The sequence below is a fragment of the Tachypleus tridentatus genome, chromosome 2 (genome assembly GCF_004210375.1).
Source record: "Tachypleus tridentatus isolate NWPU-2018 chromosome 2, ASM421037v1, whole genome shotgun sequence".
Lineage (NCBI taxonomy): Eukaryota > Metazoa > Arthropoda > Merostomata > Xiphosura > Limulidae > Tachypleus > Tachypleus tridentatus.
Window position 1 is genome coordinate 139,126,320 of NC_134826.1, and position 121,896 is coordinate 139,248,215.

At 34.9% G+C, this 121,896-nt stretch overlaps 3 protein-coding genes across 5 annotated transcripts; 1 reads left to right on the top strand and 2 right to left on the bottom strand.

The window, feature by feature from the left end:
* Positions 1-5,654: 5,654 nt before the first annotated feature.
* Positions 5,655-32,458, bottom strand: LOC143236645 (hillarin-like). The gene is made up of 7 exons (XM_076475022.1): positions 31,770-32,458; positions 25,777-25,893; positions 24,897-25,181; positions 21,620-21,775; positions 19,423-19,505; positions 11,050-11,193; positions 5,655-6,970 (listed from the first exon to the last, which is right to left on the bottom strand). Exons 1-7 carry the CDS (start codon positions 32,304-32,306, stop codon positions 5,866-5,868), a joined length of 2,427 nt encoding a protein of 808 aa, XP_076331137.1. The 5' UTR covers positions 32,307-32,458; the 3' UTR covers positions 5,655-5,865.
* Positions 32,459-45,951: 13,493 nt separating this feature from the next.
* Positions 45,952-67,199, top strand: Surf4 (Surfeit locus protein 4). Of its 2 annotated transcripts, none has more exons than XM_076491364.1 (4): positions 45,952-46,190; positions 56,384-56,647; positions 60,385-60,428; positions 63,631-67,199. In XM_076491364.1, exons 1-4 carry the CDS (start codon positions 46,119-46,121, stop codon positions 64,082-64,084), a joined length of 834 nt encoding a protein of 277 aa, XP_076347479.1. In that variant the 5' UTR covers positions 45,952-46,118; the 3' UTR covers positions 64,085-67,199. The 2 variants fall into 2 exon arrangements, with proteins under 2 accessions (XP_076347479.1, XP_076347480.1); XM_076491365.1 differs by lacking the exon at positions 45,952-46,190 and adding an exon at positions 46,212-46,347.
* A 10,587-nt stretch (positions 67,200-77,786) lies between these two features.
* LOC143245235 (kynurenine aminotransferase-like) lies at positions 77,787-120,761 on the bottom strand. Of its 2 annotated transcripts, XM_076491359.1 has the most exons (13): positions 120,620-120,761; positions 118,037-118,095; positions 114,431-114,581; positions 113,068-113,217; positions 112,123-112,209; positions 110,019-110,141; positions 106,412-106,532; positions 104,235-104,311; positions 99,671-99,760; positions 99,295-99,481; positions 88,622-88,695; positions 79,314-79,400; positions 77,787-78,310 (listed from the first exon to the last, which is right to left on the bottom strand). In XM_076491359.1, exons 1-13 carry the CDS (start codon positions 120,620-120,622, stop codon positions 78,245-78,247), a joined length of 1,275 nt encoding a protein of 424 aa, XP_076347474.1. In that variant the 5' UTR covers positions 120,623-120,761; the 3' UTR covers positions 77,787-78,244. The 2 variants fall into 2 exon arrangements, with proteins under 2 accessions (XP_076347474.1, XP_076347475.1); XM_076491360.1 differs by lacking the exon at positions 112,123-112,209.
* Between the last annotated feature and the right edge of the window lie 1,135 nt (positions 120,762-121,896).

A 121,896-nucleotide genomic window follows, 5' to 3' on the forward strand; every position in this document is an offset into this window, starting at 1 on the left:
GATGATATTCCTACTGGTAATTCTCTGGTTAATAAAAGCAAGGCCACAAATATATATGTAAATATTAATATGTTGCATTGTTGATCGGCCACTATTGTTGGACATTTCCAGCACCACATCCTACTGAGCAACAATGATGACGTGGTCTTTATTACCAATGTTTATAGGCCTGGCATGGTCTAGCGCATTAAGGCGTGCGCTTCGTAATCTGAGGGTCGTGGGTTCGCGCCCGAGTCGCGCCAAACATGCTCGCCCTCCCAGCCGTTGGTAAAAGAATAGCCCAAGAGTTGGCGGTGGGTGGTGATGACTAGCTGCCTTCCCTCTAGTCTTACACTGCTAAATTAGGGACGGCTAGCACAGATAGCCCTCGAGTAGCTTTGTGCGAAATTCCAAAAGAAACAAACAAACCAACATTCGTCACATCCATTCTTTCTTCTGCCCCGTTTCGTACCCGGTTTGTAAATAACATTTTCTTCTCGTCACGAATAATGGAACAATTATGTCAAATACGATTCCCATTTGAAAGACATTAAGTACACAAAATATGTGTGCTGTAATAATCTGAAGACCTCATAAACTTTATTTTTACTTAAATTGTAATTGACTATTATGGGTCAACCAGTTTTACATAGCAAAACAGACATGCTAATCACGCTCTGACTTCAGTTGTTTGGTTTGGTTTGAATTTTGCTCAAGGTACACGAGAGCTATCTGCGATAGTCGTACCTAATTCTGCAGTGTAAGACAACTAGATATCGCCACCCACCACCCAAAGAATAGTGGGATTGACTGTCATATTATAACGCCCTCACGGCTGAAAGGTAGAGCATGTCTGGTGCGACAGGAATTCGAACCCGCGACCCTCGGATTACGAGTTGAGCGCCTTAACCACCTGGCCATGTTGAGCCTAGAGCCTAGGAAAGAAACAGAACCAACCAAAACCGTTACAGAAGTTCCTGCATGTTTAACACTGGGATGTTAAATTTATCTTTAAATATTTCTTCTTTCTTCCCAAAACGTGTTTTTTGGTTCTTCTGGCCAAAAAAGGTTAGCAAAGGGAATCATAATGCACCTTTAAGTATTGAATTGGAAACACCAATCGTTTTCTGTTGTGCATTACTTTCACACACACCCCCTCGCTGGTACAGAGATAAGCCTACGGATTTACAACGCTAAAATCAGTGGTTCGATTCCCTTCGGTAAACTCAGCAGATAGCTCAGTATGGATTTGCTATAACAAATCACACACACGTATTATTTCTAACAAAGGTTCGAATTTCGCCCATGGGCATTGAGCTTGTTAAGGTATCGTTGAATTGTTCGCATATGAATTTATTTCACCATTTTATAGCAACGGTTGTGTCCGTGGCTTTATAGTAATCCGAGGACTCGAGCTCCACGAACAAGTATTCTTACAGATTTTACAGAGATCTTGGTCTCTCATATCTGGAGCTAGTTACAATCATAACAGTTCTCTTACGTTTGTCAGCAAAGATGATTTTCTATACAGCAAGTCTTTCTTCTATTTAACTGGTTGTTTTTCATTTTATTTAGCTTCATCACTACAATTACGAGATTGTTGCTGTACTCTCTAGTTTGTACATTTCTGTTGTCTCTGTTTTACTGGTTGTTTTTCATTGTATTTAGTTTCATCACTACAATTACGAGATTGTTGCTGTACTCTCTAGTTTGTACATTTCTGTTGTCTCTGTTTTACTGGTTGTTTTTTATTGTATTTAGTTTCATCACTACAATTACGAGATTGTTGCTGTACTCTCTAGTTTGTATATTTCTGTTGTCTCTGTTTTACTGGTTGTTTCTCATTGTATTTAGTTTCATCACTACAATTACAAGATTGTTGCTGTACTCTCTAGTTTGTACATTTCTGTTGTTTCTGTTTTACTGGTTGTTTCTCATTGTATTTAGTTTCATCACTATAATTACAAGATGGTTGCTGTACTCTCTAGTTTGTACATTTCTGTTGTTTCTGTTTTACTGGTTGCTTCTCATTGTATTTAGTTTCATCACTACAATTACAAGATTGTTGCTGTACTCTCTAGTTTGTACATTTCTGTTGTTTCTGTTTTACTGGTTGTTTCTCATTGTATTTAGTTTCATCACTATAATTACAAGATTGTTGCTGTACTCTCTAGTTTGTACATTTCTGTTGTTTCTCATTGTATTTAGTTTCATCACTACAATTACGAGATAATTGCTGTACTCTCTAGTTTGTACATTTCTGTTGTTTCTCATTGTATTTAGTTTCATCACTACAATTACGAGATGATTGCTGTACTCTGTAGTTTGTATATTTCTGTTGTTTCTGTTTTACTGGATGTTTCTCATTGTATTTAGTTTCATCACTATAATTACAAGATTGTTGCTGTACTCTCTAGTTTGTACATTTCTGTTGTTTCTGTTTTACTGGTTGTTTCTCATTGTATTTAGTTTCATCACTACAATTACAAGATTGTTGCTGTACTCTCTAGTTTGTACATTTCTGTTGTCTCTGTTTTACTCGTTGTTTCTCATTGTATTTAGTTTCATCACTACAATTACAAGATTGTTGCTGTACTCTCTAGTTTGTACATTTCTGTTGTCTCTGTTTTACTCGTTGTTTCTCATTTTATTTAGTTTCATCACTACAATTACAATATTGTTGCTGTACTCTCTAGTTTGTACATTTCTGTTGTCTCTGTTTTACTGGTTGTGTCTCATTGTATTTAGTTTCATCACTACAATTACAAGATTGTTCCTGTACTCTCTAGTTTGTTCATTTCTGTTGTTTCTGTTTTACTGGTTGTTTCTCATTTTATTTAGTTTCATCACTACAATTACAAGATTGTTGCTGTACTCTCTAGTTTGTACATTTCTGTTGTTTCTGTTTCACTGGTTGTTTCTCATTGTATTTAGTTTCATCACTACAATTACGAGATGATTGCTGTACTCTGTAGTTTGTATATTTCTGTTGTCTCTGTTTTACTGGTTGTTTCTCATTGTATTTAGTTTCATCACTACAATTACAAGATTGTTGCTGTACTCTCTAGTTTGTACATTTCTGTTGTTTCTGTTTTACTGGTTGTTTCTCATTGTATTTAGTTTCATCACTACAATTACGAGATTGTTGCTGTACTCTCTAGTTTGTACATTTCTGTTGTTTCTGTTTTACTGGTTGTTTCTCATTGTATTTAGTTTCATCACTACAATTACGAGATGATTGCTGTACTCTGTAGTTTGTATATTTCTGTTGTCTCTGTTTTACTGGTTGTTTCTCATTGTATTTAGTTTCATCACTATAATTACAAGATGGTTGCTGTACTCTCTAGTTTGTACATTTCTGTTGTCTCTGTTTTACTGGTTGTTTCTCATTGTATTTAGTTTCATCACTACAATTACGAGATGATTGCTGTACTCTGTAGTTTGTATATTTCTGTTGTCTCTGTTTTACTGGTTGTTTCTCATTGTATTTAGTTTCATCACTACAATTACAAGATTGTTGCTGTACTCTCTAGTTTGTACATTTCTGTTGTTTCTGTTTTACTGGTTGTTTCTCATTGTATTTAGTTTCATCACTACAATTACGAGATTGTTGCTGTACTCTCTAGTTTGTACATTTCTGTTGTCTCTGTTTTACTGGTTGTGTCTCATTGTATTTAGTTTCATCACTACAATTACAAGATTGTTGCTGTACTCTCTAGTTTGTACATTTCTGTTGTTTCTGTTTTACTGGTTGTTTCTCATTTTATTTAGTTTCATCACTACAATTACAAGATTGTTGCTGTACTCTAGTTTGTACATTTCTGTTGTTTCTGTTTTACTGGTTCTTTCTCATTGTATTTAGTTTCATCACTACAATTACGAGATTGTTGCTGTACTCTCTAGTTTGTACATTTCTGTTGTTTCTGTTTTACTGGTTGTTTCTCATTGTATTTAGTTTCATCACTACAATTACGAGATTATTGCTGTACTCTGTAGTTTGTATATTTCTGTTGTCTCTGTTTTACTGGTTGTTTCTCATTGTATTTAGTTTTATCACTACAATTACAAGATTGTTGCTGTACTCTCTAGTTTGTACATTTCTGTTGTTTCTGTTTTACTGGTTGCTTCTCATTGTATTTAGTTTCATCACTACAATTACGAGATGATTGCTGTACTCTCTAGTTTGTACATTTCTGTTGTTTCTCTACTTTCAGCAGAGGTTCGATTCTTCTCAGTTAACAAAACAGATAACCCGATGTGGCTTTGCTAAGAGAAAACACACACAGACAACCCTTGTTTTTACATTAACATGCTTTATTCAACTTGCAGAAGATATCCATGTACATTGTAAATAAAGTTCTTTCTTGACACTAAAGTGATTTCCACAACCCTATTATTAATTTAATTTTATTAAATTATACCAATGGAGCCTTTAAAAATCTCACTATAACTCTTGGAATAAAAAAAACAAACTGAGAGTCCTGGACCCTTCACTTTTGTATCCTAAGTGAAAACCCTGAAAAGTAAAATATTCATAGTAGGCGACGTATCAGAAGCCCACTTATCAAACGTACGTTTTGATTTTCTCGCACGTATATATTTATTATCAAAGTGTTCAAATATGACGCTATTTTTAAGCACAAAAAGAGCTTTAATTTACTTTGCACACTAATAATTTTGCTCATATACAAGTACTTAGACAATTAGGGAAACGTTGTATTTCGTGTGAACACATGAAAATGGATCCAGGCAAGCGAGAAAATAAACATACTTGTAACTATTTAACTTTAGCCGTTTTTACACGATAATTTAATCATTATTCTGCAATAATAATAAATAAATTTCAGGTATCAAGGTCGCATCGAAAATCAATTAATTTATCTACAGTAAAAACATAGAACTTTCTGATAATGTTAATATATTGTAAGCTCTAAAAAAATAAGTGTTTTCTTGTAATAAACCCTGAAGTGTGCCATGTTTCATGTTTCTGCTGCCATCTAGTGTATAACATGAAAACTATTTTATATCGATTTCTTTTATAGAAAATTTTCTAATTATTTTATGTGTGAAAGATAATGGTATACAAATATTCAGTACTCTGTTCTTGTCAAAGTGAGCCCATAATTACAGACACTCACCTGACTCCGCTCTTGTTAAAGTGAACCCATAATTACAGACACTCACCTGACTCTGCTCTTGTTAAAGTGAACCCATAATTACAGACACTCACCTGGCTATGCCCTTGTTAAAGTGAACCCATAATTACAGTCACTCACCTGGCTATGCCCTTGTTAAAGTGAACCCATAATTACATTCACTCATCTAGCTATGCCCTTGTTAAAGTGAACCCATAATTACAGTCACTCACCTGGCTATGCTCTTGTTAAAGTGAACCCATAATTTCAGTCACTCAGTTAGCTCCCTCTCTCCCGTCTTTCCCCACTGATAAGCTAAGTGGGAAATCTTATTACACCACAGAAATATTTCTATCAGATTCAAATCTTTTAAATTGAATTGTTAAGATGTACAGTCTATTGTGTCGTATCAACTGTCTGCTGTCACTCATTAACCATTTAGTAATCTCTTACATTTGAGCAAAATCTATGTAACTATTACAAAAAAAATACAATTTTATTTCAAAAGCTTACATATAAATATAAAATATATCATTTTATTCGATGCGATAAATATTCGCACGATCCCATATTTCAATAATGTATCAAATAGATTAATTTAAATAAAATAACAACACATTCGGTATTTTTTGTCGTTGTAATACTTTTATATTTATAAAGTAGAAATTAAGTTTTATCACTGTGTGTTTATATATATATAGCGTCCTCTAGGTGTCCCCTTTCCAGTAATTTATTTAACTCCAAACAGGCGTTAACCCTTACTCCTTATTAAGTACTTACAGCAGTGGGTCAGCAGCTGGTTATCTGAACTTTGCACGCACGTTGTCTTTTCCCGCGTGTAGATGTCAAATCCATACTGACCTTCTTCGGGAAATATTAAAACGAACGTAATCGTTTCGTCTTCCGCCTTGTAAGAAACGTACTTAGAAAGTGCCTCTTTGTCTATTCCGTTCTTATGCAGAGTTGCTATGAAGTCCGTTAGAGGGCGCGACATCCGAAACTGAATTTCCAGATCAAGGGACGAAACAATTATGGCCTCTTTGTGAGTTAGCGGGAAAAGTCCAAACAACCTCAGAGCCTTCGCGGGTCCCCATTCCCCACTGGCACAATCTGGCAAGGGGACCATCAACGACTGCAGGTTTTCACATAATATTTTAAACTTGCACACACTCTTGAATTTCATTGGTTCTCCACTCAAATATTCTTGTGGGGTAATAGCGTTAGCAAATATGTCCAATAATAGGGTACTTCTGCAAGGAGCGTGCAAGCGAAATGTTACAATGTTGTCCACGACGGACTGCAAAACAAACCTCTTGAGGTTTATATCGTTGTAAGTATTGACATTTGAGCCAAAAAACTTTAAACTGTAATGAAATATTAAGTTCGAAGACATATGGGACGTCATTGCTATATTCACGACCACTGCGCCACTGGTGTCGGTTCGCATTACTGCTGTGGTCGTCTCGTCTGGCAGGTACAGACGGTATCGAAAGAAGAGAGATCGTACAAAAGGGTTTTCCTCGAATTCTTGCAAGGTAACTGGTCTCTTCAGAAGTTGCCATTCTGGTTGGAAAGGAAAAAATTCATAGATGAATTCGTTTGGATCAGTGAGAAAATAATGGTCGTCGTATTCGTAACGCAAGCTATCGTCTTTGTTTCCGCTACCAGGCTGTGAAGTTTCTTTAGAATTCACCAGATGACGCGCGCCCCAGTTGCACTGCACGAAACGCCAAGCTCCAGCAACGTAAACTGCATTCCACGAGTTTCGGAAGCGACTGTCCTGAACCGAGTCCCCGGGTTGATAGCCGGCACTCTTCGAATAGCCTTTGATCACGACACAGTGCAGGCCTGCGTAACTGTAATAACGAAAATTTTGTGAAATAATGAGAAAACATTTGTTTTTCCCTTACAAAATGCTCATGGATGTGGATCAATTACACAATTTACTGACTTATTTTTACACTGTTCACTACTGGTGTGAAAAAAATGACCAGAAACTTGAATAAAATCAATTTCCATATAAAATACTTCAACAGTAATTAATAGACTATTGCAATATTGATGGTGATCTAATTTTGTTTTAGCCTCATGTAATTATAGAGCCTTCTAACCAAAAAAAGTCACAGACCAGCGAGCAATGTGGTGCATAGATAAGTTAAAAGTTTATAAAGACAATTTATGTTATTTTTAAACGAGAACTGTAGGCAACACGTCCGTATTTTAAAAACCAGTTTAAAACTTATTTGTATTCTATGTGGATACTTATTGATTCTTTGACATGTTACTCGTGCGTATAAATATTAAGTGCAGAACCTGTTTATGGATCATTAACAAATAAGAGTCGTTTCCAAGAGCAAGAATGTTAATAACCACAAACACATCGATGCTTTCTTCCACGAAACAACGGCCATATTAAAAAGCAGTAAATGTTTAAAACACGTAATTAAAAACTACTAAATCTAACATTTTAACAACCGTGCCCCGTCTCACTTGTTTGTTTGTTTTGAATGTGTCGCAAAGCTACACGAGGGTTATCTCTGCTAGCCGTCCCTAATTTAGCAGTGTAAGACTAGAGGAAAGGCAGCTAGTCATCACCACCCACCGCCAACTCTTGGGCTACTCTTTTACTAACGAATAGTGGGACTGATCTTAACATTATAACGTTCCTACGACTGATTTGGCGAGCATATTCGGTGTGATGGAGATTCGAACCCGCGACCCTCAAATTACGAGTCGAGCAACCTAACCACCAGGCCATGCCGGGCCCCACTCTCACTTCTTGACATGAACAATGTTGTACTCGTCATCGGGTTGCATTAATGTTGTTTTCAGAAACGTTAAAAAATAGTTCTTTCTATCTCCGTTAAGGTCAGTGTTTAGACTTTCCAAACACTGTAGGAACTGAAGCGTATTCGAGTTGTAAAGATAAAACCTAATAATGACAACTTCGTTATTCAATAAGAACTACGTTATATCCTATACAAAATTTCAATAGCATGAGAATCGCATCCAATTTTATCAGTAGATGGAGCTACCATAGTTCGTAATTCAGAACATTATTCTCGGAACAAATTTCTAGCAAGTCGCTTGATAATCATTGTAATGCTCATATCTGTCTCTAGCTTCTGGAGCGTTTATATAGTTCATCTATCTCGTGCAACTGTTGCTAGTCAAAATTGTTTTGTTTTACGTTGCAATTAAATATTTTTAAAATTGCACTAAAATAAGCAATCACTGGAAGCTTTGTTGTAGCTGCAATCACGTCCATGGATCAAAGATTACGCGACTTGTGGCCGGATACACATCTCGTAAAGCTTTGAAGAACATTGTCTTAGCCATCTTTACTTGATGATCAGCCGAAGAATCAAAATGTATGTATATTATAAAACTTGAGTTATAATATAATAACGTATACGTTTTATATCCAAGTACACAGTGTTGCGAAACAATAAATAACGCAAAAATGTTTTTCAAAATTACAATAAAATAAATTAACCACAATTAAAGAAAAAATGCTCATACGTCATCTAGGCAGACGCGCAGTTGTCCGAATTTTTACCTCAATGTAAAAATTATATTCTCTGACGTCACTTATTATATAACGTAAAATTTATATTGCATAATAAAAAGCTTATAAAATTTGTTATCCATTTTGTTCATCTACATAAAAAAAATCATAAAAACAAGCCCGTAGCACGTGCTTTCTTCCACATTCTACTTTGACCACTCTTCCTCGAAACGAAGGATGTGTAAAAATCGACTCTTATCACCTGCCTTCCACAAGCCACTACTTTCTGTTCAGTACCAGAACTTATAAATAAGGTAGACTATGAAAGATATAAAGAACTTTACGAAACGATATTTAAAAGTATCATTGTTACTATTTGAACGCTGAAACCCCCTGAAATTTTTGCAAACAATTAGGCTTAAAAATGATAAGGATGTGCAAATTAGGTTGAAGTGTGTATTTTCTTATAGCAAAGCCACATAGGCTATCTGCTGAGCCCACCGATGGGAATCGAACCCCTGATTTTAGCGTTGTAAATCCGTAGACATACCGCTGTACTAGCGGGGGGCGCGCAAATTAGGTTGAAACAAAGTAGATATCTGTCTATAGAGGAAATTCTTAAATTGAAGATGGAATTTGAATCAGTTACGTTTGCAGATGAGCAACTAAAAGAACAACTTTTAGAACTAAAAGAACCATCTAAAGGCCCGGCATGGCCAAGCGTGTTAAGGCGTGCGTCTCGTAATCCGAGAGTCGCGGGTTCGCATCCCCGTAGCGTCAAACATGCTCGCCCTTTCAGCCGTGGAGGCGTTATAATGTGACGGTCAATCCCACTAGTCGTTGGTAAAAGAGTAGCCCAAGAGTTGGCGGTGGGTGGTGATGACTAGCTGCCTTCCCTCTAGTCTTACACTGCTAAATTAGGGACGGCTAGCACAGATAACCCTCGAGTAGCTTTGTGCAAAATTCACAACGAACAAACAAACAAAACCATCTAAAAGTTAAGGAACAATCAGTTAAAGAAATTTTGAAACATCAATTTCTCCCGGACAATGATCTGCAAAAAAATATGTGTGTTTTCTTATAGCAAAGCCACATCAGCCTATCTGCTGAGTCCACTGAGGAGAATCGAACGCCTGATTTTAGAGTTGTAAATCGGTAGATTTACCGCTGCACTAGCGGGGAGACGCAAGAAATGAAATAATTAATTTAGAAGAGTAGTTAAACATAGTAGAAGATGCACATCACAAGACAACAAGTTTCATTTTTAACTTGAAAGGTTTGGTTAGAATTTCGCACAAAGCTACACAAGGGCTATCTGCGCTAGCCATCCCTAATTTAGCAGTTCAAGACTAGAGGGAAGGCAGCTAGTCATCACCACCCAACGCCTACTCTTTTACCAACGAATAGTGGGATTGATCGTCACTTTATAACGCCCCCACTGCTGAAAGGGCAAGCATGTCTGGTGTGACGGGGATTCGAACCCTCAACTCTCGGATTACGGATCTAGTGCCTTAACCAGCTGGCCATGCCGGGCCAACTTAAAAGGAACTGCACACAAAAGCTGGTATAGTACAATAATTCCTCCCTAAGAACGTTGGCGAAAGGGAACTGTGAAATTTGGAAAGGTAAAAAACAATTACATATATAAAAAGAACAAACTGGTGTACTAGAAACCCAGAGTTAAGCTGGTATATATTTAGGCCTCAATTTGTGTAGCTGCAAGTTCTCTTGTATACAGAGGGCGTATTTATCACTGGCTTAAATGGACCTTAAATTAGCATATTCTTCTACATGAGTTAATCTTTTCTTACCGTGGACCCAGTATAAAATGTTGACAGCAAGAACAAATGAATATATACAAACAACTTTTGACTACTTTAATGCAAGTATACTGTTTTTAAATGTAAACAAAAAAGGTAACAATTGTGTTTGAAAATACAGTTGAAGGGTTTGTTTTTGAAGTCAGGCACAAAGTTACACAGTGGGCTATCTGTGCTCTGCCCACCACGGGTATTCGAAATCCGTATTATAGCGTTGTAAGTTCGTAGACATGCCGTTATGTTATCGGGGGGTATAATCCTAAAATTGTCTTACATTTTAAAACAAACTTGGAATGATTATGAACATTAAACATATCATAATAATGTAATAAATCAAAACATTTGTAAAACGACATTTTCTAAAAATAGTCAACCACTGCTAAAATTAATATTAATTGTGTAATTAAGAAATATATTTTCATTTGGTGAAACGTGTAATTTTTCATACGTGTGTCACAATCGCCGAAGACCATACAAACTTCTAAGTATCGTAAACATTATATTCTTAAGTAGCGCGAATAGCCCCCGAGTAGCTTTGCGCGAAATTCAAAACAAACCAAATTCTTCAACATAGTTTAGACACTAATATGTTAAAAGAACCATGTACCTGCAAAGGCGTTTAAAAAGGACGTGATAACTTTCGGTCCCATTCTTGATTCCCCGCAAGAGGGCCATGGGCGTGTCATCATAAATGTTACTATCAAAAGTCATATTATTTAAATTTTTCACGGTAATCCAACGGAATATTGCTCTAAAGGACAAAAAGACATAACAAAATCAATAATAACACTCATAATTTTATCATCTACTATAAATGCTAGATGAAATAATAAAAAAATCATAATTTTCATGATTAATGTTGAATATTAAGACCGCATATAATAAAGCAGGCTTGTCGGTAAATGTCGTGTTATCACAATGATAAAAACTGCACATTTGTTTGTTTGCAATTAAGTACAAAGTTACAAACTAGGCTGTCTGTGCTCTGCCCACCAAGGGTATCGAAAACAATTGCACATGACACAAATACTCCTCAGCTGCAGTTTGATAAATGATCATACGTTAAGCAGCGATAACTTATATAAGTCGTTAACCTACTGCTATGTTGAAAGGTTCTGTTTTCACTGATCCCTTACATTAAACGTCTAATCGATAAAAATATGGAAACAAAGTCTTTAAGCCGATTACTTACATTAGCTGCTAAGCCTATTAAACAGTGGGAAAAATTTATTCAGGCTAATTTTTTGTATTAGTCGTTAAACGTACTACAGAGTGGTTTTTGTTTTAGGCTTATATCTCATATTAGCGATTAAACCTATTACAGCGGGAAATGTCTTTAGACTTATCCTTACACTAGCCGTCAAATAGATAAAATTATGGAAACATTAATTATTTAAACTGATTACTTACATTATCTGCTAAGGCTATTAAATCGTGGAATGATTTTGTTTAGGCTGATTCTTTACATTAGCTGTTAAACGTACTACAGCGTAATCTTTTTGTTTCTTTTAGGCTTAACACTTACATTTAGCGGCTCAGCTTACGATAGCGCAGGAAGATTGATTTTAAGCGCGAATTTTATTTTCTTCTAACAACGAAAACACAATTAATTATAAAAGAACTTTAATATTATTAGAATATCGCATCACTATCTATCAATTCAAACTAAACCAAGCTTGTACGCAGAATACTTGAAAGGAATCCTAATTAATCAGCTCCATGAGCCAAGGCCTACACATACCGTGTGAAGCACAATCAATATTCTAATGTTATGAAGCTTATGGGTGCATCCCCCCCCCCCCCCCCAGAAAATATGTAAAACTAGGTGCTATGAGATTTGATCTGGAAGAAATTTTGTACGAACTATAGCAGGGGTGTGCAACAGGCGGCCCGCGGGCCACAACCCGGCCCGCCAAGCCATTTAGTGTGGCCCTAGTTGTTGTAATCTAACCATGTGGCCTGATCTGTAATCCAACGCAAATGGAATATTTTTTAAAAGCATCGATCCTACGGGATTCCCAGGCTTCGACTCGACAAACTTCTAAAATTATCTTTGCTAGAGAGGAGCAGGCCGAATTCGATTGGTCGGCCTCCTTAGGACATGAATAGGTGACGTGCACTAGCACTATTGTCTACGACTCAACGTCATGTCCTGAACCTCGCCTTCGCCCGCTGGCGACAATTTTCCCTAACCTCTGCTGTCCGTCATTCATTATTGGTGAAAATTTTATTACCTTTTACAGTTACTACAAGAGATTGAAGGTAAATTGATTATTATTTAGCATATTGTTGTGACTTTACTGAATTTATTAAAATTATTGCTTTCAGATGCATCTGATTCTATGTACAGTGTGACCTCGTTATTCGCGGGGTTACGTTCTTTACCCTCCCGCGAATAGCGAAAACCGCGAATATTGGACGCAGTTTTAAAACGTATATGTATGCGATTATATACTATATGAAATGCTTCCCAAACACTAATGATACTTATACTCATTGATGCAGTAATAATGTAGCAATATTGCATACTGTTATGTATTTCACTAAATTGTACCGTGCGTTACCGGGCTGTGCTTTGCCGTTTGCGTTGTTGGGGAAGCTGAGGCAGTCAGCCAATAGCAGTCCAATCTTGTTTGGTGAAGACGACAATTGATAAAAACGGCTTGATTGAGTAAATACAACAGAAATCTTCTCGAAAAGCCCTTTCAGTCTCTGTGACCTACAAAAACGCAGTTCGCGCATAACCCGCGAATATGCGGGGCCGCGAATGGCGAACCGCGAATAGGCGAGGTCACACTGTATTTTGCTATTCTCAATTAATTTAAGTACCGGAAGGCTATGATCGGGATGCCAATTTAGAAACATGTGTTTCTGTCCATAAGAGGTTCCATGTGTAAATAAATTCTATGTTTTTTTCTACTTTGCTATTTTCGTGAGAATAATTTTTGTTTTGATTTCAGGGCTAGTAAAATGTCAGCAGTTAAGAAACGAAAAATTGATGATGAGGGAAGGTTATTCAACAGTGAATGGTGCACAAAATATCTTGTTGTCCCACATAATCAAGGTGTTGTCTGCCTCGTCTGTCAAACTACAATTGCAGTCATGAAAGAGTACAATATTAAGCGACATTACGCAACTAAGCACTCCTCCCAGTTTGATGAAATTGTTGGTCAGGCACGAAAGGACAAAATTGAACATTTAAAAACATCCATTGAAAAGCAACAAGGTGTTTTTACCACTTTCAAGAAAAATTCAGAACTGGTGACAAAACTGAGTTTTAAGCTTTGTGAATGTATGGCAGAAAAGGGAAAGCCTTTCAGTGATGGAGAATTTATTAAAATTGTTTAACAATATTCACAGAATATGCATGTCCAGAGAAAAAATATTTGGTGGAGCAAACTAGCCTTTCCCGCTTTACTGTCTCACGCAGGACAAAAGATCTTTCAGAGGACATCAAAGAAACTTTGAAAGAGAGATTGAATTCGTGTGAAGCTTTCAGTCTGGCTTTTGATGAAAGCACTGATATCAATGACACATCCCAACTTGTCATTTTCATCAGAGCTGTTACTGCAGGCTTTGATGTTTTCGAAGAGTTTTAGATATGGCAAGCCTTTCCTCCACAACCACAGGACAGGATATTTGTGAACAAGTGCTTAAGGTTGTAGAAAAGTTTGAACTGAATCCTTATAAATTATGTGGTGTTACAACAGATGGTGCTCCTTCCATGACAGGTAGGACAAATGGATTCACCAAGAAATTTCTAACTGCAATTGGAGCACAAGACGTAGTTGTAAGCCATTGCATTATTCACCAAGAGAGCTTGTGCACCAAAGTTCTGGATTTTGAAGAAGTCATGAAAAATGTCGTCCAATGCGTAAATTATATTCGAACACGAGGATTAAATCATCGACAATTTAAAACTTTTTAGATGAGCTGGACAGTGAGTATTCAGATGTTTTGTACTTCTCTGCTGTACGTTGGTTTAGTAGAGCTGCTACTTTGAAGAGATTCTGGAATATGCGAGAGGAGATTAAGTTCTTCATGGAGAGCAAACGTCAGAATGTGGACTTCTTGAGCAATGAGAACTGGCTGAATGACTTAGCATTCCTCACAGACATTACACAGCATCTGTCTGATTTAAACTTAAAACTACAAGGGAAAAGTCAACTTGTGAATAAGTTGTTTGAGCATATTTGTGCTTTTGAGAAGAAATTGGAACTTTTCCAGGTTCAGTTGAGAAGAGCCATATTGACCCATTTTACATGTCTTGCAACCAGGAAACTGGAATTTCCTAATCTGGATTGCACCAAATATGGAACCAGTGTACAAAAGCTGCGTGATGAGTTTGCAAACAGATTTCCAGATTTCAGACAAACTGAAATTAGATTGAAATTGTTCGCTCAACCTTTTGATTTGGCAGTGGAAGACAGTCCTGATGATTGCCAAATGGAACTCATTGAACTGCAGGCTGACATGGACACTAAAAGGAAATTCTCTGAAAACAGTTTGCTAGACTTTTACAAACTCTGTGTACGTGAAAAGTTTCCCAATTTGTCCCGTCATGCACAAAGAATTGCCTCCCTTTTGGTAGCACCTACTGCTGTGAGCAATTTTTCTCCAAAATGAAGCTCATCAAAACCAAATGTAGAAGTCAGCTGACTGATGAACATTTGACCAGTCAGTTAAGAGTGGCAACCACTTCTGTCAAAGCTGATATTGACAAGCTCTGCAAGGACTCTAAATTTCAAGTGTCGCACTAAAATGATCACTCATGCAAAAATATAAAATATTATTGCTTGCATTTTGAGAATTTTTTTTAATTTATTGTGCATGTACACGAATAAGCTTGTTTTTTAAGTGGCTCCGCTTGATTGATGAAGTTGGTTATATGGCCCACCGACGAAAAATGTTGCACACCCCTGAACTATAGCTTAAACAATTGTATGGCTGTTCATATACAATTCACAAACATCTAATGAAAAGTCAAGAAATCGTCATTTTAATGTAGCTCTACCTGGGAGTTAGATTTGAATTACATATATATATGTGTTTTATTATGGTAAAGTACTGTACTATTTACATGCAGGGCAGTTATTAATTGTTAAGTTACACTACTAATTTATACAACTCTGAACAACAACAGTGTGTTAGTTATTTCAGTCATTGGTTATCGTATACATACATTTTGCACTCATGAAATATTCTTCTTGAGCGCTTTTCCATAAACAGCTTACATACAGTTTCAATGTTGATGGTAGTGTCATAATGGTCATGTATTAAATCTGGAACACTCAGTCTTTTTCTATTTGTTTGCACCTCAGGTGCAAACCATTGACACTCGGAGAGCAGATGCTAAACGTTCATATGAGCATGAACTTAGTGGAAGCGTGGCAAAGAGTTTCAACAATATAAATATATTTGGTACACTGAAGCATGGAGAGATTTAGAAAGTCAATTTGTTTTCCATCTGCGAAGTTGTTCATCAAAGCATCAGGATTTAACTAATCTTCACTGCAAAAGACTATAACCTGTCAGCTACCAGAGATGAAAACTCTTGTGTGAGTTTTGATGGCATGAGTTTCTGAAGTGACATGCTAACAGTAATATTAAATTTACAGTATTACTGTTGTGCTTGAAGATACGATGTAAATAATCATATACGTTCACTCTTAGTGAAGTCAGTTTCTTACAGTAGTGTTCTATTAGGGAAGCAATAGAAACAATATCTTGGTTTCGACATTGTAAAATTACAAGTACTTCTCTCAAACAGTAAAGGGAACATTGTAAAGATGTTAAACAACAATAATTCAAAGTATTCCTGCACTTTTAAATAAACTATAGAATTTTTAGTATCGTCAGCAGTCCAACTGTCATTAAACATTTCAAAACTATCATCTCTATACACAAGAACCTAACACTTGTGAAGTAACAATGGATGGCATAAAATAGAACCTTTCTCAACCTCCATTATTCTCAACCCAATGTGTAATGTACACACATTGAGTAGCGAAACACGTGATGAAGCTGTTCCATGACCTTTTGATAGATTGTCTTTAATAGTTCCAAACGTTTAGGTGAGGATTTACTCCAAACAATTATTCCTTTAACTTGATCAATACATTACCTGGTGGAAATGAACAGGAATTTAAAATAGTAAGATCAAGTGAATGACTCACGCTATGAGTGTACAACCCCCTACTCTGCATACCTCGAACTTGTTTGTGAACACAAAAACCTTCGCCAGTCATGGCCTTTGCTCCATTGTGTCCTTTAGCCACAAAATTCATTTAGAGATAATTCAACATTAATCAATAACATTGCAACTGCACATAAAATATTTATTGCTCTGACTCTCTGTGTCTTAACAAATCCAATAAATTTGTCACCAGTAAGACAAATACACCTACTATAAAGAATCCAATCTACAAAACCCGATAGAAGCAATACGGCTTCAGGATTCCAATTACAAAGTGTCAAAAGAAACCATTGCATGCAACTATTTTAAATCATAAAAATTCTAATGACTCGTCAGAAGAATGTAGATTATTTAAAAAACTTCACATACCATAAACAGCTGCACTATAACTGTATAAGCATAAATTATTGCATCAAAAAATGTTGTGTACGGGCGAATATCTTCGAAGCCCCTGTGTATGTGCATGCAAACACGAAAACTGGCTATTATTATAAACTAAAAGATTTTGTCAACACACAACGAAATTGTGTTATTTACATTTGTGTTAACTTAAATAATCTCACGGAATACACTACTTTACGAAGCAGGAAAAATAAAAATAAATATTCGCTAGGAATTTCGGGCAAAGGTACACGAAGGTTATCTGCATTAGCCATTCCTAATTTAGTAGTGTTTGTTTGTTTTGTTTGTTTTTGAATTTCGCGCATAGCTAATCGAGGGCTATCTGTGCGAGCCGTCCCTAATTTAGCAGTGTAAGACTAGAGGGAAGGCAGCTAGTCATCACCGCCAACTCTTGGGCTACTCTTTTACCAACGAATAGTGGGAATGGCCACATTATAACGCCCCTACGGCTGGGAGGGCGAGCATGAATTTAGTAGTGATAGACTCGTAGGCTATTCCTTCAGCAATTAGTGAGATTGACAGTCACATTATAATGTCTCCACAGGTTGAAAGAGAGAGCATGTTTGGTGTGATGAGGATTCGAATCTACACCCCGTAGGCTGCTTTTATATAACCAGCCAGAAACTGGAAATTTACTGTTTGAGAGTGAATTATTTTTCTTCCTCTTTTTGAGAATTCAAAGTGGCTACCAGTAAAGTAGAATGAATTTTGGTTAAAGTTCCTGTACATAAAAATCGTGATACGCTATTCGTATGTTTGTTGTTTAAGCGCAAAGTTATACACAGACTAGCTATGCTCTGTCCACCACAGATATTGAAACTCAGTTTCTAGTGTTGTGCTACTGTGTCCACCGTGAGAAATCGAATCCCGATTGTAATTTATCGCTGTCCCAGCTGGGAACTCGTTTTTTGTGGAGGCTTACAATTATCTAATTATTAATTTTCAAACTTTTTCAAATAAAAATATCTAAGCAAAGGCTATGAAAATTAAATATAGTTTACTCAGAATAAAACACATTGGTAATATAATATTATTTGAAGATTGGTATTTTCAACATATTCAACTGTTTTATACTTTGCATCACTGGTTGATAAAATATATACAACACTATTGATTATGTAATAACTGTCCTAGCGGCGAAAACGAGTAGAAACAAAACGCTGATTAACATTTACATCTATTTCTGTTTTTACCTTCTTTATTTTTAACACAAAACTGCACAGCTGGTTATGTATAGTTGCTCTCACTAGGCATGGCCAAGCGTATTAAGGCGTGCGACTCGTAATCTGAGGGTCGCGGGTTCGCATCCCCCTCGCGTCAAACATCCTCGCCCATTATTCTATGGTAAAAGAGTAGCCCAAGAGTTAGCAGTGGATGGTGATGACTAGTTGCCTTCCCTCTAGTCTTACACTGTTAAATTAGGGACGGCTAGCACAGATAGCCGTCGAGTAGCTTTGTGCGAAATTCAAAAACAAACAAATGCTCTCACTACTATGGGGCATAGAATCATAAATTTTAATGTTGAAGGCCCACAAACTTTCTGCTCACTTTTTAGGGAGAGGGCTAAATTTTCAAAAATCAGTTATGTGTTCCTTTTTTTTATTCGAACATAATTTAATATCTTAATAAAATAAGCTAAAATGAAATTAAAACTTACATGCAGTTATATATATATAGATAACGGGTAAGATTTACAGCTTTATTTAAGTGCAGAACTATACAATGCAGTGTATTTGCCACCGAGATCAAACTACATAATTTAGTTTCATATTCAAGAGCTAACCACTTAACGGTTGAGAAGAAATGAAGTTTATGGAAGAGATTAGAACATGAGGAATTTATCTCCATGAAAGGTCAATTCTAAAACCACACAACACCATGGTGACCAGAAGCCTTGAAATGAACTCAGTTTTTTGTAGTAACAGAAAGATTTTCAAAGGCAAAATGTGATCCATAATATTATATCATCTACTTTTACCACAGTAGAAAGCACGTGTCAAAACTTTACTGATCAGTCTCTTTCAGTGTGTCTTTATTTGTAACTTGATGAACAAATGTTTGTAACAAAGCAATAATTGTTTCATGCCACCCTCCAGTGGCACAGCTGTATGCCTAAGAACTTAAAATGTTACAAACCGGGCTTCTATGCCCGTGGTGCAGCTTTTTGCTTAATTACAAACAAACAAACAAAATGTTTGTATCTCAACGCGGCTGGTATGGGTATTAACACTTTTATTGATAAGCAGAGAGCAATGTTTCGACCTTCCTAGGTCATCTTCATGTTAACAAAGAGCCGTTCTGAGATACATTTTATTTCAAGTGGGTTTCTCGTCATCAAAAAAAAAAAACGTCTCATACCCCAGATCCCCAAATATACATTACCTTGCTTTTTCTACGTCAGTCACGCATCGAGCAATCAGAGGTCTCACCAAATCTGTAAAGGTCACCTGGTCCTCTTGTGCTACCTTTAGTGGAAAATGCAAATTTTAATGTTTATTTGTTTTTAACTTTTAATTTTTATATAATTCAGACCACACTAATTTATTTTTCAACAAAAATTCACTGATCTATTAGCTTTTGAGAATCCATTGAAAATTACTGGATTTTTATTACGGCATATTTAATTGAAAAACATAATTCAAATACCGTTCTGAAACGTTTTCTATTACTTTTACAGATAACCGAATGTTGTGGTTTAACTGACAATAGTTTATATTCACAAACGTGAAATCTACGTCAATAAACGTTCCTCGAGAAAAATAAGTATTTTCTATAATTCAGATATGATGCAATAAAAAACACTAAAAATCTTCTAAGCGTTTCACACACATTTTACAACAAGCATTCCAGATAGAAAGCTTACGAAAAGTATTTCAACTTTTATCTTCTCAAACGATGTAACAACACACTCAAGCAGTTGAGCTCATGACATCAACAAACTCTGGCGCCACACCCTAGCTCAATCTGGAGTAGAGTGAAGATCGTGCTTACGAAATAGAACATTTCGACCGACCCATAAAATCATTATGTTGGAGTTGAGTATATCTCTTAGTACTGTTAAAAATATAACAAACAAATATTTGAAATATTTAAATTAAGGCTTATTTAATAACTTCGACATAAACTTTATCCCCAAATTTTAAAATTACAACAAAATTTCTTTATAAATAACATTTGCAGTTTGCTTTTCATCTACCAACAAATACAGATTTTGAGATGGTCCTATCGTTGAACACTTTACATCTCATTGCCCTTGAAAAAAGTATGGTTATTCAAGAAACAATTCAGCAATTTTTGAAACCTCAGAAGAATTAGTTCTAGAGATACCCACAGTAGTCAAAGAACACCATAAGGTTTTCAAACAGATTTTCTGAGGTATTTATCCACCAAACTGCTTGGGTTCCATAAAACTGTTGGTTACAAGATTCTTAATAATATATGATTTAAACAAAAACTGGGAATAAAAATGACATCAACATTATAAATAATTCCCCAAATTAAATCTGGGGTCCCGTATATACTATACATATAAAGTTACAGATTTCATACTTTTGGAGTAGGCAGCTGCTTAAATTCAAAGGCATAACACACCAAGTAATAAAACCATTAAACAGGACGTAACATGCAGGTGTAGAAAATATTCAGTATTATCACTGTAGAAATATTCTTCCTTGTGTTAAAACTAAAAGCAGAGGTACTAAACAAAGAGAAACCCATATCTAAAATAAATAAGTAGGAATTGTTTTATTCAACAAAACATTACATATGTGACTTCCAGTAACAATAGAATGATATAAGGTTCATAACTACAAGTTAAAACAGTCATTCTCCAATGCCACAAAACAACAGAGACAGCAATTAGAAGTTTATTAAATCACTCTAGAACACCACCAGAACAACAGAGACAGCAATTAGAAGTTTATTAAATCACTCTAGAACACCACCAGAACAACAGAGACAGCAATTAGAAGTTTAGTAAATCACTCTAGAACACCACCAGAACAACAGAGACAGCAATTAGAAGTATATTAAATCACTATGGAACCGCACCGTAAGAACAGAAACGTCAATAAGATGTTTAGAAAATTTTCCTGAAACTCCACTAGAACAACAGAAACGGTACCAGTGATAATCAGTAAACCTCAGCTTTACATGAGAGGCAACGTATAAATTGAATGAATACAAATTATCTATTTTTGGAAAAAACGTTTGTTGTTCATTGGACACTTTCCAAAGATATAACAGCACCAAAGAAGAAATGTTATAGACCTTTTTTCGTAATGGGATCGTAAAACAATACAAATGCCCATGGGTAAATCAGCTAACTATATGCATTCATGAGATGCTATTGTTGCAATATGTTTTGAGAGAACAATCATGGTTTTATAGTAGAAAATACGATTAGTTTAAACTATATGCTATATAAGTGATTAAATACCTTCAGAATGATTCATTATTCAACAAGATGTTCTGTTAATGCATATAACTCATTACAAGTGAATAGTTGGACCTTGGTTGGCTATACGTCAATAACTTTCAATTCAGATTTAGTGTTAAAAACATTACCCAAAATACATACGTTTATAGCGACTTGATCCAGCTCTGCAAACACTGCTGGGTCGTTGTAAATATCCCTTTTAGACAGTTTAGGGGGGCTCGGTGGAGGGGAGTGCGTGGGGTAGGGAATAAGCTCTTCTGTGACGTAACATTGTCTGTCAGAATACGTGCACTTTTTCTATACGGAGAAACAAGATTCACAGTCATTATCTTGGGAGAAAAGACAAGACGAATGTGTTACTCAGACAATGGTTTTGATCTATTCACTTCAACCTGAAAGTTAAACTTTCTTGATAAGTAAAGCAACATAACCTGGAAAGTTTGAAACAGATTTTAAGTTAAATTCACTGTCAATTTTCGACTCGAGCTCATTAGACTCTTAAGATTATTTATTTGCGAGTTATTAAAACATTAAATACTCCAGAAAGTTACGTAAAGACGAAATACTGTTTAAATGATCTTTAGTTGGCTTGTTTTTGAATTTCGCGCTAAGCTACACGAGGGCTATCTTCGCTAGCCGTCCCTAATTTAGCAGTATAAGACTAGAGGAAGGTAGCTATTCATCACCACTCAACGCCATATCTTGGGCTACTCTTTTACCAACGAATAGTGGGACTGATCGTTCCATTATAACGCCATTATGAAAGAGTAGCCCTAGAGTTGGCGGTGGGTGGTGATGACTAGCTGCCTTACTAGTCTTACACTGCTAAATTAGGGACGGCGATATTAAGTAGTACACCAGACTTGAATGACTGGAGTGTATGTGTTATGTTACACTTTATTCATAAGACGTGTTTCTCCTTCTTTACGTACGTGAAAAACAAATAGCTTTATCATTATTACAGGAAAAGACATAGGTAGTATTTGCTGTTGTTATTGTTCGTTTTAGAGCTAATCCACTTTGAGCTCTCTGCAGTGTCCACAGCGAGAGATCTAACCCCGTCTTTTAACGTTGTAACTACATAGAATTGCTGCTAAACATGAATAGTACGGGTTCTATTTATTAAACGTCTCAATTGGAACATCGGTTCGTCTTAAGATTTATAACGCGAAAGTCTAAGTTTCTATGCTCATGGTTGACTCAGTACAGACAGCCCATTATATAGGTGTGCGCTTAACTTCAAAGAAACAAAAACCTTTGTTGATACGACCTGGGTTTGCTTAAAAGTTTAAGGCAGGTTATACAGGTTATATTACAAAGGTTATTTTAGAAACATATGGATAGTGATAGTATAATATGCGAGTATTAATTAATGTAACAAGTGGGAGACGAATAATAACCTCTTTTGTTGGTAGCGATATTTAGAAACACTGGAATAATACCAAAATACACGGACATTACTACACATACGTAGTTATGGATATAACTAGCAGTAACAATGGAAAAGTTATACATAATTTACCTGTAGATGGCATAGAACGTTGGACTGGCATCTACAGAAGTATAGCTGTGGATATGTCTAATAAAACTACTGGGTTAAGTTTAGAAAGGTAGTTTCGATAAAGGTGGTATCTGAAAACAAATACTGTGATAATTATACAAAGTTATCTAATGAAAAGAATGACAAAAACGTTTAGATGACGAAAAAGCTGTCTGTGGATGTGCGTAACAATGACACCTTTAGGGTCAGGTAGGCAATGTATTAACTGTACTGAGGGGGCGCTTCTCAAGGCGTCATTTTTCCATCCTGCATCTGATCTGAGGACAACAGGGACCTTCATGAGCTGTCTTTTATGGTCTTCAGTAATAACTGTTTATTTGCTTCTGGTTAACTGCAATTATAATTGTAAGCTATCTCGTATAGTTCGTTTTCTTACCACTATCTCATAAATGTATAATAGGTCTTATTATAAAATACATCGTATCATACACTAATTCTTCTGACTTCTTCTTACTGGTTACAAATATTACTCAGAATATTTAATGATTGTGGTCGCTAATTGTGTTCTTTTTTCAGTAGGCCTGGCATCGCCAAGCGTGTTAAGGCGTGCGACTCGTAATCCGAGGGTCGCGGGTTCGAATCCCAGTCGTGCCAAACATGCTCGGTCTTTCAGCCGTGGGGGCGTTATAATGTTACGGTCAATCCCACTATTCGTTGGTAAAAGTGTATCCCAAGAGTTGGCGGTGAGTGGTGATGACTAGCTGCCTTCCCTCTAGTCTTACACTGCTAAATTAGGGACGGCTAGCACAGATAGCCCTCGAGTAGCTTTGTGTGAAATTTCAAAACAAACAAACAAACAAAATTATTTCAGTATATTGTCACTAATTATATTCTTCAACTCGATGTATTGTGGCGTCCAGTTTCACTTCAATTAGACGATTCTCCATCTTCAAAAACCCAGTAGGATGTTTATTGATATTAGTATTATACACAAGCAATGGTAGTGCTGGACGAATAATCACTTTGTTGTTTAATTGCTAGTGTTAGTACAACATAGAAAAGAGACACATATTTTGGTCTTGGCACTACCGAAATAACAACTCTGAGTGATATTTTAATAGAGCTTGTTCAGATTTCACATCTATTTACCCACTAATTTACTGATAAGTGAGTGAAAACGCAAATTGTATAACTAACGTCACACGACGTTTTAATTTCGTTTAAGTTAACGTGCAAAAACCAAACACTGATTACTTCCATTCAGCAAGAGCTTAACTCGTTATAAACTTACTGGAGAACGTTACAAAGAATTATTTCATCAAATACTCTTAAAGGTGCAACTGTGGTTAAAGATATAAGGCCGGTATTATTTGTTGTTATTTAGGCATTCCTTTAAATATCACACTGTGTTGTTCTTATATATATTTGGAATTATTCGTAACACAGGTCAGTTTCTAGACCACTAATGACCGTAGTCCAAGTTGTTTTAAATTCTTGTTAAATTATTACGTTTCTATTTGTTTCAGACTTTTCGCATACACCTGAACAAAGGGTTATCTGCGCTTGAGCTTATCTGATTTTAAACTGATAGACAAGACGGAAGATATTTAGTTAGGATAATCCACCAAATACTCTCTGACTACTCTCATCTGGGTAAAAAATGGGATTGTAACGTCATTTTTACAGCACATTTACGAACCACAAAGTTTAAAGCGCGTTTTTGCGGGCACGATTCACAAACCACAAACCCTCAAATTCACAGTCCAAAAACCCTTACCATTACCTTAATCCCAGATCACATCATTTGCAGAATTCATCCGGATTAAATGAGTTTGTCTTTATATATACATTTATCAACTTCAGTCCTACATATACATATAATTGTAATTAAATTCATAATTAGGCATAGAAACGTACCTTCTCTAACTCGTTTCGTTTTTGGTTAATTAGATTCATCATTTCTTTGCTATGTTTGTCTATCAGGTCTGCAGTAGCTGTACGTTCTTCTTCTAGAAGTTTTCTTGTCAGCAACTCTTTCTTCTTGCCCAACTTAAAGGTCATATTCCTCTCCAAATCTCGTCTTTCCTTCTGCTGCTTCAGGGTCAAAGTTTTTTCTACGTCGGATAATATCTTCTTTTTCTCACCTTTAGGATCAACCTGGAACCTTTTGGTCAGTCTCTCCAACTCTTTCTCCCACTCTTCCTATTTTAACGGTAAAAATCAGAGTAATTTGGTTTGGTTGTATTATTTTAAACGTCAAGGGTTCGATTCCCCTCGGTGGGCTCAGGAGACAGCCCCATGTGGCTTTGCTATAAGAAAACACACACACATTATTTTGAACGAGGTCAGAAAACGCCAAATTCGCTATGATTATATTGCGATGAAATTTTAAAAAGCAGATTATACAGTAGAGATTATTTCGAATTATGATACTTAGATCTTAACCATTAGGGGAACATTTTTTCATTTCCATGTTGAAAATATTAAAATGTTTATCACTTTGTTAGTCTATCATTAGTAAATTGTTATTGTGGGCCATTAAGAGTCCAGAATGATTCGATGAAAATATTTAAAAATGTTTTATTTTATTTCTATATATATGTGGATCAAATGTAGGGAAATAATTAAATCCTTAAGAACTTCATCAGTGGTCCCTATTTCCCAAACCTGATGCTAACACTTGTCACACCTTTAACAATAGAACAGTATCTTAAGACATTTTCCTCTAAATAACCATAGAACAGGAAATTCTCGAATTTGTTCAAGTTTCTTTCAAACATTCCAAAGCTCAATGTACCTGAATTGAGTGTTTGATACGTTTCTCTTCTTCTGCTCTCTTCTTTGCAAACTGTTGATAGAGGGCGTCTTCTTCGACCCTATGTCTCATTTCCAAATCTTTTTGCGTGTTCTCATCCTACAAATTAGAAGAAAAAAATGTTGTATTTAATTTGATCCGAAAACATAATATATTACATACAGATTCCAAATTGTAAAAGAGAAATGAAACATTAAAAACATAAAATAGTTATCATGTAGTAAACATCAACATTAAAAACATAAAATAGTTATCATGTAGTAAACATCAACATTAAAAACATAAAATAGTTATCATGTAGTAAACATCAACATTAAAAACATAAAATAGTTATCATGTAGTAAACATCAACATTAAAAAAAACATAAAATAGTTATCATGTAGTAAACATCAACATTAAAAACATAAAATAGTTATCATGTAGTAAACATCAACATTAAAAACATAAAATAGTTATCATGTAGTAAACATTAACATTTAATAGATTAATGAAGTTAACATGCTGTAAACAACACCATCATTTAAAAACATAAAACTGTTACCATGAAGTGAAACACATAAACGTTTAGTGAAATACACACATTATTTATCTGACAGTAAACATTAATATTAAATAACACGAAACAGGCACATTGCAGCGAATAGTTGCCTTTAAAAAACACAGAACAGTTAATATAAACACTAACGTTTTGTAATAAAAACTAATTATTAATAACGATTTTTACGACAATCAGTGTTTCTCAACCTCGATTGTCATGTGTAATATAATTATATATATAAAAGAGGTCATGGATTTTTATGAGAGAAACTTTGCAATATAGATCACTTTTCGTATTACAGAACTACGGTGATATTGTTGGTGTGGAATCTTAACTGTGGTTAATCTTTGATTAAACCACTGTTTCTCAAAACCCGAATGACTCAAAGAAAGAGCCTGGAGTTTATACTGTGTTAGAGGACAACGGTCAACCAAAATTGAATGCCTATGGACTTATAGTGCAAGAAACTGGGTTTCGATACTCGTGGTGAGCCTAGAGTTTATATTGTGTTAGAGCACAACGGTCAACCAAAATTAAATGCCTATGGACTTATAGTGCTAGAAACTGGATTTTGATACTCGTGGTGAGCAGACCACAAATAGCCCTTTGTGTAGCTTTTTTGCATAATAACAAAACAAACCAAAATTTCGTGTTAGTGTTGTGGGCTAAGTCATTATCGTGCGTGTTACTAATCTAGTGTTAGGTATTTCAAAGAGTGTAAAATAATTTCTATTTTAGCATAGTAATCTATCTCAACTTCCCCTTCATTCAGCTCAGAGGTAGTTTATAACGATAAAATTGGAGGTTCTACACTTACGACAGGTATAGTTCAAATACCCCATCGTGTAATAATGCGTAGCGTAAGTTGCTAAAACAGAGCTGAAAGGTTGTCCGGTTGTAGTCGTGATAATTTTGAGGCTGGTTATTTGCTCGAACACCCCAACAACTAAAGCTTTAAAAAGTTCTTTGTGTCCTTGAAGATCTTACAGACAAACGAGTTTGTTATACGCGGATTCATTTTGTTTTTAAATATAGCGTGGAGCTTTTTTCTCTTAATATCTTTTAAATCGTCTTCCAGTTATCAAATGATTCCGATAGAAAGTTCAGTCATGTTTTGTGTGGAAACAAAACTAGCGTGTATTAAGAAAAATATTAAATTATTGGATACTTCCCACGTCAGTTGGTATTTTCTTATTTCTGTGGTTACATTTATAGCATCCGACATTAAGTACCAAGAGAACACTTGAGGAAACGTAATTATTTTGCTGGCGTAACTCATACGTTTAGCTTAGGTTATGGTGCTTAATTCGCAAGCTGGGACTAGCGGGTTCTAATCCCCGTCGCACCAAACATGCTCGTCCTTTCAGCCATGGAGGCGTTATAAATTTACGGTCAATCCCACTATTCGTTGGTAAAACAGTAGCCCAAGAGTTGGCGGTGGGTGCTGATGACTAGCTGCCTTCTCTCTAGTCTTACACTGCTAAATTAGGGACGACTAGCGCAGATAGCCCTCATGTAGCTTTGCACGAAATTCAAAAACAAACAAACAAACCACCCGTAACAAACCTACTACCGTCCATATGTATATATATATATATTTACTCTTCTGTATACATTAAATACTTGAAACATAATTTGAAATAGGGTATCAAACGATCAAATTGTTTAGTGTTCTGTTCCATGAAATTTCAGAAAATGTGTGTGTGAATAACCTTCGTTTTCTTCCGCAGTCTTGTGTTTAGGCCTAGCATTACTACGCTTGACTAAGAAACTGTACATAATTACAAATTTTCGATGCCCGGTTTCGTGTGTCTCTAATTAAGTTGTTCATTCAACTCAAGTAAAAGTATTCAAGGAACTCCTAATTATTCGGTTTATTAGACGTGCCTTTCATCACGACTGTTAAACAATGAATTATTTGTGTACCCTTTGTTGGATTTTTTTGTAATTGTTGTTAAAAATACCCAGGTGAAAAGCTAATTTAAGAAACTACTAAAACTAGGCAACCATTGTCACTACATCTCTAACTAAACCTACACAACATTTAGATTATAACGTCCACAGTAACTACTATAGTTGTGCCTAGAAAATCATTGTTACTATCTCGCCAACTAAATCTACAACACCTAGATTCTAAGACCCACAGTAACCATATTGTAGTCTGACTTAGACAAACGTTCTTACTAAATTATCAGAACATTCAGACCGTACCAATGTCTTTCTTTCCTATTAACTTTCTCGATTGCTCTCTTAAGAATAAAAAGTTAGCTTTTATATAAACACTAGAAGTTTTAGTTTCTGAGAAACTCTAATATGTTTCAGTATTGTATACTTATTCAAGCCTAATGGGACTCTGAAAAGCAACATTTTGAAAACAAGGTCTCCACGTGTTTGTTAGCAAGATCACTTGGGCAACGGTTAAAGGTAGTTATTGTGGTAGTTCTCGTTTCGAGATGGAATGTAATAAAAAGTAAACAACCATATCTCAATATTAATTTATCTTCGTACTTTAATTAAGATCTTGAGATATTGGATGATATTATAATGAAGAACACGAAGGTGTTGCGATTTTAAAATGTTTAGTAATCCCCTTCTATGAACTAGCAACATAAGCTATAATTAAACGGCAACTATGCGACTTGATTTATTCGCATATCAATAACTGATTGTCATAAGAAAGCACGTGGTTTGGCAGGTTTGGACGAAATCTTTGAGTGATATTTTGCGTGATAAAGGATCCGATGTCAGATGCATACATGTTGTCCAATGGAGTAACAGCGTTGTGACCACCAGAAGGACGTAAGCCCTAAAGCTTACGACTAAGCTACCAGGGAGTGGAGGTTTGTTTGATTTTGAATATTTTTCAGAGCTACTCGAGAACCACCTGTGCTAGCCGTTCCTAATATATCAAGCCCAGCATAGCCAGGTAGTTAAAGCTTCCCGACTCCTAATCCGAGGGTCGCGGGTTCGACTCCTCGTCACACCAAACATGTTTGCTCTTTCAGCCGTGGAAGCGTTATAATGTGACGGGCAATCCCAGTATTCGTTGGTACAAGAGTAGCCCAAGAGTTGGCGGTGGATGGTGATGACTAGCTGCCTTCCCTCTAGTCTTACACTGCTAAATTAGCGCAGATAGCCCTCGTGTAGCTTTGTGCAAAATTCAAAAACAAATGTAAGAAGGTCGAAACGTTGTTCTCTACTTTATCAGTAAAAGGTTTAGTACCCATACCAGCCATCTTGAGATATAAAAGTAGTACCTAATGAAACTAAACTGACACTTATAGCATTACTTAAGACAGTAAATAAGTGACAGAATGTTTTCCATCTGTTATGTGATTACAATGTAAAATAGAAATCACGACCAGGCTGAAATAATACGTCACAGCTGTTACGTGTAGTATTTTAAGTATAACTGAAGAATGAGTCGATCACCTGTCCAGCTCACCAGAGGTCCTGTTGTTGGAAGAGCAACCCCTTGTGGAGATTACATTTTCTTAAAATTATCATCATTTTCTGAAAGTATTGCAGCATTTTTAACGCGGGTAATTTTAAGTAAACTAAAAAAAGAAATAAACAGTCCATTTCAAATTGCTAAGCTGTTCCAATTTTCCGCCCTTGTGGTTGATGTTGTACGCAAGTCAGTATCTTATAATTGCTCTATTTCTAGTATTGCATCCAAATCCGTAGCAGAATATCATTATGTAATTATGATTCTTTTTCCTGTGAGTTATTATTTTCTGTTTTTACGTAGTTAAGAATCATTCACGAAAGATGCTGAGGAAAAGTAACAAAGAAAAGATCAGTAGAAATACAAGTGAATAATTAGAGAAACAATCAATAGAGGGCATTACCTCAGCGACGCAGCTATGATCATATTCGGTCCTCAATATATATATATATACATATCTTCTATATATCCGTCATTACTAACGAAAACGGACAGTTTTTGGCAAGACAATGAGAAATAAGATTTTGTATATATCCGCCATGTTTCATCAAAATATAATCATTTTTAACTAAGTTATGGACGAAAAATAGTGTGAAAAAACTGTCTCCATGTTAATAAATGAGTTTTTTTTTTACATCTGTGACCTTGACCTTACAAAAACCATTCACTTTTAAGTTTGGTCATAGTTCAAATATACCTTTAAAGCTACCTCTATAGAAACTCGTTTTCTTAGGTTCGTTTTCCAACATTCATTAACAAAACATTGTTAGTGCTTAGTTTTCCCAACCAAAAACAGCTTGTTTTGTTTGTTTTTGTTTTTTGAGACAAATATTCACTGGATCCCCCCCAATTAAAATACACAGAAAAAACGTAGACGTTCTAAGCATTAAAGTCCTTAAAATCAATATAACACATCAGCATGATAATCTTATCTCCGAACACCCCAGTTTGGGAAAATGAAAAAAACCTTTCCTCAAAAACTAAATACCTACCATGTTGTTGTTACTGTTCTTGTTGTTACATAATACTTAAACATAGTATTCTGCTTCGCTAAAGATACTTACATCTTTGTCTTCTACTCTGTTATGCCTTGCATAAAATTCCCCTTTCTGATCTGTGTTACATAATGCGTAAAACTTATTCCTCTATGATACTTAAAACTTAATTCTACTCTACTATACGATGCTTAAAGCTTATTCCTGTACCTCTACTCTGTTACATGGTGCTTTAAAACTACCCTTTATCTCTGTTACAAGGTGCTTTAAAACTACCCTTCAACTCTGTTATAAGGTACTTTAAACTACACTTCAACTCTGTTATAAGGTGCTTTAAAACTACTCTTCAACTCTGTTATAATGTGCTTTAAAACTACCCTTCAACTCTGTTATAAGGTGCTTTAAAACTACCCTTTAACTCTGTTATAATGTGCTTTAAAACTACCCTTCAACTCTGTTATAAGGTGCTTTAAAACTACCCTTCAACTCTGTTATAAGGTGCTTTAAAACTACCCTTCAACTCTGTTATAAGGTGCTTTAAAACTACCCTTCAACTCTGTTATAATGTGCTTTAAAACTACCCTTCAACTCTGTTATAAGGTGCTTTAAAACTACCCTTCAACTGTGTTATAAGGTGCTTTAAAACTACCCTTCAACTCTCTTGCTATGCTCAAGCTTTGCTCTCTTTTCTGCTACGATTCTTAAACCATAACCAGTAACTACAGTAAGGTTGTGATGGTCACATACTTGTCACTACCACCGAAATAACACAGTCCTTCTCAGAAGTGCCACTGAAGGTCGCAGCTAATCAGTAACCGAAACGTTGGATAAAACCTAGTTAGCAACTGATATTTACTAAATGACGAAAGAAAAGAAATAAAACAAGTAATTAGTAATTGGATTGTGTGGAATCCCCTAAGCTACTAACGGTGGTAAGTGACAGTAGTCAGCAGTTTTGGAAGCATTAGGCTTAGCGGCAACATATCAACTCACCAAGTACTCTTCCAATCTACTCTCGAACTGTTGTGACCCATATTTCTTCTGAACTTTGGTAGCATTAATTCCGTGGGCTATGTGCAAAGCGTTGGCATCAAACGTACCGGCAGAATGGTTTCTATGGCGACCGTCAGCTTCACGAACTCGAGGTGAAGACAGAGCCGTTTTTATGCCAACAGCTTCAACATCAAAAGTTCCTTTACCAAAGCCTCTGATCTGTTCATTGAGAACGTACTTTTGTTTAGGGGCCTTTAAGGCACTCTTAATACCCACTGACATTCCATCCAGATGTCCCGGCCCCGTCCTCGGCACGTGGCTCTGACAGTATATCTCTTTATCGTCCTTGTCCTGTTGGTTGTTGTAATAGGTCTTCAACGATAATTTTGTCCCGCACGTGGAACACTTGAAACAGTTTTGGTGGAAGAAAGTGAAGTCTTTAAGAGGTCCAATCTTGTCCACTTGATACACAGTCGAACTACATCGGAGACACAGGCTCCCCAGACTACCTGTGGAAGCAGAGAATCTGTTTGCCATTACTACCCTTCCAGAGACCTAACTTTCCTACAGCTCACCTTTCAATACAAGCTGCGATTCAAGCCTCAGGGTGAGGTAAGAAGAGAAGTGCCGTCATGAACTTGGACGATAGTCAATAAATGCTTCTTTTTGTCTTCGATTAAAACTAACGAGTGCTTAAAATTCTGTGACGAGAAAACAAGGGAGGGGCACAAACAGGTTGCTCAGAAAATCCACCGAACAGGTGACTGCTTTACTTGCCCGGGCGAAAGCTGGTAGTGCGTGGAGTTCCTCTGAATGCTGTAAACATTGACGTCATCGCATTAATTTGAACAGAAAGTTAGTCAACTATTCCGAACGGTTGAATTGAGTTCCTTGGCCGCTGATGGCTGACAGATTAAAGTTGTTGCAAACAAATCATTTCACACTTATGTGTGTTGCCATTTTTACCTTTATTTATCTCTTTATGTACTCGAGGATATTCAACTCCAAAATAGAGATAATATGTTCATATACAAGAGTAAGTTAATAATATGATAAATAGTTGTTGTTTTTTTATAGGCCATAAAATTGTAAAGAATTCATTGAATTTTATGTTTTTTTTCTAATTTTAAATCTTGTGGCGTTAGTGTGAAGGTATCCCATACACGTAATATTTGGATCTAGGTAAAAAAGACACCGAAAAAATACAACGGAAAAAACAGTCGAAAGTTGTTTGTTTGTTTTTTAGTTTCGCGCAAAGCTACGTGAAGGCTATCTGCGCTAGTCGTCCCTAATTTAGACTAGAGAGAAGGCAGCTAATTATCACCACCCACTGCCAACTCTTGGGCTACTCTTTTACTAACGAATAGTAGGATTGACCGTCATATTATAACGCCCCCACGACTGAAAGGGCTAACATATTTGGTGCGACGGGGATTCAAACCCGCGACCCTCAGATTACGAGTCGAAAGCCTTAAGCCACCTGGACATGCCTGGCCATCGAAAAGAAAGACAAAAAATAATTACGTTTTTTTTTAATCAAAGGACCGTCTTGGAAAACAGTATCGTATAATAGTTAAGCCAATAACTATAGCATATTTAAGGAGTATTAATTCATAAGAGGGTTTTTACCTATGTATCTGATAATAAAATAGTTGTTTGTTTGTTTACAGAAACCCCGATTCCAGCGTCGAAAGTCAACAGACATACCATCGTGCCACTGATACCATTGTGCCACTGAGGGACTTTTTTAAAATTTCGCGCAAAGCTACGCGAGAACTTCGTGATGAAGAGAAACCCACTTGATGTAAAAATGTATTCTGAAGGTGGCTGGATTGGGTATCAAAACTTCGATTAAAATAAAATACAGAACAACGTTTCTATCTTCTTAGGCCAACCAGCATAGTTCACAGTACCAAAAACACTGAGTTATAAATATAGTGTTAAATACGCTGTTTTCACAGAGCAAGTGTAATAAATAAATAAAAATCCGAATTTTATGTCCAAACGTTTTTCATCAACGAATAAATGAAAAACAAATTTAAGTATTTCTAATAATCTTCCATTTTCGCTGCCACCTTATGTGATTTGATGAAAGATGTCGCTCCAGGTCAATGTATTCTAACTACATGCTTGTTCTGCTGAAAAATCGCACAAAGCCACCAGTGAGCTATCTGCACCAGTAGCCTCCGCTGTAGAAGTGATAGTCACTAAACGAAATGGTGGCACTAGCTGTCACTTATGATGCCCCCACGACTAAATAGACGAGCATATTCGACGACACGTTTCGATCCCTTAACCTTTAAGTTGAGAGTCGAGTCCTAACCTTTAGGTTATAACAGGCTTCTTCTCACTGTTACACCATGATCGTCCCTCGCTAGTACAGCGGTAAGTCTACGGAGTTACAACGCTAAAATCAGGAGTTCGATTCCCCTCGGTGGACCCCGCAGATAGCCCGAGGTGGCTTTACTAAATGAAAACGCACACATACACCATGATGTGATGTATGTTTCTATTGACTTCATTTGTTTTTCTCAGAATAAAAATATTTTATACATATATATTATTATGGATTATATTTGATCTCCGACGAAATATTCAGCCGTCTATCTGGTCTAGAACTTTATATTTTATTGACGGCTTCAGGTCCACAATGAGCAAATTAATTTTGTGTTGATACACCGATACATTTGACTTGACAGGAATCCTTAGCTAGGTCTATTATTCGCATGTGAGTTTTTCTCGACGACAATATTTAATGTCCTACTAGAAACACTAACGTCCATCGAAGTCTGTAATGTTTGGAATGTTTATAGATTTCACAATGTAATAAAATATTATTGTCTCTCGACGTCTTGTAATGGCTAGCGTTTATATTCATTAGATGAGATTCTCGAAATTTCAACAATATTCGAGGACACTCTAGTGTTTTCATAAAACATATGTTGTTGATTCTTACGCTCAAGAATCTTCTACACGTTTAGAATTTTTAAATTTTACAGAGATGTCAGATGAGTAACGGTAAGAAATGCAACAGCCCATTTTTAAGAAAAAGGTATAGCAGAAGCGTCATATCTTGGGAAGAAGGGAGCCACTTGTCTCTCAGACACTTATTTTCTTTTACCTCCCCCCACCATTTCTAACCAGGAAGCTGCGGGACATGAGATGTTCGAACTTTTATTGTTTTGTTTGTTTGTATTTTTTAATTTCGCTCAAAGCTACTCGAGGGCTATCTATGCTAGCCGTCCCTAATTTAGACTAGAGGGAAGGCAGCTAGTCATCACCACCCACTGTCAACCCTTGGACTACTCTTTTACCAACGGAGAGTTGGATTGACCGTCACATTAGAACGCCCTCATGGTTGAAAGGGCTATTATGTTTGGTGTGACTGGGATTCAAACCCGCGACCCTCAGATTACGAGTCGCACGCCTTAACACGCTTGGCCATGCCGGGCCTTCGAACTTTTATTTGCTAATGAAGTGCATTAATTCAGTTATCATTCTTTCCCGTTCTACTGCGAAAATGCATTCGGTTGATATGCGATACAATCGAGCATGCTCAGAAACAGATTTGTATCCCAATTGTTACTACACGTTAATAATATTATTTGTTCAATGTAATACTATGTAACTGAAGCATCTGTTTTGTTTCACTGTTGTTGGTGAAACACCAACTGATTGGACCATGCTTTGTAAAGCTTGACGTATGTCCACCTATCTGAATTCGCAGTCTTTGAGTAACTTCTCGAAGCAATGATCACGTTGGTTTTGACTTAGGAATACGGTCAACAGGAGTATAATAATTGCCTGTTTTCTCTTCCCAATGACATTCTGCTACAACTTTGCCACAGTTACTAATTTGTTTCAACTGACGCTTCTGGTTATAAAAATACTACATTGATATGAGACTGGTGAAAATTTAAGTCATACTGCATGAACAGAAGCTTGGTAAATTTTATTATAACGAGCGTAGGACTACACCGTTTCGTTACAGTCCATGTTGTCACTTGAGGCCCTACTCTATCTAACAGCTGTGCATCTTGACCACAGCACTGCACTGTAATTTCTATTGCAAAGAAAAATCATTCAAAACACGACACTTTTCCTTCAACGCTTTTCATAATGTATCTAATGTAGAAGGACGGTTTCCCAGCACCATTTTCAACATTCTGATCACAAAATCAGCATGTCTTCGTGGGTTTAGTCATTGTTGTTTTTGTTTGGAATTAAGCACAAAGATACACAATGGACTATCTGTGCTCTGCCCACTACGGGTATCGAAACCCGGTTTTTAGCGTTGTAAGTCTGCAGATATACCACTGAGCAACTGAGAGGCATCTTCGTGCGTGATGGCATGAAAAGTTTTTTCTCTACCCAGTTACTTGAAGTAATAGACGATTGAACGAAAGATATGACTAGGTACCTGGTACGATTTTAAGACCAATTTTGCTCTATTCTTCAGACAGAGAACCTTCTTAATCTTGTTCTGTACTATGGCCTGAGACACGTGGACATTTCTTTACTTAACTTTGCATTTGTGAATTTTTACCAGTTACAAGATAAGTCAGTTTATTCACCATATGTGGGGTACAATTTGTAAGTCTGAATACGCCTGGTACCCCAAGATGATCCAAATTCCTTTATTTTCCAATCTCATACACCAACTGATTAAACCATGCTTTGTAAAGGTCATAAGGCTTGACGTATGTCCACCTATCTGAATTCGCAGTCTTTGAGTAACTTCTCGAAGCAATGATCACGTTGGTTTTGACTCAGGAATACGGTCAACAGGAGTATAATAATTGCCTGTTTTCTCTTTCCAATGACATACTGCTACAACTTTGCCACAGTCACTAATTTGTTTCAACTGACGCTTTCAGTTGACTTATTACAATTTGTAAGTCTGAATACGCCTGGTACCCCAAGATGATCCAAATTCCTTTATTTTCCAATGCCATTGAGTATAAGTGATATCCTCACTTTGGAAACTCCAATCTTAGTACGTCGTTATAATCTGAGTGTCTGAAAAGTTTACATTAGAAAAGGCTGTTACATACCCTCCCACCAAGATTTTAAATCAGCTGCGGTTCTTACGTATGCTGATCTGTATATACAAAATAATTTAAATGAAACATAATTAACCCCGTAGTCTTCTAGAAAAAAGATCAATGATTCAGAGTTGTTGAGGCTGAGAATCTCCAGATCAACTCATTATAAGATCTACAAAACTGGTAATATTAAGGATTGGTAAGTTGCACCAACTGTTGACATTAAGAGGGTAAAACGTGTATTTAATGGGTAATATTGTTCGTCTGGTATTTATGTTTCGTTATGCATTAATTGCTTGGTTGTGTGCATATTAAGAAACAATAAATATTTACAACTAAAAATAGTAAGGAATGTCTTCGGCTGTATTGTTAAGTATGAAACTTCACCAACAGTTATCAATAATGAGTAGCAAGTGTCACAAGTTTCTATAATGAAAAATCGAGAATTATTACCAACTAGCAATGTTAAGAAGTGAACTGTGTCACAAACTACTATTACAACGAATCCAGAGATATCATTAGTTGATAATGTTGAGTAGGAAGTGTAATCACCAACAGGTGTAACTGAAAACCGAGAAACGTCATCTAGTGGTTGTATTAAGAACTAGAAAATTGATTGGAGGGTAAATATGAGTATAAAATGTAAATAGTGATAAAAGTTTGGAACGTACAAAAAAATGGAAAGAAAGAAAAACAAGGTAGCCCAATGTGGCTTTGCTATAAGCAAACACATTAAGCCCAAAGCTATGAAATAAGCTATCTGGTCATGGCGGGCTGTCAAATTACGATTTATGAAGTAATATTAATTTATTAATAGGCAACCAAAAACAGACATAACAACAGAATATATTAGGTTGAGGAATAATTCGTGAGCGTTTTTAAATAATTTCATTCAAGCATTACGTGCAAGACTATACAATACTTCAATGCATGAACACATTACACCCAAAACATTTATTATGATACTTTATTTCATGTAATACCTAGGTATATAGTATGCATTGTTTTAAACGAAATTGCCAGAAATTAAATGCGAAAAGCAGATGGTGTCGAAAATGCTCGGTTTTGTCCACTTGACATTCCATTTAATGAGCTGAAAATGAAAGCAAAAATTAAAGACATATGAAAATCAAACACACCATCTATTAGAGCAAAAATTTATCTACCAAATGACATGAAATATTTTGCGAAAGCGTTTCATTTATGAATATATTTTTTTAACTTGAAAAAACGCTCACGAATTATTCCTCAACCCAATAATAATAAAACAACTAAAAACGCATGGCCAAGCGTGTTAAGGCGTGCGACTCGTAATCTGAGGGTCGCGGGTTCGCATCCCCGTCGCGCCAAACATGCTCGCCCTTTCAGCCGTGGGGGAGTTATAATATGGTGGTCAATCCCACTATTCGTTGGTAAAAGAGTAGCCCAAGAGTTGGCGGTGGGTGGTGATGACTAGCTGCCTTCCCTCTAGTCCTACACTGCTAAATTAGGGACGGCTAGCACAGATAGCCCTCGAGTAGTTTTGTGCGAAATTCCAAAACAAACAAACAAACTAAAACCACAGATGCACAAATGTTAAAAGGAAACAAACCCCAAAAACAGCAAGAACAGAATATTATTACTCAAGAAAATAACAAATTACAAATTCTATAAATATGTCTTTCAAGAAACAAATGCTAACGCACATGATAAAACAAGCCTTGTTACAACCATAATCAAAACATATTTTAGAATTTGTAACAGAATACACAAAACCGAACCAAACAACCAACTGTATCGATTTGCTAATTAATATGTTCAAAAAACACATCACACCTCATATACCATACATAATATCAACACTTACTGGTTACATGCTCACAACACAATGTTCACAGTAGTATATATCAACATCCACGGTGCAATAGCTTTCAAAAAACATGAGATCGAAGGCCTAATACAAGAAACTAACCCCCACATTATAATGGTAATCGAAACTCTGATATACAATAACAATAAATTTAAAATACCAAATTACACAACAATAAGGAAAGACAGAATAAACAAAAATGATGAAAACAAAGGCATTATATCAGTTATAGAAATTAGATTGAGCAGTAACAACGAACATGTTACAGTAGGTATCCTGCAAAGTAACAAAACAAAAGTAACCGTAGCAGGAATATACTGTTCACCAAATAAACAACTAGACACAGCATTACTCAACAACATCTTTTCCCACAACCATAACTCTATAGTTATGGGTGACTTAAATAGTAAAAATGTTACCTTTGGATGCCGGAGCTCAAACTACAATGGTAGAAGTCTATTACAATTCATGGATGATAATAATATAGTTTTATTAAATGATACCACCCCTACACATACAGCGTATGCCACTAACTCCAGTGACATACTAGACCTGTACATGTGTACATATAATCTGAGCCAAAAAATAATAAAATTCCAGGTAGGAAAAGATGTTGACAGTGATCACCTTCCAATATATTGTATCTTCGATCTCGACCCCCATTAAAATATAACCTACAGGAAAGAAAAATTTAATTACAGTAAAGCAAATTGGCAAAATTACAAACAGGAATTAAAAACAACCTATTACCTAATAAAGTTATAAAAGAAGTTAAAACCCACATTGAAATGGATAACTACTGTCAAACAATTACAGAGTGCCTTCAGAAAGCAGCCAAGTTAACAATACCAAAACAATACCATAAAACAACAAACAACACATGGAAACCCACCACAGAAATAATCACCTTAATCAAAAAAACGAAAACAATTAAGATGACAGCACATGATAACAAGAGACAGAGAAACAAAAACGCAAATAAACAATATAAGAAATCACATCAGAACACAAATAAAACAACAAAAACAAGATAAATGGGACAACCACTGCTCAAAACTAAATCATAAAACTGACCCGAAAAAATTCTGGACACACTTTAAAACACTCATCAATGATAATACAGTCCCAAAGAAATATCCTGCACTCGAACAGAATAATACAATAGCATACGCAAATAAAGAAATATCCTGCACTCGAACATAATAATACAATAACACACACAAATAAAGAAATATCCTGCACTCGAACATAATAATACAATAACACACACAAATAAAGAAATATCCTGCACTCGAACATAATAATACAATAACACACACAAATAAAGAAATATCCTGCACTCGATAATACAATCAAATAAAGAAATATTCTGCACTCGAACATAATAATACAATAACACACACAAATAAAGAAATATCCTGCAGAACATAATAAATATGCACACACCTGCGAACATAATAATACGCATACAAATAAAGAAATATCCTGCATACATAATAATACAAACACACACAAATAAAGAAATATCCTGCACTCGAACATAATAATACAATAACACACACAAATAAAGAAATATCCTGCACTCGAACATAATAATACAATAACACACACAAATAAAGAAATATCCTGCACTCGAACATAATAATACAATAACACACACAAATAAAGAAATATCCTGCACTCGAACATAATAATACAATAACACACCCAAATAAAGAAATATTCTGCACTCGAACATAATAATACAATAACACACACAAATAAAGAAATATCCTGCACTCGAACATAATAATACTATTGCACACACAAATAAAGAAATATTCTGCACTCGAACATAATAATACAATAGCATACGCAAATAAAGAAATATCCTGCACTCGAACATAATAATACAATAGCACACACAAATAAAGAAATATCCTGCACTCGAATATAATAATACAATAACACACACAAATAAAGAAATATCCTGCACTCGAACATAATAATACAATAGCACACGCAAATAAAGAAATATCCTGCACTCGAACATAATAATACAATAACACACACAAATAAAGAAATATCCTGCACTCGAACATAATAATACAATAACACACACAAATAAAGAAATATCCTGCACTCGAACATAATAATACAATAACACACACAAATAAAGAAATAGCAGAATCTCTCAAGGATCAACTTCAGAATACATTTAAAACTCACACTGATCCAGATATGAATACATATTTCTACAATAAAGTAACCAACCATATATTAAACAATAAAAAACAATTTGAACCAATTTTTCCAATAAACATAACTGAGACAAACACAAGACCTAACACAGATTATGAAAACACGTTACTAACAAACGAAAAATTCCTTCAAAAACTACTGGAAGCAATAACAAACACAAAAAACAAAGCACCAGGTGAAGGTGAAATGCAATCCATTCTTTTAAAAAAAGGACACTCCGAAATTGTTTGACCACCTAAGATCACTTTTTAATCTATCTCTATCCTCAGGATACATTCCAGTTTCTTGGAAGCTTGCAAATATATTAATGTTCCATAAGGAAGGAAAGCTAGCCAATAAACCTAATAGCTGCCAACCAATCAGCCTAACCAGCTATGTAGGCAAAATTCTTGAAAGAATAATCAGTAATAGACATTCTTGGAGATAACATCAAAATTACCAAAAGAACAAAATAGATTCAGGAAATTTAGATAAACGACAGATCACTTAATCAGATTAACTGAAGCTATAATAAACAGCTTCAATAAAAAAGAATGTACAGTCGCTTGCTTCCTTGATATCGAGAAAGCATTCGACACTGTATGGCACGACGGTCTGAGGTTCCGAATGATTGAAATGGAACTACCGCGAGGAATTATTCGCTGGTTATCTAACTTTTTGGAAAACAGAAAATGTAGAGTAAATGTTGAAGGAACATTTTCTGAATACTTTACTCCAGAAGCTGGTGTCCCTCAGGGAGGGGTGGTTAGCCCTATACTCTTCATCATGTATGTAAACAATATGCCACTGAAGGATCCAAATTATGGATTCTCTTCACAGTTTGCAGATGATGTGACAGTCTGGAAAAGTGCCGCAACACTTACGATAGCAGCCACCAACATACAACCGCAACTAAATAGAATAAGTGAATACTGTCAAAAATACAGAATAAAAATAAACACAGCAAAAACAGAACTCGTAGTCTTTACGAAATTGACAAAACATAAAAAACAACAGCCAGAATTATATATGAATGGCACACTACTTCAGACTGCCCTATCGGCAAAATTTTTAGGTCTAACCCATGATTCAAAATTAACATGGATTAATCATGTTAATGAAGCTAAAAGTAAAGTCTAGCGAAGAACTAACTATGCGAGGAGTCTAACTGGTAAAAACAGTGGAGCATCTACAGATAACATACTAAAAATTTATAAAACATATATTAGATCAGTAATAGATTATGCAGCTCCAGCATAGATAACTGTAAGCAATAAAATAATTAAAACCAAACTACAAACAATCCAAAACAAACTCCTTACAACAGCATACAGAGTTCCAAGAACTATATCATCTCAATTCATACACAAATATTCGAATATACTAACCATACCAGGTAGACCCCTACATAGTACAATAACGTACTTTGATAAGAACTGGATGAATAATGAATTACTATGCAAACTAGATAGGTACCTCATACATGATGAGATTAGTCCTAAACATCTCTCCCCAGTCAATTTGTATTTTAAACATAACAATAAATAGATATATAAATAATAATGATAATAATAAATATTAAATAATAATAATAAACAGAAAAATAAACAAAAGTGCCACCAACAAACTTGACATTCTGCTGATAGAATAAAATAATAACTATACATGTATCAGAATAATATTCAGTTCAACAATTACAAATACCAATCCGGCAAGAACATAAGTACGGGAAGGAGGAAGAGGCCATAGAAAACCTGACCCTCCAGGGTATGAACATGTATTACCCAAACACCGAGAGAGAGATTAATCAAAAGAAACCAAATGAAATTATGAGGGAGTTGTGATACCTTTTAGATACCCCGGAAAACGACAACTAATACAAATGCTTGTAGTTAAGGTTTATTTATATCTCAGAACCATTTGACTATGCATAATAACACTTAAAAGTAGACATTTTTATCTTCATGCAAGATGTGTTTTTGTGTGTGTTTTTCTTATAGCAAAGCCACAAAGGGCTATCTGCTCAGCCCACCGAGGGGAATCGAACCCCTGATTTTAGCGTTGTAAATCCGGAGACATACCGCTGCACTAACGGGGGGTATTCATGCAAACTAAGATAGAGATAATTTCATCATAACAAAAACGCATCAAAATATACTGATTATAGGTATTTATAATTATAATAATAGCAGTAAACTAGCCTTCAACTAAATTTCTATAATTAAAATAGAAAAAAAAACTCTATAGGTTCTACTTTGAAAAGATAAGTTTATATTTAATAATTTAAGGGCATCGTATTATGATACAAGCATAATTTTCTGGTACATTAGATGTACTTCTGCAGAGTCCCTGAAAGAGTTCCGTTTCCAGAGTAAATAAAATCGAAATTAAGAATAATAAATATTTTCCTTTCTTGCTTTTGTAATTCATCTGACATGCTGTGTTGCAGTCTACAGAGCGCGTAATTCTTTTCGTGATCCATGATATGCGCACTTTTTAGTGCAGCATTAGGCTTCTCTTCTTTGATATCATTTTAGTGTCTATTGACAAACAATACACTACTGTATATTGACTGAATGTTTAAAACATAGGACCCTTCCAGGTGACCCTTCGGTCATCTTTAGGGGAAATTCAGTCATTGTTATTTTAGATAGTGACAAATATCATCACTAGATAACGCGCTTGTGAGTGCCAAGATAAAACAAAAGATGCGTAAATATTAGCTTTAAGCTACATTTAAAATAAATAAATTACCATATTTATCTTGCAACCTAAAAAGAAAACTAGAAAAAAATAGCAAAATAAAAACAAGATCTAAAGATTTCTAAGTAACAAATTATATCGAAATGCGTACACGTATATATAAAAACAACAACAAGCTTTTAGGATATAGAATGACATCGGCTTTTAGGTTGTAGAATGACATTAATCGTGGTTTCATTTTAAGTACGTTTTGGTTTTATAGTTTGTTGAATTATTCAACTTTTGCGCTATATCATAAAATACACTTTTACTCACATTTTCAACCTTCATGGTACTGAAATCTGGTTTAAATTTAACTTTTATGGTTTTAACGAATTAAGTTTCTTTAACCATAGACATGCTATCACAATCATCTGAGTGTGTGTGTTTTTCTTACAGCAAAGCCACATCGTGCTATCTGCTAAGCCCACAGAGAGGTATCAAAACCCTGGTTTTAATGTTGTAAATTCGTAGACTTCTCGCTGTATTAGAGGGGGGATCACAATCATTTGAACCAATGGTTGAAACTGGTTGATGTGGAAAAGAATATAGTAGTTTCATATGAACCCTTTTAGAGATGACAGAGTAATAAATCGGTTTATCAAATTCTTTATTATTTGTTAATGAAGATAATACAAAACTCTGACCCTGTATTTGAAATAAACATGTTCATTCAAAAATGGAGCTAAAACACATGATCTGCGATCAATATGCAGATGTTGGAAACTACTGGCCTGTCACAAACACCTGTTTTCTAAATCATTGGTAAACCATGTGATATATAACAGTGTGGGACTACAGGTCTTACGTTTTTGATATATTTTGTTTCTTTCTTTCTTTCTGAATTCGTGCAAAGTTACACGAGGGCTATTTGCACTAGCTGTCTCCAATTTAGCAGTTTAGGACCAGAGGAAAGGCAGCTAGTCATCACCACCCACCGCCAATTCTTGGACTACTCTTTTACCAAGGAATAGTGCGATTGACCATCACATATTAACGCCCCCACGGTTGAAAGAGCGAGCATGTTTGGTGTGACGGGGATTCGAACCCACGACCCTCGGATTACGAGTCTAGTAACCACCTGGACATGCTAGGCCTCTTCAATAGATGAAAGGATGAAGATTTTCGAAATGTCATCCACTGTACTTGTGTTTCTTTAACAGCATTTATCTTTCATTCAACTAAATTTCATCAGGTCTTATGTTATTTTAAATCTTATTATTAAAAAAGGCTACTTTAAGATCACCCTTTCGTTTCTTAAGTTTACTAGTCTTTTAATGCAACCAAAATCTTAATGATATAATTCTGTCTATTCTGGAGTACAATGTCATTATCTTTATTTTGTTTTACAACGATGATATCTTTATTGGTTTTTAAAGTCAATAAAACAACTGCTTCTCTAAACTTGTGAATATATTCAGGAATGCCTAACAGGCACATCGTGGCATTCAGAAGTAATCTGCATGCAATTTGAAGTCACTATAAGGTTTATAATAATTCAAATAATATAATTCTTTACCTAATTAAATACATCTAGGAAGATTTGTTTTTAATTTTGAGCAAAGTTGCACGAGAACTATCGTAATCCGAGGGTCGCGGGTTCGAATACCCGTCACACCAAACATCCTTGTTCTTTCAGCCGTGGGAGCGTTATAATGTAATGATCATTTCCACTATTATTTGGTAAAATAATAGCCCAAGAGTTGGCGGTGAATGGTTATGACCAGTTGCCTTCCTTCTGGTCTTACACTGCTAATTTAGACGCGGTTAGCGCAGTTAGCCCTTGAGTAGCTTTGCACAAAATTCAAACCAAACTAAATTCGGGTAACGGTATTTTAGTGTGTGTTTTCTCATAACAAAGCCACATATTTTAGTATATCGCACGTCCATCAATTACAAACAACACGTTCAGGTGCAATAGCTAATAATGATTAAACAAACAAACAATACAATTATTTGTACTACAATTTTACCTGAAGTTTAATATTACAGATTTACAAATATTTCCCATCGTGTACGTATTAAGAACGTTTTTTAGCAAATGAAGTTTTAAGACTAAAGTTTGGAAATAAGTAGCAATCGCTGCTGTTTATGGGCAGTTACTTAATGATAAAAATATAGGATGTATGAATGAAAAATCTTAAAATATTATTAATTTATCGTGATAATTTATACATAATTAAAAATGACCAAGAAATTTTAATAATGAAATTTAATATCTTAAAAACTATCGGCGGTTAAAAAGTGCATCAGGATTTGCACTTATAAATTTATAGTTATTCATCATTAATTCTTTCGTTATATTGTTTCAACCTGCGATGAAACAAGACTAAAACAGATCAGTGTTATTATTTTTAATATTAAAATTTAAATTACTATATAAATCTTCCTAATCTCGTCTTAACTTTTAATGGGTAGGAGGTTTTTTCCTCAAATGTGATAGCCGGTGTACTAACACATTTCATCAAGTGTGTGGTCTTTCGAACTTCGAATATGGCTTCTGCTATAAGTATTAATGTTAAACAGCAGGAGTTTTTAAGCAGAGCAGAAGATATTGCAGATCAGGTAAACCTATTTTAATCTTAAAATGTTTTTCGTGTTTTGTATCAAGATTATTGTGTAAAACCATAAAGTTAGCTAAAATAAAAACTTTAGGCTACGTGACGAAAGACAACTAGCAGCAGCACGTGAGTGACGTGTTGCCACGACAGCGTAAGCAAAGGTTAGGCTGATGTAAAGAATTTAACATACGTAAATAAAGTGGCGGTTATTGAACATTTAATAATTGGAGTTTTATTCTAATTAACAATAAGTTTATTTAATAGTTAGATTTGATTTTGTATTATAATTTATAATATCAGTTATAAAGTGGTATAATGAATTTGCACCATATTTTGTTTTTTCTACTCAGTTTTCTTTTACCATTTTATCACTAACGTTGGTAATGAGCAACTTTAATATAAAGCTAAAGCCATATTGAAAGAATTTTATAATAAGATGTGGTATTAAAAACACATTAGTACATCATATAAATTATTTTTATTGGCTTCTATTTAGCATGCATTTAACATTAAAATCACTTTGCGTATAACAGAATAGTCAATAGGGGTCGTTTCATGCCAATTCACCAAGAAAAATCTTTTTCTAGTTCATGTCCTAGATTCTTGAAAACATTCATATTGGTTTATTCAGCCATACAGAATCCTAAATCTGTACTTCAAATAGTTTATGATTTTTTTAAAGATTGCCACTCTCAAGACCTTGTTTTTTATTGTAAATTATGCATTTTGAGCCAATGTATCAAATCTATGAGTACTGCTCTTTTGTAACGTATCCCAAGAGTAAGGCCAGAAATTTGCTCTATATCCATATCCTTGCAGCCAGTAGCTTATAATGAGTGCCTTAAAATGGATACAAAGCTGATTTTTCCTTCTTTTTTTTTTTCTGAAAATGGCATGTTAAATTTTGATTTTAGCTGCTCACAGAATGCTGAAATCTGAATGTATTGAGCTGACAATTTTACTGGTTATGATTAAAACCCTATAAATAATAGCTCACTTGCAATAAACTGCTTTCCTGCCAATGAAATCTGATAGTGCTAGGCTTCAAGGAAAAAATCCAGCAGATGTCAAGCTCTCATTGAAGCTGTCCACTTTTGAAGCATATAGTGATGATGTAACCACTGCTTCATCTTGTTGAAGTTGGTTTATATTCTTCCTAACCAGTCATGTCTGCATCATTTTCTGTACTAGTAAAGTCTGAGTCCTTCTGAACACAAGAAGGGCACCATTTTTGTCCTCATTTCACAACTTTACCTGTCCTTGCTGTAAGTTGTTTGTCTTTTTGTTGTTTGTGTTCCTCGGTGAACTATTGCATTTGGTATCAGGATGCAGCTCAAAGGGATCACAACAGTATCTTTGTAGAAAGTTGTACTTCACTAACAATATTTTTTGATGGTGCAGACAAACTGTGACATCATCTGTAAGGTTGGCACACCCACCTCTCCACTTCAGTAGCTCCTTTTCTTCCAAACTGTGACATCATCTGTAAGGTTGGCACACCCACCTCTCCACTTCAGTAGCTCCTTTTCTTCCAAACTGTGACATCATCTGTAAGGTTGGCACACCCACCTCTCCACTTCAGTAGCTCCTTTTCTTCCAAACTGTGACATCATCTGTAAGGTTGGCACACCCACCTCTCCACTTCAGTAGCTCCTTTTCTTCCAAACTGTGACATCATCTGTAAGGTTGGCACACCCACCTCTCCTTCAGTAGCTCCTTTTCTTCCATTTCCAATTCTGCTAAACTTGAAAGAGCAACTTTTCCATTGGTGCAACTTGTCTTGTCTTGTGACAGTTACCTTCCTCTCATTGAACCATCTCAACAGAGTAGAGTTCCATGATCTGATCTTTGCATCAGGATGATGTTAATAACGGGATCTTGTTCTTGTATACTACATGATATTTTGCAATTCCTGGAAATGTGCCAAAGCCTGCCATAGACTAGGATTTGACCAAACTTGCTGAGTATGATTGTTATCTTTGAGCATGAAACAGTGGAGGCAGTAGTTGTCCATCTTGTCCAGACATATTTAAAATAATTGCATCACAGTGAACTGGTATGTGATAAACTATCCTAAGTTGAGCAGTAAACTGGTTAGTCATCTGGCAGACAAAGCAAAATTCATCAGAATGAACAACAAATAAAGATAAATTTCAAAAATTATAAAAAAAAGAACTTTTTTAAAAGTTAATTTTCCAATCCAATTAAGATATTATATAGTAGGATTATGTGCTACAGCCAGCAAAAGGTACCAGAATGCTATATTTTTTTAAAAAATATTAAATGATGGAGTCTTAGCACACCTGAAATATTTTGATATGTTTGGAGAAAAGTAAATGTTCTTACTATGGAAAAAGTTTGGAGCTAATAGGATTTGTCACTTTTAATATACTATAGGGTGAATAATCCCTCAGAAACAGGATTTTACATTCTGAAACCATTTTTAAATCAGAGTATAGCTTTGAATATTACGTTCAGAAAGGTACAACTTGCAGGTTTGATACAACTGTAGTAATACTATATATGTTCAAGTTTTATTTTAAAATACCCAAAAGAGACCAAGATATTGAATTTTAAAAATGAGCGATTTCACACTTGGTATGAAAAATGGATACCATCCATTGAATGAACTTGTGGTATGATTTTATTGGCTTGAAAGCAGTTTATTGAGAGTGAACTATTATTTATACAGTTTTATTTATAACCAGTAAAAATTTAATCTCAATACATTCAGATTACAGCATTCTTTGAGCAGCTAGAGTCAAAATTTAAAGTGCAATTTGAGAAAAAAATAGAAATGAACTTAGTAGCCATATTTAGGCATTCGTTACAAGCTGTTGGCTTCAGCAATATGGGTATGGAGTAAATTTCTGGTCCTACTTTTGGGATACATTACAAAAGAACAGTATTCATAGATTTGATGGCAACATTCATTGTTTTACAAAGGCTCGAACTTGCAATAAAAAAAGGTCAGATTTTTGCTTGAGTGGCAATATTTACATAATCACATTTAAAAAAAACTATTTGGAGTCCAGCTTTAGGATTCTACATGGCTGAATAAACCAGAATGATGTTTTTGTTAAAGCTTTTCAAGGAAATCTATGACATGAACTTCAAAGCCCCAGGTGAGTTGGCATAGAATGACCCATATTTAATGTAACATTTATTAAATTATTTAAGTAAAAATTTAAGATATTAATTGTGTAAAAATATTAAGTATAAAAAATGTACCAGCCTTGTATGAGATATCTTTTCAAATAATATAGCACCAATTGATGTTTTTATTTCAACCAATCTTCTGAATAGTATCTAGGATAACTTCTACCTCAACTTGTTCCAATATCATAGCTATGTTACATAACTCTGTTTTATGTGATAAAAGTACAGTGTAACTTGATATTAATGTGTGAGAAGGAATATTTTAGAGAAAATATCATTTATAATGACCTTTCTAAGATGTAAAAGTTTATAGTAACATCCATCTTGTGACTGACTCATTGTACAATTTTTTTACAGGTATGGAAAGACTTGATGTTACCAGTATGGTTTATTCAGTTTCATTTCTCCGAGATGAATTTCTCATTTTAGTTAGCTGTTCTATTGTTTAAATTGTACCTTGGCCTTTTATTATTTGGAAACATGAATTGTGTGCTTTAACATGCTTCTAATCCTTGGACAAAAATATACACAAGCATCAAGTACATAAGACCCAATTATCTCTTGGATGCACGTTTTGGGGGTGGCATGTAAATATTACATGAAATTGGTACCCACTTTTAAATAGAAGGACATCATAAAAAATGTAATTGGGAAAATATTAGTGAAAGGTAATATGCCATATTCCAAGATACAACAAGAATATTAATGCTTTTATAAGCCATATTCCAAGATACGACAAGAATATTAATCCTTTTATAAGCCATATTCCAAGATACGACAAGAATATTAATGCTTTTATAAGCCATATTCCAAGATATAACAAGAATATTAATGCTTTTATAAGCCATATTCCAAGATACAACAAGAATATTAATGCTTTTACCATTGGTTTACTTGCAGATACGAAGAATCAGGCAGGTATACTGCACACATTACCAAATAATTCCTCAACTTTATAAACAAAACAGTAATTTTTTTCTTCGCCAAATTTAGGTGAAGTGAGAAGCATACTGAATGTAATATCTATTCATGTTCATTCCTGTTGTTTAGACCTGTTTGGATAATATCACATCAGTAACTCTGGACATGAACAAAATTAAACTCTAGCTATATATTTAATTTTTATGTCCATAGTTTTTTTTTCTGAAATACTCCTGTTACTGTTGGACCCCTTATTAATTTGCTAGTAGTAGTAGTTGTATTTTTTTAAAATTTCTACAGTATATTGCAGGTTATAATAGAGAGGAAGAAAAACTGTTGAAGAAAACAATTGCGTTTTGTAATGAAACGTATTTAACATGCTAAATTCTACAACCAAAGGTCTTAAAGATGGGCTAGGCTTCAATGAAGACAGTTTGTAATTTCTAATAGTGTAATTGATTTATTGAGCAAGTTGTGGTCAATGGCACTAGAGGCCAGCACAGTACAGGAGTTTAAGAAGAGAAAGCAATGACTTTCTGAAAAGTACAGCATAAGCCAGATGTGTCATAGAAAGAGTCTCTTGTTATCCTTTGTTTATGTTTTATGGACAGTAAAGATTGCAAGAGTGTACTAAGTGGAATGTTCTGTATACAACTTTGTGTGTCATTTGTATGTCACACAAACTTATTAATGTCTGTTGTTAGGCTTAGGTGATAAAGTTCCCAGATAAAATGTAAGCAGTATCATTACTATAGCTTTCCAACCCTTTTGGCTCAAACAGACTTCCATTTATCCTTTTTCATGTAAACATCATTTACAATTAGCAATTTACATCTTTGAGATAAATGATAAATAACTAAGTTTGTAAAATCAGATGTGTTTAAAAAATACATATTTGCTTAAGATGTATCTGAATCATCAACAATATTCTGACTTAGACTATGACAAGTTTGATTGGAAGGCAATGTTCATATCAAGCATAAAATTCCTTTTTTGTGCCCCAACCCCCATTGTGCAGTTTGTACATTGCAGTTCCACAACTTGTCTAACCTCTGAAATCTATATCTACAGTGTTTGTTTATTCATTTCAACTTTCTTTGGTTATCTTCAGACTGAAACATTGTCTACTTTATTTTAATTAAAGTTCTAATACCCATACCAGCCATCATGAGAATACATTTTTACTTCAAGTGGGTTTCTCATCATCACAAAAAAGGATAATTGGTAAACAGCTACAAACGGGTGACTCTGTTTAACAATCACCATGACAGTTGATTTCTGTATATAGGTTTTTCATTTTGCATTCATTATTTGAAATATTCTTAGGACAGGTGTCATACTTTTTTAATTCAAAAGAGGTAGAGGGTCTTGCTGACTCCAATTCAGTAAGAAAGTTATGCTGTGGAGAAATTTGGTAATAATGTTCTCACCACAACACACTAACCTCCTCCTGAATTCAAAGAGCTTTGGGGATATACCCTTCAAGGTTAATATCCAAACTACCCAAAATTCCTAAAAAGGAGTTATTGTGGAGAGGGACTTAAAACATTTGAGTCAAAGATCATTGCTGGGTTTTCCAGACAGGTCATTTTTGTGGTGTGCTGAATCTCCATTTACAAAAATGGGATTATGCTGCCTACCAGTATTCTGATATTAATGTTTACATCACCATGTCTACTGATAACCTGAACTGTAAGATACAGCCATATCTTCCCAACATTCATGTCATGGTTCTTTAACATATGTTTGTTGTGGTGCCAGAGACCACTATGCCTGTGAGTACAGACTGGAACCACATTACATTGTGTTAACTGTAGTTGTTCAAACCCCTCTAACTCTAGTTCTTACCATAAGTGGGTGCAAGAGAAAGAGGTGCAATGTTTGAAGATTGTGAACATTATCTCCCACTGAAAGATGGAAGTTATTGTATCCCACTTCATTTCAGACATATGCTGATGTACTCCATTCCACTGCTAGTGATAGTGCAGACATATCTCTCCATGCCTCCAGAGTTTTTTTGCCTTTCATGGTTAAGAGTTGATGAATCTACATCTACTTCCATCTTCATTCCTGCCACTCTTTTCAGTGGCTTCCCAGGTTCATCATCTTCTCTGGCTCCAAAATGCAAAACTACTATTCATTCATGCCCTCAGAAGTTGGAATTTTTGTCCACAGACAGAGATCTGCCTGCTAAATCTAGGGCAGGTCCATGGAGATCGATAGATGTCCTTCTAATAAAGAAAAAAAAACGGTCAAAAACAGAATGGTGCTCTGTCCAGTTCTCCTGCAAATAAATAAAAATGGCTGCTTTGATACAGTGGAACTGTCAGGATTTTCGTTCAAATGTAGATGACATTAACGATTTGATTGATTCTTATCCTGTTTATCTCTCCTTGCAGGAAACATTTCTGATACTTGTTGATTCAGTCACCTTTCAGCAGTTTTCTCTGTACAGAAATGACAGGTTGTGTGATAAACAAGTGCATGGATGGTTGGCACTGCTAGTTGATTAGCATGTGTCTGCTCAATACACTCTTGAAGACCATAGCCATCTGTGTTTCCTTGGGTCATATCATCACTACCTGTCTCATGGAAAGATTTATGATAAATCAGATCTTGATGCCCTCATTGAACCATTACTGTCTTCCTTTTTAATCCTGGTGAATTTGAATGGACATAATCTCCTCTGGGGTGGTGTTGATATTGATAGGAGTGGTAGTTCCATAGTGTATGCTCTCAGATCACAGCCTTTCTTTCTTCAGTTCTTGTTCTTATTTTCATATACCTTGTCAGTCTTTTACTGCTGTTGACCTCTTTATTTGTACCCCTTCACTTTTATCTTTCTTTTCTTGGAGGGCTGACAATAACCCACAGGGCAGTGATCATTTTCCTGTCATTTTGAGAGAGACTGGCCGTGATCAATGCTATCCGACAGTGTGCCTCAGTGGAAGCTGGACTAGGCCAACTGTGGCCCTCTTTTACCACTCTCACAGAATTTGATCCTGCTGTTGTGTGTAAGCTATCAGTAGATGACTGTGTGCCAGCAGTGATTGACTGTATTGTCCAAGCAGTTATTCACTGTGTTCCTAAAACCTTGACACGTTTTCCACAGTATCCTTGTCTGTGGTGGAGTCTTGCCTGCCACATTGCACAGATGGCTCAAAAACAGGCCTGGGATACTTTTCATATGTATCCCACATACATATGCTTTAAAACAGCATCACTTTTCAGTGGGCTTGTGCACATGCTTGGCAAGTCAGACGTCAAAGCCAGAAAGAATCTTGGGTTAAATACATCTGTAGTATCTCGTCTACCACCAGTTCCAAAGCCATATGGGACAAGATTCAGGCTTTGTCTTAACTAAGGTCAGTAGGATAAGTCTGAGGACAAAATGCAACTGACCTATGTAACAGTTGTTAAATAGCACTATGCTTTAATAAGTATACTCTCTTCTCCTTTTGATCTTTTCCTATGATGGCTAGGAAGTTGCTGATGCTCAGAACATTTACTTGTACATGTGAAACTTCTGCTTCATCCCATCTTAACCATCAAGACTCGGGCAGAGTGATTGCCTCTATGACTATAATCACCTCTTTATATTCACAGAACTCAGGTTAGTTCATTGTTAGTCTGGCAGTAAGTACATCAGCTGAATTTGATGATATTCACTATGAGATGCTATGCGTTCTCTTTTGTGCCTCTCTTGTTATTCTTCTAGTTGTGTTTAACTGGATCTGGCAGAAGAATGCTTTTCTTAAAACTTGGCATCAGGCTATTGTCCTTCCTTTTTTTCAAGCCCAGGAAGGATCCCAAGATTTCTTCAAACTACCATCCAATTGTCTAGACAGACTGGTCTCTATGAGATCTTAAGAAGATGGTTAATACTCATCTTGTTTGGTTCCTGGAATCAAACAACCTTCTCTCTCCCACCCAATGTTGATTTTTACAACAGCGCTCCACCATGGACCACTTGATTCGACTTGAAATGTCGATCAGGGAAGCCTTTTTCAAGTGACAATATCTGGTTTCCATTTTGTTTTTTTTCTACCTTGTAAAAGCTTATGACTCTGCCAATGGGCTCTGCCATGGTTTGTTGTGCTTCATTGGTTGCACACAGGATCCTCTCTACAGTTTGTGTTCACTGCCAAATTGTATGCCATTTCTCTCACACTGTGTCGCATAGAAGCGATCTAGTGCACGAATTGTACTGTTTATACTAATTCTCTTAGCTCTCTACTGGCCCTGGAATTACTTCATGTTAGTTTTCACCTTCTATCAATATTCAAAACCAACTTACCCATTTCTGTTTGTCATTTACTTCTATCCAGTTTTCCTGGATACCAGGCCACATCGGTATTTACGTGCATGAGCTAACTGACCCCACAGCTATGTGTGTGTGCTCTGGTGCTGTCACTACTTTGCCTGTTCCATACATGGACTAGAGCCCTGTATTCAGGGCTAATCTCTGTGCCAATTGGCAGTCAACTAGGAATGAGCAACAAGATAAACCTTTCCAGATAAAACCTTCTATTGGACCTTGGCTGTCTTTTCTTCTGTAAGGATCAGATGAAAGAAACTGTACTAACTAGGCTACACATTGGTCATAGTTTTTTAACTCATTGTTTTCTTTGCTCTGAGACTGCACCAACGTGTGGTCTGTGTGACACTCAAGTCATAATAGCCCACATTTTACTGTCATTACAACTGTGAGCAATGGCACCATTTTAGTCATGTTTTTACAATGTTTTCCCCTAACGTTGAACAGCATCTTTTGCAATAGGAATACTCTTTACCTTACAAATGTTTTTAATTTTTTAAGGGCCATTATCCTTCTCAATTCTATTTAAATTTTTATTTGACATAAGGCCACTGTTTTTATTTTAAATTTCCATTTGCACTCTATAATACTTTCACTTTTATTATTATTTTTTTTTACCAGTTGTTTGGTGCAGATAGCCTAGTTGCTTTGTGCCATAAAACGCCGAACAACAACTTTACCGTCTGAGCTACTGGGACTAAGGCAAGCTGCTTCTGTTTTAAAACTTTATCATTATGCTGTATAATGTTAAGTTGCATATCTGCTGCTGCATTTGCACAAAGGGAAAATTTTTGCAGTTAAAGACGAGAGCTCTGAGGAAACCACAACAACCAAGTTTGTAACCTCGTCTCTTACTGACTTGCAATGCTCAGAGTGTGGAAGAAAGTTCCAAACAAAAATAGGAATATATAACCATCTTCATTTCCATAGATGTCAAGATGACATACTGGGAATGGAAATATGTGGCTGTCACACTTTATTATGGCGGACAACCATGATCACTGTTAAAAGGAAAGATGATGTGTGCAAAAGGTTCTTTTATATATTGTCAACATTCAGTTTTCATGGAACCTTGAGTAACTTTCATTTCAAGATGTATAAAACCTTCATGTACAGACAGGTCTAGAAGGGTAATTTATTGTTATATATTGGACTGTAAGTGGTTTTATTTGTTATAATTGCAATAACTATTAATTTCACCCCACCATAATTAGTTTAGAATGTCTTAAATAGTAAAGTATGTTCAACTACTTTTTTTCTAAATTTTTGTGTACAGCAGTTGCTATTTCAGGAAAGCATGTACCTGTTTGACCCTGTATCTGTGTCAGCTTTCTGTGGCAAGGTAAACCTATCTCAAGAGTTAACACAGATGCTTGTTCAACTTGGGTTCTCTTCCATGTATATGTTATGTATAGGTGTCCTTAGAATTAGGAGATTCCACACTAAAACCTTTGTCTGAATCAAAAGTGTAGTATTTTATTATTAATTTTGTTCTGTGGAGGCATATTTAGGAACGCCTCTCCTACATTAGTGGCCAGTGGAAGACCACAGCAGGAAACAAGAGGCTGTTCATATTTTTTTTGTCATCGTGAATGAACTTTGTTTTATTTATTCACTAAACAACATTTTTCAATCTTCATTTTTGTCAAAACTCTTTGATATAAATATACCTGAATATTCCCTAACTGAAATATTTTTTAGCTCAAATTGTACATTTTGAACTTCACTCAGTTTATCTCTTATTACATAAATAAGCTGTGTGTTTTTTTTATTCTTTGTTACATTTCTATTTCCTGCAGGTGCTGAGACGAAGCAAGTCTATTCTGCCATTTTTAGCACGGTTATGCTTGGTCAGCACGTTTCTGGAAGATGGAATTCGTATGTGGTTCCAGTGGAATGAACAGAGAGATTACATGAATGTTTCTTGGAGATGTGGATGGTTTCTTGCAACATTGTTTGTAGTTTTCAATCTTTTTGGGCAGATTGGAGGTTCAGTTATGGTGTTGACGAGATTTAAGGTGGACTATGCTTGTGGGTTGTTATTCTTTATTGTAATACTTCAGGTGAGTTGTAGACATTGAATTTAGAGGTACTGTTTGGCATGAATAAAACTGGCAGTCATGGAACATTCAATCAACAAAATATGAAAACTGTCCACTACAATAAATATTAATATCTATATTCAGTCTGCTAAAACATTAATAATGTTGAAATTCATGCAAGACATTTATTAACCTTTCTTTAGGCATGATGACCTACAATTGGTGGCTGAAAGGAATTTCACTTACAACAATAGACACTGTAACTCTGAAATATTTCTTAATATATCTTTAAAAACAAACCTGTTGAGATCTTGTACAAAAGAATGAAATTATTTGAATTTAGGGTCTGTATTGAAAAAGTTATTTTTCTATTGTAGTTATTTGCACTCAAACTTTTAATAGTATTGTTTCAAGGGGGTTTTCATCTAAGGTATAAAAATACCTTTCTTTGTTTTAATGTTCGAGTTTTATTTGCCTAACCTCATATATAAACATCAAAAGTTTAAGATAAATGCTTTAAATGTAATTTCTCATTTTATCATCAACATACAGAGCAATGAAATATTTACAAGTATAAAAATGTGTCTACATTTTTAAGTTTTTGTTGAATATCTCCAAATATCTTCTCTTCGTTATCTTTGTAATTTCAGGTGTTTAACTTTTCACTTCTACTGTTCCTTAGTTTTTTTCTCTTTCTGTCCTCTTCTGTTTATTTTTTATCTCAACACGTCAACAATGCCCTCAGAATTGTTAGAGTATTTTTGGAAGAGACGTGCGACTCTTTAACAGAATTATCTTGCATTCCCACAAGATTGTGAGTCTTAAGAACTTGAATAGTATTTGATTATAAATCTAACAAATGTTTAAAACTTTTCAGTTCTGCATTTTAAAACATAAATAATATGTGATTTAACTAAGAAATAAAAGTAGTCTTAGTGCAATTTAACTGTCTCTAATTGTATCATATCTAGTTAAGAAAAACTGTATTATCATAAATGAAGCAACCATCAATACTACAGGTAGTTTCACCTACGTAATGATGAAACTTGAGTGTCACTTTCATAGTAACTGTTGTTAGATTCTAGTGTACAATGAGCTCTTTCTAATGACTATAAACATGTATATGTAGAAACTTCAAGATATAAAGCTCAAGTATACATACAGATGGTGGGTGCAGCCCCAATCAGGGATTGGCAGAATTTATTATTTCTTTCTGCTGCATTTTAGAAAACCTTTAAACTTGTGTGTCAACGGGGCAAGTAAACGTACTTACTTGACTAAATGTGCATCTTCAGATAGGCATTATCCGAGTCTAGTTAATGAGTGTGAAAGTTTCATGGGTCACATGATAATACAAAACCAAAATTTAATTATTTTTTTTTATAAAGGTTTCTTTTGAAATAGTTATTAAAACTTAAAATCATAACTTAGTTTATAATGTTAATTTCATTCAAATAACTGACTTTCACAGAAAATTGTTTAAAGGGGTACCTTTGGTTAAAAAGTTAAGCAGCTTTTCTTAAAAATTCTTTTTTAAATTATGCTTCTAATTTGTTACAGACTTGATACTTCTGTCATTTGGATAGTAATATGGTAAATGAACTAAAATTATGAGATATGATAGAGTACGTGTGGTAAAAATAATACATTATAAGAATAATGAATAAATATTCAAAATATGTTATTAAAAACTATAACAAACACAGAATTTGTAAAAACAAAATAGACTGCTTTTCTTAATTATGAGTTTTAGCTTTACCTTGAAATTCGTAGCACACCAAAAAAGACCTGTATCAAGTGTCGTATCTTTATAACATGACTCTTGCAATTTTTTAGTTATTCATAACAGATGAAAAGTAGTGTTAATCTGCTAACTTGAATTATAAAGGAAAAACTCAGAATAATTCATGCATGTTGTACAAAACTCTTGCACTGTGGTAGCTTTAAGGGTTAACAATCAATTTTATTGGGTTTGATCACTTGATATTGACTAGTTGCTATTTGAGTGTGACGTCTGTAATACAAGAAACCAGATAAATGGTGTGAAAAAGTTCAGGGATTCACTGTATAAGTAATGTGTTCTTGGGGTTCTAAGGCCAGTCATTATGGATTTTGATATTACATAAATAAAGATTTCAAAGAAACAAGTCTTTCTGCTTTCTTACGTCAGGACGTTTTGTATGTTTAGAAATGCACCAACTCTGCCCTAATGTAATGTACCTTTGCTACCACAGCACTTGTGAAACAGTTAAATGTGGATTTTCTATAACATCAATTTGTTAAATGGCCAAGTTCTAAGAAATACCACATACCGTGTTGATAGTACAAAACAGTTCACCTGTAATGTGTTAACGTTTCAAACCATACAAGTGCACTTGTATCTGATGTATTTTTCAAATGTTCTGATAACAAGTTTTAAAATGCATGTTTATAAGTAAACGTTTGTATATATTTTGGATTTCATTAACAACGTGGCAAAATATATCCACAGTTATGAGCTTACAATTTGATTTAATAATCAATTTTTTTTTCCGATAATCAGTTGCTAACTTCAATGAAACTGTTTAATTCTACTTATAGTTTAGTTTCATGTTTCTGTCTCTCCCCAAGAAGTATGTACAATTCAGGGTTTACTCAAAGTTTTTTCTTGACAACTATTTTTGTAACGTGTGGGTTCTTTGTATCTTTCTTTTTTCCATAACAATCCTAGTATGTAGGCTGTATATTATCTGTTAATTTGCATTGTGTCTACATTCTAGTAACATCATCAAACTCCATTGTATAACTGTTTCCAATAAAGTTGTAGAATTTCTGTTCTATTTTGTGTCCTGTTTCTTTATATTCCAGTCAGTTTCAACTGGTATGTTTATTATATCTAGTCTCTTGTCTCTTTAAATATATATCAAATGACCTATATCTTTGTATTGCAGGAGGCTTGTTTCCAGCATCTTTAAAAGAAAAAAATATTACAATCTGTAATAAAATATTACAATCTGTGCAGTAGAATGTCTTTATATCCAATAAATTTGTGGGTGGTTTTATTGTTTTATTTTACAATATACATTTATAGCTAATACAGATAAGATTTTTTTCTTCCTATTTTATCTACGTAAACATATTTACAGACTAAAAGAGGAGGTTATGTTACCTATAATGTATTTCACAAACCACCATTGTTCCCAGTTTTCCTCCTCTTCATGTTTAATGCTACACCTTATTGAAACTAAACACCAATGTGATCCACAAAAGAATTGCAAAATGTTACATATCTGTAAAAAAGGTGAAAACAAACTAGTCAGTTTGGAAATTTTTGAAATAAGTGGAAGTCTAGAAGTAAACCCATATAAAAGTTCTAACTGACTAAACCAACCTGAGATCCTCCTCTTGTCTCTAGGTAAATATTGGTTCATTTTATTTAAACATATAAACCCTGCTACAAAACAGTTCAGTCTGTACCTGATGATGGCTTTACTGGTGAAACCATTTTTATAATAGATTGTGTACTTGTGATTTGTATAACTCTATTATTTTTATTGAATTCTGTAATTATTTAGTTTAACCATATACCAATCATTTCAAGGGTTAGTTATATAAAGCTATTTCTCAAATTTTTATGCCAGTACCTCAGGTGTCACTTTGTAAGAATGAAATATCTTGACTTGCAAAATAATTTGACACATTAGCGTGAGATTTTTTTTCAACTTTTTAATCCAATTGCTATAATTTTGTTCTACAAGAGTTTTATTTTTCTTTTGCAGACTGTAGCATACAGTATTTTATGGGATCTGCAGTTTTTGCTGAGGTGAGTTTTACACTTATGCAGTACTGATGAGACCTTTTACATAGGTTACTTTAAATAGTAATTTTCAGAAATCAGCTAAACCCAAAGTATTTTTGATTTTTTAACACATAGCAATAAAGCTTGTTGACATATCTGAACATCAAAGATGCTGATGAAATGATCATCACTTTCTGTGTACATGTTTGAGAAGATATTTCTGTACAACAAAACCAAATTTCTTAATTGTTTTTCCTTGATAAATCAAACTGAAAAGAATCTCTTATTCATATATATTTATTCTGAAAATAGAAAAGTGCAACCATTTTTACGTATATATTTCTCTACAAGTAGGTTTTCTTGACATCACTTATTAATATATGTTATAGATTTTGATCAATGTTTATGGTCTTCAGTGAAACAAATTAATGATAAGAGATAATGTCTGGAGCTTGCACGTGGAAGATAGTTAATAAAAAGATAGTTTGTGTAGATTGCAAGCCAGAAAATGATAGTCACTTAGCCTAGTGTGGCCTCTTGGTTATAGTGCTCAACTCGCAATTTATAGTCAGTATGTTTGGGTCCTCATCAACCATGGATGAGTGAAACATTTGCTTCTTCCACTTATTCTCACGTGGGATGTGATATACACACATTTACAATAATTAATTAATCTATATTATGATTTGTTAAACCAATGTTTCTTAAATGATGGGTGGTAACCCTGAGGAAGTTACAAGCAGGTTTCCAGGGAGATCACAAGCAGTTTGTGCTGAGTTTTGTTTACCTCCTTCTTCATCTGAGAGGTGTGTATATCTCAACTACGATGAACTGTACTAATAAACGTTAAGAATTTGTTTCATCCTTGTAGGGATAATGTTGGGGGGTCACAATGACCAAAGCTCTGATGTGGGGATTATCTAACTATAAAATGCTGCTCTAACAAAACCATGTGTACTTAGTGTTAACATACCTTAAGCATGAGATAAGCTGTAAGTAAGTATCTGTTTAAAGAGGTTAATATTTGAATGTCTTTGATTTCATTGTTAAACTTTGTAGTCTTTACTGTTCTATGATATACACAATTTTTTGCTTTAGAGTTAGAGAAATATATAGCATTTGAGCTAGTTAAATGAATATTGGAAACATATGAATGTTGTCATTCTACATGTAAATCATATATAACATTTGACCAAAGGAAGCTACCAAAAATTAACTTGATAAACAAAGTATTTAATTTAATAAATTAGACTAACCAGGTATATAGAGCAGTGGAGGGTAATATTGTTACTTTAAAGGAAAATTCTGTCATTGGTATTATACGTACGAATTGTTTTGTTTGTGTCATTTTATGTCAGGAGCCTTATGAGCCATCAATAAGCTGATATATGATTTACTGAATACAATGAAATGAGGGAGCATTATTTATCAAATGGATCATTGTGTCAGGGTAGGGTAATAACATTACTGAAGTTGTTTTGTTGATCGTGTTCTTAACTGTGAATCGTATCATTTTTTATATATGTATAAAATACTATGTTGTCAGGAAGAAGCAATGTTGGCACTAATCTGGAATCCCTTATGAGGCTTCCACACACTGTGTGAAAGTAATCGCTCCCCAGAATTGGTATTGTAACTTTAAATTTCATGTTCACATGCGATGTTTTGTTTATTTATCTGTAACAATTAAATTGCAAGTTGAGAATTTTCAGGATTTATTTTGGTCTTCAAGGTGACAATATTGCCTGAACATTGAATTTTTTGGGTGGGTAATATTGTCGTTCCCTGTCTTGTCACCTTTCAAGGTCATTTGTCATGGTGGCCTCCAAAAGTCTGTTGTGCATTTCCTTAAATGAATAATGGCTGAAGTTTGTTCAACTGTTCAATTTTAATGGAATACATTTTTTTTTCCTTTACTTGTGTCCCTTATGAACCCTGCTTATCAAGGTATTTCCCATGTATCATCAACAGGTAAAGAATTATTAACCATAATTCTCACTTTGACGTATTATCATGCATTGTTGACAAGCACAACCATTGGTAAGCAAAACTTTTGCACTGAAAAGTTCCCAAGCTGTTTAACCCACATGTTGAATTTGCATTGGTTGATAAATTATTTATTTCGCAGGTTACGATGTTACCCTCTACTTATCTATATTAATGTAGAAGAAAACAATCACAATAATAGATTCCATTGATTTATCTCTTAGGTGTACCCTCTCTCCCTCTGTTGTCAGTAGTTTTAACCATCAAAAGTTGTAATTACAAAGTTACAAGCATTAACTTGCAAGGTAAAGCCTTCACTTTAATAGTGTTATCTTTTCTTTCCTATCAGCTATATCAAACTGGGTGTCACCCCCCAAAACAAAGAAAGGCATTTTTAGTATCAGGATAAAAATAAGTGTTTGAATAAAGTACTTGTAGCTGTAAATTATATTTTATCTGGTACGTGTGTGTGTATATATATGTATACACAAGTATTTTATTTCAGTAAATATGCTAATTATATGGACTTCCAATGAATACAGGGAGTTTGTTGCCCAATCAGACATTTTTAAAATTTCACCCTAACTCTTGTTTGTGAAAATGTAACAGACTTTCGACTTCATGTTCTGGAATACTTACTGTTGACCTCTGGAAACCAAGGCTAAATTAATAGAGGAGTGAAATTTTGTGTGATTTAAACTTGGCTTGACTTCAATTTACATCCCACATTTTTTTTTAGTGACAGTAAATTAAACTCTCTAATTAATTGTAGAATATTACATGTTGAAATATCTTCCCTCTTATGTTGTTTAAGGAGAAAACACCCAGAATCTTTCACATTTATATTCAATAAATCTATGAAATGTTAAAATGTCATCTTTTAGTGTTTGACTCAAAGCATTGTTATAATCCATCTTAGATTCACTCTCATAAACCATCTATCAGATAAAGGCAGTGTGGCTTTCGAACCCTATTATCAAATTATACGGGACATGTGACATACTTCATCGAGTCTTACAGTTTTCTGCATCATACACACTCATGTTTCAGAATCTCTGATCTATAACTTGCTGAATGTGTTTACTTTTACAAAGATGATGAAAGGTAATGTTTTGTGAAGGTTTGATATCTTATATTTTTTAGTTTAACATTTTCAACCATGAATGCTGCATGGTTGAAGACAACACATTTGTTCCAGATACTTGTCTCACAGTACTTCTTTCTTGTTTGATGAACACAGGAACCTGTCTCTGGTTGGAGCCTTGTTGTTACTGCTTGCTGAAAGTAGAGTGGAGGGTAAGAGTCTGTTTCCTGGTTTGCCATCCTTAGATGTCAACAAACCTCGTAATTATTTACAACTAACTGGACGAGTCTTGCTGGTTTTCATGTTTATCACAGTTCTCCGACTAGAGCTGTCGTTCATCCAGGTTATCCAGAACATTGTGGCTTCAGGTCTAATGGTGCTTGTTACCATTGGCTATAAAACAAAACTGTCTGCTTTAGCTTTGGTTCTTTGGCTTATGGGTCTCAACTGCTACTTAAATGCCTGGTGGTCTATTCCCTCATACAAGCCAATGAGAGATTTCCTGAAATATGATTTTTTCCAAACCTTGTCTGTAGTTGGTGGATTATTGATGGTTGTATCTTTAGGACCTGGTGGGGTCAGCATGGATGAACAGAAGAAAAGATGGTAGATTAATTTGAAACAAGAAATAGGAGTAAAATAAAAACTACACATCATGTGCACATTTCCACAGGTAAATAAAAGTTATATATTTTGGGCTTTAAATATCCATTCTTCAGAAATATTTTTACAGTTTTCTATCAGTAAATATGAAATATACATACACAGTGCAGTTTCTTATGTAAATAATAATAATACTTGATTTTATGGTTGTTTTTTATAATGAATTAACACAATAAATTACCGAAAACATTTAACAGTACTCATTGCACAAAATTAACATTTTATGATTTTTTTTTTCTATAATTTAGGCTTGCATACCCTGTGTACTTGTAGAGAGGTTAAGAGATAATAGATATCTTTTTGTTTTTAATTACTGTGATTTATTATCAAAAGTGTAATGTTGACATCTGAGAAATTCCATGTCAAATGACTTAAGTTCCATCACACCTTCTCTCATATTTCTGTTTTGTTTTTCTTTCACACCTACTCAATTTAATTTCAACATGTTTTACTTCCATCAGATAATTTCTCACACTTATTAGCCTGGTTAATTTTTAAATGTCAGAATTACTTTGAGTTCTGTTTGGTTTACTTAACAGAATTTTTTTATGTTATACATTTCCACATATAGCAATACAGATAGTGAGATGTGAAGGTTATCACTGAAAAGTACTAAAGCGATAAAACACTTGTTAGCTGAAACGCTATCCTAGCTTGTGTTATGAAACTGCGATTTGTTTAGTGTAAACATTTATAATTTTCGGTGTGTGAAAAATAAGTCATTTTTGTTTCATACTTGAGGAACTAATTAATAAAAGTAAGTTGAGGTCCATTAGTTTGTTGAGACCAAACTTGTTAAGGAAGTCTTCCTTATTTATATTTAATTTTTTTTATCCAGTGGGACTTGTTGACAGAGTTCAAAGGGAACAGACTATAGAGTTAGGGTTAAATAAATATTACTACATTAATAATTTTAATACCTAACAAGTAATTATTTTCAGTCTGATATTCATTTTGATGTCTATTCCTACTAAAATTACATGTTGCATTAGGTAGGACACTATAACATTAATCAGAATTGTGCAGTGGGTTTACTGAGAGTTCTTGGAGTTAACTGGCTCATTTTCCATAGATTCTTATTTCTGTCCATAAAAAGTAATAAAAAAATGAGACATTAGTACTTTTCAAAGATATTTGTATACAGATTGCTAGAGGCCACTAACAGTTACCTATTTTGATATATTTTTATACCATCATTTTAATGTTTTTGGTTAAGATGTTTGTACACAAATGAGTTTCTTGGTGTTTATATATATTAAACTCTTGTAACACGGAAATGAAAACAGAGTTGAGTTTGGTTTTTAAGAGATTATCTGAAAATTTGTAATAAAATAATTTTTCAGTTTTAGAAAAACTGTACTATGATACAGAATTTCTTGCATGTGAATGTTTTGTCCTTTTAGGAGCTTTGTGTTTTTTTGGAGGTTGGAGTCCTTAAATATATAGTAACTTATATCATTTGTCCATTAATTATTAAACAAGTGTCTTTGAAATACAGTAATAATAAAAGGTACAGTTCAATTATATATTTTTTTAAATCTAAGTGTAAGTACAGTAAGTTAAAATGTTAAATTTTATTATAAGAAAACAAAATTACTCTGTGGGAAATTTTCAAATTTACCAAAAGAAAAAACCCAACAAAAACAGATGATTAGAATTAACTCATAATCTCAGTGTTTCTCACACTCACCAAAATTAGTGCATCAAATGGTGTGTGTGTGTTTTTTTAATCATCTGGCCACACTGATGTTTACTTTAGGTAAGAAGTTATAAGTAACTCAACAAATAATTACATGTTGTTTCTTTTCTTGTACAACTTGGAAGAAGTGAAATGAGGTATAATCTTCAGACTTTTATCTTAACATTATTAAAAAGATAACTAAATATTGTTAAACTATTCAGAGGTTCTAATTTACACAATTTCTGGCTTTTATATTATTTCTGAAGAACAAAAAACAAAGTTGTGTGTGAACTATATTTGTACAAAACCAAGAACAAAGAGTTAAAAATGGTTATTTTCTAGCATTTACATAGCTTATAAAGAATAACCACTTGTGCTAGTTATAGGATCACAAACTGTTATGGGAAATGTGTATTAAGCAGCTTTGATTGTTCAACTGCTGTGTCCAATGAGCATGTTACCTGTTATATCTTCAGCTATAATATATATCTGTCTGTGATGTCAGTGTTGTCAAACTTGTGAACATCATGTGTGTTTTACCTTTAATGGTTTTTAATTCAGATTAAAAAAAATATTTAACATTTTATATGCTTTATTAAATATTGAGTCATACACTATTTTTCTCTGTTTACTGAACAGTCTTCAAATATGCTAACCCTCATGAATCTGATGGCTGAATTTCTTATGTAAAAGTAAGCAATCAGAAATGCCTTTGAACTTGTAATATTTGTCATTATCAATTTGTTTTTCACTTGTTACTCTCACAAAATAATCTGAAACATATTTCAAAATATTGTTAAGTACTTTTAAAAACAGTTATTTATTATCTCCCAGAATCACTTCCCAGCAGCAGCTTTGTTTGATAGAGAACCAACTTTCAGAGCTTGGTATCCCAATTGTTTCAGTACTGGCATATGAGTATTTTCCATATCAAAATTTTTCTCTGCATCAAAAAATATGTGTTGATTCTGTAATTTTTTACATTCAAACTGTCACATGGGGAAGCCACAAATAATGAATTCCCTTTAATTTTTGAAATACCGGGTTTGTTTTTTATCAAAATAAATGCCAAAAGAGAATCATCATATACTATTGATGTTGTCGTTTTGAATAAAATATTGGATGTGGTTTCACCTAACGTTACTTTTGTATGTTTTAAATGCTTTGGTATGATAACTGAAGTTAAACTTTAAGATATATATTTCCAAATGCAGCCACTTGTACAAGTTGACTGTTTCATTATTAAGAGGAACTAAAACTTGAGGTCTAAAGATTACGGATTGTGTGATTGTTAACAAACATTTGCTTTACATATCCAGCCACTTGTACAAGTTGACTGTTTCATTATTAAGAGGAATTAAAACCTGAGGTCTGAATATTACAGATTGTGTGATTGTTAACATTTGTTTTACATGTCGGTTCAAAACACTATGTGCTATTTGTTTTGTGTTCATAGTTTGAAAAGTGCCACTTATTGTGTTTGTAAAAACAAACAAACTTCCCAACAAAGCAAGCAATAGAGTTGGCCTGCCAATCACAGTAGTCGAACATTAGTAACAAACCCTTCAAAGCACAAGCAACAGAGTTGGCCTGCCAATCACAGTAGTCGAACATTAGTAACAAACCCTTCAAAGCACAAGCAACAGAGTTGGCCTGCCAATCACAGTAGTCGAACATTAGTAACAAACCCTTCAAAGCACAAGCAACAGAGTTGGTCTGCCAATCACAGTAATCGAACATTAGTAACAAACCCTTCAAAGCACAACAATCAACCATTAATAGCGAACAACCAGTTCAGCCTAACATCAAAATGATTAATTATTAATAACAATAAACCCAGCTTGATACCACAGTAATTAACCCTTAATAATCCATCATCAACAGTTGTCCTATTATAGCTATATGAAATGTTTTAAATGGTGCTTAATGTGAGAAAGTGAATTGGTGTAAATCTAGTAATTATAAGTTAATATTTTTTCTTTATTGTTTTTTTGCTAATTTGAAGTAAACAATCCAATGGAGTAGACATTGTTTTTCCGTGGGAACTTCAAAGAAAATTTTCACACAAAAATACATTATTATAACAAATGAAACTACTAATTGTATGCTAAAGCTTTTTCAATTAATTGGTGAAAATGTATATTATAGTAGATACTCTGTCTAGGTGAATGTTTTTTTTATACTGATAATGCTACATGAAAATGATTTAAAGTATGTTTAGTCTTTGTGTAATGACCTAGTTGAACAACAAGATATCCACCAGGAAGGAGGACTTAAACATATTTTCCAGGATCAACAATTTTTAGATTTTTGGGATCATAACCATGACTGTTGGTCACACACATCTACAGTACTAACTGATAAAAATCTTTAAAATTTACTAAATATCATTCTAAAGTAATACCATGGGTAATTAGAGTTATTTTGATCTCCATACAGTCAGAAAATTATTTTGTATTGGAAACGAACATGGGAAATAACTTTTATCAGTTACTTTATTACAAAAGTTTTGAGATGCCTTAAATGGGTAATGAAAAAATTACAAATAAAGTACCACAAGCTGCAAAGTTATTCTATTCGAAAAAGAGTTTGGATGTGTGGAAGGTCACACAAATGAAATATAGAGAAACTTAAAAACCCACGCTGGAATGAACCACCTCATTTACTAGAATACTTGACCCAGTTGCTTCCTCATTTCATTGAGTAAAACACAATTCGACTATCATTAATTGTTTGTACCATAAAATCTGAGTAAGTGGACAATACGCAAGTGTATAATCCACTACATTGAATGTACACATGGAGATAGGTTCTGACTTGCAGGTCGAGCATTATTTGGTGATCATTGTGTCAAACTGTGAAACGGGATGCTAAGACTTGTCAAAAGGAGTTTCAGGTTTAGCCTGGACATCTTGTCAGCAGTTTCTAGTAGGTTGGCTATATAGTTAAGTAGGCGTGTTGGAAATTCTAGATGTCCTAGTAAGTTGTCTGGTAATATGTATGACTTTCTGTGCCACAATAAACTAAAGTATTAACCATATGTTGTGCCTTACAAGGGGCAGCAGTTTACTTTGATCCTAAAAAGTAGAGCTTGAGGTTTACATATTGTTTCAGACTTTTTTTGCGCAATGCTATGTAAAGAGCTTTCCGTGCGTATAGCCGTCTAATTTTGAGAAAACAGATCAAATAGAAAACACCTGGTCAACAGCAATCAGCACCAATATTTTATCTAATCAAACAGTAGGATCTGAAAGTTACTATTGTAGTAATGTTTGACACTTCCTTCTAGTGGCCCGGCATGGCCACGCGCGTTAAGGCGTGCGACTCGTAATCTGAGGGTCGGGGGTTTGCATCCCCGTCGCGCCAAACATGCTCGCCCTTTCAGCCGTGGAGGCGTTATAATGTGACGGTCAATCCCACTATTCGTTGGTAAAACAGTAGCCCAAGAGTTGGCGATGGGTGGTGATGACAAGCTGCCTTCCCTCTCCTCTTACACTGCTAAATTAGGGACGGCTCGCGCAGATAGCCCTCGAGTAGCTTTGTGCGAAGTTCAAAAACAAACAAACAAACTTCCTTCTATAAAATGTATTACTGGTATTTAATTGTATATTAAAATTATTCATATAACAATATCCAGTTTAACATCTTAAACCTTGGACTTCTGTTTGGATGATAATATGCCAATTACTTATTTTGTTATGTCTGTTTAACCTCAAGAATTTATCTATTTAAATGTTGTTAATCTGCGGTTTGGTTACGTAAGGAGTCACGCACGTGTGTTCCTAAGTATTAACTGACTTGGACCGTTGTTTCCATTGCAAAATATTTAAGGATTCTTGATGCAACATCAGCAAAAAATGTCATGCTAAAATAAGTGCTCCCCAGTGGTACAACAATATATCTGTGGACTCGCATTTCTAGAAATCGGGTTTCGATACCCTTGGCGGTCATAGCACAGATAGTCCATTGTGTAGCTTTGTGCTTAATTCCAAACTGAGTTCAACTAAAGTTATCAATGACATATTAAATTGGTTTTTAAATGGACTGAAAGCAAAGTATCTAAACCCTATTTTCTTTGAGCTTTATCTCTCTCCTAGCCTTATGTTTTCTTTCGTACAATTCATATCATATTAATCCCCGTCGCACCAAACATGCTTGCCGTGGGGGCGTTATAACGTGACGGTCAATCCCACTATTCGTTGGTAATAGAGTGGCCCAAGAGTTGGCGGTGAGTGGTGATGGCTAGCTGCCTTCCCTTTAGTCTTACATTACTAAATTAGGGACGGTTAGCGCAAAATTCAAAAACAAACATTCACATCATATTTTTTCCTATTTGAAACTTCATTGGCTAAGCTTATTCTAAAACTCACTCTGTTAAATCTTTCAAGATAATGTTAAAGTAACTGAAGTTGTTAATTTTTTCACGTCTAAGTAGAAGATGCGATGTTTCAAAGTTCGTTTCATGTCGCATATTTTCAGTAATCAACGTATACCATGCGTTTTTGCCTCACTGCAACATTTCCGAGATTATTGTGAATTTGTTGTGTGTTCTGGATATGCATTTTTAACATAACACGGTCGAGAAAGCCGTTAAGTTGATTTTATTTTAGCTATCTTTATCCATTTGTTATTCTTGGGTATCTAATATCTCTTCTGCCTCCTATGTTGCGCATTGGGCAAAGATGTCAAAAACATGTCCTTCAGTTAAAGTTCGGCCCGGCATGGTCAAGCATGTTAAGGCGTGCGACTCGTAATCTGAGGGTCACGGGTTCGTTGGGGCGTTATAACGTGACGATCAATCCCACTATTCGTTGGTAATAGAGTGGCCCAAGAGTTGGCGGTGAGTGGTGATGACTAGCTGCCTTCCCTCTAGTCTTACACTGCTAAATTAGGGACAGATAACCCTCGAGTAGCTTTGTGTGAAATGCCAAAACAATCAATTATAGTTCAGTTGTTTTCTAGAGATTGAGGCCTTGTGTGTGCTAGAAACATTACCAGTCAAGTGTTAACAAACAGTAGTTACTATGCGTAAAATGCATTTTTTTTTTTGTGAGTGTGACTTAAGGAAGATTGGATTTAGACAGTCTTAAATTTGAAGGAAAAGTTGAAATAAACCAATAAAAACTGACAGTCCAGTGTGAGGAAAAGCCAGATCATACCCTGCGTTTGTGTTATAAAGTTTAGTTCATTCTGCATTTCAGTTTGTGGCCAATCTCATTATTCCATTTTAAAACCGAACGTGGATAATAAAGGGCTTAGCATTACTTCATGATTGATATTTGACTATTTCTATTCTCAGGTGAGACTATTCAATGATTTTCTATAAGTTCATACACTTGTAGTCTGGGTGTCTGCACCACAAGAGGAATTTGTTCATATATATAATCATACAAATTATATGAAACGACACTTGTGTGAAACATCTATTTATAAGTGAAAGGTTTGTTTGTTTGTTTTTGAAATTCGCACAAAGCTACTCGAGGGCTATCTGTGCTAGCCGTCCCTAATTTAGCAGTGTAAGACTAGAGGAAAGGCAGCTAGTCATCACTACCTATCGCCAACTCTTGGGCTACTCATTTACCAACGAATAGTTGGATTGACCGTCTCACTATAACGCCCCCACGGCTGAAAGGGTGAGCATGATTGGCGCGACGGGGATGCGAACCCACGACCCTCAGATTACGAGTCGCACGCCTTAATACGCTTGGCCATGCCGGGCCCCGCAAGTGAAAGAAATACAACGTTAAAATCATTACACAATAAAAAAGCTATTACAAACAGGGACATGCTCGAAAGACTCAACGTGTTTCAATGTCCTATGACAATATCTTCAGGAGCAACGGTAATCAAAACTATGGCAGCAATTTCAGTTGAAAATTATTTGACCCCAAAGAAACGATTGGAGTCGGATGTAACAGAAAGAGGTAAAAAAATTATTTTCTCTTCACATTGCGTAAGATTTCGTGCATGGCAAGCATAACCAGTGATTAGAAAAAAACATTACATGCGTGTGCACACTTGTGTACATTCTAACAACAGAGGTCAGTGTGTGTGTTTTTCTTACAGCAAAGCCACATTAGGCTATCTGCTGAGCCCACCGAGGGGAATCGAATCCCTGATTTTAACGTTGTAAATCCGAAAACTTACAAACAAAAAAACTATAATTATTAGAGTAGCACAAAAACTGGGTGGGGACCTAAAAATCTAAATATCCGTGATTTGATGTGGGAGAAAAACGGGAGTACCCCGAGAAAAACCCTCTCCATATTCGGACTCCTGAAACGTTCGAGTAGCGCCCTGGCAAAGAGCAACGGTAAAAGTTAGGTTGTAAGTTTAGGTAGTTTAAACCCAGTTGACATACCTGGTATGTAAATAATTATGTGGGTACATAAGCTGCGACTTTGAGGTGGCTAAATGTATCGGAAATACTGCAGGCTTACGGGGAAATTTGTTTAATATATTGGTACAGTACGTGGGAATTATGTTTAATTATCCAAAATGTGAGGTGATGCATGTGGGTTTTCAAATTTCTGTCACATTCTTAATGAAAATACATTGAGTACTGTGATTGAAGAAAAAGATCGAAAATAAATATTGTTTCGTATCTAAAAATAGAACTAATAGAGTTTTTGGTAGTATTTATAGAAATATTGAATACAATATAAAGAATATTATCGTTTTACTGTATGGATCAATTGTAAGGTATTATTTGGAGTACTGTATGCATTTTTTAGGCTTCCCTTCGCTAGAAGGACACTCAGTTATTGAATAATTATTCAATTATTGACGACACCTGGGATGGTGGGATTGTCCTAAAATCTCTCAACTTGTTTGATTTTTCTGGATGTATTTGGTGAGGGTTTAAGATTATTAATGGTATTCATGATATAGATTCATCAATTGTTTTGTGTTTAACAGAGAAAAACTAGGACAATGAGTCATAAATTCAAATGTTGACAGCATACGAGTCATTATTATCTTTCAAATAACGTTATATCAAATAACTATTCCAACAAGATTTACCAATTAGTCACACATGTGTAGGTCAAATGACTACTCCCAACAAGGTTTACTTGTTAGTTACACGTATTACAGTCAAATGTTTGTTTGAATCAATCACGAAGCTATACAAGGGGCTATCTTTGCTATGTCCACCACGGGCATCGAAACCTGGTTTCTAGCGCTGTAAGTCCACAGACATACCATTGTTCCACTGGGGAGCTAGGTTAAATGACGACTCCCAGTAAGCTTTACCGGATATTAACACATATATAGGTCAAATAACTAATTCCAACAGGGTTTAGAACTTGACAACACTTATCTGGGTCGAATTACTACTCCCATTATGGTTTGCCAGTTAATCAGTCATATCTTGGTGAAATGACTAGTTCCAACAAAGTCACACGTATTTAGGACAAATGATTACTACAAGGAGTTTAATTTATTATGTACCCAGTCTAGATCAAATGTGACTACTGTAAGTAATATTTACCTATTGGTCATCGATATGTAGGGCATATGAATACTAACAGAAGCATACTATTAGTCGCCCAAACTTAAATGAAATGTCTATTGCAAATAAACTTCACCTATCAGTCAACAACAACTCGATCATATCAGTACTGTCAGTAAAGTTTCCTATTAGTTATAAAAGTCTATGTCAAATGTCTAATGCTAGATAATGTAAAACAACGGCTAATATCAATTTCCACATCTGGGTCAAGTGGCCACTGCAAGCGAGGTTTAGCTATTATTCGCTCGTATCTTGGTCAAATAAATTCTGCTAACAAACTTTATATTTTGTTTGTCGTTTTTGTATTTCCCGCAAAACTACACTAGGGCTATCTACACTGGCCATCCCTAATCTAGCAATATAAAACTAAAGGGAAAGCAGGTAATCATCATCTCCCACCGCCGAATCTTGGGCTACTCTTTTACCAACGAATAGTGGGATTGATCGCCACATTATGACGCCCCCACAATTGAAAAGGCAAGCATATTTGGTGTAACGTGGATTCGAACCCGCGACCTTTAGATAACAAATCGAGTGCTTAAACCACCTGACCATTCACTCGGGTTGTAGGTGAAATGTTTACAGAAAGTAATGTTTATCTATTAGTCACACACACCTAGGTCAAACAACAACTGCCAGCAAGATATTACTATGAGTTATCAAAATCTTGTAAGCATTGTTTACGTAGTATACATACAACTGTTGATCAAATGGCTACTGCCACCATGATTTGATTAACAGATAACATGGCTACTGCTAGCAAGGTTTACTTACTGGTAAAATTACTGCTACAATAATTTTTTCTATTATTTTTACATTTAATGAAATTTTACAAATACAATAAATACCAAATATCAGCAGATTTTTATACCCACTGAAAAATAATTGGTCTATAGTTTCACATAGAACATATAATTCAACAACAGATTTATACAATGCAATTATTTAATTTCAACACAATTCATGTGATATATGAGGGACCTCTAACAGGTTCTGTTTCTTATTAAAATAAGTATTGCATATAATCCTGATTTGTCACAAATTTACAATGTATTGTCGTTGTCTTCTGAAGACAATTGTTGTTGTTTTGAATTAAGCACAAAGCTACACAATGGGCTATCGGTGCTCTGCCCACCATGGGTATCGAAACCCGGTTTTTAGCGTTGTAGGTCCGCAGACATACCGCTGAGCCACTGGGGGGATTTCTCGATACTAGGAATATTTCACTAAGTTACTTGAGATGGAAAGATACCAATATATGTTTTACTCGAAATTAACAACGAAACAGAGAAACTGGTGCCTTATTTATGGTCACCATTAGTAAATGAAAATTGATATCTGCTAAAAAACAGATGTAATCATATTACTGACACATTTGTTACACCTATCTTTTACAATTTTATTGTACATATTTATATTGTGATGATTTTGTGTAATATAACTTGAATATGTACTAAAATATTCATTCTGATGAATAAACCAAATGTTAAAACATTATTTTAATGAGGTCGTTTTCCCCACGTGTAAATCAAAATATAACCCTTTGAGCAGTACAAATAAGATTAAGTTAATTATTTTTCTAAAGTTTCCTTTATTCTACAAGCTTCCAAAGTTATGGCAGGTGGTATGAAAAAAAAACAGAACTCTGAATAGAATAACTTCAGAAGTATAGTATAGAAAGTTGACCACACTCGATAAAATTGATTGTATTAAGATATGCAGTGGCATGTTTTTGTAGATGTAAGTCCAGAAACCATCTTTGGCATCAGTAGAGTTTGTTCATTCAATAACGCTATGCCACCAAGAGTAGTCTTGTGGCTGGAAGAATACATATAATAACCTCTTCCAAGAAAATGTGTTTATATAATGAAATTATTGAAGAGTTTAGATCTGAAAAGCACGAAATTTCAAAGGAGAAACATAAACATTGCACAGCAAAGCTTTAATACCATTAAGAAACTCCAAAACTACACTGGAACCAATCTGAAGAGACACCTTCATCCTCAAAGTGAAGGCTACGGTTTCAAAAGAGAACCTTGCAACTTATAAAGCCATTAATTGTGATGAACTTATTTCTTCCAATACCATTAACAATATAATGAACAAGGATTTGAAATTAACAATAATTATCAATCTTCTACCCACAGCTTATAATCAATGAACAATTTCTTGAGAAGGTGTTTTCTTTTCTTATAGTTATCTGCTGAGCTCACAGAGGGGAATCGAATCCCTGATTTTAGCATTATAAATCTGTAGACTTCCCGCTGTACTAGCGGGGGAAGGGGGCTTCTTGAGAAGGATGGTCGAAGAAACTGAAATTATAACAAGCCTATATTCAATCTCTGAAGTCCCCAGCTGCAATTGTAATGAGTTTTTTGATCTGCAGAAAGTGCATATAAACACGTGATCTGAGACCAAACTCGGTCATTGTTCGAAGTTTTATAGTAAAAGATCCAATGTCATAACCATGGCAAGAAACTTAAGTACAAAAACATTGCTGGTCCAAAGACTAAACAAAATCTGGAACATGTGCCTTAGTACTAGAGCCTTAGGACTAGACAAATAATTAACATCAAATGTAATCAGTATTATGGTAAAGTTAACACTTGTCGAATTGATGAACTCGATGAAAATATTTTGGCTAATTTTGCTGTCTACTTAATGTTCTCCTTACAAAACAAGATATCCTTTACACATAATGAAGAACTGAGTAGCTTTTTAAAAATTTTAGTATCCGTCCTGTAGCTCGAAGAAATTGTATTTCACACAGAAGACAACATGTCTGTGAAGCACCCTAAACTGACCACATAGTTTAATTATACTATATCATGGGCTAACTTCAGCCTTTGAACTTACGTCTAATGTTGTGAAATATTAAACAAGCATTTCAACTTTCTTCTCACGAGCTGAAATGCCACTGTATAATAAATATATACTTTGACCATGTTTAATTATGATCTTGGAACGTGTTATAAAATAACAGTTGTGAAATGCTAACAAAAGTCAAACATTTGAACACACCTGTCAAAAACAACTAACACTGTCAGAATATCATTGACAATTGAGATGATTTTCACACAGAGTGATTTTAACTAGACAGATCTGCAAGTTTAAACGATTGTGATCGGGTATGTATTTATTACATAATCTGATAACACTTAGTTGAAAATATGTTTATTCAAGACAGACTATACAGGATGAGAAACTGTATACACAAGTAATATTTCACGTCGAACCCTTAGTCACTTGGCACCATTTACTAAAGGAAAACGAGTTCACTTTACTTTCTGTATCAACCACCTCAAAGAGTACTCCATGAGTCTGAATGGTTTGTGCCGACAAACTATATGAAAATTGGTATCTCTGAACCAAAAGTCTGATTGTCCTTGAGGTTGCTCCAGTTCTTTTGGCTAACTTATCGAGACACACTGACAGAAAATGGCAGTTTATCTATAAATGTACAAGACTTTCATTCCACTGACTCGTTGTAAGTTTTAATTGTTTTTGTCTTTTCACTAATAATACTGCCAGGTAAAACTATGACGTATAAAGCAAAAGTCATTAAAGTTAAATAAATATTGTTGATCGGGTTAAAAACACTATTGATCTAATATAAGTTAAAGTGTAACCTTTTATGTAATCGATGTTATTGTTTTTAATTAATTAGAAGTATTTACAGCTTTATGCTAATAAAGTATACACCTTTCGGCGTATAATTGGAGTCGATACCATTAATTTCTTGGTTTATTTGTAAATTTGAACGAGTTGGTTGACTTATGTTTTCACTCGTGATTACATACGCGGGTCTTTTAATGAATCTACTGTAATCGGTGTCTTTTTCATCCCAAATTAATCTCGTTCTCACGATAAAGTATCCTGTAACACCTGAAACAGTTGAACGTTTCACCAATCTTGACATCTGTTACCACGAGATTAGAAAGTTTTAAACTTACGTTTAATTGATATTCGTAGTTTGAAACTTCTCAAGAAACTGACAAACAAATTATTGAAGGTTGGGGAACATTCGTCCTGTCAGACACTCAGTGTTTGAATTATATTTGTAAACGATTGTTTAACGATGTCCATGGAAGCGCTGAGGTTTGCAACGAACAACCATCGCTGTTTCGGTGAAATTTTAGAGAATGACGTTTCGGCTTCTATACAGAGGCCTCCTTTAGATCGAAGAAGACCTCTGCCTCTGTATAGAAGCCGAAACGTCATTGTCCAACAAGCAATTGGAGTCCATTAAAGTTCTATAATCTGCTATGAACAACCATTTACAATTGAAAATTAACTAAGATGTCGGAACCGGACATATCACAAGATGTTAATCTTAAGTGTTGTCCTGAAAACAGTAACAGTGTAATGTAATGTCCATTTCTAATCGTCACGAGTGCTAGCTTGAAATTTGTCTAAAAACTTGTGCCCCGTTGTTTAAACAAAAGAACCAGTCAGTTTTATTACACTGACTTTATTACATTTATGAAACAATGTTAGAATCTACAATTAGCAAGTTTTATCTGAATCATTTTACAATAAACAGAATAGAAGATGACAAAACATACTTATTTATAGGGTATATATACATATCGGTGGCATAGCCGGATACGAAATGTTGAGTAGTTATGTTAAATGGCTAGAAGGTGTTTATTAGACCCTAAACACAAAAAAACATGCAGCCTCCAATTGGTTGGATGCTGAGTGGATGAGGTGTGGCTATGTCACGTATGTATATACACAAATGCAGATAGTTAATACACAACGTATTTTTTTAAACGTATAAACCTTCGTTTTACAAGTATTCCTTAGAATTGAAAGAGAAAATTTTAAACTTCTTCGAAATGAGGCCATAATGAAACGACGAACCTTCAGAATCCTCGATTAAAAAATTGCATAAGTATAGCATATTTGCTTCAAGAAGTGAGATATTTCTTCATGTCAAGAATTATCTGAGCGGCTTTATCCAGTGTACTCTCATCCTAATAAAAAATATATATAAAAGGTCGGGTTCTTCTTTACAAAATTTATTATGTTCAAACTTTCGTATGTGAAACGTATTTTATTAAGTTAATCTCTCTGGATCAAAAGCAGTAAATAGTTATGAAACTTCTAGTAATGGACTCATATTTCGAGAAAGATAACTTTTTAATGATAAAACAAAACACGAACGCCAGTACAATGATTCCAAAACGTTTACTGAACGCGTCGTATTATCGCGTTTATGTTCTGCTTTATTATTGCGAATTTATATTTTAGTATCCTATGTTATACACGTAGATTACCTTGGACAAATTTAAGGTGAATTCAAAACGTGTACCAACACTTTACATTAATTTAAAAGTGTTACTTAATATGATAGGTTGAACTTTTAGCTTTAAAATAGTTATGTTTTTACAGGCAATTTATTACGGTTTGGTTTGTTTGTTTTGAATTTCACGCAAAGCTACACGAGGGCTATCTGCGCTAGCCGTCCCTAATTTAGCAGTGTAAGACTAGAGGGAAAGCAGCTGGTCATCACCACCCACCGCCAACTCTTAGGCTTCTCTTTTACCAACGAATAGTGGGATTGACCATAACATTATAACGCCTCCACAGCTGAAAGGGTGAGCATGTTTGGTGCGACAGGGATTCGAACCCGTGACCCTCGGATTACGAGACAAGTGCCTTAACCACCTGGCCTCAATTTATTACGAGCTATCTAGTTGACATTCTAATACATTCCTGATGAGGAGAAACCAACTTGAAATAAAAATGTATCTCAGGGCGAATGATATGGGAATTAAAACTTTTACTAATAAAGCAGAGAACAACGTTTTGACCTTTTCATCTACCGGTTAACAAAAAGGTTATCAATCGTTATAAGATACATTCTAATGCATTGATCTTTCTTTCAAAACGAAATTATCACAAACTTAAATATCAGATAATTATTTGACAATGATTTTAATAAAAACGTTTTGTTTAACTTTCTCTTTAATTTACCTTGATAACACAAAACCTGATAAGGTTTTCTCCCAAAACTTTATTTTCGTCGCTGAAATACGCACTGAATGGTAGACCCTGAAGTTTCTGAAAAAAAACACACACACAAATATATATATATATATATGCGTACAAGCATGCATACACATTGGAGTGTACCTTCCTAAACTTTTTAAATGCAACTATTATACAGCTAAGTTTGCAAGAGCGAGGATTTGTAAAATACAAAGGAGAAAAATGATAGCAGGTTGAACCACATCAGGAATATTATGTTCAGTCTTAGGCTCCTTAGGAAGAACATCGAATTGATGGAAAGGATTCAGAGGACAGTTACTAGAATGATGCACATGAAGGAGGGGTTGTTATACGAGGAGAGGTTAAGATATCTGAAACTGTCTTCTCTTGAGAAAGAGAAGAATCAGAAGAGATCTGACTGAGGTGATAAAGGAATCGATACTGTCGATGCATCATTTTTGTTTTCATATTTAACAGTGGAAATAATAGGACTAGAACACACAATATAGATTTTAGTAAGTTAGGAGTCACCTGCAGCTAAGGCATTTTAGTTTCTTAAAGGGTGGTTGGCCTTTGGAATGGGTTGCCTTCATATGTTATGGAGATGGTAAAAATAAATGGGTTTAACATAAAGCTTGATAGGTACATTAATAGTTTTAGTTTACTTCAGAGAATAGGGACGAATAGATCCCACGTTCTCCAAAACACTGTTGTTATTGAAGGCTTAAACCTATTTCTGCTATTGGACATTTGAAGTTCATCATGTTACAAAGAAAGGAGATTGAGAAGGAAAATGTATTTCAATATGATAAATATTTATAACAGAAACAGAAAAATTGTATCCTGTCTTCGTCAAGTTTATCATAAATATTAGGTTTCCTTGGTTCAACTGCTTTTACAGTGTATCATAAATATTAGCTTTCCTTGGTTCAACTGCTTTTACATGTATGATAAATATTAGGTTTCCTTGCTTCAACTGCTTTTACAGTGTATCATGAATATTAGGTTTCCTTGGTTCAACTGCTTTTACAGTGTATGATAAATATTAGCTTTCCTTGGTTCAACTGCTTTAACACTGTATCATAAATATTAGCTTTCCTTGGTTCAACTGCTTTTATAGTGTATCATAAATATTAGCTTTCCTTGGTTCAACTGCTTTTACAGTGTATCATAAATATTAGCTTTCCTTGGTTTAACTGCTTTTACAGTGTATCATAAATATTAGGTTTCCTTGGTTCAACTACTTTTCCAGTGTATCATGAATATTAGCTTTCCTTGGTTCAACTGCTTTTACAGTGTATCATAAATATTAGCTTTCCTTGGTTCAACTGCTTTTACAGTGTATCATAAATATTAGCTTTCCTTGGTTCAACTGCTTTTACAGTGTATCATAAATATTAGCTTTCCTTGGTTCAACTGCTTTTACAGTGTATCATAAATATTAGCTTTCCTTGGTTCAACTGCTTTTACAGTGTATCATAAATATTAGCTTTCCTTGGTTCAACTGCTTTTACAGTGTATCATAAATATTAGCTTTCCTTGGTTCAACTGCTTTTACAGTGTATCATAAATATTAGGTTTCCTTGGTTCAACTGCTTTTACAGTGTATCATAAATATTAGCTTTCCTTGGTTCAACTACTTTTACAGTGTATCATGAATATTAGGTTTCCTTGGTTCAACTGCTTTTACAGTGTATCATGAATATTAGGTTTCCTTTGTTCAACTGCTTTTACAGTGTATCATAAATATTAGCTTTCCTTGGTTCAACTGCTTTTACAGTGTATCATAAATTTTAGGTTTCCTTGGTTCAACTGCTTTTACAGTGTATCATAAATATTAGCTTTCCTTGGTTCAACTGCTTTTACAGTATATCATAAATATTAGCTTTCTTTGGTTCAACTGCTTTTAGTGTATCACAAATATTAGCTTTCCTTGGTTCAACTGCTTTTACAGTGTATCACAAATATTAGCTTTCCTTGGTTCAACTGCTTTTACAGTGTATCATAAATATTAGGTTTCCTTCGTTCAACTGCTTTTACATGTATTATAAATATTATGTTTCCTTGGTTCATCTACTTTTACAGTGTCTCATGAATATTAGGTTTCCTTGGTTCAACTGCTTTTACAGTGTATCATAAATATTAGCTTTCCTTGGTTCAACTGCTTTTACAGCGTATCATAAATATTATGTTTCCTTGGTTCAACTGCTTTTACAGTGTATCATAAATATTAGCTTTCCTTGGTTCAACTGCTTTTACAGTGTATCATAAATATTAGCTTTCCTTGGTTCAACTGCTTTTACAGTGTATCATAAATATTAGCTTTCCTTGGTTCAACTGCTTTTACAGTGTATCATAAATATTAGCTTTCCTTGGTTCAACTGCTTTTACAGTGTATCATAAATATTAGCTTTCCTTGGTTCAACTGCTTTTACAGTGTATCATAAATATTAGCTTTCCTTGGTTCAACTGCTTTTACAGTGTATCATAAATATTAGCTTTCCTTGGTTCAACTGCTTTTACAGTGTATCATAAATATTAGCTTTCCTTGGTTCAACTGTTCAACTGCTTTTACAGTGTATCATAAATATTAGCTTTCCTTGGTTCAACTGCTTTTACAGTGTATCATAAATATTAGCTTTCCTTGGTTCAACTGCTTTTACAGTGTATCATAAATATTAGCTTTCCTTGGTTCAACTGCTTTTACAGTGTATCATAAATATTAGGTTTCCTTGGTTCAACTGCTTTTACAGTGTATCATAAATATTAGCTTTCCTTGGTTCAACTGCTTTTACAGTGTATCATAAATATTAGCTTTCCTTGGTTCAACTGCTTTTACAGTGTATCATAAATATTAGCTTTCCTTGGTTCAACTGCTTTTACAGTGTATCATAAATATTAGCTTTCCTTGGTTCAACTGCTTTTACAGTGTATCATAAATATTAGCTTTCCTTGGTTCAACTGCTTTTACAGTGTATCATAAATATTAGCTTTCCTTGGTTCAACTGCTTTTACAGTGTATCATAAATATTAGCTTTCCTTGGTTCAACTGCTTTTACAGTGTATCATAATATTAGGTTTCCTTGGTTCAACTGCTTTTACAGTGTATCATAAATATTAGCTTGGTTACAGTGTATCATAAATATTAGGTTTCCTTGGTTCAACTGCTTTTACAGTGTATCATAAATATTAGCTTTCCTTGGTTCAACTGCTTTTACAGTGTATCATAAATATTAGGTTTCCTTGGTTCAACTGCTTTTACAGTGTATCATAAATATTAGCTTTCCTTGGTTCAACTGCTTTTACAGTGTATCATAAATATTAGGTTTCCTTGGTTCAACTGCTTTTACAGTGTATCATAAATATTAGCTTTCCTTGGTTCAATCTAGCTTTTACAGTGTATCATAAATATTAGGTTTCCTTGGTTCAACTGCTTTTACAGTGTATCATAAATATTAGCTTTCCTTGGTTCAACTGCTTTTTTACAGGTTTCCTTCGTTATCATAAATATTAGCTTTCCTTGGTTCAACTGCTTTTACAGTGTATCATAAATATTAGCTTTCCTTGGTTCAACTGCTTTTACAGTGTATCATAAATATTAGCTTTCCTTGGTTCTGCTTTTTTGTTAAATATTATGTTTCCTTGCTTTTACAGTGTATCATAAATATTAGCTTTCCTTGGTTCAACTGCTTTTACAGTGTATCATAAATATTAGCTTTCCTTGGTTCAACTGCTTTTACAGTGTATCATAAATATTAGCTTTCCTTGGTTCAACTGCTTTTACAGTGTATCATAAATATTAGCTTTCCTTGGTTCAACTGCTTTTACAGTGTATCATAAATATTAGCTTTCCTTGGTTCAACTGCTTTTACAGTGTATCATAAATATTAGCTTTCCTTGGTTCAACTGCTTTTACAGTGTATCATAAATATTAGCTTTCCTTGGTTCAACTGCTTTTATCATAAATATTAGCTTTCCTTGTTCAACTGCTTTTACAGTGTATCATAAATATTAGCTTTCCTTGGTTCAACTGCTTTTACAGTGTATCATAAATATTAGCTTTCCTTGGTTCAACTGCTTTTACAGTGTATCATAAATATTAGCTTTCCTTGGTTCAACTGCTTTTACAGTGTATCATAAATATTAGGTTTCCTTGGTTCAACTGCTTTTACAGTGTATCATAAATATTAGCTTTCCTTGGTTCAACTGCTTTTACAGTGTATCATAAATATTAGCTTTCCTTGGTTCAACTGCTTTTACATGTATGATAAATATTAGGTTTCCTTGGTTCAACTGCTTTTACAGTGTATCATAAATATTAGGTTTCCTTGGTTCAACTGCTTTTACAGTGTATCATAAATATTAGGTTTCCTTGGTTCAACTGCTTTTACAGTGTATCATAAATATTAGCTTTCCTTGGTTCAACTGCTTTTACAGTGTATCATAAATATTAGCTTTCCTTGGTTCAACTGCTTTTACAGTGTATCATAAATATTAGCTTTCCTTGGTTCAACTGCTTTTACAGTGTATCATAAATATTAGGTTTCCTTGGTTCAACTGCTTTTACAGTGTATCATAAATATTAGCTTTCCTTGGTTCAACTGCTTTTACAGTGTATCATAAATATTAGCTTTCCTTGGTTCAACTGCTTTTACAGTGTATCATAAATATTAGCTTTCCTTGGTTCAACTGGTTCAACTTTTACAGTGTATCATAAATATTAGCTTTCCTTGGTTCAACTGCTTTTACAGTGTATCATAAATATTAGCTTTCCTTGGTTCAACTGCTTTTACATGTATGATAAATATTAGGTTTCCTTGGTTCAACTACTTTTACAGTGTATCATGAATATTAGGTTTCCTTGGTTCAACTGCTTTTACAGTGTATCATAAATATTAGGTTTCCTTGGTTCAACTGCTTTAACAGTGTATCATAAATATTAGCTTTCCTTGGTTCAACTGCTTTTACAGTGTATCATAAATATTAGCTTTCCTTGGTTCAACTGCTTTTACAGTGTATCATAAATATTAGCTTTCCTTGGTTTACAACTAGCTTTCCTTTTACAGTGTATCATAAATATTAGCTTTCCTTGGTTCAACTGCTTTTACAGTGTATCATAAATATTAGCTTTCCTTGGTTCAACTGCTTTTTTAGTGTATCATAAATATTAGCTTTCCTTGGTTCAACTGCTTTTACAGTGTATCATAAATATTAGCTTTCCTTGGTTCAACTGCTTTTACAGTGTATCATAAATATTAGGTTTCCTTGGTTCAACTGCTTTTACAGTGTATCATAAATATTAGCTTTCCTTGGTTCAACTGCTTTTACAGTGTATCATAAATATTAGCTTTCCTTGGTTCAACTGCTTTTACAGTGTATCATAAATATTAGCTTTCCTTGGTTCAACTGCTTTTACAGTGTATCATAAATATTAGCTTTCCTTGGTTCAACTGCTTTTACAGTGTATCATGAATATTAGGTTTGCTTGGTTCAACTGCTTTTACAGTGTATCATAAATATTAGCTTTCCTTGGTTCAACTGCTTTTACAGTGTATCATAAATATTAGCTTTCCTTGGTTCAACTGCTTTTACAGTGTATCATAAATATTAGCTTTCCTTGGTTCAACTGCTTTTACAATGTATCATAAATATAAGCTTTCCTTGGTTCAACTGCTTTTACAGTGTATCATAAATATTAGCTTTCCTTGGTTCAACTGCTTTTACAGTGTATCATAAATATTAGCTTTCCTTGGTTCAACTGCTTTTACAGTGTATCATAAATATTAGCTTTCCTTGGTTCAACTGCTTTTACAGTGTATCATAAATATTAGCTTTCCTTGGTTCAACTGCTTTTACAGTGTATCATAAATATTAGCTTTCCTTGGTTCAACTGCTTTTACAGTGTATCATAAATATTAGCTTTCCTTGGTTCAACTGCTTTTACAGTGTATCATAAATATTAGCTTTCCTTGGTTCAACTGCTTTTACAGTGTATCATAAATATTAGGTTTCCTTGGTTCAACTGCTTTTACAGTGTATCATAAATATTAGCTTTCCTTGGTTCAACTGCTTTTACAGTGTATCATAAATATTAGCTTTCCTTGGTTCAACTGCTTTTACAGTGTATCATAAATATTAGGTTTCCTTTGTTCAACTGCTTTTACAGTGTATCATAAATATTAGCTTTCCTTGGTTCAACTGCTTTTACAGTGTATCATAAATATTAGCTTTCCTCTGTTCAACTGCTTTTACAGTGTATCATAAATATTAGCTTTCCTTGGTTCAACTGCTTTTACAGTGTATCATAAATATTAGCTTTCCTCTGTTCAACTGCTTTTACAGTGTATCATAAATATTAGGTTTCCTTGGTTCAACTGCTTTTACAGTGTATCATAAATATTAGCTTTCCTTGGTTCAACTGCTTTTACAGTTTATCATAAATATTAGCTTTCCTTGGTTCAACTGCTTTTACAGTGTATCATAAATATTAGCTTTCCTTGGTTCAACTGCTTTTACAGTGTATCATAAATATTAGCTTTCCTTGGTTCAACTGCTTTTACATTTATGATAAATATTAGGTTTCCTTGGTTCAACTACTTTTACAGTGTATCATGAATATTAGGTTTCCTTGGTTCAACTGCTTTTACAGTGTATGATAAATATTAGCTTTCCTTGGTTCAACTGCTTTAACACTGTATCATAAATATTAGCTTTCCTTGGTTCAACTGCTTTTATAGTGTATCATAAATATTAGCTTTCCTTGGTTCAACTGCTTTTACAGTGTATCATAAATATTAGCTTTCCTTGGTTTAACTGCTTTTACAGTGTATCATAAATATTAGGTTTCCTTGGTTCAACTACTTTTCCAGTGTATCATGAATATTAGCTTTCCTTGGTTCAGCTGCTTTTACAGTATATCATAAATATTAGCTTTCCTTGGTTCAACTGCTTTTACAGTGTATCATAAATATTAGCTTTCCTTGGTTCAACTGCTTTTACAGTGTATCATAAATATTAGCTTTCCTCTGTTCAACTCCTTTTACAGTATATCATAAATATTAGCTTTCTTTGGTTCAACTGCTTTAGTGTAGCACAAATATTAGCTTTCCTTGGTTCAACTGCTTTTACAGTGTATCATAAATATTAGCTTTCCTTCGTTCAACTGCTTTTACAGTGTATCATAAATATTAGCTTTCCTTCGTTCAACTGCTTTTACAGTGTATCATAAATATTAGCTTTCCTTGGTTCAACTGCTTTTACAGTGTATCATAAATATTAGCTTTCCTTGGTTCAACTGCTTTTATATGTATGATAAATATTAGGTTTCCTTGGTTCAACTACTTTTACAGTGTATCATGAATATTAGGTTTCCTTGGTTCAACTGCTTTTACAGTGTATGATAAATATTAGCTTTCCTTGGTTCAACTGCTTTTACAGTGTATCATAAATATTAGCTTTCCTTGGTTCAACTGCTTTTACAGTGTATCATAAATATTAGCTTTCCTTAGTTTAACTACTTTTACAGTGTATCATAAATATTAGGTTTCCTTGGTTCAACTACTTTTCCAGTGTATCATGAATATTAGCTTTCCTTGGTTCAACTGCTTTTACAGTATATCATAAATATTAGCTTTCCTTGGTTCAACTGCTTTTACAGTGTATCATAAATATTAGCTTTCCTTGGTTCAACTGCTTTTACAGTGTATCATAAATATTAGCTTTCCTTGGTTCAACTGCTTTTACAGTGTATCATAAATATTAGCTTTCTTTTGTTCAACTGCTTTTAGTGTATCATAAATATTAGCTTTCCTTGGTTCAACTGCTTTTACAGTGTATCATAAATATTAGCTTTCCTTGGTTCAACTGCTTTTACAGTGTATCATAAATATTAGGTTTCCTTGGTTCAACTGCTTTTACAGTGTATCATAAATATTAGCTTTCCTTGGTTTAACTGCTTTTACAGTGTATCATAAATATTAGCTTTCCTTGGTTCAACTGCTTTTACAGTGTATCATGAATATTAGGTTTCCTTGGTTCAACTGCTTTTACAGTGTATCATGAATATTAGGTTTCCTTGGTTCAACTGCTTTTACAGTGTATCATGAATATTAGGTTTGCTTGATTCAACTGCTTTTACAGTGTATCATAAATATTAGCTTTCCTTGGTTCAACTGCTTTTACAGTGTATCATAAATATTAGGTTTCCTTGGTTCAACTGCTTTTACAGTGTATCATAAATATTAGCTTTCCTTGGTTCAACTGCTTTTACAGTGTATCATAAATATTAGCTTTCCTTGGTTCAACTGCTTTTATATGTATGATAAATATTAGGTTTCCTTGGTTCAACTACTTTTACAGTGTATCATGAATATTAGGTTTCCTTGGTTCAACTGCTTTTACATGTATGATAAATATTAGGTTTCCTTGGTTCAACTGCTTTTACAGTGTATCATAAATATTAGCTTTCCTTGGTTCAACTGCTTTTACAGTGTATCATAAATATTAGGTTTCCCTCGTTCAACTGCTTTTACAGTGTACCATAAATATTAGCTTTCCTTGGTTCAACTGCTTTTACAGTGTATCATAAATATTACCTTTCCTTGGTTCAACTGCTTTTACAGTGTATCATAAATATTAGCTTTCCTTGGTTCAACTGCTTTTACATGTATGATAAATATTAGGTTTCCTTGGTTCAACTGCTTTTACAGTGTATCATGAATATTAGGTTTCCTTGGTTCAACTGCTTTTACAGTGTATCATAAATATTAGCTTTCCTTGGTTCAACTGCTTTTACAGTGTATCATGAATATTAGGTTTCTTTGGTTCAACTGCTTTAACAGTGTATGATAAATATCAGGTTTCCTTGGTTCAAGTACTTCTAAAAGTTTCATTAAAATTAAAGCTTCTCGAAGTGGTGTACAATACAAAAACGCCATATTAAGTGAATTGGAAATTGATTAGTGAATTCACTGTCGCTTGGTGATAATCATAGAGGTAATTACTTAATCGATGAGTAGGTTAGTCATTGTCGATTTTTTTTATCGAGTGCCAAGGAAACATATCAGGTAAACGATTTGAGCTTGATTTGTGAATTAGGTATATCATTACTTTTGGAACTTCTGTTGAAATTTTTATTTGTGAAGTTAGGCCTAAAAGAGAAAAAAACATTTTATGAAGAAACACATTTTTCTTATTTGTTATAGAACTTCATATTACTTTTAGCGAATACTTTTAAAGAATTGGACCAGTAATAGATCATACTATAACAATGTCATAATATTAATATTACTTACCTTATACCTTGCTAACCATTTCACCAACTTGTAGTCGGTTGATTTTTCTTTTTCATCAATATTTAGTTTTAGCCCTAAAAAATATTATAAAGCTGGTTTCAAGTTATTTTTCTCGTTTTTCATTACCTCACTCAGTATATTACTTAGACATTAATCTACATAAACTATAAACAACTTTAATATTATTCCTTTTAATGTATTATATTTTTAAATATATAAAATAATAACTGAATTGCATTTATACAATTGCTACTTGAATTGAAGCCGTTAGTACTTGGTGAAATTCCATTATTACAGAATTTAAGAAAGAAAAAACATAAACCTTATTGTACGTTTCACAAAAACTTCATTTACTGACAAGTTTCACCAGCAAGGGCATCAACAGGTACAGATTTAAATACGTGAGGAATGTTCACTCAGATGAGGCACTGTTAAACCTTTATCATCTACTTCTTGTTATCGCCTCTAGGTGTTCTTCCAGACTTCCTGACGTCATTTCGTTATTGGTTAGCAAAGCAAGAGGGCGTGGTTTGCAAATCTTAACTATCACGAAAATATATGGCTAGCTTCGATATTACTTCTCTGTAAACTAATATCCCCCTATATCGGATGTATTTCATTCTGTACCTGTTGGCTTCACTGGCATCACTATAGCAGTAAATAAATAGAGTTTGTATACAAACATACAATTATCTTTATATGTGTAAAAATGGCTCGTTTGGGTTGAGAAAATTTTTTACGTAGCGGAGCGAACAACGTTTCGACCTTCTTCACAAAGGACCTTTGTGAACCTGACGATGACCGAAGAGGGTCGAAACGTTGTTTGCTCATCTACGTAAAAAAATTTTCTCAACCTAAACGAGCCGTTTTCACATATATATTTTTCTCTACAAGTGGGTTTTCTCGACATCACTGAATAAAATTATCTTTGTTTTTATTTTAGTAAAAGAACTTTCAAACTTTTAAACAACGGATTCGTGATGTAACATCAGCTAGCTCCTATTTCAAAGACTATTTTAACTTCAAATATATTCTTAATAAACTAAATCATAAATCCTTAATGGTCAGTTTTGATATAATCTCCCTCTTTACAGAAGTCCCAACTACCGAAGTCTACTTTAGAACTTTATATCCAAGACCACAATCCATTGATACGCATCCCCAACAACCAGTTAGCAACCATTACGCAATTCACTACCACAAAAACTATATACAAATAAATGGCTTAAGTATGGGGAATCCTGTGTTACCAGTATTAGCCAACATTTTTATGACACAGATTGAATCACAAGCGATCAATTCAACCTTACACCCACCACTATACTGGTACAGGTATGTTGATGAAACAATTGCTGGATTCACATCTACAGAACGCACACTAAGTTCTTTCAACCACGTTAACAGCATATACCCCAACATTACGTTAACCTGTGAACACGGAAAAACTAATGAAATAACATTTCTCAATCTCAAAATCACAAGAGCCGATACACAATTCAAAACAGAAATCGACAGAAATATAACCCATTTTAAACTGTACATTTTCTACGACTCAGTACATGAAACAAAAAACTCAATTTATTAATAAACCAAATAAACACAGCCACAAAACTATGCTCACCTGATAAAATTAACGATGAAATCGACAAAATAAAACAACACTTCATCAACATCAACAAACATCTTCCAAAAACCGTTGAAAAAATTATACCCACACACCAAGACCAACAACAAACAAACAACAATAAATCCCAAGATACGACAAACACTGCTGAAAACCGTATGTTCCCGACATCAGCGAAAAAATAACCATATATTGGTTCAAATGACTCGTGTTCTGTCTGTAATAAGTGTTTCATCTTGTTAGGACTGCAGAAGAAAGTCCTTGTCTAATGAGTGATGTCACAGTAGAAACAATACGTACAAACAAATATAAATATATGGTTTAAAACCGTATTCACTTCTCATCACCACCACTAACTTCCTGTATTGGAATAATGCCAAAATTCAAATAACGCTGTGTGTGTGGCAGATAATCTATAAATCATGTTACGAAGAAGGTAATACAGACAGTAATGAACAAAAAAAGACCCACGTTTGTCTTGTACACACACAAAGAACTCTTTGAGTAATAAATTATGTAGTGTTGCCAAACAGTGAGGAACTACTTAGTTCACTTAGGGAAGATATTAGGTCAGGTACTGGGGTTCCCCAGGGTCTAAATCGCGGGACTAGCTAGCCTTCGTTAATTAATTTTCTAAATCTTTTTGTTTGCTCTTTCAGTTATCAGTGACATTGATGTGGATTATGAACCATTAATTACACCTTACGGCCAAATGGAAGGTCAAGGGATATTTAATTAATTATCATTGTATTTAATAAAACGTTCCTCTTAGTGTTCTGAGAAATTAACTTGTTTGAGTAAATATTCTAGTGAGTTGGAATTATCCACAACAAAAACATGACTGAATAGTGTCAACATGAAGAAAAAAACACAACAAAAACTGTGAGACAGGACTGAATAGTGTCAACATGGCAGAACAATGACAGCATGAAGAAAAAATCACAACAAAAACTTTGAGACAGGACTGAATAGTGTCAACATGACAGAACAGTGACAACATGAAGAAAAAACACAACAAAAACTTTGAGACAGGACTGAATAGTGTCAACATGACAGAACAGTGACAGCATGAAGAAACAAACACAACAAAAACTTTGAGACAGGACTGAATAGTGTCAACATGACAGAACAGTGACAACATTACAACAAGACTAAACAGTGGCAACATGACAGAACAGTGACAACATGAAGAAAAAAACACAACAAAAACATCTGAACAGTTTTAACATTGAGACAGGACTGTCAACATGACAGAACAGTTGCAACATTGAGACAGGACTAAACAGTGTCAACATGACAGAACAGTGACAACATGAAGAAAAAACACAACAAAAACTTTGAGACAGGACTGAATAGTGTCAACATGACAGAACAGTTGCAACATTGAGACAGGACTAAACAGTGGCAACGTGACAGAACAGTTGCAACATTGAGACAGGATTAAACAGCGGTAACATGACAGAACAGTTGCAACATTGAGACAAGACTAAACAGTGGCAACATGACAGAACAGTTGCAACATTGAGACAGGACTAAACAGTGGCAACATGACAGAACAGTTGCAACATTGAGACAGGACTAAACAGTGACAACATGACAGAACAGTTGCAACATTGACATAGGACTAAACAGTGGCAACATGACAGAACAGATGCAACATTGACACAGGACTAAACAGTGGCAACATGACAGAACAGATGCAACATTGAGACAGGATTAAATAGTGGCAACATGACAGAACAGTGACAACATGAAGAAAAAACACAACAAAAACTTTGAGACAGGACTGAATAGTGTCAACATGACAGAACAGTTGCAACATTGAGACAGGACTAAACAGTGTCAACATGACAGAACAGTGACAACATGAAGAAAAAACACAACAAAAACTTTGAGACAGGACTGAATAGTGTCAACATGACAGAACAGTTGCAACATTGAGACAGGACTAAACAGTGACAACGTGACAGAACAGTTGCAACATTGAGACAAGACTAAACAGTGGCAACATGACAGAATAGTTGCAACACTGAGACAGAACTAAACAGCGGTAACATGACAGAACAGTTGCAACATTGAGACAGGACTAAACAGTGACAACATGACAGAACAGTTGCAACATTGAGACAGGACTAAACAGTGTCAACATGACAGAACAGTTGCAACATTGAGACAGGACTAAACAGTGACAACATGAAGAAAAAACACAACAAAAACTTTGAGACAGGACTGAATAGTGTCAACATGACAGAACAGTTGCAACATTGAGACAGGACTGAATAGTGTCAACATGACAGAACAGTTGCAACATTGAGACAGGACTAAACAGTGGCAACGTGACAGAACAGTTGCAACATTGAGACAGGATTAAACAGCGGTAACATGACAGAACAGTTGCAACATTGAGACAAGACTAAACAGTGGCAACATGACAGAACAGTTGCAACATTGAGACAGGACTAAACAGTGGCAACATGACAGAACGGTTGCAACATTGAGACAGGACTAAACAGTGACAACATGACAGAACAGTTGCAACATTGACACAGGACTAAACAGTGGCAACATGACAGAACAGTTGCAACATTGACACAGGACTAAACAGTGGCAACGTGACAGAACAGTTGCAACATTGAGACAGGATTAAACAGCGGTAACATGACAGAACAGTTGCAACATTGAGACAAGACTAAACAGTGGCAACATGACAGAACAGTTGCAACATGACAGAACAGTTGCAACATTGAGACAGAACTAAACAGTGGCAACATGACAGAACAGTTGCAACATTGAGACAGGACTAAACAGTGTCAACATGACAGAACAGTGACAACATGAAGAAAAAACACAACAAAAACTTTGAGACAGGACTGAATAGTGTCAACATGACAGAACAGTTGCAACATTGAGACAGAACTGAATAGTGTCAACATGACAGAACAGTTGCAACATTGAGACAGGATTAAATAGTGGCAACATGACAGAACAGTGACAACATGAAGAAAAAACACAACAAAAACTTTGAGACAGGACTGAATAGTGTCAACATGACAGAACAGTTGCAACATTGAGACAGGACTGTCAACATGACAGAACAGTTGCAACATTGAGACAGGACTGTCAACATGACAGAACAGTGACAACATGAAGAAAAAACACAACAAAAACTTTGAGACAGGACTGAATAGTGTCAACATGACAGAACAGTTGCAACATTGAGACAGGACTAAACAGTGACAACGTGACAGAACAGTTGCAACATTGAGACAAGACTAAACAGTGGCAACGTGACAGAACAGTTGCAACATTGAGACAAGACTAAACAGTGGCAACATGACAGAATAGTTGCAACACTGAGACAGAACTAAACAGCGGTAACATGACAGAACAGTTGCAACATTGAGACAGGACTAAACAGTGACAACATGACAGAACAGTTGCAACATTGACACAGGACTAAACAGTGGCAACATGACAGAACAGTTGCAACATTGAGACAGGACTAAACAGTGTCAACATGACAGAACAGTGACAACATGAAGAAAAAACACAACAAAATCTTTGAGACAGGACTGAATAGTGTCAACATGACAGAACAGTTGCAACATTGAGACAGGACTGAATAGTGTCAACATCACAGAACAGTTGCAACATTGAGACAGGACTAAACAGTGGCAACGTGACAGAACAGTTGCAACTTTGAGACAGGATTAAACAGCGGTAACATGACAGAACAGTTGCAACATTGACACAGGACTAAACAGTAGCAACGTGACAGAACAGTTGCAACATTGAGACAGGATTAAACAGCGGTAACATGACAGAACAGTTGCAACATTGAGACAAGACTAAACAGTGGCAACATGACAGAACAGTTGCAACATTGAGACAGAACTAAACAGTGGCAACATGACAGAACAGTTGCAACATTGAGACAGGATTAAACAGCGGTAACATGACAGAACAGTTGCAACATTGAGACAAGACTAAACAGTGGCAACATGACAGAACAGTTGCAACATTGAGACAGAACTAAACAGTGGCAACATGACAGAACAGTTGCAACATTGAGACAGGACTAAACAGTGTCAACATGACAGAACAGTGACAACATGAAGAAAAAACACAACAAAAACTTTGAGACAGGACTGAATAGTGTCAACATGACAGAACAGTTGCAACATTGAGACAGAACTGAATAGTGTCAACATGACAGAACAGTTGCAACATTGAGACAGGACTAAACAGTGGCAACGTGACAGAACAGTTGCAAAATTGAGACGGGATTAAACAGCGGTAACATGACAGAACAGTTGCAACATTGAGACAAGACTAAACAGTGGCAACATGACAGAACAGTTGCAACATTGAGACAGGACTAAACAGTGGCAACATGACAGAACAGATGCAACATTGAGACAGGATTAAACAGTGACAACATGAAGAAAAAACACAACAAAAACTTTGAGACAGGACTGAATAGTGTCAACATGACAGAACAGTTGCAACATTGAGACAGGACTGAATAGTGTCAACATGACAGAACAGTTGCAACATTGAGACAGGACTAAACAGTGGCAACGTGACAGAACAGTTGCAACATTGAGACAGGATTAAACAGCGGTAACATGACAGAACAGTTGCAACATTGAGACAAGACTAAACAGTGGCAACATGACAGAACAGTTGCAACATTGAGACAGGACTAAACAGTGGCAACATGACAGAACGGTTGCAACATTGAGACAGGACTAAACAGTGACAACATGACAGAACAGTTGCAACATTGACACAGGACTAAACAGTGGCAACATGACAGAACAGTTGCAACATTGACACAGGACTAAACAGTGGCAACGTGACAGAACAGTTGCAACATTGAGAGAGGATTAAACAGCGGTAACATGACAGAACAGTTGCAACATTGAGACAAGACTAAACAGTGGCAACATGACAGAACAGTTGCAACATTGAGACAGAACTAAACAGTGGCAACATGACAGAACAGTTGCAACATTGAGACAGGACTAAACAGTGTCAACATGACAGAACAGTGACAACATGAAGAAAAAACACAACAAAAACTTTGAGACAGGACTGAATAGTGTCAACATGACAGAACAGTTGCAACATTGAGACAGAACTGAATAGTTTCAACATGACAGAACAGTTGCAACATTGAGACAGGATTAAATAGTGGCAACATGACAGAACAGTGACAACATGAAGAAAAAACACAACAAAAACTTTGAGACAGGACTGAATAGTGTCAACATGACAGAACAGTTGCAACATTGAGACAGGACTGTCAACATGACAGAACAGTTGCAACATTGAGACAGGACTAAACAGTGTCAACATGACAGAACAGTGACAACATGAAGAAAAAACACAACAAAAACTTTGAGACAGGACTGAATAGTGTCAACATGACAGAATAGTTGCAACACTGAGACAGAACTAAACAGCGGTAACATGACAGAACAGTTGCAACATTGAGACAGGACTAAACAGTGACAACATGACAGAACAGTTGCAACATTGAGACAGGACTAAACAGTGTCAACATGACAGAACAGTTGCAACATTGAGACAGGACTAAACAGTGTCAACATGACAGAACAGTGACAACATGAAGAAAAAACACAACAAAAACTTTGAGACAGGACTGAATAGTGTCAACATGACAGAACAGTTGCAACATTGAGACAGGACTGAATAGTGTCAACATGACAGAACAGTTGCAACATTGAGACAGGACTAAACAGTGGCAACGTGACAGAACAGTTGCAACATTGAGACAGGATTAAACAGCGGTAACATGACAGAACAGTTGCAACATTGAGACAAGACTAAACAGTGGCAACATGACAGAACAGTTGCAACATTGAGACAGGACTAAACAGTGGCAACATGACAGAACAGTTGCAACATTGAGACAGGACTAAACAGTGACAACATGACAGAACAGTTGCAACATTGACACAGGACTAAACAGTGGCAACATGACAGAACAGTTGCAACATTGACACAGGACTAAACAGTGGCAACGTGACAGAACAGTTGCAAAATTGAGACGGGATTAAACAGCGGTAACATGACAGAACAGTTGCAACATTGAGACAAGACTAAACAGTGGCAACATGACAGAACAGTTGCAACATTGAGACAGGACTAAACAGTGGCAACATGACAGAACAGTTGCAACATTGAGACAGGACTAAACAGTGACAACATGACAGAACAGTTGCAACATTGAGACAGGACTAAACAGTGTCAACATGACAGAACAGTGACAACATGAAGAAAAAACACAACAAAATCTTTGAGACAGGACTGAATAGTGTCAACATGACAGAACAGTTGCAACATTGAGACAGGACTAAACAGTGGCAACATGACAGAACAGATGCAACATTGAGACAGGATTAAATAGTGGCAACATGACAGAACAGTTGCAACATTGAGACAGGACTGAACAGTGGCAACATGACAGAACAGTGACAACATGAAGAAAAAACACAACAAAAACTTTGAGACAGGACTGAATAGTGTCAACATGACAGAACAGTTGCAACATTGAGACAAGACTAAACAGTGGCAACATGACAGAATAGTTGCAACACTGAGACAGAACTAAACAGCGGTAACATGACAGAACAGTTGCAACATTGAGACAGGACTAAACAGTGACAACATGACAGTACAGTTGCAACATTGAGACAGGACTAAACAGTGGCAACATGACAGAACAGTTGCAACACTGAGACAGGACTAAACAGTGACAACATGACAGAACAGTTGCAACATTGACACAGGACTAAACAGTGGCAACATGACAGAACAGATGCAACATTGACACAGGACTAAACAGTGGCAACATAACAGAACAGATGCAACATTGAGACACGATTAAATAGTGGCAACATGACAGAACAGTTGCAACATTGAGACAGGACTGAACAGTGGCAACATGACAAAACAGTTGCAACATTGAGACAGAACTAAACAGCGGTAACATGACAGAACAGTTTCAAAATTAAGACAGGACTAAACAGTGGCAACATGACAGAACAGTTGCAACACTGAGACAGGACTAAACGGTGGCAACATGACTAAACAGTTGCAATTCTTGATGACGAGAAACCCACTTGAGATAAAAAATTTATCTCAGAACCGCTGGTATTAGAATTAACACTTTTATTGATAAGCAGAGAACGATGTTTCGACCTTCCTAGGTCATCTTCATATTTACAAAGAGATTTTGCAACTGACCATTGCTGGGCACATGTCTTAGGGACGAAAGTATAAACGGATACGGGATTGTAGAGGGCGCTGTAGTTACATGTTAGGTTATTAATTAGTATAGGTATAAAGGTGTTCCTTTATATTGGTTTACATTTGGTTTTAGTTGATGTATAGGTAGGGCTTATTTGATTTTGAGTTTGTTTATATTTGTTTACATACTTAATATCTGTGTGTTTTCTATGGTTATGTTGTATTTATTTGATTTGCAGTGTTCAGAAACGTGTGAAGGTTTTTTGTTGTTGTTTTTTGGGTCTAGTTTCCATTTTTCAGCTTGTTTCTCCTATATAGAAGTTGTGGCAGTTGTTACATTGTATTTTATAAAGTATGTTGGTGTTGTGTTTGTAAGTGTAGTTTTTACATAGTATGGACTTCAGTTTTGTACCTGGTTTTTGAATATACTTGGTGTTTACTGGAATGTTGCGTTTTGTTACAAGTGTTTTTCCAGATGTTGGTTATTTTTTCGCTGATGTCTGAAACATATGGCATGCAGCAGTGTAATGTTTTATAGTTTGTTGTATCTTGAACAAAAACTAAATTTATTAAGAAACCAAATAAACACAGCCACAAAACTATGTTCACCTGATCAAATTAACGATGAAATCAACAAAATAAAACAACACTTCATCAACATCATAAAACAATGGAAAAAATTATACGTACACACTTAGACCAACAACAAACAAACAACAATAAATCTCAAGACACTACAAACTACGAAACCTTACACTGCTACATACCATATGTTCCCGAAAACAGCAAAAAAAAAAAAAAAAACACCAACATTTGGAAAAAAGTTAAAACAAAACAAAACACAACATTCCAGTAAACATCAAATTTATTCAAGAATCAGTAACAAAACTAAAGTTCATATTATGTAAAACCTTACACTGACAAACACAAAATACCCGAGTCGCGCTAAACATGCTCGCCCTCCCAGCCGTGAGGGCGTATAATGTGACGGTAAATCCCACTATTCGTTGGTAAAAGAGTAGCCCAAGAGTTGGCGGTGGGTGGTGATGACTAGCTGCCTTCCCTCTAGTCTTACACTGATAAATTAGGGACGGCTAGCACAGATAGCCCTCGAGTAGCTTTGTGCGAAATTCCAAAAAAACAAACAAACAAACAAAGACAAACACAACACCAACATTATTTATAAAATGCAATGCAACAACTGCCACGACTTCTGCGTTGGAGAAACAAGCAGAAAAATGGAAACTAGATTCGAAGAACATGAAAGCCACCTTCGCACGTTTTTGAATGCTGCAAGTCAAATAAACACAACATAACCATAGAAAACACCCAGATATTAAGTAGGGAAACAAATATAAACAAACGTAAAATCAAAGAAGCCCTACATATACAGCAACTAATACCAAAATTAAAATAATATAAAGGAACACCTTTGCACCTATACTAATTAATAACCTAACATACACTACAACGCCTCCTACAATCCGGTATCCGTTTATACTCTCGTCCCTAAGACATGTGCCTTAGGTCAGTTGTAAACTCTCTTTGTTAATCTGAAGATGACCTAAGGTCGAAGCGAATCGTTCTTTTCTACTGTAATAAAAGTTTTAATACCCATACCAGCTGTCTTGGGATACATTCAAACAGATTACAAATTGCTTTAAATAAAAGCGTTCATTTAGCATAGGCCTATTCTACTCATTATGAATATATATAAATGTCTTAATATTGTTGTTGTTGCAAACGTAATTTTAAACATCAGAATGAATACTTAGGTTTGTGAAGTCGACAATCATAAAGATAGATCCTTGAGGAACAATTGGTGTGACTCCTAAGGAAGTAAATAGTTGAACCAAACGATCTCGCTTTGATTCTAAAGATTCCACTAGGCCTTTCCAGAAACTACACGCTGTTCCCATACGTTCCATTTCAATTTCAAACCCAATTGCCACAGCCTCCTACAAAACGATGTAAACAAGACCGTAAGGTTATTGCAATCACATCTTTCGGTATATTGTTAAAGTTACTTAGTTAATTAATATAATTTAAGTACAATAAGTCCGATAAAAGAATAAATCATTATATCCCTTACAGTTACAGTTTTTGAATTAAAACAACAATTAGATATATTTAACATGTTAATTTACCTGAGTTGGCGTGCAGCAGGTGCCAGTGTAGTAAAAATGAGTTAGTTCGATTGAATGTAAAAGCTCCTGCGGTCCATAAACCCAGCCTATCTGTAAGTATATTAAAAATAAAATTATACGCAAAGAAACAAAGGTAACAAGTATAAGTAATGAATAAAGATTCGACTTCGGCAAACTTTTCTCACAAATAATTATTACTTATCGCAGTAATGAAACTATATATGAATACTGTTTAATTTTGGACCCTCCGCCAGTAATTAAGCGGTATGTTAACGTATTTTTAATGCTAAAAACTGGGTCAAGAAACCCATGATAGACACAATATAAATAACCTATTGTGTAGCTTCACGCATAATAATAAACATACATATTTCTAGATAGTGTAATACAGAATAAAGCATATACGTCTGAATCGTATTTTCTTAACTCATTAACTTTGAAGGATTGTCCGAAAGCTTTAGGTCTTTTAAAATCAAAAGCACATCACATGTATTTCCGATTTTGAAATTTCCAAACCTACAAACAAAACCTATTTTCGTACTGGCACGAAACAATTTTAGTTGCTTAGGTTCCTTGTTTATGCATTTCACTTGGGCAAGCTACGAATTACCTTTCCATAATAACCATTGGGTTGCTCATGGCTGAACATCTCCATTATTTCATTCTGAGCCTGAGGTGATGTAAATGTAGTTTTCTTTGACAAGTAGGCCGTCAACTCAGGATCTTCCTCTTCCAGGAGCTTCATTAACTGTAGGAAGTTCCCTTCCGTATCAGTATGTCCACGTAAAGCTAAACCTTGAAGCAGTAAGAAACGTTAACTTCTGAATATTTTGGCTAGACTTCTTTTGAATTCTTCCTGCTGCTTCTTTTTTCCATCATGTAGCTGGACAGTCACTGGAGTTACATCAAGAGATATAGCGAATCTGTGCTGAGAGGAGGATTGGTGTTCGTTGAATTCCTGTTTTGCCTTTTTCCAGTTGCAAAAACCGGTGTATATGAAGGTATACTACACTGGCCTCTCCAATTTCATTGTAAAAAGGCCTCTATTTTCCGCCTTGGCACAATGAAAGCGTATGACATTTTGAGTCTGATTGTCGAAGTACAGCCATGGGAACTCATAAACCACTTGCTCTGGAAGTTGATATTTTGAGATTTTAGCTTTCTGTCGTGGTATTAATTGTGCGTCTGGATGATATGGCTTTCCACACTGTATCTGTGGAGTGTCAGATTTTACATTACTGCACAAACTTGTTTCACAACTATCTGGTGGTTCATGATGTGCAACAGTTGCTCAAGCATTTTCAGACTCGTCCTCTGATGAACATGGTATTTCCTCTGTATGGCAAGTTTTTATTCCTTTGCTTGAGGTTGTTGGATTATCTGCATCTACATTGTCACTTGTAGTACTAGTAACTGGCTTGTAAAACTGTCTAATATCGGAAAGTTTCAGACGCTTGCTTGTCATAATTGGAATCTGTTTCTCAGATGACCCAACAGGTTAAATGCAGTCTTTATTGAAAAACTCTAACAGGACAGAATGGAAGTAGGACTGAACTATACAATGTATTTAAGTCGAACGCGCGAACCTCACAGCAACTACCGAGCCGACTGACCGCCTGGGCATCGCCGGGACAATAATGTGTGCTAGTTACAACACAAGTAATTGTAAGTTTCTCGAAAAATACTTAAACAATCACAAATATATTATATTCCTGTTAAAGCTCATCAAAAGGCAAACACGTTGTGATATAATGTCTGTAAGCACGTCTATTAAATAAAAACACCTAAACAAAAACTAGCAACACGATTCGAGTAGAGGCTTCAGGCCGTTGAAATCGCTCCTTTTGTGTTCTAATTATAAAAGAAAATACAATATTTTTACTATCTATGATAAGAGAATATATTGTTCTTTTACCATAAAGCACCAACACTTTATTAGAGGGCGGTGATAATCTGAAATTTCATGGATTAATGAGGGCCACAAATACAAGTTTAATGAGCCCTGTTGTAAAATCGAGGCTCAGACTAAAGGGAGTGGAGGGGGGAATGTAGGGCGCGTCTAGATCCGAGCGACCCGAACCTGTCGTTAAATGTACACTATGGTCAGCAGCTTCGGCAGCTAAGGAGAGTAAGGAGTTCGACAATAAAACCGACTAAGCATGCATAAAAGCAAATGGCGTAGGAAAACCGCAAAATATACACATACGATTGATGCAGCTACAAGCTAAAAATGGTCTGCCAGATCTAGATAACAGGAGTTTACGCTTGGGAGTAATATTTTCGAATTTCATGCTCTGTTCACTCTGTTGTGATGAAAATTTTACTTTATCTTACACTACGTACAAGACGTAGGTAGATTCTGTGATAGTGCTTGCAAGCCTTGCATGTATACTTAGGTTTACTGACTGATACTTACGAACTATCGCTTAGATCGAAAAGTTTAGAAGCACACCTATTATTAAAGATGTACATTTCAGCTACTGAAAAACCCTACATCTAGGCCTAATTATGTAATTCGATTAGTAAGAACACTAGAATCACAAGAACAAACACACAATTTATAGGTCTGTGATGCAGTAAAACAATTCAACAGACCAAACTGTAGGAGGGGATGATTGTATGTATCATACCACCCACTTAAAACGAAGAGGGGATGTATCCCCCAGGATTTATGCCCCTGATTGTATAAGCAAGTTTATTTGTACATTAGTACTCTCTCGTAACGAAAAGGCATAATGAATTATTTCCCGTCGAAACGTTATTTGGAAACTTAGGCCTACAACAACGTAAAAGTGAACGCAGTTTACAGAAACGTTATAGAGGAAGTAAACTTATAATTACATGGACTAGACTTCGGATATTATTCCCGCCAAATAATTTAAAATAACCCGCCTAACGAAATAACACGTCACATCAGCAATGTTAGGCAATCGTAGGCATGGTGGAATTAGAGAGAAACAATCCTGAGAAACAGTTTTAAACCATAAAAACATATTTTTTACCATTTCGTAAATGATTTGAAGCTTAACTTTTTTAACCACAGACAAACTAAATTTTTAAATGCTTTGCTAGTTAAACAGATCATGAATAAAACGCGTCTTAGTAGTTTTGAAAGTACTCGAAAGGAAAATATCGCTTCTTAGTGTTGCTTTTCGTTGAACAGTTTGTCTTCAAATCTCAATTCCTGAGGCTACCCATTGACAGGTTAGTTTAAGAAGACGTGTTATCTTTCTTGGAGGATTCTTCACGTGAAATTCAAATATATCAAATTTAGTACATTTAATGTTTCTGTGCAAGACACGCACTTAAAAAGGTAAGAAACTAAGATATCAACTAACCCTAAATAATTGTTTTAGTGTAAGAAATAAAAGATGCCTCAAACGGTTGCTAAGGCCTACAACCTAACGTTTTTCACTCACTGAGGCATTTGTTTTCTCATACACTTTAAACAATAAATTTTACTTTTCCGATTACTTTTGTTTGTAACGTAATTACTTCGTAAGTTACTTAGTTTTTCAGAGCAGAATCTGAGACACTTTGCAATATTATGTTGTATATAAGTTAACCTGGTTCATATGAAGTCGGGAAAATCACAGTTTGAAAACATATATTAATATTTTTTGTGTGTATTCATAAAAGTTAGTTATACCACTCACACAAGCCTAAAAAGTGTACCTAACGCTACATTATATATAAACACACCTGTCGAGTTAACATATTGACTGTGGTGTTTGATCAAAAAGTATGCCAATGAATTTTAACGAAGAAATCCGGTTCGTAATCTGGAACTGATCTTATGTGAGGTCAGATTAGGCAGCACGTTCCTCAGGTCAGACGAAAAGCCATGTTATTCCGGTTGTGGTAAGTCAAGCGAGTAACCTTGTTCGCCATCTCTTTGTATATATATCCTTGTACAACAGTTGTGTATGTCATATACTTTTCATACAGTGTTACGTATCGTGCTATTATTGCAGTAAATAAATAACTTACAAATGTGTTTATATATATATTACCTTACGTTGTATTCGGGTATTTAAAAATAAAATTGTGACTTTTCCCTCTGTGGCTTTATTTCCGGCAACCGGTTAATATACGTTTTCTTATTGTTTAGCAAGATCAGCTTACATCTGTTCAATTTTTTTCAGAGCTACCCGTGTGGTATTCTATTTGTGCAATGGTTAGTAAACAGTAGTGTAAAGGGTTGGATGGGAAAAATTCAATATTCAGCAAATTTGCCTTTCATTACCCAACATACCTCTCCCACCTCACACACACAAACACTCCCCACTGAAGTGGTTCTGGTGAAAAAAGTTTGGTTTTGTCGTCACCCGGCAACAGCGAAGCCAGGCTACAACATATAGCTGTGTGAAGTACCTAGCTTGCCTTTGATACATCAAATTTTCGGATTCACAGTGTTTGCCATGGTGGAAATTATTATCATTATTTTAAATTAATGTTATTCATCTTCGTACATTAAAGTAACGATACTTTACAAGGTTTCTTACGTTAGCTTCCAAAACTGTTTACATTTTATATTCCAAACACAGCATAATTCTTTACTTACCCTCCATCCAGTGGCTCCAAACGTTTTGGAAACACTTCCAACAGTGATGGTTCGTTCCCACATTTCTGGAAGGGTTGCTACATGAAGAGAGTTAAGCAATTTTTACAATTACTAGATGCTTTTTATACGTTTTACAATAAGTTATTTGCTACACAATATTTATACGTTATTTTGAAACGATTCTGAATTAGCGAGACACGTGATAGTCACATCAAATATACAGTTGGAACGGTATGTATCAGGAATACATTTTGACATTGCTTGGCGTTTTGTAGGTTGTGCGACGTCACTGAAAACTGATAACTTATAGGAAAGTAATGTAAAATGTCTGTAATGATTGCATGTTACACCAAGGAAACATCTAGACATACCAAAGAAATGTCAAGGTGACCCTTGTATACTATGAAGCTAACGTGCCGATACCATGATACTACAAGAAAACATCATCTTTGTACCGACTGGATGACATCAAGACCAACATCATATCCAGGTCAGTATCCAGTTCTTCTGCAATAAACGAATGAATACAAAGAGGAACAAATGCTATACTATTGTAACCACAAACACATGTCCTTGAATTACTCAAACAGGTCTTGTGCATCTGTCATCCAGACATGTTTGATGATGGTGTTTTGAATGCACTCATCTCAGTGTATTGTACAAAATACTCCGATAGTGTCAGTTGTACTGCAGGGTAACAGTCCATAGCTAATTCAAAAGTCCAGAACACCATCACCGGTAAGAGAAGAACTTTACGTGCCACTATTGAGGCCGTAATATCATACGTACAGAAACTATATTAATTAAATGTTCCCAACCACATTGTTCGAATCCCGGTTGCACCAAACATGCTCGCCCTTTCAGCCATTGGGGCGTTACAATGTGACGATTTTTTACACTATTCGTTGGTAAAAGAGTAGCCCAAGAGTTGGCGGTGAGTGGAGATGACTAGCTGCCTTTACTCTAATCTTACACTGCTAAATTAGGGACGGTTAGCGCAAGTAGTCCTCGTGTAGCTTTGCGCGAAATTCAGGAAGAAAAACCAACCAACCATGTTGTTTAATTTCAATTGTTCATTAACATATGTTAATGATACGCATGTTAAATCTAAGATAATCTAGATGGCAAAACTAAATATTTTAATATCAATATTTGACTCTATACCAATCGTTTAGTTACATTCATACATTAATATATTGTGTTTACTGGACGATGTTAAACAGATCGTTTAAAAAGCAAAATATCTCTAACGAAACGAGTAACTTTAGAACTTGTTTAGGCTTAAATTTGAAATGTAATAGATATTAAACCAATTTACTGTAACCCAAACGTTGACTCGAGTAATTAAATTGAAAATAAATGTTAAAGTATTCATAGGAGAAAAACTATCTAAAAACAAAGTATCAAATACTTTATGTTAAAAATAGTAATAGAAATAGAATAAGTAAATCAGTAAGTCACGTGACAAAAAGAATGATAAATTCTGAGAGGAACAAGATGTATCAGAACTACAGTTTGACATCGCTTAGCATTTTGTAAATACTAGATACTATGAATCCCCAAATTTAACCACTTTCTGAAAGGGAGAATGAACTATATATTAATGATATTACATACGAAAACACAGTTGACTCATGGACTTCTGAACAATTGGATTGTAGAAACAGGCACGAAGAAATAGTCATTCTCGTATACTAGATGAATTACGGAAAACATGCTGGCAAAAAGCGTGTGTTTTAGATACGACGGACTTCTGCTGCGGGGTATTGTGTTGTTGTTTTTTTGAATTTCGCGCAAAACTACACGAGGGCTATCTGCGCTAGCCGTCCCTAATTTAGCAGTGTAATACTAGAGGGAAGGCAGCTGGTGATCATCATCCACTATCAACTCTTAGGCTACTCTTTTACTAACGAAAAGTTGGATTGACCGTCACATTATAACGCTCCTACAGCTGAAAGGGCGAGTATGTTTGATGTGACGGGAATTCGAACCCACAACCCTCAGATTACGAGTCGCACGCCTTAACACGCTTGGCCATGCCGGGCCAGAATATTGTGAAAATGCAAAGTCGTCAGATAGAATATAATTAGACGTAGTCACGTGAACTATATATATTGGAATGGTGAAGCTGTTTTTATATAACATATTCAACCACTTTAGAACACAAAAGTACTAACCCATTCGAATGTGTTCAGAGCCTGAGAATACAATGTGTTCATAAACTTCGTCCATTAAACATATAACATTGTGTTTCTTGCAAAGTTCTGATATCAACTGCAGCTCTGAGCGTGTGAAGACCTAAAAAACAGAAAACCAAAACTTTATAATGTAAACAAAAATACTAAACACTATTTCATAAAAATAATAACATTTGTTACAGTTCACTTGGAACCAAACATCTTATGTTTTATAATATTAATATTTTTTTTTGTAAAAAACAAACAGTGGACAGAAGCAAGTATACATTTTGTAATTTTCATTTCAAGTAAAATGAATGTTCTGTACGATATGGAACTGTAAAAAAAATTGCCTAATCATATTGTAAATGTTTATTGTTTATTTATTTCAAATAATACATCTAATGGTATGTCAACTGTACTGACAAATGAGAGAGTTTAACTGGAATAATAACAGATTTTAGTTACGGTTTATGATTAATAACTTTAGTAACATAATTTTATTTTGGTATTTTCTAAGCATAAAATTTACAATATATGCAAACTTTTTAGTTTATCATACATACAACAATTACGTTAAAATGAAGTATCAATTGTTAAAGTATACCTGGCATGGCAAGGTGGTTAAGGCATTCAACTCTTAACCTGAGGGTCGCGGGTTCGAATCCCCGTCATACCAACATGCTCACCCTTTCAATCTTGGGGGCGTTATAATGTTACGGTCAATCCCACTATTCGGTGGTAAAAGTAGCCCAAGAGTTGGCGGTGGATGGTGATAACTAGCCGTCTTACCTCTAGTCTTACACTGCTAAATTAGGGACGGCTAGCACAGATAGTCCTAGTGTAGCTTTGCGCGAAATTCAAAATGAACCAATTTTAAAACACTTCATTAATACTGAAAATTCGGAAAAACATTACATTTGAGTCATACATACACACTTACGTATCCTGAAAAGAAAAATCCATTTTTATATTGCATCGTGTAACAATGGAAAATCCATAAAACTCTTATGTTACAACTATAAGTAACTTATCGTAACACTACTCTACATGGTTGTTCAAAGCGATTTATGACGGTTTCATGTTATGGTTATAAGTAACTAAGTCGTATTACACGGTTTATCAAAGGGATGGTTTCATGTTATAAGTAATTCATCGCATGTGATTCCCTCCACTCTATCTGTATTTTGTTCTTCTTTGGTTTAGTTAAACAGCCGATCAACATTCCAATATACCAAACAAATTACATTAATACTGTTTGTTTGTTTGTGAATTTCGCGCAAAGCTACTCGAGGGCTGTCAGTCCCTAATTTAGCAGTGTCGGACTAGAGGGAAGGCAGCTAGTCATCACCACCCAGCGCCAACTCTTGGGCTACTCGTTTTCCAACGAATAATGGAATTGACCGTAACATTATAACGCCCCCCACGGCTGAAAGGGCAAGCATATTTGGTGCGACGGGGATTTAAACCCGCGACCCTCAGATTACGAGTCGAACGCCTTAACCCACCTGGCCATGCCTGGCTTCCCTTAATGTAACTAAAACTATGTGCAAGCTAATAGACACCTATCAACCTTCTGATTATTCTCTTACCCAATTAAATATTTTCAATAAGACTCCATATGCATTTCGAGTCCGTAAGCTTCTAGAAACATCTTATTTCAAATTTTGAATACAATAAAATATAAGCTGTTATTAAAACATAAGTTAAAAACCAAATAGATACTTATATCTCGAGTACTAGAGATAATTTCACAGTTTATTACAATTTGATAAATTCTTTAAGATTTAACATCAAACTTCAAGTTTCATCAAGTTGAAAGCACGTGTCTGTTATATATAGCATTGGACGTGTGGCTGATTTAATAAATATACGTGGTTATTAAATATCATGGAGATACGTCTAGAAAACACTACTTTTCATGTCATACGCTTCATCATAAAATGCTTTCTCTGCACAACAGTGAACTGAGAACATTATTTCTATTATTTTTCAACACTTGTTTTTGCCTTTTCTTATTCAAAGTATTAGAAAATACTATTAGCTACTAAATGTTTTGTCAACGTACAACAGTGGCCAATTAGTGTTTCAGTTAGTTCCAGTTAATGTAATGAGAATATATTTGATTTTTTGACTAACGCTTAGGAAATCAATCAGTTATATCTAGTGATAGGTGGTTGATTATGAGTTTTTTTTTTTAAACAAGCCTTTAAACAAACGGCGAATTTGGCTTCTTAAAGAAAAAAACTTAACTACAGGAAAGTGACAGTGCAGAACAAAACAATGAGGTATTTTAGTTTTGGTAATTTAATAACAGGAACAGAAGTCACCAATATTACTTAATTTGAAAATTTTTAAACAAGAATGCTTGTTAGCTACTTCTAAAAGACGGAATTCCTTTATTTTTGTTGGAGTGGTATTCACCGAATAATGGAAACCAACGTATGGGATTACTTGGCTTGGTCCAGCATCCGTTCTAATAAAATGGGGTTTTTAAAACTAGTTTAGTGTCATTTGATAGCTCTATGCAACAGTACTTTAGCTGTAGACCTTTTCAGTAACAATTATATTCACATAATTGCTGAATGGTAACTTGCAAGTACATCATTAAGATGTTGTAAATACTGTGATGATGTACTGATCTTTCATCACATTATTTGAAGTCTGCATATATATCTCAAATCACTGATTTGAACGATGTTCGGTAATGGACCTTGTCAACGACTAAAGAATGGATCTGAGGCGAATATCGATAAATGTTGACACTACAACGTGAATATAATCTATGTTCACAACCATTTAAACCACAGTGATCATCTTTGTGGAAGCCAAGAGAAAATAAAGAGCTGATCCAAGGATATAGATTATAATAACACAATATAATTATAATGAAAGTTCAAATAGTCACATCCTGTTGGTACAGCAGGATATATATTATGATAACACAATATAATTATAATGAAAGTTCAAACAGTCACATCCTGTCGATACAGCAGTTTAAGCTCACCTCAATGGGAAAGTGATGGAAAGTTTGCTGTGATTATTACTACAGTGTTTTAGTATAACACTCTTACCGTTAAGTCTTTCTTCCCAACAAGGTCACGATGAAACATTACCAATGTTTTATTACATGTAAAATTAAAACTTATTCAACTTATTTTAATGAATTAAATGGGTCAAAAACTTACGAGAATACAAAGGGCATCAGCCAATACATAAACTGCGATATAATAACCTTTATTAGGTTCAACACTGTACAGGGTGGCCCGTAAGTCCCTACCCATCCATATGTTATTATTATGTTACATTCAATTACGCATGCATTATAAATTTGTTTCTTTTTTTCAGAGAAATATCGCCGATGTAAGTCCATTTACACTTGAAAATGTCTTACAGAACATGGCGTCGCATAATATTATGCAGCGAGAATGAGGGACAGCACACAGATACACTGGATACATAAGATATATGGATGGGTAGGGACTTACGGGCCACCCTGTATGTAGATCACAGCAGATAAAATCAACCTTCAGAAGTTTCAGAATCTATTTTGTTATTACACTAGATATCTTAGACTCTTATATTACCAATAAAAAGCAACACATACCTTCCCCAAAGGGTTGTGAGGAGTATTGACAATAATGACTTTGGTTTTTTCTGTAAACTTCGAAGCTAGTTCTTCAGGATCCAGTATCCAATCTGCACTTGACAAGGTGCCCTCTAATTTCTTCTGAAAATGCAAATTTTAAATACATATCGTATTTGGTGTCTGTATGTCTACAAGTGTTTCTTGAATATAATTTTAAAAATACAAGAAAATTGGAACTGATTTACTATTACTTTGTGGGTTGTTGTTGTCTTTATTTCAATTCAGTTTATAGATTTGTCATTCTCGTAACAAACACGTGTTCTTACAGGTGAAATTAATTTGTTATTCTTATTTATTTCGAACAACAGCCGAGTACTTATATATATATATATATATATATATCAAATGAAGTCTGAGTTTTAAATTTTGAAACTAATCCAATACTTCTAGAATTATTATAACTTCTATCCTTGGTTAACAAGAGAGTTATATCTTTTTACCCTCTAAATGTCTCTTCCTCGTCTTCCTTTGTCTTTTGGAATTTTTTATATTGCACTGTTATAAATCTCGCTTTCCGTGAGATTACATAAATCTATATTATGTGTTCTCAACCTCTCTATTTGCTGTGACTGTAAGGCTGATCTTGCTCAAAATAAAGATAAAGTAGGATAATACTTGACACCTGTTGTTAATGAAATATATCTGATTATGAAGACTTTAGACGAGATTCAGTGCTGCTAGTTGCATAACCCACAGCTAATCTTAACTTGGCACATAGTTGGATTTTCTCTTAGTACTTTGAAGAATTAAAAGTCTTAGTCTCTGTGTAGCCTTGCTGTTGTGGCAGGGTATTTGATTACATTAATTTTGTAATTACATACTTAATAAAGAATAAAAGAATTAATTTAGATTCAGTGTTAAATTATTATCTATTTGGTTTTCAGTATACATAAATTTATTACCCGTAGTTTTTATATGTGTTTTTTATACACACTAAATTTATTTCTATGAACACGCAATTGGTTCCTGCCAATGGTAACTGAAACAATGTCAACTAAGAGGTACAGACTTTAAAAGCACGACTGTCTTGATTCCGAGCTCTATTTGTGATCGCAATGTAAGACATACGTTCCCCAAGAAATCACTTCCCATGCTGTATGTATTTTTTAATCTCTGCAAAAGATTTAGGAGTCAACGTAGAATGGATTTAGTATTTCCATTGGTACAGTTCAAATTTCAATCGAATGTTTGCTCCACCGTGGATGAAACCTTTTTAAAACTCTCGAATCTTCATGCATTCACTAGTTCGATATTTAGTAGATGAAATACCCTTCGCATATGTTAATTTGGATCATAACTTACCCATACCCAAGATATGTTTCTCCCCAAAATCTTGGCCTAACTCGAGATCCAACAGATGATTTATCTATCAACGACTTCCAAACGACCAGTGTGAGACCATACAGAATCTCTATTGAGCAACAGAAACTCACAAAATTCATTGAAGCAAATGCATATGAACTAATAATTACCCTTAATATTCGATCTTCGGATAATGTTATGTGCTGTTCTGGATTGTCTGTGGTTATTATTAAACACAGAGATACACAATGGACTATCGGTTATAGAAACATGGCGTATAATGTCTTAAGGCTGCAGACTTACCACTCAGGACCAGCAACAGGTGTTTTAATTTCTCAGTATAAAACATGATGTCACAGCACACGAGATTTAAATATAACACTATGAGTAGTTAATTTGTATGGTGTTCTATCAAAAATACAGTTGCTAGCTTGGACATTAGTTTCTAGCAGCAAAGTTTTTGTTTATAATAATTCAAGCCACCTTCTAGAAGTACCTTCTTAGAAATAACCATTTTATGAGCAACGTAGAATACGATGAATTAATTAGAATACGGCCCAGGTTGACGATTATCGGGGACAAATAAAGTGGTTGAAAACACTGCACATAAAAGGCAAAATTATTTTTATCGTAGTCTGTACAAGAGATACAAATAACTGGAAATAAAGGAAGCCAATAAACAAATCAAAGGTGTAAGTCATCTCCCAAGAAGGCAATCGTAAAGTTACAGACGCATATTACTAATGAACTCTTAACTTACTGGTTTCAATCTAATAAACACTGGAACACCGTTAGCAATTTTGACAAAATATTGGTAATCTGGAAAAAATGGTTCCATGATAATGACCTGAAATGAAAACAGAAAGTTATATTTTTTTAATTCATAAACTTCTATATACGTCTTAAAATTAAAAAAATATATATTCGAAACAAAAACACGTCTAATTAAATATTCTCAGTTTTCAATAAGATTATTATTATAGTTTTAGTTGGATCAAAGTCATTCACTTTTTGTCATCAAGAGATAAGAAAGGTCATGTTTTGTAGTTGAGCACAAAATTCCACAATTGGTTATCTGTGCTTAGCCGACCACAAGTATCGGAACTTGATCTCTAGCGATATAATTCTGTAAGCATACCGTTCAGCAGCTGGTAAAGAGAAGAATTCTTTTATCAGACTTTCCACTAACATAATTTGTTTGCTTAAAAAAAAAAAACACGTTGGACTATTTGCCGTGTTCGATTGTTTTGGGTTTTTTTAATTTCGCACAAAGCTAAACGAGGGCTATCTGCGCTTAAAGAAGATGTCACCATCACCCGGTATTCCAAGGTGGTCACCCTCCCAAGTACTAACCTGCCCCGACGTTGTTTAGCTTCGGGGATCGGACGAGAACGCCGTGTTCGAACCGTTAATTTTAGCGTTGTGAAGGTGTAAACTTATCGCTGTTCCATCGGGGAACTTCTACTAATAAAAAATATAGAAAGTGATTTTTTTTTAGTTCTAAGCTGCTAAGGTCAATATTAACAGACTCTAGGCTTCGTTCTTTAAAATCAAATAAAAATAACTTTATACTACAGTTAAAAATGTCTTAACAGTTACTAGCATAAAAGGTTTGTGTTAACAAGTGTTAAAATGTTAAAAAAGCTTCAAAGAAATACAAATATTTTGCTAAATTCATAACTAATGTTTTCAAAGTTACACATACCTCATCCCCCGGGTTTACCAATGAAGTAATAGATGAAGATAATGCTGCACGTCCACCTGCAGTAACTAAAAGTTCTTTCGTTGGTTGAAGTTCACGACCCAGTTGCTTTGAATATAATTTGCTTAGAGCGTTTTTCAACCGTGGGTGACCCTATAATAAAAAAAGGATACAGAGAAATATAAAGCTATGAATAATTAACAACTTCTAACAGAAGAACTAGTAAAATTACAATTATTAATACTAATCCTAGTAATAATAACACATTGTCATAACATAAAAGACTGTTTAGCGTAGGTAGTGTTAATTAATTACTTTGTAACATATGTTTCATAATTGTTTAGTGAGTTTTTATAAAAAGAGTTAAAGCAGACGATTGTTGAAGGTTGTATTTATAATTCACGGGTGTTGAGACTAGAATGTCGCTTGCAATTCGTTGTCGTCGTCGAGAATACACAGCAGACGATTAAATGATAAACATATAAATGGTGTGAGACGAGCAGAAACAGCAGACAGACAATAGCAGAATAAAGTCACAGCAAGGAAAAATATGGTGTGAAGTTAACTGTCGTAGAATTGATGGGTCTAACGTTTAATATGTAAGAATAAGATTAACAGTATAAAAGGAGACGACATGAATAATATATTTTGTCACCCAGAGTCAAGAGTAATACTGAGGTAAGTCGTGTCTCATCGTAAATGAATTACACACAGAATAATAGTGCAATAGAAACACAGAAAGATACTTCGACTTGTCATCTGAAATTCTAAAGCAACTGAGTAGGCCTAATGGACCTTTGACAAGAGGAAGAGAACTATGTCTAGCGTTTACAATATGTTTGTAATCTCTGTAAAGAATTTATTGTACATACATTTAACTTGTTTCTAATATATATATATATATATTATTTTTGAAAAAAAGGTGGAGTGCATACTTTTCATTTCTCGTTGGATTTATCGCCAACAAGTCACAGACGCTTGTTGTAGAAAAATTCTAAGCCTATATTTATACTGCAAAGAAGCATAAGTAAAAACTTTAATTGATAATTAGCGAACATAACATAACATCTGACACACACATGATACATGATTAGGCTTCTCTATTTCAACGTTTCCACAAACCATAATTACACACAAATTATAATAATTAGAAGAGTGTAACTGTTTACACACATTCACAACAGACAACAAGCCGTGTTTTTAATTTGGTCTTCTCACAGCACTTAGTACTACTTACAAAACTGTGCTTTAGTTTTCGTGTAAAATCACAACAAAAAAGCCATGCCTAATAAGAATTTTTTTCCATAAAGTTATTAATTATGAGATAATAGTTAAACGACCACCTGAAGTTGGCCCTTAAACTTACCGTTGTTTGGGCATACTGATGTAAAAGAGGATTTTTATCTGTCGCAACATCAACCAAGGCTTTAATAAGGAAATCTGGAAGTAGGGAATCCTGAAAACCTGTTCCAATGTCTACTAACTTCATGTCCGTAAGAGCGTTGAATATATCAACTCTAAAACACAAAATATTTAACTTACAATAATGTACAAGTTTATCATAGCACTTCACTAATTATGTGTTTTGAGTTTGTTTTTTTCCCCTTTGGAATAAAACTTTTGTAGCTGAAAATGTTAGAAAAAGCATTGAAATTGACACATTGTTTATTTTTCAGCTTTTAAAGACCATAATTGTTTTTCTTAATTAATTTAAAAATTTGGAGGAAATTCAACACACGGTCACAAATTATCAAGTGATATTTTTCTTTAAATCTAATTTAAATGTAAAGTCGTGCATCATTGTAACACATCATTGCCTTTAGCTTCTGTATCAGCCATCAATGACAAACATGTGATTTTCACATTCTCGTGTAAAATTTTTTTTATATGCAAGTATCTTTACAAAATCGCCGTCAGTACAGTGTGATGTCGTCATTAAAACATCAAAATAGAAAGAATTTGCACCCTATGAAGGAATTAGTATCAAATATGTACATGATGGTGGTTGAAGTTTGAGACAAATTGTAAAAACCTTTGATCGTTCGTGAAATACTGTGAAGTACACATTGCACAGATGTAAAGAAACCTAACTGTGTGAAACCAGACAAGGGAGGAGTCAGAGGGTTTGTTTTGAATTTCGCGCAAAGCTACACGAGGGCTATCTGCACTAGTAGTCCCTAAGTTAGCAGTGTAAGACGAAAGGGAAGGCAGCTAGTCATCACCCCAACAGCCAATTCTTAGGCTACTCTTTCACCAACGAATAGTGAGAATGACCGTCACATTATAACACCACCACGGCTGAAAGGGAGAGCATGTTTGGTGCGACCGAGATTCGAATCCACAACCCTCAGATTACGAGTCGAACGCCTTAACCCGCCGGGCCATGAGTCAGAGGGAGAAAACAAATGACAGAAAGAAATGCTGGTAATCCGAAAATCAGTTTCCTGAAAAACCGGACAAGAATTGAGAAAACCTTGCTAATAGTGGTACTAATAGAACTTTATGTGGTCTTTTGAAAATGGTTGTAGCAGCGAAGCTCTTACTGTGCAAAGAGATTTGCTTTTATTAAATAACGTATGTGTTGATCTTTTGAGCAGTGTCAAAAAGTGCTTTGGGCAGACAAAACAAAATATGAATCTCTGCTTGGTTGTAAAGGGAGTGTTTTGTAGCAAGAACCATATATGCGAAAGCTACGTGATAGTTTGGGACAGTATACCTGGTGTTGGCCACCTTCACAAAATTAATGGAAACAGGCATCGTACAAGTACCATAGTATATAAATTCACCACGTTATACTATGGAAATAAATTGCTTGAGAAGTGTTTAATATTTCAAGAAGGAAATGGCTTCAAACATACTTCTAAGAAACGGCAAACTTCTTTGTCAAGAGACCTCAAAAACTATACCGGTCACCACTAAGTCCAGACCTTAGCCTCGTGGAACAAATATGGACTCCATGCATAACAAAAGTGCCAGCTTTACTAAAAAAATTCTTTGGAGAGTTTCAAGAAATAATCAAACTATACCAAAGACTTTAAGAAATTACAAAGACATAATGCCATGAAGATGTCAGGCTGATATTACAAAGACATAATGCCATGAGGATGTCAGGCTGATACTGATGCTAAAGATGATGACACCAGTAAATAAACATAAATATATTATTTGTTTACTGCTTTAATAGTTGTTTCGCGTAAGATTAATTTGTGAAAATTACAAGTAGATTTCTGTACTAAATCATTGACTATTATTTTATGTAAGGCTCACAAAATGGACATTGTTGAGGTGTTTTAATAAATTTCCACACTAGTGTATAATAAAAAAAAGTAATTCAAGTTCCATTTGTATAAACTTTGGGTATAGAAAAGCCAGATAAGAAATAAACATGCAGCTGCAACTTAAATAGCTTTTATGGACTTCTTTTACTTGTCCAGGTCTGTCATAGCCGGTTGGTAAATGTGCTGGACTCGTAATGAACAACAATATTTGTAACTCGATTTTCACTCGATGCTGAGTACAACATTATTCATGTCAAGAATTAAGAGTGGGGCCCGACAAGGCCTGGGGGTTAGGGTGCTCGACTCGTAAGCTGAAGATCGCGGGTTCGAATCCCCGTCATACCAAACCTGCTCGTCCTTTCAGCCGTGAGGGCGTTATAATGCACAGCCAATCCTACTATTCGTTAGTAATATAGTAGTCCAACAGTTAGCGGTGGGGGGTGATGACCAGCTGCCTTCCTTCTAGTTCTACATTGTTGAATTAGGAACGGGTAGCGCAGATAGCCCTCGCGTAAATTTTCACGAAATTCAAAATAAAAAAAAATATTTAGTTGTCCAGCCTAAAGTGTAAGTGTACCGCAAAAGTGATTTGTATATCAATTATGTTTACACTGTTGTCACGTAAGTTGCTAAGGAAAAACAAGTGAGAATGAAGTTAAGCCTAATCACAATGATTGTAAGGTTTATTTTGTTTTAAACGTGGAAATATTACAGCAACGATTGTTCGAGCATCCTAGTCACTTGGTCATACCAGGATTCTGGCTCTTTAGATGTGTGAAATATATAAATATCTTTCTTGAAGTCTTGTCATGGTTTGGGACCACTTGGAGCTCTTTAGACTTTAAGACTCACTTTAACTGGACAAATACTCTTCATTAATGAATTATCAGATCTTCATAACAAAGAATTAAGGCGATTGGCAAAGGTGGTGTATGTAACAGGCCTGAGGGGGCCTATCCTCCTTCCAATCCGCCTTCCTAATGTCATTATTCTCACCAACTCACAAATATTATACACTACACATGGAGAAACAGACAGTGAGATCGAAAGAGGGCTCCTGCGAGTGATTGAGCAAAGTATATTCCCAATTATGAGAAATCTTCCCTTATATAAATGCACACGAAAACTGAGGGGGCCTATCCCCCTTCCAAAATTAACCGCCTCCCTCACCAACTCAAAAATATTATACAGTACACATGGAGAAACAGACAGTGAGATCGAAAGAGGGCTCCTGCGAGTGATTGAGCAAAGTATATTTCCAATTATGAGAAATCTTCCCTTATATAAATGCACACGAAAACTGAGGGGGCCTATCCCCCTTCCAAAATTAACCGCCTCCCTCACCAACTCAAAAATATTATACAGTACACATGGAGAAACAGACAGTGAGATCGAAAGAGGGCTCATGCGAGTGATTGAGCAAAGTGTATTCCCAATTATAAGAAATCTTCCCTTGTATAAATGCACACGCACACCCGGCAAAAGAATCGACTCATAAAAAATGAAGACTATGCTTTCGCTTAAGGTGATTGGAATTTATTGTTATATTGTGTTTTTTTTCATAGCTTCAGTATTTAAAGTTTCAACATGTTATTTAACTTTTTTTTCTTTTTTTTTAGTTTATATTTAAAAAAAATATATTCATAACATTTTACGTACAATATACTAAACAATATCAAAATCATAAAACTTACGTTTCGCTATACTTGATTTCTTTGAGACGGTCTGCCATAGCTTTACTGGATGCAGTAGCCTGTGAAAAATTGTTTGGCAAACTTTGTTAGCATAAAAAGGTGGACAAGGAACAATCAGATTCATATCAGTAAATGATTTGTAAAAATAAAATCTTAGAACACGGTTTCAGAAAGCACAAGTAACAGGAAATACAGTGTAAAACACAGCGAAACATTCAGTGTAAAATAGACTACAGATCATCACGAAGACTTGTTTGTTTGTTTTGAATTTCGCACGAAGCTACACGAGGGTTATCTGCGCTAGTCATCCCTAACTTAGCAGTTTAAGGCCAGAGGGAAAGCAGCTAGCCATCACCACCCACCTCTAACTCTCGGGCTACTCTTTCACTAACGAATAGCGGGATTGACCGTCACAGTATAACACTCCCACAGCTGAAAGGGAATTCGAACCCGCGACCCTCAGATTACGAGTTGAACGCCTTAACCCATCTGGCCATGCCGGGCCCAACATAAAGATAAAATTGTATGATGCGAAATAAACACGAATTTCAGATGAAAAAAGTAAAATTAAACCTATTTCCAAACAAAAAAAAAAACAGTGAAAAAGTAAACAGAAGAGGATGCGAAAAAAATTGTTTATGAAATCTTAAGAATTGGTTTCGTAAAAATCTAATAAAAATCGAATTTTATTCCGAAAAATACACACATACACACAAGTGCTACACATGAGACAAAAAATTGAAAGAGATAAATAAGAAGAGAAATGATGCACACGTAGTACAAAAAATTAAATTACTAATAATAAAAGTCGATGGCCCGACATGACCAGGTGGTTAAGTCATTCGACTCGTAATCTGAAAGTTGCGGGTTCGAATCCCCGTCACACCAAACATGCTCGTCCTTTTAGCCGTGGGGGCGTTATAATGTCACGGTCAAATCCATTATTCTTTGGTAAAAGAGTAGCCCAAGAGTTGATGGTGGGTGGTGCTGACCAGCTACATTCCCTCTAGTCTCACACTGCTAAATTAGGGACGGCTAGCGCAGATAGCCCTTGTGTAGCTTTACACGAAATTCAAAACAAACAATCTAAAAAAAAAAATTCTTTTTCGTGGGCAGAAAGTGTTATTTCCCAATTGCTTATACCAAAAGTAAATGGAAAAGACCTCTTTTCCTCTTCAAACTTTGATTTTGTGACCTGGAGGATGATACGTGAAAGTGATTTACATTACAGTCGCAAATCTCGAAAAGCTACTCACTTCTAAACATTTTTGTATAACTTTAGTATAAATACGTGTAAATCTTGATTCATTTATTATTTTATCCAGACCTTAAGTGAATGAAAATGTGCAAATTTGCCCGTTTTTACATAGAAAATAGGTTAATTTCTAAATTTCATTATCCAGGTCACAAGAGCAAAGTTTGAATGGAATAATGACATTTTCTGAACTTTTACAACATAAGCAATTAAGAAATAACACATACTATCTATTTAAAAAAAAATGTGTTACACGTAGTGTTATAAATTAAGGCAGGGTTTATTTGTTTTAATCTTCAGAAATTAAATGTTGGTGAAAGAAGGTTTTAATAAAAAAGATTATTCCAGTTTATTGGGCAGCTGAGTGCGACTGCGTGGTAAAGTTACACGATTAGATGTTTGTGTGTTGTACAGGATGTTTTATGACCCACATGATCGTTAGAAAAACTTTGAGTCGTTTTTTGTAATAAAACTTAGTTGAAATAAACAACACAAGAGGTCACATCACTCAACCGAACTGTACGCTATAACCAGATATACCAAACATATGAACCACCATATTGTAGCTATCTCATGATGACGATAAAACCACTTGAACGGCTGGTACGTGTATTAAAACTTTAATTAAAATAAAGTACAGAACAACGTTTCGACCTTTTGGGGTTATCTTCAGGTTAACAATGAGAATTTGCAACTGCCGTGTCTTGAGAATACATTTATACTGTGGCTATTTGCTGCCGTCCACAATTTTAACCTAGTAAGCAAATTAAAGGTAGTCTGCACCCCACCTCCTACCCTAGGGGTTGTACGGCACTCGTATACCACATTTACAACTTAATAAACGGAGATATTTTGTGGAATCGCACAGATTCGTAGCTAAACAACTTTTAATCACGATTTATTACGTCGCATACAAGTTGGAGTATATTGCGTAACCTAAAATAACCATCTTAATGTTGGTTATAAATACAAGTTTGTTGTTAAAAGGGTATCTGAACAGAGGACGGAATTCACTATAGCGATTGAAACCAGAATTTTGTGTTTATAAGCTCTTAAGTTTATCGTTGGACAACGATGGACAGTGGTCATAACAAGATCATACGATAATTAAAAAAACATGAATGCCAGGCTTAACTGTCCAAAATCCTTTTTAAACGATTGTTATATAGAAGCTAGTGTTAAAAAATCTATCAAATTGTAATGGAAGATTACAATAATCCAAACTGTTATTACGTATACATTACTGCACAAAGCAATCGTTGTATTAAACTTAAATGAAAATACGATTACAAGTAGTTCAAAACACATTATATTTTTAAAAATCCTACCATATCGGCTTCTCCTTTAAAAAATCAATACAATGTGCAACCGACAGTCAATCTAACACCCTAGAAAACTCTTGTTTAAAAGGCTAGCTTTACATATATATTCAAAATGGAGTCACGTGATAATACAAATTTTGGTATCAGTTACATCACGTGAATTATTTGCACGACTGTAATCATGCTTCACGTGTAATTTCATACCACCAAGTTTAGAGTACAATAATTTATCTGTGTTAATATACATGGTGGCTCGTAAGTCCCTACCCATCCATACGTTGTGTCCAAACAACGTTATAATACTAATGATGAGTTGAAGGCAGCTGTTACCGCGGCATTTGGAACAATAACACCTGCTATGTTGAGGAAAATGTCTCACAGAACATGGCGTCGCATATCATGCAGCGAGGATGAGGGACAGCACACAGATACATAAGGTATACGATGGGTAAGCACTTACGGGCCACCCTGTATAACCACGTGATTATGCTTGATTGAAATTGACTATTTTATTACAAGCTACAGTATTTATAGTAATGAATATTTATATGCAAAAACGGCTCGTTTGGGTTGAGAAAATATTTTACATAGAAGAGCGACAACGTTTCGACCTTCGGTCATCGTCATCGTGAACCTAAATTTTTCAACTAGTGGGTTTCTCGACATCACTGAGTAATGAATATTGTTTTCATAACGGGTATACAACGTTTTCACAATATAGATTTTTCGTATTTAAATCAGAATTGTTGATCAAAACGTCGTGTCTGTTCAGTAATATAACAATACTCAGATCCACATAATTGAACTGAAATATTGTTCGTTGTTAAGGTAAGGTAAAAATATGATTTCATTTACTAGTCCAGTTATGATAACGTTAACTTTATATCATGCATGCTAATAGCAAGTCAAGGACTCGGTAACAAACAGCACTTACGTAAAACCGATGTCTCAGCGAAACTTGAAAAATAAGGTTAAAGTTTTATTTATTACCACGTTTCTTTCATCACTGATGCACCAAATATAATATAAATATTAAAACTGATAGAAATTACGTGTTTATCTGACAGTGTGTTTCGTGTACGAGCTCGTATGGTTACCAAGATGGCAAATTTGTTTGTAACTAAGCGCAAAAATTACAAAATAGGCTGTGTTACGCCCCCCCCCAGGGGTATCGAGACTCCATTTCTGGCGTTACAAGTCCTCAGATAAACCTCTGTGTCACTAGGGGGCAAGTTGATTAGTTTGTTGTTTTAATTTCGCGCAAAGCTACATGAGGGCTATCT

Excerpts from the sequence above, each read along its gene's own strand:
- LOC143236645 (XM_076475022.1), bottom strand. The coding sequence starts at position 32,306 with ATGGCAAACAGATTCTCTGCTTCCACAGGTAGTCTGGGGAGCCTGTGT. Across the intron at positions 25,182-25,776 it reads GTATCAAACACTCAATTCAG|GAAGAGTGGGAGAAAGAGTT; the intron begins GTACATTGAGCT and ends CCGTTAAAATAG. Across the intron at positions 21,776-24,896 it reads AACGAAACGAGTTAGAGAAG|AAAAAGTGCACGTATTCTGA; the intron begins GTACGTTTCTAT and ends TTCTCCGTATAG.
- Surf4 (XM_076491364.1), top strand. The coding sequence starts at position 46,119 with ATGGCTTCTGCTATAAGTATTAATGTTAAACAGCAGGAGTTTTTAAGC. Across the intron at positions 56,648-60,384 it reads TCTTTATTGTAATACTTCAG|ACTGTAGCATACAGTATTTT; the intron begins GTGAGTTGTAGA and ends TTTCTTTTGCAG. Across the intron at positions 60,429-63,630 it reads GATCTGCAGTTTTTGCTGAG|GAACCTGTCTCTGGTTGGAG; the intron begins GTGAGTTTTACA and ends TGATGAACACAG.
- LOC143245235 (XM_076491359.1), bottom strand. Across the intron at positions 104,312-106,411 it reads CTCTGAACACATTCGAATGG|CAACCCTTCCAGAAATGTGG; the intron begins GTTAGTACTTTT and ends CTCTTCATGTAG. Across the intron at positions 99,482-99,670 it reads CCTGCTGCACGCCAACTCAG|GAGGCTGTGGCAATTGGGTT; the intron begins GTAAATTAACAT and ends ATCGTTTTGTAG.